Source organism: Salvelinus alpinus, chromosome 20, assembly GCF_045679555.1.
Source record: "Salvelinus alpinus chromosome 20, SLU_Salpinus.1, whole genome shotgun sequence".
Classification (NCBI taxonomy): domain Eukaryota; kingdom Metazoa; phylum Chordata; class Actinopteri; order Salmoniformes; family Salmonidae; genus Salvelinus; species Salvelinus alpinus.
The window spans coordinates 25735796-25877969 of NC_092105.1; the positions used below are offsets into that span (position 1 = coordinate 25735796).

General features: G+C 44.3%; 1 protein-coding gene and 1 long non-coding RNA gene across 6 annotated transcripts; both read right to left on the minus strand.

The window, feature by feature from the left end:
• Positions 1 to 21639: 21639 nt before the first annotated feature.
• LOC139546565 (A-kinase anchor protein 11-like) lies at positions 21640 to 86244 on the minus strand. 5 transcript variants are annotated; one of them, XM_071355097.1, is made up of 16 exons: positions 86152 to 86244; positions 82649 to 82745; positions 82410 to 82520; positions 82274 to 82327; positions 82039 to 82170; positions 79504 to 79744; positions 75682 to 79364; positions 75374 to 75532; positions 74944 to 75269; positions 70368 to 70514; positions 68560 to 68643; positions 59479 to 59525; positions 58667 to 58863; positions 28651 to 28686; positions 23794 to 23953; positions 21640 to 23621 (listed from the first exon to the last, which is right to left on the minus strand). In XM_071355097.1, exons 2-16 carry the CDS (start codon positions 82706 to 82708, stop codon positions 23158 to 23160), a joined length of 5901 nt encoding a protein of 1966 aa, XP_071211198.1. In that variant the 5' UTR covers positions 82709 to 82745; positions 86152 to 86244; the 3' UTR covers positions 21640 to 23157. The 5 variants fall into 5 exon arrangements, with proteins under 5 accessions (XP_071211198.1, XP_071211199.1, XP_071211197.1 ...); XM_071355098.1 differs by having other exon boundaries at positions 23818 to 23953; positions 79504 to 79747; XM_071355096.1 differs by having other exon boundaries at positions 79504 to 79747.
• LOC139546564 (uncharacterized) lies at positions 41460 to 44153 on the minus strand. Its single transcript, XR_011669255.1, has 2 exons — positions 43663 to 44153; positions 41460 to 43431 (listed from the first exon to the last, which is right to left on the minus strand). It is a non-coding gene; the product is annotated as an uncharacterized lncRNA (long non-coding RNA).
• Positions 86245 to 142174: the final 55930 nt, after the last annotated feature.

Below are 142174 nucleotides of genomic sequence, written 5' to 3' on the forward strand. Positions count from 1 at the left end.
CACACTCGGTCTGAGAACAACCACTCAGACACACCTAGGAAAAGAAGCGTCTCTGAACGCAGACCGAGACAGGGAATTCAGTCATGTGTGTACAGTCTGCGGACGCAGATGTTAATGCAACGCCCACAGTGGAGATTAATAGCTAATGATGTTGTGGGAACAGGGATGCCCCCCTCACCCACAGACATACATTTCCAGGGCCTGTTGCTCATCTGAGGGATTGGTTTACCAGAAGTCTGTCCAGAGGATACCAGCCATCTACCAAGTATTTCTGAGGTTGGAGGTACAGTAATGTAATGATCTATTTCAAGACTAGGTCCTTCCCACCACCTTTTCTGTCTAGTATGGCGCCATCAAAGATTATCCTTGACTGGAAAAGGGTGGACCATGCTACCATAGCAGTAGCTCTCTCCTCACCTGCCTCTTCTAAATCTCACACCATCACCTCTCCTTCTCTTATTTTTTTCACATAGGAAATGGGCCAGAATATGACAATGGGAAGTCACCAGGTCATCAGTAGCGTAGTGTAGTTTTGTGGGGCCCCCAGCAAGGTTTGAGCAAGGGCTTTTTTGGTGGTGGGGGGGGGGGGGGGGGGGTTAGCCATCAGTGACGGAGTTGACAACAGGTACTCAAAACATACATATTTTTGCCTCTAAAAATAAAAGTTCAATACAAACATTTGTAAAATATGGAAAATGATTATTTTGAAAATCCCCAATAAAAACATGACCATTCTATTAGATCTTTCAACACTTTGACCAAGTTAACGTTTGCTTTATTCATGTGCTATACACAGTAGCAATTTAGTTTTCCTCAGTTCCTTTATGACTATAAAACCTAAATAAATGTAACATATTTTAACCAAAAGTAATATTCTATTGTAATATATCAGGCAGATGGAGTTGATAGTTTAAGGATGTGACCACAGTGATTCCAATATTGTTTCAACCTATCAAAAGTAGAGATAGTATAGCTGACCCTGCATAGTATAGATGACCCTGTATAGTATAGCTGACCCTGAATAGTATAGCTGACCCTGTATACTATAGATGACCCTGTATAGTATAGATGTTATATATGTTATATGTTATAGCTGACCCTGTATAGTATAAATGACCATGTATAGTATAGATGCCCCTGTATAGTACAGATGACCCTCTATAGTATAGCTGACCCTCTATAGTATAGATGACCCTGTATAGTATACCTGACCCTGTATAGTATAGATGACCCTGTATAGTATAGATGCCCCTGTATAGTACAGATGACCCTCTATAGTATAGCTGACCCTGTATAGTATAGATGACCCTGTATAGTATAGCTGACCCTGTATAGTATAGATGACCCTGTATAGTATAGCTGACCCTGTATAGTATAGATGACTGTGTATAGTATAGCTGACCCTGTATAGTATAGATGACCCTGTATAGTATAGATGACCCTGTATAGTATAGCTGACCCTGTATAGTATAGATGACCCTGCTCATTCTAGATTAATTTAGGATTTTGGACGAATCAGACGGAGTTGACCAAATCTCCGGACACATCTTTTAGGAATCACAGTTTTGAGATAAATATTCTTTAAAGTCACAGAGGGCTATTGCAAGAAACGACATAAGATACTTTTTCAGTTAATATCCATTATTGGCAGTTTTTAGAAATTTATGGGAGAGTTTGAATTTGGGGGGACAAGGGCATTTTCAGGCATAGAGCCCAACATCCGGAGGGAACCCCCCCCCCCCCCCAGAGAACTTCTTACACCAGTGAAGGTCATAAAAAGTTGTGCTATTGCTGTTACACAATATACTCACAGCTGTACACTATACATTCACAGTCTGCTGTTGAACATTGAACAATACCCTGGACCAGAGTTGGTGACCATTGAAGTAGAGCTAGATTTGTTCAGTAGTCATTCTGTATCTGCAGTGGTGTATGGTACTGTATATAGGACCAAAGTTAAGGGTAATCCATGTGGCGGTTTGGCACAGCCTTTCACTTGACTTGTGGTGAACAAAATAAATAATGCGCACAACTCGGTGGGAAAATGTCAAGCTCCAGCTAACTCAAAACCAATGTTCAACAAACATCCGTCAAACTGGAGTAACGGCTGGTCAGCATCAACAGGACACACACACACACACACACACACACACACACACACACACACACACACACACACACACACACACACACACACACACACACACACACACACACACACACACACACACACACACACACACATAGGGTTGGGTAGGTTACTTTCTAAATGTAATTCGTTACGGTTACCTGTCCAAAATTGTTATCAGTAACGTAACTTTTGGATTACCGAAACTCAGTAACGTAATCTGATTACTTTCGGATTACTTTCCCCTGAAGAGGTATTAGAAGAAGACGAAAACGACCCATAATTTAGTGTGTCATCAATGTGGTCTCTGACTTGTGGTCTGACTTGGTCAGGTGGAACAAAGTTAAACTTGCGCCTTTTTTCAATGCTGAATTGAATGTCATTGAGAAAACAAACAGTAGTAAGTAGTTGAATTTAAAAGTAATCCAAGAAGTAACCATAATTTTTTTTCAAAAGTATCTGTAATCGGATTACAATATGTTTGCTGGTAAAGTAACTGAATACAGTTTTTTTTAAATTATCATCAGATTACACGTAATCAGCTACTCCCCAACCCTGCATATACATGGCCGATGTGACAGATTTATTTTAGTTTTAATATAAATCATGTCTAGATTAGGAATGAGAGAACAAGAGTCTTCTGGATGTATATGCTGTCACTCTTTCTTAGAACCATGCTGTCTCAGTGTGTGTTTATGTATGTGTGTGTTTATCTTTGTGTGTTTCTGTGTGTGTGTGTTTATCTGTGTGTGTGTGTATGTATGTGTGTTAGCTGGACAGGATACAGTGACTGTGAAAGCAGGCCCAGCCCACTCCCACAGCGGAAAGAATGATGGTTATTCTGTAAATGAAACTATTGACCAGGTAATGTATCTGTATGTATTGTTGTGTACATTTGAAATATATTTTGTAGTAAGGCAATAACTAGCTTGCTTACGTCTCCTCGCGTCTCCATGTTTGCAACAACACTTTGTACCTAGGAAGCAGGAATAAGGCCCAATGCAGTCAAAAATGTGATTTTCTTGTGTTTTATATACATTCACCGGCCAGTTTATAAGGTACACCACCCCTTCACGAAAATTGACCGCTTCCACAGACAGTGAGACAAGTGGCCCTGGCTTACTACAGTATATAAAAAGCAGGCAGACAGGCATTGAGGCAATCAGTTATTGTTCGATTGAACATGAGAATGGGCAAAACGAGTGACCTAAGCCACTTTAAGCTTGGTATGATCGCCGGTGCAAAGGCACGCCAAATCCAGTATCTCAGAAATGGCTGCCCTCCTGGGCTTTTCACACACAGTGTCTAGGATTTACCGAGAATTGTACGACTGAAGAAAAATAAATCCAGTCAGCGGCAGTCCTCTTGGTGAAAACAGTTTGTAGATGAGAGAGGTCGAAGGAGAATGGCACGAATCGTGCAAGCCAACAGGCGACTACAAACAGACAAATAATAGCGCAGTACAACATTAGAGTGCAGAACGGCATCTCGGAACGCACAACTCGTCGGTTCTTGTCACGGATGGGCTATTGCCGCAAACTACCACACCGGGTTCCACTCCTATCAGCTAAAAACAAGAAGATGTGCCTCCGGTGGGCATGCAATCACCAACACTGGACAATTGAGGACTGGAAAAGCATTGCCTGGTCCGACAAATCCCGGTTCCTGTTACGTCATGCTGATGGCGGAGTCAGGATTTGGTGTAAGAGTACATGGACCTCTCCTGCCTGGTGTCAACAGTACAGGCTGGTGGTGGTGGTGTACCACTGTCCAATCTGTACATAGCAACTGCTTGATGCCATCTAGTCAGCATGGACCAACATCTCTGTGGAATGTTTCCAACTTGTAGAATTAATGTCCCAAAGAATTCAGGCTGTTCTGGAGGCAAAGCGGCATCCGACCCGGTAATAGATGGGTGTACCTACTAAACTGTCCTAAATATACTGACTGTATATTTCCACACTATGAAGTTGGAATAATACTGTGAAATTGTGAAAATTATGATAATGTCATTTTACTGTGTGATCTGTTTGAAAAAAACTGCAGAAATTTTTGCATGTTTTGGTGGGATGGAGTTTTGTCTTGCCTGGTGACATCACCAGGCAGTAAATTAGATCCCAACCTTTCTGCCAATAACAGCTTCCTCCACACAATCAAAATCTTGCTTGAGAAATTGCTCTTTGCTAAGAAACAATTATTATTTCTTTTTGACCATTTTAATTGAAAACATTCACAGTAAGGTACTTAATAGTTAACCAGAAATGATTTGATATTGAGATAAAAACAGCTGCATTGGACCTTTAAATGCTGGACAATGGTAGTGCTCACTTGCTAGTTGATATCAGAGCCTCACATCTGCTTCATGTGCATGCAGTAGATGTGTGAGTGGGTGCTGAGGGCTCTGACAGGTATGTTTTATAATGACAGGTAGGGTTTATAATGGCCCAGTCACTAGGTCTCCTGCTGAGGGCTCAGTTTAGCCAGCTCTTGTGTTGTGGTTCTAACTATGTGTGTCCTGCAGAAGGGCTAGGAAACTGTATGTGTCATGTAGGTACAGTGAGGGGGCTAGGAATGCCTTTCAACTCTACTGGCTACTCTCTATAATCAGCTGTACCTCAAAGTAAATTGTTTGTTTGTGTATGTGTGCGTGTGTGTGTGTGTGTGTGTGTGTGTGTGTGTGTGTGTGTGTGTGTGTGTGTGTGTGTGTGTGTGTGTGTGTGTGTGTGTGTGTGTGTGTGTGTGTGTGTGTGTGTGTGTGTGTGTGTGTGTGTGTGTGTGTGTGTGTGTGTGTGTGTGTGCGTCAATGTGTGTGTGCATGTGGTCTCTGAGTCTTGGAGTGGTTAACGTAATTGGTTTTACAGTAAATTTACTGCCTACATCTGTCTCTCTTTAGAACAAAGAATTACCAAACACATGAGGTGCATTTATGCGTACGAGAATCAGTCAGTGCTTTTCAGTGCATGATCACGACAGCCTGTTATTTTTTAAACTGACGCCTCAAAAGTCCTCAACTGGCAGCTTCATTAAATAGTACCCGTAAAACACCAGTCTCAACGTCAACAGTGAAGAGGCGACTCCGGGATGCTGGCCTTCTAGGCAGAGTTCCTCTGTCCAGTGTCTGTGTTCTTTTGCCCACCTTAAGTCGCCTCTTCACTGTTGACGTTGAGACTGGTGTTTTACGTGTACTATTTAATGAAGCTACCAGTTGAGGACTTGTGTGGCGTCTGTTTCTCAAACTAGACACTCTAATGTACTTGTCCACTTTCTCAGTTGTGCACCGGGGCTTCCCATTCCTCTTTCTATTCTGGTTAGAGCCAGTTTGTGCTGTTCTGTGAAGGGAGTAGTACACAGCGTTGTACGAGATCCTCAGTTTCTGGGCAATTTCTTGCATGGAATATCCTTTATTTCTTAGAACAAGAATAGTCTGACAAGTTTCAGAAGACAGTTATTTGTTTCTGGCCATTTTGAGCCTGTAATCAAACCCACAAATGCTGATGCTCCAGATACTCAACTAGTCTAAAGAGGCCATTATTATTGCTTCTTTAATCAGCACGACAGTTTTCAGCTGTGCTAACATAATTGCAAAAGGGTTTTCTAATGATCAATTAGCCTTTTAAAATGATAAACTTGGATTAGCTAATACAAAGTGCCATTGGAACACAGGAGTGATGGTTACTGATAATGGGCTTCTGTACGCCTACGCCTTTCAAAAACAAGGATATTTCTAAGTGGCCCCAAACTTTTGAACGGTAGTGTAGCTTCTGTCTCACAATATTTCCCAGTGTTATGTTCTGTCTGTGTGAGTCACCCGTCCCTGCTGGCCTCATCCAACCCGGCTAGCTAATCCTCCTAATGTAAACACACTTTCTGGATGGCTCTAGTGTTGGAACCCTTCACACATACAGTGCTGCCTTGGACCGGCAGCTAATGGATCTCTCAGTGCCAGACCTGTAACTGTGGACCCGGCTGTGTGTGTGAGGTTTCTCCATCAGTCTCTCCTTAGACAGACAGAAGGATGTCAGTCCATCCAACAGAAAGAGGAGAGAATGGAGAACAGGTCGCTCAAATTCTCCCACTCCCAGTTTTAGGAATTTAGTGGTGTGACGATGAGATACTGTGTGTGTATTTTTGCGTGCATGCATCTAATGCTTGACTTCTCTGCTGGTTCTGCAGTGCTTCTGCTAGTGTTGCCTGTAACCCAGACAGACAAGCGGATGGATAGAGTGAGGAAACATCTCTAGATTCAATTTTTAATTCTAGACAGACATGGATTAACTACAGAAACATCTGTAGATGACATGTTTAATTTTAATCAATGGGTGGATTAACTGAGATTAGCCTTTTGTCCTGTATAGAGTCTAATCTCTGCCAGGTGATCTGTCTCCCCTGACATACACATAATCTCCCTCATAAATATCATCTGACTCTTCTCTAATCCAACTATTAGTACTGGAGTCAGAGTTGAGCCCAGCCCAGGGTTTAGAGACTGGTAAAAGGATGTTTGGCAGATGTTTGTGTGTGTGTGTGTGTGTGTGTGTGTGTGTGTGTGTGTGTGTGTGTGTGTGTGTGTGTGTGTGTGTGTGTGTGTGTGTGTGTGTGTGTGTGTGTGTGTGTGTGTGTGTGTGTTTGTGTGTGTGTGTGTGTGTGTGTGTGTGTGTGTGTGTGTGTGTGTGTGTGTGTGTGTGTGTGTGTGTGTGTGTGTGTGTGTGTGTGTGTGTGTGTGTGTGTGTGTGTGTGGCCAGAGGTTTCGTTAGGCTTGCATGTTATTTCATCTGTGTGTCACGATTTGGAGATTTAGTTTCCCAAACCGTGGGTCAGGACCTACTTATCTATCAGTGCCAAATCCTACTGGGTCAGGGCTTTGGACAGTGCTGTGGCTGGAAATATTGGGTCAATGGAAGATCTGAAAAACTTTAGGTGGAGCATGTCATAACAGAAAGGTTGGGAACCATGGTTTTGGTGAAAACAGAAATGCTGCATGGCAGAGGGAGCCAACCTGGTCTCAGAGCATTTCATATTATTATGTATGTAAATCTGTGACACTCCATTTAGTATGATATGTTACGTTTCGCATGGTATGTATTAATTTGTGGATGTCCATCACCCATTTAGTATGATATGTTACCAATTTCAATTCGTATTATATGTTACAGATTTGCAAAACGTACAGTATGTTACAAATTTGCAAAACGTATGATATATTAAGAATCCTAGCTAGGTGGCTAACGTTAGTTAGCTGGCTAACATTAGCTAGTCTAGGGGTTAAGGTTAAGGTTAAGTTTAGGAGTTAGGTTAAAGGGTTAAGGTTAGGGTTAGGGGAAGGGTTAGCTAAAATAGTTAAGGTTAGCGGAAGGGTTAGCTAAAAGGGTTAAAGTTAGGGTTAGGGGAAGGATTAACTAACGTGTTAAGTAGTTGCAAAGAAGCAACACATATGTAAGTAGTTGAAAAGTACCTAATTAGCTACAATGCTAAAGTTGTCCATGATGAGATTCGAACTCACAACCTTTGTGTTGCTAGACGTTCGCATTAGGGTTAGATAACATGCTAGTAGTTGCAAAGTAGCTAAATAGTAGTAAGTTGTTGAAAAGTACCTAATTAGCTAAAATGCTAAAGGTTTTGCGGCCGGAGTCCGCACCTTTGGGGGGGGGGGGGGGGGGTACTGTCACGCCCTGACCGTAGATTGCTTTGTATGTTTCTATTTTTAGTTTGGTCAGGGTGTGATGTGGGTGGGTATTTTGTGTTATAGGTCTAGGTTTTCTGTTTCTATGTGCTTGGCCTGGTATGGTTCTCAATCAGAGGCAGCTGTCTATCGTTGTCTCTGAGAGCCATACTTAGGTAGCCTGTTTTCCCACTTGTGTTTGTGGGTGGTTATTTTCTGGTTAGTGTATGTTGCACCTGTCAGAACTGTTCGTTTCGTTGGTCATTTTGTTGTTTTTGTTCGTGTATTCATATTGATTAAAAGAATTATGGATACGTACCACGCTGCACTTTGGTCCTCCTCTCCTTCAGCCCGCGACGATCGTTACAGAAGTTCGCATTATACGACCACACATCCACCCCGATCAACCACCCTACTTTCGTTTCTGTCTTATGTAACCATACCAAACGTAACATATTGTATTTGACTAATTTCAGAATCTCGGATTTACATTTACTATGTTAGGTGCAGCGCATGGGAAGGAGTAGGAGGTTTCAATCAACGCAGAGCTATTGCAATGTAGTCATACCCCGCCTAGATCAATGTGGAAACAAATGACTGCCACGTGCATACGTGCACACGCACAAACTGATGCAGCCTGACTGTACTTACTGACACAGAGACACACACAAACTAAAGACTCCTACTGTCTGCACATAATCACCTGTATGTAAAAGTTGAAATGTTATTTAAGGATAGGAAAGGTCATTGGATAGTATAGTTTGAGGAAAAAATAAATGTACAGTAATGAAAATGACTGACTATTTTTGTTGAAAAGGAAAATAATAGATTTCACCAGCGAAAACAGAAGACAATTCAATTTTTTATGACATACTAGAATAATCTGCCATGTGGAGAGAGAGAGAGACGTATGTGGTTTAGAGGAGCTGGTTTTTGGGCAAATGGATGACAGCCAGTAGGTGATTGGAAGTCTGGTCTCTGTTGACCTTACCTCACAGGACGTGAAAGAGGTCATCTGTAGCACCACATCGTTAAATGGCTACCTCACCAGGGACGTTTAGCAACCCTCCATCACTACCTCACTATCTCCCAGATGGGCCCGAAACCTACTGGTGGATCTCCTCAGACTCCCTCAAGGCAGTAGCCACAGAATGGGTTCTAACAAGAACCATTGGTTTGGTTTATCCAATGGGTCTCAGCTCAGGAGAATTACAGAAGCCTTTAAGGGGTGATAGAGCTCAAAAAGACTAGGAACACCTGCTCCATATGACCCCAGAAGGCAGCATGTTATTTCTCTATGGTTCAGTGTTCAGGTTGTGAGCATGGAGGGGAAATGTGTGGAAATGTGTGTGATGTTCAGAGAAGATCCTGCCTGTTCAGTAATTTACACTTGTTTTAACTGTAAGTTTGCAGAGTTTTCCAATGCAAACATAGTTTAACTAGGTAGGCCTAATTGCAGAAGATCTTGACTCGTTTCACTTCAGCTTGTTCAAGACTACTGAAGGCTTGTGTTTTTAAGTGTTCATCATTCCTGGTCAAGGGCCAAATCCATTTACAAAACCACAACTTTTTTCTGAACCTGATGAACCTGTTTTAAGCGCTGTCGAAAAGTGAAATTCTATGCCAAAGGTGACAGCTCTTAAACTAGTTATAAAATGAGTGTGCTGAGAGCTCGGTGGCATGATCAGAGAACACCGGCTAGGCCGCTCAGAGACGGGAGATTCCACAGATAAGACCACGAAGATCAGAAACGCAGTTGAACTGAGAGAAGTGATCAGGAGATTGATCGTGTCCCAGTGGCTGTGGTGAATATCAAAGCCATGCTGCATGGGCTGAGCTGAGAGGAATCTACTGTTGAACTGCTAGACTGTGTTCCAGATGACGAGCAGGAAATATGCATCAAACCTCAAGCAATAAACAGTGCAGTTGGCTGACATCGGCCTGGTTTGACACAGACATACTGTACAGAGAGATCCACAGGGGTGGTTTGAATTCCCCTTCAGAGTTACAGCAAAAAGGTCTCTTTATGAGTTATGGTAGAACACAATGGAAACCTGCCTGCTGCCTTTCCAGCTCCACTGGGCTTTTCACGTTCATCTTCCTTATGAAGAAATGTTGTGTTGTGCATTGGCTACAGAGAAACATGGATGGCAACAACACTGCTCTCGTTTTGTGTATTAGGCTTGGAGCAATTAAAAACATCTGTATATATAACACGTAGCTACTGAGGGCTACAAATTGTATCTGGCAGTCTTAAAGTCTCCATAGTTATTAAGGGGAAACATAGATTAGGGGATTTATAAAGCCAGTGTTTGCATGCGGCGGTGGGTAGCTGTCTGTGCAAGCAGATACCAAGCTGGAGATGAGCCATCCCTACTCTGGATCCAACAATCTCTCTCCTCCCTCCACATAGGATGGAAAGAGGGGAGGGATGGAGGGATGGAAGGGTGAAAGAGGGGGGAAATCAGGACCATATGAATGACATTCCTGGTCCTCTGGCTGGGCGTGTAGCTTGTTGTTGGTGGTTTGGGAAGTCTGGGAGCCGCTGGTTTGGGTCTCAGACGTTGACATTGTCCTGGCAACCCTTCACTGAGTCACTGCCATTGCTGCAGTACGTCACACAGGTCACACTGTATACACCCACACACATGCACACACGCATATGTGCGCACTCACAAACTGATGCAGTCTGAGTGTGCTTACTGACACAGACACACACACACACAAACTAACACACACTGACAGCTAGTAAATACTGTAGTGACTTTTTTGACATGCTTATCTGATAGTCTTCTTCTTGGCTCTATTTAGTCTTGTTCTTATGGTGACATTATGCTTGCAGAAGGACTGCACACACTGCCAAGCCTAAATAAACCCACCAGAGTATCCATCAGTAGAGAGATGTCTGTTGGACACTGACTCCATCCTGCATGCACATTCACCAATGTTCCTCAGCATACGTACTCATCACCATCACCACCATCATCATCATTAATACCACCACCATCATCATCATCATCATCACCATCATCACCTACACATCACGATCGTCACTATCTAAAACGATCACTGCACTGTGCGTGGAGATATAATTTTCCAACAGTTTGTGTAGTTGTAGTAAATCAAACAGGTGTTTATGGCTGAACTTTTGGTGACCTCTGCAAGGTTTACCTCAGTGAGTGAATGAAGAAGCTGAGTATAAAAGATTGTTGTTACTTCCCAGAACCAAGTGCTGATGTGTTTCCTGAAATGTAAGCATGTTGCTGTTTGAAGTGCCAGGCCTCCCCTGAGATAAGTTAGAGTTTTAGACACATGGCAGGGATTTATAGGTTACTACAGTAGGGGAGAGAGGGGTAAGTTGAACCATGGTTAACATCCAGCAGCATCACTATGTAAAGGGAAATACCGTATTCTTTCTAACAAGGATCCATATATTGCCGGATGTTGTGTATCCCTGGAAATAATTAGAATCCATGTAAATATCACAAGTGACACTGATTCTTACAAAACTAGAGACTGTCATTCTCTTTATATTGCATATCACCATGTCTTATTATTTGATGTCATGCCTATTTATGAGTGCTTTTTAATCATGTGTGCTGTGTTTACAACGATTGCCTTTTCCCTTAAATTCCTTATATTCGTACGTGTGAAATCGAAATGCATTGCATGGAGAAAAAAATATTGCTTGCATGGTATGCTGTGATTTTGCAGATTGGCATGGACTAAAGTGACATTGAGACAGCTGTTGCCAATTCCCTATAACCTCCTCCCTCCCCAAACGAATTGCTAAACAATCCCCAGAACTAGAGTTAAAAGGAACTGGAACTTACTTTCAGGGCGCCCTTCGGACCAGGGACCTCTCGACTGACAGACGTCAACATCGTTGGTGTTCCTCTCCACCTGCTGTGGGAAAAATACACAAATCACAACGCTCTCAATAGCAATACTAAAGGAAAGTGCTATTTCCAAGGTGTCAGTGTGACTCCAATTGCTGGCCAGTACATGCTGTAATTGTATGTTTTGTGTCCCCCATGACTACAGACACCGGGGACACGCCCGACACAGCTGTGAGAGGCTACACCAAACGTTACCACTCAGCTGGGCCAGTGCGTAGCGAGGAACAGCCGGCAACCTGCTACTGACAACAGACTCACCCATCGACTTCCGGACCAACCATTGACTAACGACCCCTGCTCGGGAGGAAAAGTCCAACCCTGCTTGGGTAGAGCCAAATGAACATTGGCCACCGCTCTGTGAGTGAATCGACTGCTGTGTTAGTTTGACTTGGTGCTCATAGTTAGCCTGTAGCCATAAATAACATTTTTCTACCTTTCTAATCTGTCTGTAGTGATACTGTGTATTGCCATTTTTGGAAAAGCTGAGTTCATAAAGAACCTTTCATTGTACTTTGGCCTGTCTCTGGTTGTTTGCAGTGGGATTTTAGACCTTGTGTGTTTCTGCAGGTACATGTTTGTTTTTTATTTTGTGTCAATGTACCTGTGTCATTAAGTCTATATTTTCATCTCTTACTGCTGCTCGATTTTACATCTTCTCTCTTCCTCCATGGCGCTGGACCCCTGCTTGTTTTACATTTGTATACATGGGGCATGATATCTGCTCTGTAACAGTAATGCATTGAGTTCATATGCATGACACATTGCAAACATATTATGCATAAAAAATGACAATGTAATCATTTGTATGGGGTTTAGTGGCCATTGGCTCAACGTGCCTTTCCAAGGCAAACATTTGGACTATTAGCCCACACAGCTACAAGGATTCACTTTCATGCTAGGTTTAGGACCTCATATTGTAGCTTAGAGACCCTACTGATGTATTAAATAATCTACTTTGGTTTAGATACAAGCATTATGAAACCTATAATGCAAATGTGGATTCAGTTTTTTAGACATAACTAGCTTGCTTCTTCTTCTGCAGGTTTTATAGAGGACTACAACCTTAAAGGTGTCTTGCCACCACCAACTGGACGGGTTGAATCCCCGCCCAAATTAAAATCCATACGTAATAGTGATGATGTAGTCATACCCCAATAAAAATATAATTTCCAAAACAAACAAATCTGACACTACTTCCTCCTTTAATTCTCCATATCTCCCTTCTCAGGCTCTAGGACCTGAGGGTGGTACGGCTTGGGCCAATATTCCATGTAACTCCTTCGCTGAGAAATCTTTCCGCCCCATGAACCACTCTGCTGCATCCACTATGATTTCTATCTTCCTGGACCTTCTCTCCACCTTGGCGGTGCCATTAATTACCATAGCTATAAAGGCCACAAAGTCTACCTTCTTAACCTTTAAAATGTCAGGACCCTGTAGTCTGCAGTGAAGGCCTATCCACTACCATGGACTCTTCTGGTGCACCATTCAAATCCTCAACCCTTTTCACAGCTGTTGCATATGAATTGCTCTCTACAACCCTGACTTTGGCCTCCTCATTCTCTTTCACCCTTGTGGGGCATTCGAAAGACGTGGCTCCGTGGATCCCACCACAATTGCAACATGTCACATATTCATCACTTTTATAACACATAATACGATCTTTTCCACAACTTGGACATCTCGGCTTCTCCCTTCTGCAAACACTTGATACATGACCAAAAGCTTTACAATGATCCTACTGCATTGGTCTTGTGATAAATGCTCTAATTCTGTAGTTAACTAACTGCATGTGAGTAGGGAGAGACTTAATATCAAAAAACAAAACAGACTCTTCACTTTTTCACCACACGATTCATCCGACGCGCTTCAATCAACCCAGGAATATTTTTCATATCTTCAAAATTGACTTCCCACGAGACGCCAGATATATTCAGAAGAGACACACACGACATTTCAAACGTATCAAATCGGTTAAGACACAGCACATGTTCCTTCTGATCCACAGAAGCACAAAAAATCTAAACAAGCCTGCCTCTCGTGACCCTCACAGCCTTCACTTTACCCAGCACTCTCTCCACCAGTTTGGATAACTAAAATGGTTTCTTCAAGATTGGTAATCTGCTCAGCTGCTCTTCATTAACAAACTGTACTCCTAGTAGATACGAAGGGTCATTCTCATCACTGTACACTACTTTTTCCATTCTTTTGGACAATACTCCAATTCTCCTTGATTCTACCGCCATTGTATTCAGAATCCACTTCATCCGCTTCCGCCATCTTTCGTTCCCCCACTGTCCCGTCCCTCCACCGCCTGCATTGAGTGAAAGCGTCAACTTGCGGGATTATCACTTGTTTACCGCTTTTTCCATTTGGTTTCTTCTTTCAGACTTGAAATTATGAGATGTTCCAAAATGTTTGGTCACATGATTCATTTTGTTGAAACAAGGGGTGGCTCCACTAGGCCTTTGGCTCAACTTACCCCACTCTCCCCTAACTGCTTCCTGGAGAGCATATCAGCATCACACCCTCAGGTGTTTACACCAACACACTATCTACTATAAGAGTTCCTCATCATTTGTACGATAATTTAGCTGTTTGATAGTAAAAGGAAGTACATCACCATTCAATCCGAACCCACCATCCCACACACTCAACCTTTTACAGCCCCGGGCCTTTCATTCACACAATGCTGAGATCACAGACCTACAAATAACTGCCAAAATAAAGGAATCACCAACAGTGTCTTAAGGGTGTTGGTCCACCACGAGCCAGAAGCTCTTCAATGCATAGAATTGCACACACTTGTAGAATCTATTGGAGGAATGTGATCCCATTCTTCCATTAGGAATTCCATTTGATGTTTTGCTGATGGTGGTGGAAAACGCTGTCAGAATCAGTTGGGCTGAGATCTAGTGACTGAGACAGCCATGGCATTTGGTTTACATTGTTTTCATGCTCATCAAACCATTCAGTGATCGCTCGTGCCCTGTGGATGGGGGCATTGTCATCCTATGGTAGTCAAAACAATGACCTTGAGCATGATGGGATGTTAATTGATTAGTTAACTCAGGAACAGCACCTGCTTTCAATATACTTTGTATCCCTCATTTACTGTGTTTCCATTATTTTGTCAATTACCAGTAGGTTGAAATGCAGATGAGCACATGAAGTGTCTGACTGACTAATTGACTGTTTTAGTCACCGGTTATTTAATAATCTGAGTGGAGCTCACCTGATCCAGGGATTACAGTGAGATTAATGCTACATGTTTGTGTGTGACTCAACTGGGGATTCCCGCTCTCTTTCTCTGTGTGTGAACCCCACGCTTTCCTGTTTTGACATTATTACAACCCAAAAAGACCTCTGGGTATAATTTCCAGATGTCTGTCTGTGGGCTAGCAATTGATCACAAAGAAGCACAAGGGGTTTTCAGGGACTTGTTTGTGGAATTTGTTCAATTAAAATGTAATTGAAACAAATATTGAGGGTGTATCAAACACAAACCAATTTTTTGTGATAAATGTAGACCTCGATCCAAGCTAAACAGATTGTGATGGAGACATGTCATATTAGCCTGATGCTCTGCAGTGTGGCGCCATAACTAATGCTACTGACATGTCTGTAAGATTTACAGGAACAGAGATGAGGACAGATGTAGATATGATCTCACCAGGCTGACTGACGACCACACAGGCTCCTGCTAAGCCCAACAGGTGGTGAGGACACATATTGTAAACCCCTCTTTCATATCTTGTACGGATTTATCTGTTGTAGTCCGGCCATCTAATGAGTAACTTTAATTCAATACAACTTTATTAATCCCTGAGGGGCATCTAAGGAGTTGGCCAGTAAGTAGTTGTCCAACTGGAGCTCCATTGTCCTGAGATATATATATATATATATATATACACACGTAGACGTCATCAACTCACCTAGGCTCTGACAAGGGCCCTTAACAGTCCTCTTATATTCACACGCCCAAACGTCTACACAACGTCCTGTAAATCTCCCACTGTTGTTGTTTAAATGGTACTAATGTTAGTATTATCACAGTTGTAAAAACGTCAGCTTCAAACAGCCAACTATGTCTGGGCTCTACTGGGGCAAAGACAAAACCAGAGAGCATAGTTTGTGAAAATAGCTGGCCAGGCTGACTCAGCGCCAGAGGAGTGTGTGTGTGTGTGTAACCATGCAGACTGCTAAAGAACCTGACGGTACATAACAAAGCATCCAGCTGCTTCGTAAATCAGCTATTTCCCCCATACCACAGAACCTCTAAGTCAAGCACCCATAGTTCGCTAATGGCATGAGGAGAAGCTGTATCAATGCCTCTGATATTTACTGAGGAAACACCCCCGTAGTTACAAAACACCACTGTGTTTCAAACCTACTCCACCTCTCAGCTGAGACATTCAAATAATGTCTGTGACCTGAAAGAACTAACAGGGATTTGGAATAGTCATGAGTCAAGTTGAATATGTCTTTGGTCTGTATTTAGCATATAGTCACAGAACAGTCAACTACCTCACACTGGAGACGTAGAGAAAATGCGTCTCTCAAAGGACTGTAAAAGGTTTTATGTCCTGTAGTGTAGGTTAAATTCCATATTGTTTAACTAGGCAACTCGATTAACAATAAATTCTTATTTACAATGACGGCCAAACCCGGACGACGCTGGGCCAATTGTGCGCTGCCCTATGGTTCTCCCAATCACAGCCAGATGTGATACAGCCTGGATTCGAACTAGGGACTGTAGTGACACCTCTTACACTAAGAGACAGTGCCTTAGACTGCTGCGCCACTCGGGAGCCCAATAAAGTGCGAAGCTAAATTCTTCAGCTTTGCCAAATGTGAATATTTCTGTATGTTTTTGTGTGTGTGTGCCCGCACACACGTTTTGGGCAAGCCTGGCACAAATTTTACTGACAGGACACATTTTAATGGTTTCTTGTCAGTTCCAGACATTGGGAAATCAAGTGACTTCAAAATATAATGAATCATTGCGGAAGTGTGTCCTGTATACTCAGTCTATTTAAAATTCAAATGCAATACCCTTGTGAAACGCACATTTAAAGTGTGCAGAGAGCTGAAGGTACTATAGCTGCCAAACATTGTGAAACTTTGTAAGCATTGTTCATGAAGTGCATGGTTTTTCTAAAAGGGTTTGACACTTTCTGAACAACAGTCTCTTGGCGCCAAAGTACCTATTCTGACTGCACAACCTCTCATATGCAGGAACCAACCTCCCTAAAAATGTGCAATTCTTATCTGACAGATTAAATATGAGAAGAGTGGGACCGTTTTGGAGCAGAATATATCATCCTAGAAATCAGATCTCTCTGAGAGCAATGTTGTAATTCAACTTAAACAACTCCATTTACACCTTACCCACATTTTCCATTACAAATCACTCCATCTTCAACACAGGGAGGGCATTGTTTAGCAATGTGCTGCAAGCCTTTGAGGTCCCTCTGTATGGAAGTGTAAAGAAAAGAGGGTCATCTCCAGACCATATGCTTGTTAAACTTCTCTCAGAGCGGACCCAAAGAACCAGCTTCACTGTTCTGGTCACATACCCCAGGAACACACTACAACCACCCACATTTCCCATACACACACTACACGTACAGTATATTCCATACACATATCCCAAACACGCCCATGTAATAAACATAATGAATGTGAGTCATTTTCATTGTCTCCAATCTGGTTCTGTTTACTCCCCAGGTCCCCTGTGATTCAGATATCTACACTGAGTTATTGGGAGAGTGGGTTACACCATATGACAATTGACAAGGGTTACACCATATGACAACAGACGAGGGTTACATCATATGACAGTAGCTGTAGGGTAAAGATGAGGTTTACACCATATGCCAACAGACGAGGGTTACATCATATGACAGTAGCTGTAGGGTAAAGATGAGGTTTACACCATATGCCAACAGACGAGGGTTACATCATATGACAGTAGCTGTAGGGTAAAGATGAGGTTTACACCATATGACAACAGACGAGGGTTACATCATATGACAGTAGCTGTAGGGTAAAGATGAGGTTTACACCATATGACAATTGACAAGGGTTACACCATATGACAACAGACGAGGGTTACATCATATGACAGTAGCTGTAGGGTAAAGATGAGGTTTACACCATATGACAATTGACAAGGGTTACACCATATGCCAACAGACGAGGGTTACATCATATGACAGTAGCTGTAGGGTAAAGATGAGGGTTACACCATATGCCAACAGACGAGGGTTACATCATATGACAGTAGCTGTAGGGTAAAGATGAGGTTTACACCATATGACAATTGACAAGGGTTACACCATATGACAACAGACGAGGGTTACATCATATGACAGTAGCTGTAGGGTAAAGATGAGGTTTACACCATATGACAATTGACAAGGGTTACACCATATGCCAACAGACGAGGGTTACATCATATGACAGTAGCTGTAGGGTAAAGATGAGGGTTACACCATATGACAACAGACGAGGGTTACATCATATGACAGTAGCTGTAGGGTAAAGATGAGGTTTACACCATATGACAACAGACGAGGGTTACATCATATGACAGTAGCTGTAGGGTAAAGATGAGGTTTACACCATATGACAACAGACGAGGGTTACATCATATGACAGTAGCTGTAGGGTAAAGATGAGGTTTACACCATATGACAACAGACGAGGGTTACATCATATGACAGTAGCTGTAGGGTAAAGATGAGGTTTACACCATATGACAACAGACGAGGGTTACATCATATGACAGTAGCTGTAGGGTAAAGATGAGGTTTACACCATATGACAACAGACGAGGGTTACATCATATGACAGTAGCTGTAGGGTAAAGATGAGGTTTACACCATATGACAACAGACGAGGGTTACATCATATGACAGTAGCTGTAGGGTAAAGATGAGGTTTACACCATATGACAACAGACGAGGGTTACATCATATGACAGTAGCTGTAGGGTAAAGATGAGGTTTACACCATATGACAACAGACGAGGGTTACATCATATGACAGTAGCTGTAGGGTAAAGATGAGGTTTACACCATATGACAACAGACGAGGGTTACATCATATGACAGTAGCTGTAGGGTAAAGATGAGGTTTACACCATATGACAACAGACGAGGGTTACATCATATGACAGTAGCTGTAGGGTAAAGATGAGGTTTACACCATATGACAACAGACGAGGGTTACATCATATGACAGTAGCTGTAGGGTAAAGATGAGGTTTACACCATATGACAACAGACGAGGGTTACATCATATGACAGTAGCTGTAGGGTAAAGATGAGGTTTACACCATATGACAACAGACGAGGGTTACATCATATGACAGTAGCTGTAGGGTAAAGATGAGGTTTACACCATATGACAACAGACGAGGGTTACATCATATGACAGTAGCTGTAGGGTAAAGATGAGGTTTACACCATATGACAACAGACGAGGGTTACATCATATGACAGTAGCTGTAGGGTAAAGATGAGGTTTACACCATATGACAACAGACGAGGGTTACATCATATGACAGTAGCTGTAGGGTAAAGATGAGGTTTACATCATATGACAGTAGCTGTAGGGTAAAGATGAGGTTTACACCATATGGTATAATAACTAGAGCTGGGTATGACCAGGGTAGACCTTTGGTATGGTCACATGTCATTGTAAACTTTCTGTTTAAGTCTGTAAAGGATGATGTGACACATCATCTACGATTCATAGCGTTATGCATTTATGTTCAAATGGCTCCAGAGGGGATGGTTGCCATTTTACGGGTCATGACCTATTTTGTGTTTTTTTTGTGCTGTGTTTTTAAACTTTTTTTGTAGATAATGTTTCTGCCATCGTTTCCTTCTGGACATCAGAACAGTGATTACTCACCTTGGACGAGGATTTTTTATTTAATGAATCGGATGTGAAGGATATACTGCTCTTCCCAGACCAGGCCCAAATCCCCGTCATTTGTAAGAAAGAGAGACGCCGCTACAGATCCTACCAACGGGACATTAACTGTAATACCTACATGTTTCAAGCAGGCCACCATAGTCCCTGTGCCCAAGAACGCCAAGATAGCCTGCTTAAATGACTACCAACCCGTAGCACTCATATCTGTAGCCATGAAATGCTTTGACAGGCTGGTCATGGCTCATATCAACACCATCATCCCAGAAACCCTGGACCCACTCCAATTTGCATACCGCCCCAACAGATCCACAGATGACGCAATCTCTATTGCATTCCACACTGCCCTTTCCCATCTGGACAAAAGGAACACCTACGTGAGAATGCTGTTCATTGACTACAGCTAAACGTTCAAAACCTTAGTGCCCTCCGAGCTCATCACTAAGCTAAGGTCAATGGGACTGAACACCTCCCAATGCAACTGGATCCTGGACTTCCTGACGGGCCGTCCCCAGGTGTTGAGGGTAGACAACACATCCGCCTCACTGACCCTCAACACGGGGGCCATTCAGGGGTGCATGTGTAGTCCTCCTGTTCACCCACGACTGCGTGGCCAAGCACGACTCCAACACCCTCATTAAGTTTGCCGACAACACGACGGTGGTAGGCCTGATTGCTGACGATGAGACAGCTTATAGGGAGGTCAGAGACCTAGCAATGTAGTGCAAGGACCACAACCTTTCCCTCAATGTGAGCAAGACAAAGGAGCTGATCGTGGACTACAGGAAAAGGAGGACAGACAATGCCTCTAATTGACAACAACAGGGCTGTAGTGGAGTGGGTCGAGAGCTTCAAGTTCCTTGGTGTCCATATCACTAAGGACTTACTGTATCATGGTCCAAATACAGCAAAACAGCTGTGAAGAGGGCACGACAATGCCTATTTCCCCTCAGGAGGCTGAAAAGATTTGCATGGGTCCTCAGATCCTCAAAGTTATACAGCTGCACAATTGAGAGCATCTTGACTGGCTGCATCACTGCCTGGTATGGAAACTGCTCGGAATCTGACCGCAAGGCACTACAGAGGGTAGTGTGGACGGCCCAGTCCATCACTGGGGCCAAGCTTCCTGACATCCAGGACCTCTATCAGGTGGTGTCAGAGGCAGGCCCTAAAAATTGTCAGTTGTTTTCTCTGCTACCGCACGGCAAGGGGTAGCTGAGCGCCAAGTCTGGGACAAAAAGGATCCTTAACAGCTTCTACGCCCCCAAGCCATTAGACTGCTAAAAAGTTAATCAAATGGCTACTCAAACTATTTACATTGACCCCCTTATTTTATTCTTATTTAATATATTTTTCTGCATAGACTCTCTTACACAGGCTCAATGTACACTGACCGGACTCTAACCACACACATACTACACTGATACTGCAAAACACACACACACACGGTCGTGCACACATATGTGGGCTCCTGAGTGGCGCAGCGGTCTAAGGCACTACATCTCAGTGCTAGAGGCGTCACTACAGACCCTGGTTTGATTCCAGGCTGTATCACAACCGGCCGTGATTGGGAGTCCTATAGGGTGGAGCAATTTGGCGGGGGTAGGCCGTCATTATAAATAAGAATTTGTTCTTCACTGACTTGCCTCGTTAAATAAATCAAATATTGATGCCACACATTCACATTCCTTCACACTCTTCACATACGCTGCTGCTACTCTGTTTATTATCTATGCAGTCACTTTACCCCTACCTACATGTACATATTACCTCGACTACCCTGTACCCCAGCACATTGACTCGGTACTGGTACCCCTTGTATATAGCCTCGTAATTGTTTTATTGTGTTACTGTTTTTCCTTTTAGTTTATTTAGCACATTTTTCTTACTTTTTTAAACTCTGCATTGTTGTAAGTAAGCATTTCACGGTGAGGTCTACTACACCTTTTGTGTTCAGCGCATGTGACAAATAGATTTTGATTTGATGATTAAATAATCGAACAAACCTATATAGAAAAGTAATGATTTTATTAGTTAAACTGACATAAATAAACATCACATTTTTTTAAACATTTACAAGATGAAGATTTTTTTAAGGTTTGCTACAATCTTATGATGGACAGTATATTCTGCTTCGGCTAGGCAAGTGCACACAGAATTGTCGAAATAGAAAATACAAATACAGATTTCAACATTGAGCCCCTGTGTTTGAACAAAAAAAGCGCATCTACTGATAAACTAAGTACTGCCTACTGTAAAACAGACATAAAATATACATGATTTTAAAGCAGACAGATCATTTAACCAATGGTACATATCTGCATTTTTATGTCTAATAAATAAATACATTTAGTGCATATTCCCATTTACCTTCTGGAAGAGTAAAATGAAAAAAGAAACTATAAATTAAAGGTGAACCAAAGTCAATCTGGATCCGCTAGTTTCATAAAGACAATCTTTGCTCTCGTCTCCTACGGTAAGACAGGCCAGCTATCTTCAGTTTGTGTCGTTACATTAGTTTGTGTGTTTTTGATTATCATTACTCGTATAAACCACCAAAGACAGGGCAAGGAGAGTTCGATACATGTAGTTTGGGGAAAAACAAATCAAAATAAGAAAACAAACGTTTGATCCAAACCACAACTATGTTCCCCTCAGTTCCTGGGATGAAGGATTACACCAAGTCTCTCCTGGATAAACTAAGGCAATGCAGTTATGGAGCCATTTGCTACCCCTTCTGTACTCACTTTTCTGTATTTTCTTGGAAAACAAAAATTAACAGTTTTATATCACTGTTCTTACACAGCGCATTATGTAATGTTAAATGTTGCCTGAACGGACAGTAGTACTGTGTTCACTACTGAATCACATCCTATTCACCCTCTAACCTCCCCTTCTTCCTTTCCCAAGAGAGACAGAGGAGCATGATTGGTGAAAACTCTACTCCTTAGAAACAAAGTACCCCAGCTGTGCTTCTGTTCAAGACGATGACAATGTTTAGTAAACTATGAGGGGCCAGGCTAGGGATGAGGAATGACTGTGTCGTTAGCTGATAAACAAACATTTTCAATAGGATTCATACTACTATGCTTGAAAAAAACATTGTACAAACATTTTCAAAAGCGCTCCCTGGAATGACAAATATCAACAAAGTGGTTGATAACTATCAGCTGTATAAAATGTTACAGGTCTACTAAAAAGCATCCAGTGTCGTTTTGGACCATAAGGAAAATGGTTGTCTTGTCTAAAGTATGTGTGCACGGCATATTATGTGGTTTGTTGAAGGCCTAGTGAGTGACCAGAGATATCCATAAACCCTCATCTAAATAACTGCCTATCCTCATTCTCTATCGGGTAAGAAGGCTATCTGGTGAAGAGCAACATAGCCCATACCTTTTCAATACAAAAACAAATCAAACACAAATTCAGTAATCTCACATGCAGTAAGTGCTCTGTCTCTCTGTGGTTGTTTGGCAGTTACGCCTGCAGAACGTCCAGTAGCACATCCTCCTTCTCTGTATGTGGGTTCAGTTCCCCATCTTGATCGCCCCAAAGTACGTCCCTTCCGGTTCAGGGTCCAGCATCCAGGCGTTGGACACGTTAACAAACAGTCCGTCCCCGTGCTGTAGCATCACCCCCCTGCCCTGCTGGGCACAGTACATGTTATACTGGGAGTTATTCCAGCGCATGGTGCTGCCTGTCTTCATCAGCACCACAGACTTGCTGGGTGAGGACGTGTGTTTCTCCTGGGAGATGTACTGGATGAGCTGGGCGTTGTTAACGTCCACGGTCTGGGGTGTGGCGAGGGCGTGTCCAGGGGCGTCGCTGGGCTCTGTCTCAGGTTCCAGGTCGTAGTAGCGGAAACAGGTCTTGGCGTAGACGTAGTACAGGCCTGACTCGTCCACCAGGAGACGGCCGTCATGGTAACGCATCTTCTTCAGGTGGCCCTGCGCCTCGTCCCAATGGATCATAGCTGCTCTCAGCTCCCCCTCTGGAACAATAATACATCAGCAAGTCAATCAGTTGATCAACTAAATCAGCAAATAAATCCAATTAATCCGTCAGTCAGTCAGTCAAAGATCTGTCACAGTTTTACCATTGTAATGTATATGAATATTGGTTGCAGTAGACTAGTTCTAATCTAGCTGTAAACTGTGGCTTACTGTTGGCTACTTCTATGAGCTTACTCTTCACGTAGTTGGTGGTCACTTTGAATGGTAGATGAGCTGATGGAAGCCCCTCCCTCCCCTGGTTTTTGCAGCGTTGTCTGCCTTTTCTCGGGTCCCTCAGGGCATCAGCAATGATCGGTTCTGTCTGCACTTCCTGTGGAAATGGAAAGGATATGGTCCTCAACCGAACTTTACACATGTCAGAGCAGGGTGGAACTGTAAAGGCCTGGGAACTCCGGCATCAACAGTTTTTAAAAAGTAGTCATTGAGAGGAGGGATGGATACCACAGGGTCATTTTGTAGTGTAGCTTGTACAGTAGTTTGACAAATTCTTCCCTTCAAATCAGACATAGTGAGTGACTGTCCAGCTGCAACCCACTATCTAGAAGTGATTTATCATTAGCCCAATCATAATGCTTTCTAAACAGTTGCCACATGTTTCAACCAATGCTTATTTCATTGTCTATTTTAATTTGTGTGTGCTTGCCTGTGTTTCCCACACACTTCTCCCAGTAGTTCTGCCAAGTGAACCTCTAAGCTTGGAGCGCTGAGTTGTGAGCAGCACCAGTAATTGTGGTGTGGTTCTGTAACCCTAGGGCTGCTGGTTAATGTCACCTTTCAGATGGATGTTCCTTTCACAGTTCTGGCACCACTTCTAACTTGATTAGATTCAACCCTGGAGTGGTGCGATGACATACGTATCACCAGTCTGAGCTATAGTACACAGACTGGAGACAAGACGCAGCACATAGACAAACAAAACAGTCTCTATGCAGGTAAACAATCAGTTACCCAGCCTGCCTGACTGAACGGGTTCCGTGTGAAGACCTACCGTCTGCTAGAGACACTTCCTTCCAGAACAGAGACATCCTGTAGATGTTTCAACTTGTTTTGTAATTTCCTACATTTTGATCAGCCCTGGTATGCCTGATATGTCATCTCCCCTCCACCCCCAGCCAATGTTGAAATGGAAGATTGTTCTTAAATGACCTAAAACCCACACACAACACCTCTGAATAGAGATGGCACGGAACATTAAATATAAAACAGACTATTGCCCTGAAATGATCATCACTGTGGTTTGCAGCACCATTTTTGCACCTGCATGACACTAATATTAAGTCTTGTATATTTACTCAGAAAACAACAGGAGCAGACAGACATATAGACATTGAGTCCAAGATTAGTACTGTCTCTCTTTTAAAAACCATTTGCGTTTAAACATGTTTACAGAAAAGTGGTTTAGAATTAGACAGGGTAAACAAGTCTGGCCAAGGCTACGGAGATATAACGGTCTAACTCCCCCTGGCCCAACACTGTGGCATTTGGCCTTGATTTGTGGTGAGACACTCGACCACAATACCTCCTTCCCAGGAATAGAGGATTACGTTAGCTGGATAGATACAGAGCTGGGATGGTTACTGGTCTACTATATAACTTACTACTGCAGTGTATTCAGACCCAGGCCTACGGCTGTTTCTGGCCAATAAATGACATTAATGAAAAAAGATTCCCTTCACCTGGTGTCCCAGGTCTGAATCAGTCCCTGATTTAGAGGCGGAGGGTCAAAACCAGTACACTGTGTGTGGCCATCCACTCCTGTGTTGTACTATACTGTTTTACTCTATTGTATCACCTTTCACACAGTTCAGTCCACAGTGCAATAGAAGACTACAGCCCAGCACTGCACAATGGTGTGCAACACTGCACAATGGTGTGCAACACTGCACAATGGTGTGCAACACTGCACAATAGACAACAGCCATCATCCATTCCAACCCATTGAGCTCTGAGTACCCTGTGCTCTCTGACCTTCCGGCCATCAGGCTGACCACAGGTCCCACTGTAGGCCCAGACTGGCTCGATCCTGCCTCAAATCAAAGGGCACTTAACAAAAGCAAACATGAGACATGACAGCTCTTAGTAAGGCCTGGTCTTTAAAAAAAACACTAATTTATCAGCAAATTAACTGGTCCCAGGGAAGACTGTCACCACACACACACACAGGAACACATACACACAGACTCTATGATAACACAGTAGGAGCCAAACGGACCTGTCAGCCTCACACCTCATAAAGCCTAGAGCAGGGTTCACTCTGGTGGCTGGACCAGGGTTGAGACTACAGCATGGGAATCATCCCTGTCTGAGATGTCACTCTGACGACACAAAGGCCTCCTTAGTTCAAGGCAGGACAGAGCAGAGTGGGTGGTTTGTCTAAGCACTCTTTTGGGGCAATGAGAGCAAAGCAAAACATAGAAGAGCTGCTAACTTTCTTTGTTTTACTTCCTGGAAAGATTTGGCTGTTTCCGGTAGAAGCCTGTGCCAGAGAGAAGACAGAACATTCCAATAAGGAATTACAGAAACTCCTTTCTGACATCAACAATGGTGCATTCCACCGCTATATACCACTGTTACTGATGAGCAAAGGTTTACTCAAGACAAACAGACTAGGCAACTGCCTCTGCCAAACCATGATATCATCTGATTGGTGCCCCACTACAGTACAGTAAACTACAGGCCAACCTGACTCTAGACCTACCCCCCCAATCCTCATCTTATTAGGGTGATGACTGGCTTGACCTCTCTACAGGCTCCAGACCACACTGGGGTTAGGGTTTGAAGCTGGATTTGGCTTCGGGTATAAAGCTGCTGGGTATGCACAACAAGCTTTCTGCTCCTCACTTTAAAAACAAAAGCATGGGAACAGCACGACTAAGCACAAATTTGAGAACGGGTTACCTTGTCTTTGTTTTAATATAAAAGTTTGTTTTTAAAGTTTTAAATACTGAATTGTACACCACCCCATGCTGATAATACTGCTACTTCCTGGGTGCAACTTATAGGAGGAAGAAATGCCTTGCATCAAAACATTGTTGGAATGCCTTTACTCAACCTACAAGGTGTAATGTGTTGTAACACTTTTTTCCCCCCTTTGTGAAATCCAATGCCTGAACATACACACCAACCCAGTAGTTTCCCCTAGCTTTTACTGATATTCTGGTTTGACCAAACAGGACTGCCATAGGCTAACTCAAGCACAGGACCAGGCTGTTTCGTGTCAGAGAATCAATGAATGAAGCCAAAAAGGAAACAGCTTTGGAATGTATATCCTGTAGATCAGGGATCATCAACTTTGGAATGTATATCCTGTAGATCAGGGATCATCAACTAGATTCAACAGCAAGACAATTTTTATTTTATTTTTTTATTTTCTTGAGTGGCTGGTCAGGGGCCCGGAACATAATATACAAATAATTGTAGACTGCAAATTGACCGCAAGAACCCCAAACAGATAATATTTGACTAAAACAATCATTTCAAACCCTGCTTACATGTGTATACAATCACACACCGTATATCTCTTTTATTATGCGTGGGAATACTTTGGAACAAATTTCCAAAATTAAAATCCCTTGGAGCTGATTTGCTGATGCTTTGACAGTTATGTCCACCCCAAAAATAATATACACTACATGACCAGAAGTATGTGGACATCTGCTCGTTGAACATCTCCTTCCAAAATCATGGGCATTAATATGGAGTTGGTCCCCACCCTTTGCTACTATAACAGCCTCCACTCTTCTGGGAAGGCTTTCCACTAGATGTTGGAACATTGCTGAGTGACGAGTTTTAGTGAGGTCAGGCACTGATGTTGGCCTAGCTCGCAGTCTGCGTTCCAATTCGTCCCAAAGGTGTTCGATGGAGTTGAGGTCAGGGCTCTGTGCAGGCCGGTCAAGTTCTTCCACACAGATCTCGACAAATGATTTCTGTATGGACCTCACTTTGTGCACGGGGGCATTGTCATACTGAAACAGGAAAGGGCCTTCCTCAAACTGTTGCCAAAAAGTTGAAAGCACAGAATCGTAAAGAATGTCATTGTATGCTGTAGCATTAAGATTTCCCTTCACTGGAACTAAGGGGCCTAGCCCGAACCATGAAAAACGGCCCCAGAATATTATTCCTCCTCCACCAAACTTTACAGTTGGCACTATGCATTGGGGCAGGCAGCGTTCTCCTGGAATCACACGAAACCCATATTCATCTGTCGGACTGCCAGATGGTGAAGCATGATTCATCACTCCAGAGAACTGCTCCAGAGTCCAATGGCGACGAGCTTTACACCACTCCAGCAGACGCTTGGCATTGCGCCTGGTGATTTTAGGCTTGTGGACAGACGATCAGTGGTCCTGTTCTGTGAGCTTGTGTGGCCGTTGTTGCTCCGAGACGTTTCCACTTCACAATAACAGCACTTACAGTTGACCGGGTCAGCTCAAGCGGGGCAGAAATTTGATGAACAGACTTGTTGGAAAGGTGGCATCCTATGACGGGGCCACATTGAAGGTCACTTAGCTCTTCATTAAGGCCATTTTACTGCCAATGTTTGTCTATGGAGATTGCATGGATGCGCACTCTATTATATACACCTGTCAGCAACGGGTGTGGCTGAAATAGCCGAATCCACTAATTTGAAGGGGAGTCCACATCATTTTTTATATATAGTGTATATATAACTTGGGGGGGACAAATGATTTGCCCCCCCAAAGTTTTATGTATGTGTGTGTGTGTGTATATATATATATATATATATATATATATATAAATAATCTATCCTCTTTTACAGTAATTAGCCTATTTATCTGGTATTACCTTTTAAATTACATTACCAGATAAATACCATCTGATATAAGATTCTAATATAAAGTGTCATCTGACAATCTCCTGATCTTTAATGACAAACATATGCCTATTAATTTTACCTTACCAGGAAGTACAGAACAACATACAGTAAAAACCCTCTTTGGACCAATGAGAGGGCTGGTTATTATGATCAGACAGGGGTCAACTCACCTCTATTGGCTGCTGTGGGGCAGAGGAGATGTCTACCTGGAAACAGAAACAAACACTGGCGTTAAGAAGACGAATAATACCTAACAATCCCCCTAATCTATCAGAGTAAAACAGACACACATTGTTGACAGGTAGCCCCATGGGTGTCACAATTCATTGACTGAAACCTGGAAGACCATGTGAATTGACTCTCTGGACAACCATTAATGACATAAATTGATTAAATAGTTAAAGAGAACATATTGTAAGAACTGAACTTTATAACCACTACTTCCATCCCTGCCATTATTGCGCTTTCAAGCATGGACATATAATCTAGTGAGGCACTGTATCCCTGGGTTCCAGGTGCCATTTCTCTGTACTGGTCATCACCAGACCTCTTCAACCATTACCTATAATACTGATTCCCATCCCTATAACCCTATCTAGAACCAGATGTCCTGTACATCCTGGTCTCTCAGACCCTCAGAGTCTGAGTGTTTAGAAACAGCCTACAGCAGCACATTCCTCCTGAGGCACGGTGCTGTGCTGCCTCCTGCTCCCAGTAACTCCTACAGGTGTTCAGACAGGGAGACACCTTAAAGTGCTACCCTATGGGTCTGTCGTCAGGAGGACCGTTTATTCAGAGAACGGCTTTTTTCTTTCTCTTCGCTGAGTGGAAAGCCAATTCAGCCCAATCAGAGCTTTCTCACTGCAGGACCAGTGCAGGACAGTCTGAATGGGAGACTTTTAATAGGAAGTTTGATGGCTCACAGCAAAGATTTTCTCTCTGCATCCATTTCCTAACACAACCTGGTCCTCGTGCCAAATACAGCTCTAAGATACTCTCTCATTTCCTACTCTGACTTGTCTCCAGGAGTTAACAAGCTACCGGCACACACCACACTTTGTTTATGGCAAAAGATGGGTTAAACAAACATTGACATTCTTCTGCAGCATGCTCGCTCTCTCTCTCTCTCTACAAACACACACACCACATGCTGGACTTCATTAGGTCTACGTGTGAAGACTGATGGAGCATCGTGATGGAACTGAAATGTTTTCTTGTTGTTTGGCTTGTTGAAACATGAAACCATTCAACTCCACAAACCACCATACAGAAATAATAACAACCCAGAAAGAATGTTAATGCTGTCTTATACAAGACAGATTGTGCAGGGTGATAGGGGTAGCTGACAGGTTAGCCACCTGACTGGCACTGAAGCACATACATATCACTGAAGAGTTATTCTGTCTCTCTGTATGCTGAGGGCTAATGGCTTGCCTGGAGAAGACCTGGAGATTAGAGAACTGATACATGTTTATTTTGTATATTGTTGCTTTGGCAATACGAATTTTATTTTGCCAATAAAGCATTTTTGAATTTTGTTTTGAATTTCAGAACAGCTAAAAATCTTTAGGAGAAATTCTTGGTGGGTTTCTGAACCCTCCTGGCTATAAACTGTTGCAACCCACCTCCCCAAACTACATAATAAACTTTAAGAAACATCTGTTTATTCTCAGTATTCAACAGATACCTCTAAATAACAGAGTAAACACTCCCAAAAATGCCTGCAATAAGTAAAAACAGCTGTATTTTACAAACAAGATTGCTTGAATGACAGCTTTACAGTATGTTTATCCCCATCTGCCTGACATTCGCTGTTGAAATGTATTGTTGTGAAAACGGGAGATTGCTTTGATAAAAAGTCTGTAACAAATGGAAAATACTGTATTGCCGAAATAACTGTTAACTCCTTATAATCTGAGCGGGAAATCTCATCAGTAGAGAGAGATGATAGATAGGCTATGTAAAACACAGAGCGCTGACAGCTTGTTTTACTGTTGGGGACAAGTTCACAGAACTACGGTCACTTGCAGCCCGGAGCACAGATTGTTATAAGAAAGTGCTCACGCTCATCAGCCGCAAGTTTCTCAGTAAGTGGCGAGCCGGAACTGTATGCGCAGGAGGTTTAAACCTGTGCTCTTCAAACTGCAAAATGTCTTGGTAGCCTATTCCAGGAAAGCAATGTGGAACTGAGAACTATTTAATAAACGACAATGTTGCATATTCATATTGTTTAGGCTATTGTTAGGTTGCTTGTTTAAAATCGAACTGAAAGCAAGCAACCCGCAGCTCCACGTTAAAATGATGACGGACACTAGTGTCGCAACTCACATGTGTGTCGCATAGGCCTAGTTCTATTATCAATCGTTGTGCACCTTGAAAAGTGTCTTACCTCTTGGAGATAACCTGTCAAGTGTAACAAGATCGCCACACTCGATGCAATCTGCAGCAGTCCCATAATAGCAAGAGTTCCGAATATAAGCGGTCTATAGGTGGGTTCCGAGCCATGGGACGCGTGGTAGCGTGGCTGAGCGCTCTCCGTGTCGGAGTGGTTCCTCAGGTAGCCTCGGTAATCATTAGCTGCCATGGTGAGACCTGGTGCTCTGGATGAATAGACTACTTTCAGTGGAAGGAAGGAAATTCTGACCGAGGAGAGCTATAAACAGTGGGTGGGCAGAAGACTAGCGGCTCCCTCTGTAGAGAGACAGCCAATCAGACGACAGTGATCTCTAGTATAGTGTGTGTGTGCTGCCTGTCAAGACGCGCGCACACACATATAACCATAACCGTACAGGACAGGTTAAACTAGACCGGGCTCTTTATAACACACAGCTGTGGCTGTAGCCCAAGATCACTGCTGCCGCGCTGATGGAATGATTGGTATGGGGACATTTGCTGGATAAAAAAGAGATGGCAGTTATAAGCGCTTTATGATCATAGGAGTCTGGCAGTTATTTTTACTCTAAAGGTTTTCTTTGCAGAGTAAATGTTCCCTAGTTGATGAATTGTCTCATTAGAGAAGTCATTCCCAACCCAAATATCTCTGAGGGATTCACCGTATGACACCGGATATGACACCGGATGTGTGTGTGTACCTCTGTGCATGCAACACCTCAACCACATACTGTCTTCCACGCATCGAATGTGAACACTTACCCAATAATAACCACAAATTGGAGCTGTCACTGTGTCATAGCCAATCATAGCCTGTACACAACGATAGACAGACATTATTACCACTCTGATCAGACAGACAGATCAACAAACTATCATAGCTTATTTTGAAATAGACACAAGTTACTTATTCGAAATTCGTGACAGACATTTTTTTGTGTGTGTGTGTATTACACGATTTTCATCGCAACACATTTAATGTTTTTCCCCCCAAAAATCTTCAAAACCCATTGTACATGACACATTCCAATTTGTTGTGGCTAATGTTAGCTAGGCTAATTAGGTGGCAAACGTCAGCTAGGCTAGGGGTGAAGTTTAGGGGTTAAGGTTAGGTTTAGGGGTTAGGTACATCAAGGCGGTGACCCGTTCCTGTAGGTTCATGCTCTACAACATTCGCAGAGTACGACCCTGCCTCACGCAGGAAGCGGCGCAGGTCCTAATCCAGGCACTTGTCATCTCCCGTCTGGATTACTGCAACTCGCTGTTGGCTGGGCTCCCTGCCTGTGCCATTAAACCCCTACAACTCATCCAGAACGCCGCAGCCCGTCTGGTGTTCAACTTTCCCAAGTTCTCTCACGTCACCCCGCTCCTCCGCTCTCTCCACTGGCTTCCAGTTGAAGCTCGCATCCGCTACAAGACCATGGTGCTTGCCTACGGAGCTGTGAGGGGAACGGCACCTCCGTACCTTCAGGCTCTGATCAGGCCCTACACCCAAACAAGGGCACTGCGTTCATCCACCTCTGGCCTGCTCGCCTCCCTACCTCTGAGGAAGTACAGTTCCCGCTCAGCCCAGTCAAAACTGTTCGCTGCTCTGGCACCCCAATGGTGGAACAAACTCCCTCACGACGCCAGGTCAGCGGAGTCAATCACCACCTTCCGGAGACACCTGAAACCCCACCTCTTTAAGGAATACCTAGGATAGGATAAAGTAATCCTTCTAACCCCCCCCCCCCTTAAAAGAGTTAGATGCACTATTGTAAAGTGGTTGTTCCACTGGATATCATAAGGTGAATGCACCAATTTGTAAGTCGCTCTGGATAAGAGCGTCTGCTAAATGACTTAAATGTAAATGTAAATGTAGGTAACATGCTAGCTAAGTAGTTAACGGGTTTGATTTGATTTATTAGGATCCCCATTAGCGTCAATGGAAACAGCTAGTCTTACTGGTGTTCGACACATAACGAAAAAGACATTACAGCCAAAGACTTTGAAATTTAAATACAGTACCAGTCAAAAGTTTGGACACCTACTTATCCATGGTTTTTATTTTTTACTATTTTCTACATTGTAGAATAGTGAAGACATCAAAACTATGAAATAACACATATGGAATCATGTAGTAACCAAAAAAGTGTTTAACAAATACATTTTATATTTAAGATTCTTCAAAGTAGCCACCCTTTGGCTTGATGACAGCTTTGCACACTCTTGGCATTCTCTCAACCAGCTTCATGAGGTAGTCACCTGGAATGCATTTCAATGAACAGGTGTGCCTTGTTAAAAGTGAATTTGTGGAGTGTCTTTCCTTAATGCATTTGAGCCAATCAGTTGTGTTGTGACAAGGTAGCGGTGGTATACAGAAGATAACCCTATTTGGTAAAATACCTAGTCCATATTATGGCAAGAACAGCTCCAATAAGCAAAGAGAAACGACAGTTCATCATTACTTTAAGACATGAAGGTCAGTCAATCCGGAAAATTTCAAGAACTTTGAAAGTTTCTTCAAGTGCAGTCGCAAAAACCATCAAGCGCTATGATGAAACTGGCTCTTATGAGGACCGCCACAGGAAAGGAAGACCCAGAGTTACCTCCCTCTGCTGCAGAGGATGAGTTCATTAGAGTTACCAGCCTCTGAAATTGCAGCCCAAATAAATGCTTCAGAGTTCAAGTAACAGACACGTCTCAACATCAACTGTTCAGAGGAGACTGTGAATCAGGCCTTCGGTCGAATTGCTGCAAGGAAACCACTACTAAAGGACACCAACAAGATGAGTAGGTGAACGGATGATCTCCGTATGTGTGGTTCCCACCGTGAAGCATGGAGGAAGAGGTGTGATGGTGCTTTGCTGGTGACACTGTCTGTGATACGCCATCCCATCTGCTTTGCGCTTAGTGGGACTATCATTTGTTTTTCAACTTAACAATGACCCAAATCCTCCAGGCTGTAAGGACTTTTTGACCAAGAAGGAGAGTGATGGAGTGCTGCATCAGATGACCTGGCCTCCACAATCACCGGACCTCAACCCAATTGAGATGGTTTGGGATGAGTTGGACCGCAGAGTGAATGAAAAGCAGCCAACAAGTGCTCAGCATATGTGGGAACTCCTTCAAGACTGCTGGTTGAGAGAATGCCAAGAGTGTGTAAAGCTGTCAAGGCAAAGGGTGGCTACTTTGAAGAATCTAAAATAAATTTAGATTTAGCACTTTTTTGGTTACTACATGATTCCATGTGTTATTTCATAATTTTGATGTCTCCACTATTATTCTACAATGTAGAAAATAGTAAAAATAAAGAAAAACCCTGGAATGATTAGGTGTGTCCAAACTTTTGACTGGTAATGTACATTTCAAAAAATCAACATGTAGTGTGCGTGTATCTATCAGTTATGCATAGGCTACATGTCAGTACATACACACAACAATTAGGTTAAGGTTAGGAGTTAGGGTTAAGGGTAGAGCTAGCTAACATGCTAGTAGATGCAAAGTAGCTACAAAGTAGTAAGTAGTTGTTAATTAGCTAAAATGCTAAAGTTGTCCATGATGAGATTCGAACACGCAACGTTTGGGTTAATTTTAGTGATTTGAATTCAGTGAGTATTAATGTGTTTAGCAGAATGCATGCTATTGGGCTATTAAAGTCAGTACCAAACCCCAAAAACTTTACAATCTAGTCCAATACAATTCAATAAAATGTTCTGTCCCCTTACGGGAATTGGTTCTTCTATGCTGCCTCAGCTTCTTCACTGTGAGTATTACAGGGTCTAAACTGTATATAATATCAACATCCCAGTGGTCCTCCTCTGGCCAGGAGAATTATACTGGAATAACCTCCCTGCTCTACTGGAATAACCTCCCTGCTCTACTGGAATAACCTCCCTGCTCTACTGGAATAACATCCCTGCTCTACTGGAACAACCTCCCTGCTCTACTGGAATAACCTCACTGCTCTACTGGAATAACCTCCCTGCTCTACTGGAATAACATCCCTGCTCTACTGGAATAACCTCCCTGCTCTACTGGAATAATCTCCCTGCTCTACTGGAATAACATCCCTGCTCTACTGGAACAACCTCCCTGCTCTACTGGAACAACCTCCCTGCTCTACTGGAATAACCTCCCTGCTCTACTGGAATAACATCCCTGCTCTACTGGAACAACCTCCCTGCTCTACTGGAACAACCTCCCTGCTCTACTGGAATAACCTCCATGCTCTACTGGAATAACCTCCATGCTCTACTGGAATAAACTCCCTGCTCTACTCTGTTTTCTGATGACAGTAAAAGAAACAACAACATAGTATTTGAAAACCCAGCAGAAAGAAACTCTGTTTTGAAACACAGGTTATTTTAGGCAGACACTGTGACAATAGAAAGGGGGGATGGAGAGGGGGTAGGTTGGTGAATTTGCAAAATCCATCTCTGTGTGCCAGTGGAGTTCATGGGAGAAATGTGGCTATTTTACGTCTTTAGCCCTAAACCAGCAAACCTCCTGGCGCTAGAAACAAGTAATACTCCGTAATTATGGGCTTTTTGATTTTCACAAAACCACACACACATGATTTCAGTTATGTGTAGTAGAACTATATTTAATTTGTATGCAATGGATGTCTCCCTGGTCTTTATAGGCTACATGCTTTACAAACCTACCTCCATCTACTGACAGATGCCAAGGTCACTACCATTGTAGGTGAGCAAAATACATCCTACTTCAATAACCTTCTGACCTTTAGGTTTGACCTACCTGACATGGTTTGCAAACCTGCCTCCCATTGGTAGACATTCACCTGCACTCATCTGATAGGAGAGGCAAACACTGACTTTGAGTAAAGCCAGAGTGTCTATGTATCCGGATGACTCAACACTACTGTATACACGTCAGCTACTACAGCGACTGAAATGACTGCAACACTCAACAAAGAGCTGCAGTTAGTTTGAGTGAGTGGCAAGGAATAAGTTAGCCCTAAATATTTCTAAAACTAAAAGCATTGTATTTGGAACAAAACACTCACTAAACCCTAAACCTCAACTAAATATTGTAATAAATAATGTGGTTGAGATGACAAAACTGCTTGGAGTAACCCTAGATTGTAAACTGTCATGGTCAATACATATTGATACAGTAGTAGTTCAGATGAGGAGAAGTCTGTCTATAATAAAGCGATGCTCTGCCTTCTTAACAACACTAGCAACAAGGCAGGTCCTACAGGCCTGCAATCCTTAAAAAGGATTTAGGAAAATTGCAATTGGCTCAGAACAGAGCAACACTGCTGGCCCTTGGATGTACACAGAGAGCTAATATTAATAATATGCATGTCAATCTCTCCTGGCTGAAAGTGGAGGAGAGATTGACTTCATCACTACTTTTATTTATGAGAGGTATTGACATGTTGAATGTACCGAGCTGTCTGTCTAAACTACTGGCACACAGCTCGGACACCCATGCATACCCCACAAGCCATGCCACAAGAGGTCTCTTCATAGTCCCCAAGTCCAGAACAGACTATGGTAGGCACACAGTACTACATAGAGCCATGACTACATGGAACTCTGTTCCACATCAAGTAACTGACGTAATCAGTAAAATCAGATTTTAAAAAACAGATTAAAAAACACCTTATGCAACAGCGGGGACTGTGAAGCAACACAAACATTGGCACAGCCACATGCATACACACACACACACACACACACACACACACACACACACACACACACACACACACACACACACACACACACACACACACACACACACACACACGATAACATACACACTATACATACATATGGATTTAGTACTATAGATAGGTGGTAGGGGGGGAGTATGGGCCTGAGGGAACACAGTGTGTTGTGAATGTATTGTAATGTTTTTGAAATTGTATAAATTGTCATAATTTTACTGGACCCCGGGAAGAGTAGATGCTGCTTTGGAAGCAGCTAATGGGGATCCATAATAAATACAAATACAAACCCCCTTCCCTTCCTCCATGACCTTTTGAACTTGGCTGCCTGTGCCCTGGCCCTGTGCCTCTGGCTCTGTCTGTGGCTCTACCCCTGCCTCTAACTGTGATCCTGTTAGCTCCTCTCCCGGTCAGGGGTGCTTAATACACAGTGAGAACCTGTGTTTAGCTGTGGCTTTCCTGCTCAACCCTCAGCTATTTCCCCCCAGCCCAGGAACCTGGACTAGCGGCCTGTGGTACAGCAAAGGTTTGGGTGGTGTTGTGTTTGTGTGTGTGGTATTCCTCTGTGTTTTGCCATGTGAGCTGTTCTGGTCTCTGCCAGAGAGGAGTGGGGCGGACCGAACCCAACGCTCCTTCCCGGGGGGGGGGGGGGGGAGCTGGAGAGAGAATTCTGTGTTAAATAGACCCCTAGTGTTCTATTAAGGAGATTGGCAGGAGTGGACATACATACAGACCTATATAACCATTCTTATGACTTTAACAACTCACCTGCAACCAGTAAGCCTCGTCCTAACCTTAACCCCAAAGAATATATATAAAGATGTTCTACTTGCTCATCAATTCTGACAATATCACCACTGACCTTTCTACAGTGGCCATATAGTGACCATCTGATTACTAGCCCTCCCCATAGAGCACAGTCTGAAGCAAGAGGTGCGGGGTTAAAGGTCAGAACCTCGTCCCTAGTATGTCAGACTGTTAAGTCACAGTGAGAAGAGAAGGTTCCGGTAGTCTAGACTTCTCATGGCTATTTCAGTTTCAAAACAACCAGCGTGATTTCACTGGATTCAGGTTATTTTGAAGTCCACAAGTGGGCAGAGATTTTAAATTAGAATGGCCAAATACTTTATAATAAGGAAGTGGATGTGTATGCACAGTTTGGGAGTTTTGGTCTGTGATATTTGTAACCCCGTCCCCAGGCTCAATTGCTACCACACATAGAGAGCCAGCTGGGTGGACTTGATAATATTGGTGACGTGTTTTTGTGTGCAACATTTCACTCAATTGCTAATGGAGTAGTTTGTCCTTGATTTGATTGGGCAGTCTAGAATATTGAGGGTTTTTGCTAACCAGGTTATTTGCTGGTAAACAGTTGTGTACCCAAGGTGTAATAGATGTGTGTCCTCAGTTAATTTATTCAGAGTCTGAATTAGAGAATGAATTACAATTGCCTTGTCGAATGAAGAGTCACAACATTCAGAGTCGTGTATTGTCGGTCTCTCCCCTCTCTCCCACATCCTCTGTGGTCACAACTTCATCCCCAATCTGCCATCACACACACACACTTTTGTGCATAAACACAAATTTTCAGAGAGCATACAGAGGTAGACAGACTCCACCAAAGGTCTGTCTCCTGGATTATTACATAGCAACCTGCTTAGCAACTAGGACATATACAGTGAAGTTCAACTTCCACTCCAACACACACACTCTCCGTCCACATCTCACATCACATTAGTCAGTGGTTTTATCAAAACTATACATTTTAAAAAGAACATTTGAGAAATTGTAGTCTAAGTAGGGATATTCCTGCTTATTAGACCAATGTAAACTGAACAAAAATAAACGCAACATGCAACAATTTCAAAGATTTTACTGAGTTATTTCAAATAAGGAAATATGAAAATTTAAATAAATTCATTAGGCCCTAATCTATGGATTTCACAACTGGGAATACAGATATAGTGGGGCAAAAAAGTATTTAGTCAGCCACCAATTGTGCAAGTTCTCCCACTTAAAAAGATGAGAGAGGCCTGTAATTTTCATCATAGGTACACTTCAACTATGACAGACAAAATGAGGAGAAAAAATCCAGAAAATCACATTGTAGGATTTTTAATTTATTTATTTGCAAATTATGGTGGAAAATAAGTATTTGGTCACCTACAAACAAGCAAGATTTCTGGCTCTCACAGACCTGTAACTTCTTCTTTAAGAGGCTCCTCTGTCCTCCACTCGTTACCTGTATTAATGGCACCTGTTTGAACTTGTTATCAGTATAAAAGACACCTGTCCACAACCTCAAACAGTCACACTCCAAACTCCACTATGGCCAAGACCAAAGAGCTGTCAAAGGACACCAGAAACAAAATTGTAGACCTGCACCAGGCTGGGAAGACTGAATCTGCAATAGGTAAGCAGCTTGGTTTGAAGACATCAACTGTGGGAGCAATTATTAGGAAATGGAAGACATACAAGACCACTGATAATCTCCCTCGATCTGGGGCTCCACGCAAGATCTCACCCTGTGGGGTCAAAATGATCACAAGAACGGTGAGCAAAAATCCCAGAACCACACGGGGGGACCTAGTGAATGACCTGCAGAGAGCTGGGACCAAAGTAACAAAGCCTACCATCAGTAACACACTACGCCGCCAGGGACTCAAATCCTGCAGTGCCAGACGTGTCCCCCTGCTTAAGCCAGTACATGTCCAGGCCCGTCTGAAGTTTGCTAGAGAGCATTTGGATGATCCAGAAGAAGATTGGGAGAATGTCATATGGTCAGATGAAACCAAAATAGAACTTTTTGGTAAAAACTCAACTCGTCGTGTTTGGAGGACAAAGAATGCTGAGTTGCATCCAAAGAACACCATACCTACTGTGACGCATGGGGGTGGAAACATCATGCTTTGGGGCTGTTTTTCTGCAAAGGGACCAGGACGATTGATTCGTGTAAAGGAAAGAATGAATGGGGCCATGTATCGTGAGATTTTGAGTGAAAACCTCCTTCCATCAGCAAGGGCATTGAAGATGAAACGTGGCTGGCTCTTTCAGCATGACAATGATCCCAAACACACCGCCCGGGCAACGAAGGAGTGGCTTCGTAAGAAGCATTTCAAGGTCCTGGAGTGGCCTAGCCAGTCTCCAGATCTCAACCCCATAGAAAATCTTTGGAGGGAGTTGAAAGTCCGTGTTGCCCAGCAACAGCCCCAAAACATCACTGCTCTAGAGGAGATCTGCATGGAGGAATGGGCCAAAATACCAGCAACAGTGTGTGAAAACCTTGTGAAGACTTACAGAAAACGTTTGACCTCTGTCATTGCCAACAAAGGGTATATAACAAAGTATTGAGATAAACTTTTGTTATTGACCAAATACTTATTTTCCACCATAATTTGCTAATAAATTAATTAAAAATCTTACAATGTGATTTTCTGGATTTTATTCCCTCATTTTGTCTGTCATAGTTGAAGTGTACCTATGATGAAAATTACAGGCCTCTCATCTTTTTAAGTGGGAGAACTTGCACAATTGGTGGCTGACTAAATACTTTTTTTCCCCACTGTATGCATCGGTTTGTCACAGAGACCTTTAAAAAAAGTAGGGGCGTGGATCAGAAAACCAGTCAGTATTTGGTGTGACCACCACTTGCCAAATGCTGCGCAACACATCTCCTTTGTATAGAGCTAGTTGACCAGGCTGTTGATTGTGGACTGTGGAATGTTGGCCCACTCCTCTTCAATGGCTGTGCGAAGTTGCTGGATGTTGGCGGGAACTGGACCACGCAGTCGTACATGTTGATCCAGAGCATCCCAAACATGCTCAATGGGTGACATGTCTAGTGAGTATGCAGGCCATGGAAGAACTGGGACATGTTCTGCTTCCAGGAATTGTGTACAGATCTTTACGACAATGGACCTCAGGAACTCGTTACGATATCTCTGTGCATTCAAATTGCCACCGATTAAAATGCAATTGTGTTCATTGTCCATAGCTTATGCCTGCCCATACTATAACCCCACCGCAAAAATGTATTTAAATGTATTTTATTTAACCTTAACACTGTATCATATCTCCAGGGCTGTGGTGTTTGAAGTGACCACAGAGAGGAAGAAGAGGTTAGGTTAAGAGGTTTAGGGAGGGAGATTGATGTCATGTACCGGGCACTCTGTTCACAATGTTGACATCAGCAAACCACTCACCCACACAATGCCATACACGCTGTCTGTCATCTGCCCGGTACAGTTGAAACCGGGATTTAACCGTGAAGAGCACACTTCCCCAGCGTGCCAGTGGCCATTGAAGTTGAGCATTTGGCTACTGAAGTTAGTTACGACACCGAACTGCAGTCAGGTCAAGACCATGGTGAGGATGATGAGCATGTAGATGAGCTTCCCTGAAATGGTTTGTGACAGTTTGTGCAGTAAATTCTTCGGTTCTGTAAACCCACAGTTATCAGCAGCTGTCTGGGTGGCTGGTCTCAGACGATCCCACAAGTGAAGAAGTCGGATGTGGAGGTCCTGGGCTGGCGTGGTTACACATGGTCTGCGGTTGTGAGACCGCTTGGACGTACTGACAAATTCTTCAAATGACGTTGAAGGTGGCTTATGGTAGAGAAATACATATTAAATGCTCTGGTGGACATTCCTGCAGTCAGCATGCTAATTGAATACTCCCTCAACTTGAGACATCTGTGGCATTCTGTAGTGTGACAAAACTGCACATTTTAGAGTGGCCTTTTATTGTCCCCAGCACAAGGTGCACCTGTAATGATCATGCTGTTAAATCAGCTTCTTGATATGCCACATCTGTCAGGTGGATGGATTATTTAGCAAAGGATAAATGCTCAATAACAGGGATGTAAACAAATTTGTGCACACAATTTGAGAGAAATAAGCTTTTTGTGCGTATGGAACATTTCTGGGATCTTTTATTTCAGCTCATGAAACATGGGACCAACACTTGACATGTTGCGTTTTACATTTTTGTTCAGTATAGTTTAGATTGTGGGCGGGTTTATGAGTGGGTGAGTTGGGGTGGTGAATGCAGAACATTATTAGAGCAGACAGTGGGTTGTGGATTGAAACACAGTCCCCTGGTGGAGATACAAACATGGCATCAGAATCACATTCACTGTTTATTTACTAATGATGTTTCAGTATTAATGCTGCTGGTAGGGTTTCCTACCGTGGGACAAAACGTTTCAAGAGAGCAGTATCACACCATGACCATGACTTCCATCAGGGTGTGTATGTGTGTGTAGAAAGTGAGTGTGTGTGTAGGGGAGGCAGCCATCTACTGCCCTCTGAATGACCTCTGGTTGAGAAATCTGAATGTCTACAACACACACATTTGCCTGCAAAAACAAAAAACATGAAAACACACCAAGAGAAATGCATCTCAGCTGAAGAATGCTGTGGGTCTGAGGGCTGCCCAGCCTCTAATTATCTTACTGAAGTAGTTGTGTGTGTGTGTATGTGTGTGTGTGTGTGTGTGTGTGTGGTAAACATTATCTCTTCTGTGATTCGCCTGTCAACATGACATAAACACAGCCGGTCTTTGCTTCACCAGGACCCCTGCATTACATCACTTCTTTCATCTGCCTCTTCATCTCTCCATTTTACTACTCCCTCATCCCTCTCTCCCCTCTGACGGTTTCCTGCCTGTGTGAATTGGTCACACTGTGCTTCAACTGTAACACTAACAATAGTGAACCCATAAGCTAGCTACAGTAACTACAGCAAACATCGATCTAAACTACTGCCTGTGTCACTATGTTTGGCCAATTGTCATAACCTGCCATAGTATATTACGACTGCTTATGGCAAGTGACCGATCACCTGCTGCTCTGTGTGAACTGTGAGAGAGAAACAAAGAGAGAGAAAACAGAAACGGAGAGAGACAGAGAAAGATATGTGAGAGGCTGTTACTGACTGGAGGGATGTGAGGAGTCATGTTCTGTGTGTTTGTAGTTTTGGATTTTTTAGTTGACCTCCTTAGTGCCGTTCATCTTCAAACCACATCTCTCTGGTGAAACATTAATTCAGACAATAGGATGTCTGCTGCCAGGCCAGTTCCAGCTCCACTACAGTAGCCTGCTCTTCAGAATCTGGGAGGTACAACACTGGGGCAGGATCAACAATGACATCAATCTCCCTCACAAAACCTCTGAACCTAACCTCTCCTTCCTCTCTGTGGTCACTTCAAACACTACAACCCTGGAGATATGATATGGCTGTGATGTGTGTGTAATGCACAAAGTGTGTGTGTGTGTGTTTGGGATGTGCGGGGAATGTGATAGTGGCCTGATGTCATGGAAAAAGGTGAGTTGTTGAGGGGTATCCCTTTTTTTAAAACAAAAACACATTTACCAAGCACGCATGGATGCAAACACGCAAACACACACACGCTGAGTCAGGCTTGGCATCATTGGCGCATACTGTGTAGGTTGATCAGAGGAAAGGAACAGACAATTCGTGAAACTGAATTATTATCCCTTCCCATCTGCTGTTTTCAGTCACCCTAGTCAAAACATGGGTTTCAGTCACTGGTCAAGGGAAAACACGAACAGGCCCACTAGACAGAGATATTTCCCCTTCCGCCAAAGGTCTTCTCTTTCTCATCTCATCCGTTCATACGGTGATAAACACTTTCTCGTCATTCCCTCCTTTTAACATAGTCAGCTGCTCCTCTAACCAGACCTCTTATTTCCCTCTGTTTTCTTTCATCTCTCTCCCCAGGTGTTGGTGGTTTCCATAGTAACCAGGGTCAGGTCGTGTTCGTCGTTGGGGCTGTGAGAGAGCTGCAGCTCGTTTCCATACGGAACTGCCCTGAACACAAACAACACACACGTATGGTGCTTTCAAGACATCTGGGAACTCTGTAAAAAAACAAAGTCAAATCATGAAGTCAGTGATCTTCCGGGCAGAAAGTCAGAGCTCTAGAAAGATGCCCGAGTTCCCAACTTGGAATTCCGAGTTGGATGACAGTTCAAAGCGATTATTCCCAGTTGGAGCTCATTTGTTCCCGACTTCCCAGTTGTCTTGAAAGCACTGAAGTCGGGGATTTTCATGTTACCGGTTGTTTTGAATGTGACAACACACACACTCACCGTCGCACTCTCTGAACTCTGAAGACTTCCTGGTTACCACGACTACTATCGACTCTGTAGGCAACTCTAAAACAATGTTCTGTGGTCACTCCTGAAATCAGATAAAACAGTTTGAATTTGTAAGTGTTCTCACTGATAAACAATTACTAACACTGAGGAGTGGTGGGCATTGTTCTCTTCATGTGTTGAAAGATGAGTGGTGACTCGGGGGTCGCTCATTAGGATGTTTCATCTCTGCTCCAACAGTCATTAAGTCAACATGATTAAAGGAGACTCATGTAAATATGTATGACATAATTTATCACACCATCAATAATCATTTTCATATAAACATTTAGATGACCTTGTAAGAAGATAAGTTCTTAATGTGGCCCCAGCAAAACAGAGCTATGATGCTGTTACATAAGTGAAGTGGTCTGTTAACCATAAAACCTTCATAGATTTATTAAACCCAGAAAGGATATGAATCTATTTGATTTGCAGAAAATGCTTCCAATGTGATCTGCCACGTTTTTCCCCCTGTAGAGAACACAGGTCACCCACAAACTCCCCAGCCTTTCTGAGTTCCCTAATTAACGAAACACCCACACTGAATTATCAAGACAAAAACTCCACCCACACAAGAATAACAGAAAGGTATTTTCTTGAACAGAGCGAGGGTGAACAGAGGCCTGGTGTAGAATAGATTATGCTTCCGTGGAAAGGAAAATACAGTGCATTTGGAAAGTATTCAGACTCCTTGACCTTTTCCACTTTGTTACGTTACAGCCTTATTCTAAAATGGATTTTTAAAAAACAATTTCGTAATCAATCTACACACAATACCCCATAATGACAAAGCGATAACAGGTTTTTAGAAATGTTTGCTAGTTAATAAAATATAAAAAACATACCTTATTTACATAAGTATTCAGACCCTTTGCCATGAGAATTGAAATTGAGCTCAGGTGCATCCTGTTTCCGTTGATCATCTTTGAGATGTTTCTACAACTTGATTGCAGTCCACCTGTGGTAAATTCAGTTGATTGGACATGATTTGGAAAGGCACACATCTGTCTATATAAGGTCCCACAGTTGACAGTGCATGTCAGAGAAAGAACCAAGCCATGAGGTTGAAGGAATTGCCCGTAGAGCTCCGAAATAGGATTGCGTCGAGGCACAGATCTGGGGATGGGTAACAAAATAATTCTGCAACACTGAAGGTCTCCAAGAACACAGTGGCCTCCATCATTCTTAAATGGAACACGTTTGGAACCACCAAGACTCTTCCTGGAGCTGGCCACCTGGCCAAACTGCGCAATCGGGGAGAAGGGCCTTGGTCAGGGAGGTGACCAAGAACCCGATGGTCACTATGACAGAGCTCCAGAGTTCATCTGTGGAGATGGGAGAACTGTCCAGAAGGACAACCATTTCTTCAGCACTCTACCAATCAGGCCTTTATGGTAGAGTACCAGCCGGGAGCCACTCCTCAGTAAAAGGCACATGACATGCCGCTTGGAGTTCGCCAAAAGGACTCTGACCAAGAGAAACAAGATGCTCTGGTCTGATGAAACCAAGATTGAACTCTTTGGCCTGAATATCAAAACGTCACGTCTGGAGGAAACGTGGCACCATCCCTACGGTGAAGCATGGTGTTGGCAGAATCATGCTTTGGGGATGTTTTTCAGAGGCAGGGACTGGGAGACTGGTCAGGATCGAGGGAAAGATGAATGGAGCAAAGTACAGAGATCCTTGATAAAAACAATCAATCAATCAAATGTATTTATAAAGCCCTTTTTACATCAACAGATGTCAAAGTGCTATACAGAAACCCAGCCTAAAACCCCAAACAGCAAACAATGCAGATGTATAAGCTCGGTGGCTAGGAAGAAACCTAGAGAGGAACCAGTCTCTGAGGGGTGGCTAGTCCTCTTCTGGCTGTGCCGGGTGGAGATAACAGTACATGGCCATTAAGTCCAGATTGTTCTCCAAGAAGTTCAAACGTTCATAGATGACCAGCAGGATCTAATAATAATCACAGTGGTTGTAGAGGGTGCAACTGGTCAGTACATCAGGAGTAAATGTCACTTGGCTTTTCATAGCCGGACATTCAGAGGTCGAAACAGCAGGTGCAGTAGAGAGAAAGTTGAAAACAGCAGGTCTGGGACAAGGTAGCACGTCCGGTGAACAGGTCAGGGTTCCATAGCCGCAGGCAGAATAGTTCAAACTGGAGCAACAGCACGACCAGGTGGACTGGGGACAGCAAGGAGTCATCAGCCCAGGTAGTCCTGAGGCATGGTCCCAGGGCTCAGGTCCTCCGGGAGGGCAGAGAGAGAATTTGAGGGAGGATACTTAAATTCACACAGGACACCGGATAAGACAGGAGAATTACACCAGATATAACAGACTGACCCTAACCCCCCGGCACATAGTCTATTACAGCATAAAACTTGCTCCAGAGCACTCAGGACCTCAGGGGGCGAAGGTTCACCTTCCAACAGGACAATAACCCTAAGCACACAGCCAAGACAACGCAGGAGTGGCTTTGGGACAAGTCTCTGAATGTCCTTAAGTGGCCCAACCAGAGCCCGGACTTGAACCCAACATCTCTGGAGAGACCTGAAAATAGCTGTGCAGTGACGCTCCCCACCCAACCTGACAGAGCTTGACAGGATCTGCAGAGAAGACTGGGAGAAAGTCCACAAATACAGTTGTGTCAAGCTTGAAGCGTCATACCCAAGAAGACTCAAGGCTGTAATCACTGCCAAAGCTGCTTCAACAAAGTAATTTGAAAAGGATCTGAATATTTATGTTTCAGTTTATTTATAAAATAAAAAAAATGCTTTTGCTTTTATCAGGGGTATTGTGTGTAGATTGAGATTTTAGATGTCTTTTTAATCCATTTTAGAATAAGGCTGTAATGTAATAAAATGTGGAAAAAGTCAAAGGGTCTGAATACTTTCTGAATGCACTGTACCTGTCTATTTGTTGAAAAATCACCCTGATTAACTCTTTAGTCATATCCCATTTGACCTATTTGCTTATGGTCTTGTCTACACCTAGTGATCTGTTTTTTAAATCAAATTTTTAAAACCATTTTATTTGGAACGGCAAGCCAGACAAAATTAAATGGGCCTATTTATATAATGAATATGAATTCAGAGGGCAGAAATGATAAAATATTAAAGCATTAGACCTCTCACTAGAAGCCAGTCATATCAGTCATACAAAAGTTCAAACTGGTTCTCTAGCAGATTAGTAAGAACGTCTCACCACATGTTCAAGAATGGCCTTTTCCCCTTTATTCAGATTACAACCTCTCACTCGGTTATTTGAATATGAAATAATCTCCAAAATATCTATATTTTTAAAAATAGCCATATAAAGTTGGTTGCAATTTCAGTTTAATCCACCAGAAAAGACAGAACAAATAATACAACAAAGTGTGTTTAAACTCAAATGTACTAACTGATAAAAAAAAAACATTTTTCAAATAAATAAAATAAGTATAATCTTGATATAATAATGATATCACAAATAGGATTGGTGGAGTTGTCACACATGTTGCTAACAAAAATATGGAAATTACTGCTCTACCCAAAATTACAACCAACTAATTGCAGCATTACCGCAAAAATGGAAGAGGCAAGCAGAAGGGGGAAAATGTAAAGAACTTGTCTGTTGGCCCTGCATTAACTACCAAACTTGGTTAAAGAAAATGATGACAAATAAAGTATACCAGTTTAATTTAAGGAACAAAAAAAATTGGCAGCTACATTTTGCAAAATAGTTGGGAAGAGATTTTCGATGTACCGATTCCATGTTACATGGCTAATGAACTGATAAAAACAACACCTGATTCAAAACTTAGAATTTGCAACCAATATGTTATATTGGGGATACAACCATCCCAGCTCCGCAAATTTTTCTGCGAAGAGACAATCATTAGATAATTTGTTTTGTTACTGTCCATATGTAGTTTGTTTTTGGTTGCAGGTCCAGGAATGGCTGAAGAATTGCAACATTTACCTGGAGCTAATGCTGCAGATAGCAATACTGGGTGATTTGAAAAGTCAGTCAATCAATCAATAACATAATACTTTTAGCAAAAATGTTTATTTAATTTACAATCTGTAGAAACTATGAGAATAGAAAGGTTCAGAACTTTTGTAAAACATCACAGCTCAGTTAAAATATGGCAAATAGAAATCCAATATGGATAAGAGAGAGATGGGAGGGGTTGAGTGGAGCTGAAGGGTGGGACAATTTTTTTTTTATTTAACCTTTATTTAACTAGGTGAGTCAGTTAAGAACAAATTCGTATTTACAATGATGGCCTAGGAACAGTGGGTTAATTGCCTTGTTCAGGGGCAGAACAACAGATTTTTACCTTGTCAGCTCGGGGATTCGATCTAGCAACCTTTCGGTTACTGGCCCAACGCTCTAACCACTAGGCTAATAAGATAACTCATGTAAAATATACTGTGTCCATAAAATGTATATAGGTTCAGAACTTTTGTGAAACAGCAATTAAAAATATGGCAAATAGAACTGGATGGTCTTCAGAAATAGATGGGAGGGGTTGAGGGATAGGAGTAAAAACAAAACTATTGTAAAATACATTGTGTCCGTAAAATGTATATAAGCTGAAAGTAAAAGCCTAAGTGTTATTGTTCATTAGTTTACTCCAATTCGGGGAGGGGTAGTAGGGTTACTGGAAAATAATAAAGGAAAATAGATTTAAAAAAAATATGAATAGATGATGTAGCTGGAGTTCCCCTCACAGACACAAAGCCTTGAGCCCGTATGTAATGGATTCCATAGGCCTGACTTAAACCCCCCTCCTCCTCTCCAGTGGTCTTCTCCCCACAACCTTGCCGTTTGTTGGTGTAGGGAGGGAAGTGATGTCACTGGCCTGTTGAATCACGGCCGACCCAGGGGTGGATTCCAGACCTGGGCCCAGCCCGTCTGACGTCAGAGGCAGACCACACCAGTCACAGCCTGAGAGTCAGATGTCAATAATGTAAATAACAGAATACTGAATACGCACCCGAGAGGGTGAGGCGCTGACTAACAGAACTTTGTGGTTCCAATAGCTCAGTTGGTTGCACATGCGCCGCTCAGGCCCTGAGGAGGAGTCCGATGTCCATGATCAAATAAGAGCGCACACCCTATAACATGAGGTGTTGACAGACTATGATAAAGATATGGAAGTCCTCATTGCAGCGCAAGTTCATTCACTTGGTCCCACTTGAAAATCCAGGCTTCTCTGACTGGCAGAGATGTGCCTCTCTGTCACATTCCAAAGCTTGTGTATCACAGTGATAAGCCTGCAATTCGCTTTCTCTCTCCTCCTGTCAGAAAGACAGACAGTAGCTACCATTCATCTCAGGCCTCTGGGGCAGAACAGCACACTGACAGGCCCTCAGCATTGTGCTGTAACACTAATGCCTAATTACAGACATATGGATGGGAGGGAAACCATGTGTAATTACATACAGTACCAACAATGGCTGTCTGTGTGGCAGCATGGATGAATAAACACGTATGAAAAACACTGGTCAGGAACAGAAGAGTTTGGCTTCGTTAAGGAATCTCACTGTTTCCTCTTAGAGTTACAAATGATCCGTTTATGTGGTACCACCATTGACATGATGCAAGTGAAGTGACTGCTTGTTTGAATGGCAGTTCTGAGAAAAAGCATCCCCCCACTCCAAAATAATCCCAAAACACCTGGACGAGGTGTATGCAAGACCAAAAGCACGTCTTACAGAGTCAACCTTAATGATTTCCAGCATAACCTATAAGTGACAACATTCTCTACATCACACAAACAAATCTGTATACTAGGTAGGTAATTAGGCAGAATCAGAATATCAGAGCACATGAAAAAGCTTTATTGTTACACACAGCTTAAACAATTACAAATAGTGCTTCGACGTCAAGCTTAGAATGTGAGCTTTTTTAGCAATGTCACTAGAAGGGGACTAGTAGTGTACTCACTGTTATAACTTACATAAATTAGCATTAAATATCTTAATTGACAAGATTTTACAAAGAACAGGTAAAAATACAGGATCGCGTAAACACAGGTTGCCTTCTGCTGTGCAAGACAGGATGATAGTAACACTGCAACACTGACAGTAACAAAACAGACTTTACACCTGATAGTACATCTGATACTGTGGAGTCATTTCTCTGCAGACGCACATTCAGCTTTAAATAACACATAGCGGCAGGCAGGCGGCCAGACAGGTGGCCTGTGAAGGAAAACATAGGAATGTACAGGTACAGTGATCGATACAGGAGGGCCCGACAGATGAGCTGTCTATATGTTTACAAACTCAACATATTACAATCCCCCTCAGACTCTGCAAACGGTGTTATTATAATGTGGCATAGTTGGCTTACTCTTACAGGTTCTATATACTCTCTCCTCCATACATTCCTCTTTGATTACATAGATTTTCTCCTATTAATACCTACGTTTCCCCTATACATTTTGGGAATGTGCTTTTTTTACTACAACTATTAAAGTACTTTTGATTAAGTGTTCTGATACGTTAAGGTTATAAACAATGTGAAACATTTCCTTCATATTTCACATGGATCAGCAACATTTGGCAGCTCAGAGAATCAGTGTTAATACATAAGGCATCAGCAGTGGCCTACTATTGTACTGTATGCTGTCAGGGAGTTTGACAACGTGGAGTCTATACTGTATGCTGTCAGGGAGTTTGACAACGTGGAGTCTATACTGTATGCTGTCGGAGTTTGACAACGTGGAGTCTATACTGTATGCTGTCAGGGAGTTTGACAACGTGGAGTCTATACTGTATGCTGTCAGGGAGTTTGACAACGTGGAGTCTATACTGTATGCTGTCGGAGTTTGACAACGTGGAGTCTATACTGTATGCTGTCGGAATTTGACAACGTGGAGTCTATACTGTATGCTGTCAGGGAGTTTGACAACGTGGAGTCTATACTGTATGCTGTCGGAGTTTGACAACGTGGAGTCTATACTGTATGCTGTCGGAGTTTGACAACGTGGAGTCTATACTGTATGCTGTCAGGGAGTTTGACAATGTGGAGTCTATACTGTATGCTGTCAGGGAGTTTGACAACGTGGAGTCTATACTGTATGCTGTCAGGGAGTTTGACAACGTGGAGTCTATACTGTATGCTGTCGGAGTTTGACAACGTGGAGTCTATACTGTATGCTGTCAGGGAGTTTGACAACGTGGAGTTTATACTGTATGCTGTCGGAGTTTGACAACGTGGAGTCTATACTGTATGCTGTCGGAGTTTGACAACGTAGAGTCTATACTGTATGCTGTCGGAGTTTGACAACGTGGAGTCTATACTGTATGCTGTCAGGGAGTTTGACAACGTGGAGTCTATACTGTATGCTGTCAGGGAGTTTGACAACGTGGAGTCTATACTGTATGCTGTCAGAGTTTGACAACGTGGAGTCTATACTGTATGCTGTCGGAGTTTGACAACGTGGAGTCTATACTGTATGCTGTCAGGGAGTTTGACAACGTGGAGTCTATACTGTATGCTGTCAGGGAGTTTGACAACGTGGAGTCTATACTGTATGCTGTCAGGGAGTTTGACAACGTGGAGTCTATACTGTATGCTGTCAGGGAGTTTGACAACGTGGAGTCTATACTGTATGCTGTCGGAGTTTGACAACGTGGAGTCTATACTGTCAGGGAGTTTGACAACGTGGAGTCTATACTGTATGCTGTCGGAGTTTGACAACGTGGAGTCTATACTGTATGCTGTCGGAGTTTGACAACGTGGAGTCTATACTGTATGCTGTCGGAGTTTGACAACGTGGAGTCTATACTGTATGCTGTCAGGGAGTTTGACAACGTGGAGTCTATACTGTATGCTGTCAGGGAGTTTGACAACGTGGAGTCTATACTGTATGCTGTCGGAGTTTGACAACGTGGAGTCTATACTGTATGCTGTCAGGGAGTTTGACAACGTGGAGTCTATACTGTATGCTGTCAGGGAGTTTGACAACGTGGAGTCTATACTGTATGCTGTCAGGGAGTTTGACAACGTGGAGTCTATACTGTATGCTGTCAGGGAGTTTGACAATGTGGAGTCTATACTGTATGCTGTCGGAGTTTGACAACATGGAGTCTATACTGTATGCTGTCAGGGAGTTTGACAACGTGGAGTCTATACTGTATGCTGTCGGAGTTTGACAACGTGGAGTCTATACTGTATGCTGTCAGGGAGTTTGACAATGTGGAGTCTATACTGTATGCTGTCGGAGTTTGACAACGTGGAGTCTATACTGTATGCTGTCAGGGAGTTTGACAACGTGGAGTCCATACTGTATGCTGTCAGAGTTTGACAACGTGGAGTCTATACTGTATGCTGTCGGAGTTTGACAACGTGGAGTCTATACTGTATGCTGTCAGGGAGTTTGACAACGTGGAGTCTATACTGTATGCTGTCAGGGAGTTTGACAACGTGGAGTCTATACTGTATGCTGTCAGGGAGTTTGACAACGTGGAGTCTATACTGTATGCTGTCAGGGAGTTTGACAATGTGGAGTCTATACTGTATGCTGTCGGAGTTTGACAACGTGGAGTCTATACTGTATGCTGTCAGGGAGTTTGACAACGTGGAGTCTATACTGTATGCTGTCGGAGTTTGACAACGTGGAGTCTATACTGTATGCTGTCAGGGAGTTTGACAACGTGGAGTCTATACTGTATGCTGTCAGGGAGTTTGACAACGTGGAGTCTATACTGTATGCTGTCGGAGTTTGACAACGTGGAGTCTATACTGTATGCTGTCAGGGAGTTTGACAACGTGGAGTCTATACTGTATGCTGTCGGAGTTTGACAACGTGGAGTCTATACTGTATGCTGTCGGAGTTTGACAACGTGGAGTCTATACTGTATGCTGTCAGGGAGTTTGACAACGTGGAGTCTATACTGTATGCTGTCAGGGAGTTTGACAACGTGGAGTCTATACTGTATGCTGTCAGGGAGTTTGACAACGTGGAGTCTATACTGTATGCTGTCAGGGAGTTTGACAACGTGGAGTCTATACTGTATGCTGTCGGAGAGTTTTACCAGGGGATATTGCACAGCTGAAGTGTCATTGGGGCTCGTTCAAGGACAGGCATGTCAATATAATAATATTCAAGTGATGAAGAGCATGAGGATCAGGCCATGCTGCTACTAAACACAGAATGGCTCTGCTGATGGTGTAGCTATAGTACAGTGCAGAAATATAGAAATTAACCATTTCAGGAGTACGTACAGGCATACTGGTTGTAATTGATCACAGCACAAAGGCCTGCTAATGCAATCATTGAAATGTCATAATATAATACTGAGAGTGTTCTAAGATCTCCCTCCTCAAAGGGTTAATGAACTAGAATCTGTTTGTTGTTACAGTGACATCAGCAGCAGAACAGCCATGCAAACTCAACGGTTCAATGTGGGCATGCAGGCCATGGTATATTTAAGCAATAAGGCATGAGGGGTGTGGTATAAGGCCAATATACCACGGCTAAGGGCTGTTCTTAGGAAAGGCGCAACGCAGAGTGCTTGGATACAGCCCTTAGCCGTGGTATATTGGCCATAAACAACAAACCCCCGATGTGCCATATTGCAATTATAAACTGGTTAAAAAACATAATTCGAACAATAAAAAGAAACCCTTTGTCATACCCGTGGTATATGGACTGTCAGCCAATCAGCATTCAGGGCTTGAACCACCCAGTTTATAATACAGCGTAGAGATGCCACATCATGGTCAATATCCCCATAATTTCACATTGTCTGAAATTCCCTTAATAATACAAATCATCATCACAGCGTGTCACAACGCCAGAAATTCCTTTAGGGTCTGTGTGTGTGTTGGCTACTGTGGTTGACTGACTGTGTGTGATTAAGGTTAACCTTAACAGGATATGGGGCCACTCACTCAGAAGTGTCATCAAGTTGTGGTATCATCTTTAAGGAGGCAGAAGCCTGGGGCAACCAGAGTGGGAATGCCCATCCTCACCTCACCTCCCTAAAAGTGCATTCATAGCAGGAGTAGTGCCGGATGTGTGTGTGTGTGTGGTTCTATGTTGGGGGTAAGAGAGGGAAGTTGCGGGGGTCAGATTCCCTAAACTGTGTGTGTGTTTCTGTGTTGGGGGTAAGAGAGGGAAGTTGTGGGGGTCAGATTCCCTAAGCTTTGTGTGTGTTTCTGTGTTGGGGGTAAGAGAGGGAAGTTGCGGGGGTCAGATTCCCTAAGCTGTGTGTGTGTTTCTGTGTTGGGGGTAAGAGAGGGAAGTTGCGGGAGTCAGATTCCCTAAGCTGTGTGTGTGTTTCTGTGTTGGGGGTAAGAGAGGGAAGTTGCGGGGAAATTGCGGGGGTCAGATTCCCTAAGCTGTGTGTGTGTTTCTGTGTTGGGGGTAAGATTCCCTAAACTGTGTGTGTGTGTTTCTGTGTTGGGGGTAAGAGAGGGAAGTTGTTGGGGTCAGATTCCCTAAGCTGTGTGTGTGTTTCTGTGTTGGGGGTAAGAGAGGGAAGTTGTGGGGGTCAGATTCCCTAAGCTTTGTGTGTGTTTCTGTGTTGGGGGTAAGAGAGGGAAGTTGTGGGGGTCAGATTCCCTAAGCTTTGTGTGTGTTTCTGTGTTGGGGGTAAGAGAGGGAAGTTGCAGGGGTCAGATTCCCTAAGCTGTGTGTGTGTTTCTGTGTTGGGGGTAAGAGAGGGAAGTTGCAGGGGTCAGATTCCCTAAGCTGTGTGTGTGTTTCTGTGTTGGGGGTAAGAGAGGGAAGTTGCAGGGGTCAGATTCCCTAAGCTGTGTGTGTGTTTCTGTGTTGGGGGTAAGAGAGGGAAGTTGCGGGGGTCAGATTCCCTAAGCTGTGTGTGTGTTTCTGTGTTGGGGGTAAGAGAGGGAAGTTGCGGGGGTCAGATTCCCTAAGCTGTGTGTGTGTTTCTGTGTTGGGGGTAAGAGAGGGAAGTTGCGGGAAGTTGCGGGAGTCAGATTCCCTAAGCTGTGTGTGTGTTTCTGTGTTGGGGGTAAGAGAGGGAAGTTGCGGGGAAGTTGCGGGGGTCAGATTCCCTAAACTGTGTGTGTGTTTCTGTGTTGGGGGTAAGAGAGGGAAGTTGCGGGGGTCAGATTCCCTAAACTGTGTGTGTGTTTCTGTGTTGGGGGTAAGAGAGGGAAGTTGTGGGGGTCAGATTCCCTAAGCTGTGTGTGTGTTTCTGTGTTGGGGGTAAGAGAGGGAAGTTGTGGGGGTCAGATTCCCTAAGCTTTGTGTGTGTTTCTGTGTTGGGGGTAAGAGAGGGAAGTTGTGGGGGTCAGATTCCCTAAGCTGTGTGTGTGTTTCTGTGTTGGGGGTAAGAGAGGGAAGTTGCAGGGGTCAGATTCCCTAAGCTGTGTGTGTGTTTCTGTGTTGGGGGTAAGAGAGGGAAGTTGCGGGGGTCAGATTCCCTAAGCTGTGTGTGTGTTTCTGTGTTGGGGGTAAGAGAGGGAAGTTGCGGGGGTCAGATTCCCTAAGCTGTGTGTGTGTTTCTGTGTTGGGGGTAAGAGAGGGAAGTTGCGGGGGTCAGATTCCCTAAGCTGTGTGTGTGTTTCTGTGTTGGGGGTAGGAGAGGGAAGTTGCGGGGGTCAGATTCCCTAAGCTGTGTGTGTGTGTTTCTGTGTTGGGGGTAAGAGAGGGAAGTTGCGGGGGTCAGATTCCCTAAGCTGTGTGTGTGTGTTTCTGTGTTGGGGGTAAGAGAGGGAAGTTGCGGGGGTCAGATTCCCTAAGCTGTGTGTGTGTTTCTGTGTTGGGGGTAAGAGAGGGAAGTTGCGGGGGTCAGATTCCCTAAGCTGTGTGTGTGTTTCTGTGTTGGGGGTAAGAGAGGGAAGTTGCGGGGGTCAGATTCCCTAAACTGTGTGTGTGTTTCTGTGTTGGGGGTAAGAGAGGGAAGTTGCGGGGGTCAGATTCCCTAAGCTGTGTGTGTGTTTCTGTGTTGGGGGTAAGAGAGGGAAGTTGCGGGAGTCAGATTCCCTAAGCTGTGTGTGTGTTTCTGTGTTGGGGGTAAGAGAGGGAAGTTGCGGGGGTCAGATTCCTTAAGCTGTGTGTGTGTTTCTGTGTTGGGGGTAAGAGAGGGAAGTTGCGGGGGTCAGATTCCCTAAACTGTGTGTGTGTTTCTGTGTTGGGGGTAAGAGAGGGAAGTTGCGGGGGTCAGATTCCCTAAGCTGTGTGTGTGTTTCTGTGTTGGGGGTAAGAGAGGGAAGTTGCGGGGGTCAGATTCCCTAAACTGTGTGTGTGTTTCTGTGTTGGGGGTAAGAGAGGGAAGTTGCGGGGGTCAGATTCCCTAAGCTGTGTGTGTGTTTCTGTGTTGGGGGTAAGAGAGGGAAGTTGCGGGAGTCAGATTCCCTAAGCTGTGTGTGTGTTTCTGTGTTGGGGGTAAGAGAGGGAAGTTGCGGGGAAGTTGCGGGGGTCAGATTCCTTAAGCTGTGTGTGTGTTTCTGTGTTGGGGGTAAGAGAGGGAAGTTGCGGGGGTCAGATTCCCTAAACTGTGTGTGTGTTTCTGTGTTGGGGGTAAGAGAGGGAAGTTGCGGGGGTCAGATTCCCTAAACTGTGTGTGTGTTTCTGTGTTGGGGGTAAGAGAGGGAAGTTGCGGGGGTCAGATTCCCTAAACTGTGTGTGTGCGCTGAGCTATAAACCGATCAGTTGTGGTTGAGAGGTGCAGACTGAGAACATGTCTTTAATTAGGACATGTACTGTGTGTGTGTGTCATAGGACGTTCCCAGCAGTGGACAAGGCCCTTCTAGATAACCAGCGCATCACATGGATAAAGCACACACTCTATAGTAGGAAGTCTCTACTGTAGCTAATGGCAACATACAGCTGACTGATAATCAAGGCTTCCTTCATATAATAGAGCAGTTTCTCATATTTCAATTCAAATCTTAAATCTTAGTAACATCCTTTACAAATAAAATGTTTGATAAACAAGTCTGCTGCTAGGTTCATTGTGTGTTTTACACTTAGAACATGGTAGACACGTAGATATTATATCATGTAATGTGACCCATTATATTGAGGCCACTCATATGTTGTAAACAATTATCTTTTCAAAGGACATTTGATCTTAAACTCAGTTATACATATCGTGAAGGGGGTTAGAATCAACATGCACTTGTATTCATGTGAGTGTATGTGTATTCATGTGAGCATGTGTATTCATGTGAGTGTATGTGTATTCACGTGAGTGTATGTGTATTCATGTGTGTATTCATGTGAGTGTATGTGTATTCATGTGTGTGTGTGTGTGTGTGTGTGTGTGTGTGTATTCATGTGAATGTATTCATGTGAATGTATTCATGTGAGTGGGTGTATTCATGTGAGTGTGTGCATTCATGTGCGTGTATGTGTATTCATGTGCGTGTATTCATGTGAGTGTATTCATGTGCGTGTATGTGTATTCATGTGTGCATATTCATGTGAGCATGTGCATTCATGTGAGGGTATTCATGTGAGTGTATGTGTATTCATGTGAGCGAGTGTATTCATGTAGGCATGTGTATTCATGTGTGTGTCGTTGTGGAAACACCACCACAGAGGAGAGCTAAGGTGATGACATCTGGCAGCTATGGGGATTCCCGAACAGAAAACACTTTCACTTCATCTCTTTCTCCCTCCTCTCCCTTTCACTGACATTTCTCTACCCCTAGCTCTCAATCTAACACGGTTCAGGCCCCCCCCCCCTCTGTCTCCGTACGTCTGTCAGGTTTCCCTTTCTCTGTGTAACAGGGGTTAAGGTTACTCTCTCGCTCTCCCCCTGTAACAGAGGTTAAGGTTACTCTCTCGCTCTCCCCCTGTAACAGAGGTTAAGGTTACTCTCTCGCTCTCCCCCTGTAACAGAGGTTAAGGTTACTCTCTCGCTCTCCCCCTGTAACAGAGGTTAAGGTTACTCTCTCGCCCTCCCACTGTAACAGAAGGTTACTGTCTGTAACAGAGTTTAAGGTTACTCTCTCGCCTTCCCACTGTAACAGAAGGTTACTGTCTGTAACAGAGGTTAAAGTTACTCTCTGTAGCACCAGGGTAGGAGCGCTTTAACAAAGCCAGTCGTCAACGACAGCACACTAATCAACACTTGATATACAGACCAATATTAAAGGGATACTTTGAGATTTCGGCAATGAAGAGTCAGGTAAACCAATGGATACCGGATATGCCTTTGCGTGCAGTTTGAAAGTTGCTAACTAGTGTTAGTGCAATTGCTAACTAGCGTTAGCACAATGTGTGGAAGTCTATAGGTAACTGCTGGCATGCTAGTAGACACCATAGACTCCCAGTCATTGCGCCAATGCTATCCGGGTGTTCATCTGACTGAGGGAATAGAAAATCCAGAAGAATCCCTTTAAAAACAACCACAACAAAACCAGAGAAAAGAGAAGAAAATACACCATTGCTTTCAGTCACGGCATGCAATATGCCCACGCACGCACACAATAATAAGAATAGCTGTTTTTAATAGCGCCCTCTGGGTAATGATGGGGGTACAGCCCTATAAGGGACAGGATCCACGGTACGAGGAGGCTAGATTGGGGGTTTGGCAGGTACGCTGCACATCACTGAGAAGTGATGGGAATCTTCATAGGGTTTAGTTTAACAGGTAGTGCTCACTATGTAGCAGGCTTCACAGATATACTGTACAGTAAGCAGTGTTGGGGAGAGGTAAGGAGGGAGGGGAGGTGCAGTCAGCCTAAGCGTGCTCCAGGAGCCACTGGAAGAGGGGAGTGTGGTGGGATGCTCTCCCCGCCTCTCTGGGTTCAGACTGGGGTGGGGTGTGGGTTTGGGTCTCCTCACAGTAACGCAGCAGGGCTTGGAGCAGCTCTCCCACCTTCCACTCCCTCTCCTTCAGCCTCTGGACCACCGCAGGCAGCTGGAAGGGCAGACAGAACACAGCTCAGCAAGCAGTAACTAATACACACCGCAGTAAAGACTGAGGTACCACTGTGTGTGTGTGTAATCCTTTGGTCGTGGGTTAAGGTTACTCACCTGCTGCAGCCCCCTGCTGCCACTAGGACTCAGCTGTACCATGGGCAGGTCAGCCATGGAGGCCGCTGCCCACTGCAGCATGCTCCTGAGCTGGGGGTCAAAGGTCATGTGCTGTGGGTCAGTAGTCATCTCCCTGAGCTCAGAATTTACCACCAGGAGGTGCCTGTAAGCCTGAGCCTGGCCCACACGCACTGAACCTGAAGGGGGAGAGAAGAGATATCAGCTTCCTCCCACTCCTGTCTCTGTCTGACAGTCGTCCCTATAGTACAGTAATATATCATCCAACCAGCTCTCCCTGTATTTCCTCTGGGCAAAGCCTGTTTCCCACGCTCCCTCCCCCACTTAGCTGGCTGAGCCTGGGTCTGACACAGCCTGGAGCCTTAACCCCTCAGTCCACTGGGGAATCTGGTCTGACAGGCAGAGACCTCAGGCAGAGACCTCAGGCAGAATAGATGAATGAGTGGCAGTGTGGCTGAATGTGTGGGCAGTGGGTGAATTCCCCTCCTAGCAGCACAGACACACACACATCGCCAAGTCTCCTAGTCTAACCACTCTTAATCTATAGCAGGGAACTACGTATTACCACACAGGACTTAGAAGGACAGGGATATGTCTTCATGCTGCTCAGGTGCATGCTGAGGTGGTTCTGTTTGTAGTGTGGCTGTGCAACATGGTAAGGTATGTACTGTTTGTAGCTGATAGGGACCAAGTTACTATCAAATGCTTCATGTAGAAATTACTAAGAGAATATAAAGCAGCCTATTTGCTATCGATATCCGGTGCAGTTAATGATAGAAGTAACTATGTCATACCGCAGGATTCATCCTTGGTCTCGATCTCCTTGTCCTCAGTGCCTTCGCTGTGGAGTGAGAAATATTACACTGGTAAGAGAACTGACCAGCACAGGACCATTGTAGACACAGAGAAAAGAGAGGGAGAGAAAGAGCGTGCAGAGAGAGAGAGGAAGAAGAGTGAGAGAGCAGATAGGAGAGAGAGAGGGAGAGCGAGCAGGCAGACTCTGGAGCCACACAGCATGCAAGAGGATACTGCGAGACAGACCACAGCTCCCAACATGCAACTTGGCACATAGCAAATCTGAATTTCATATAGGTTATAGTGCACTACTTCTGTCTGCAGTCCTATCTATTCCTTAGGACACTACATCAGTGAACTCGACCTGGGACACTACATCAGTGAACTCGACCTGGGACACTACATCAGTGAACTCGACCTGGGACACTACATCAGTGAACTCGACCTGGGACACTACATCAGTGAACTCGACCTGGGACACTACATCAGTGAACTCGACCTGGGACACTACATCAGTGAACTCGACCTGGGACACTACATCAGTGAACTCGACCTGGGACACTACATCAGTGAACTCGACCTGGGACACTACATCAGTGAACTCGACCTGGGACACTACATCAGTGAACTCGACCTGGGACACTACATTAGTGAACTCGACCTGGGACACTACATTAGTGAACTCGACCTGGGACACTACATTAGTGAACTCGACCTGGGACACTACATTAGTGAACTCGACCTGGGACACTACATTAGTGAACTCGACCTGGGACACTACATTAGTGAACTCGACCTGGGACACTACATTAGTGAACTCGACCTGGGACACTACATTAGTGAACTCGACCTGGGACACTACATTAGTGAACTCGACCTGGGACACTACATTAGTGAACTCGACCTGGGACACTACATTAGTGAACTCGACCTGGGACACTACATTAGTGAACTCGACCTGGGACACTACATTAGTGAACTCGACCTGGGACACTACATTAGTGAACTCGACCTGGGACACTACATTAGTGAACTCGACCTGGGACACTACATTAGTGAACTCGACCTGGGACACTACATTAGTGAACTCGACCTGGGACACTACATTAGTGAACTCGACCTGGGACACTACATTAGTGAACTCGACCTGGGACACTACATTAGTGAACTCGACCTGGGACACTACATTAGTGAACTCGACCTGGGACACTACATTAGTGAACTCGACCTGGGACACTACATTAGTGAACTCGACCTGGGACACTACATTAGTGAACTCGACCTGGGACACTACATTAGTGAACTCGACCTGGGACACTACATTAGTGAACTCGACCTGGGACACTACATTAGTGAACTCGACCTGGGACACTACATTAGTGAACTCGACCTGGGACACTACATTAGTGAACTCGACCTGGGACACTACATTAGTGAACTCGACCTGGGACACTACATTAGTGAACTCGACCTGGGACACTACATTAGTGAACTCGACCTGGGACACTACATTAGTGAACTCGACCTGGGACACTACATTAGTGAACTCGACCTGGGACACTACATTAGTGAACTCGACCTGGGACACTACATTAGTGAACTCGACCTGGGACACTACATTAGTGAACTCGACCTGGGACACTACATTAGTGAACTCGACCTGGGACACTACATTAGTGAACTCGACCTGGGACACTACATTAGTGAACTCGACCTGGGACACTACATTAGTGAACTCGACCTGGGACACTACATTAGTGAACTCGACCTGGGACACTACATTAGTGAACTCGACCTGGGACACTACATTAGTGAACTCGACCTGGGACACTACATTAGTGAACTCGACCTGGGACACTACATTAGTGAACTCGACCTGGGACACTACATTAGTGAACTCGACCTGGGACACTACATTAGTGAACTCGACCTGGGACACTACATTAGTGAACTCGACCTGGGACACTACATTAGTGAACTCGACCTGGGACACTACATTAGTGAACTCGACCTGGGACACTACATTAGTGAACTCGACCTGGGACACTACATTAGTGAACTCGACCTGGGACACTACATTAGTGAACTCGACCTGGGACACTACATTAGTGAACTCGACCTGGGACACTACATTAGTGAACTCGACCTGGGACACTACATTAGTGAACTCGACCTGGGACACTACATTAGTGAACTCGACCTGGGACACTACATTAGTGAACTCGACCTGGGACACTACATTAGTGAACTCGACCTGGGACACTACATTAGTGAACTCGACCTGGGACACTACATTAGTGAACTCGACCTGGGACACTACATTAGTGAACTCGACCTGGGACACTACATTAGTGAACTCGACCTGGGACACTACATTAGTGAACTCGACCTGGGACACTACATTAGTGAACTCGACCTGGGACACTACATTAGTGAACTCGACCTGGGACACTACATTAGTGAACTCGACCTGGGACACTACATTAGTGAACTCGACCTGGGACACTACATTAGTGAACTCGACCTGGGACACTACATTAGTGAACTCGACCTGGGACACTACATTAGTGAACTCGACCTGGGACACTACATTAGTGAACTCGACCTGGGACACTACATTAGTGAACTCGACCTGGGACACTACATTAGTGAACTCGACCTGGGACACTACATTAGTGAACTCGACCTGGGACACTACATTAGTGAACTCGACCTGGGACACTACATTAGTGAACTCGACCTGGGACACTACATTAGTGAACTCGACCTGGGACACTACATTAGTGAACTCGACCTGGGACACTACATTAGTGAACTCGACCTGGGACACTACATTAGTGAACTCGACCTGGGACACTACATTAGTGAACTCGACCTGGGACACTACATTAGTGAACTCGACCTGGGACACTACATTAGTGAACTCGACCTGGGACACTACATTAGTGAACTCGACCTGGGACACTACATTAGTGAACTCGACCTGGGACACTACATTAGTGAACTCGACCTGGGACACTACATTAGTGAACTCGACCTGGGACACTACATTAGTGAACTCGACCTGGGACACTACATTAGTGAACTCGACCTGGGACACTACATTAGTGAACTCGACCTGGGACACTACATTAGTGAACTCGACCTGGGACACTACATTAGTGAACTCGACCTGGGACACTACATTAGTGAACTCGACCTGGGACACTACATTAGTGAACTCGACCTGGGACACTACATTAGTGAACTCGACCTGGGACACTACATTAGTGAACTCGACCTGGGACACTACATTAGTGAACTCGACCTGGGACACTACATTAGTGAACTCGACCTGGGACACTACATTAGTGAACTCGACCTGGGACACTACATTAGTGAACTCGACCTGGGACACTACATTAGTGAACTCGACCTGGGACACTACATTAGTGAACTCGACCTGGGACACTACATTAGTGAACTCGACCTGGGACACTACATTAGTGAACTCGACCTGGGACACTACATTAGTGAACTCGACCTGGGACACTACATTAGTGAACTCGACCTGGGACACTACATTAGTGAACTCGACCTGGGACACTACATTAGTGAACTCGACCTGGGACACTACATTAGTGAACTCGACCTGGGACACTACATTAGTGAACTCGACCTGGGACACTACATTAGTGAACTCGACCTGGGACACTACATTAGTGAACTCGACCTGGGACACTACATTAGTGAACTCGACCTGGGACACTACATTAGTGAACTCGACCTGGGACACTACATTAGTGAACTCGACCTGGGACACTACATTAGTGAACTCGACCTGGGACACTACATTAGTGAACTCGACCTGGGACACTACATTAGTGAACTCGACCTGGGACACTACATTAGTGAACTCGACCTGGGACACTACATTAGTGAACTCGACCTGGGACACTACATTAGTGAACTCGACCTGGGACACTACATTAGTGAACTCGACCTGGGACACTACATTAGTGAACTCGACCTGGGACACTACATTAGTGAACTCGACCTGGGACACTACATTAGTGAACTCGACCTGGGACACTACATTAGTGAAGCTCGGACCTGGGACACTACATTAGTGAACTCGACCTGGGACACTACATTAGTGAACTCGACCTGGGACACTACATTAGTGAACTCGACCTGGGACACTACATTAGTGAACTCGACCTGGGACACTACATTAGTGAACTCGACCTGGGACACTACATTAGTGAACTCGACCTGGGACACTAACATTAGTGAACTCGACCTGGGACACTACATTAGTGAACTCGACCTGGGACATTACATTAGTGAACTAGACCTGGGACATTACATTAGTGAAGTCGACCTGGGACATTACATTAGTGAACTCGACCTGGGACACTACATTAGTGAACTCGACCTGGGACACTACATTAGTGAACTCGACCTGGGACACTACATTAGTGAACTCGACCTGGGACACTACATTAGTGAACTCGACCTGGGACACTACATTAGTGAACTCGACCTGGGACAGTACATTAGTGAACTCGACCTGGGACACTACATTAGTGAACTCGACCTGGGACATTACATTAGTGAAGTCGACCTGGGACATTACATTAGTGAACTAGACCTGGGACATTACATTAGTGAACTAGACCTGGGACATTACATTAGTGAACTAGACCTGGGTGATATTGACAAAAATCCATATCGCGATAAATTGCCTGAATTAATGCGCTAACGATAAATAGAACAATAAGTTTATAACAGTAATGTGCATGAGTGTTTGTTTTAATGATCCTTTAAAACTACTACTACTAGTTTGATGGTTGTAGCCATCAATTGTCCCGTTAACAATCACCATATTAGCAAACTTATTTAATTTCAAACTTCACATTTCTCTCGTATAGGCTACTTCTCGTAATGAACAATATCAGCATAATCCCTGCGATAAATGATTGGTATGGTCGGTGTCGATAATTTGATTTATCATCAGCAACTCCTAGCATGCTCATCTCTCCCAGTCCCCTGACTTTAGCTCTCCCCAACTGCCCCTTAGTGGAAACAGTCAGAGCTTCTCTCATAGACCTACATTCCTACCATAGTGAGTATTCACTCTTCACTATGCTTAACCATTAGCAGGAGATTAAATGTAATGTCTAAGGACTTATAAAATCATACTTTCCATATCTCTACTGTACATACACTACCAGTCAAAAGTTTTAGAACACCTACTCATTCAAGGGCTTTTCTTTATTTTCACATTGTAGAATAATAGTGAAGACATCAAAACTATGAAATAACACATATGGAATCATGTTGTAACCCAAAAAGTGTTATACAAATCAAAATATATTTAAGATTCTTCAAATAGCTACCCTTTGCCTTGAGAGCTTTGCACACGCTTGGCATTCTCTCAACCAGCTTCACCTGGAATGCCTTTCCAACAGTCTTGAAGGAGTTCCCACATATACTGAGCACTTGTTGGCTGCTTTTCCTTCACTCTGCGGTCCGACTCATCCCAAACCATCTCAATTGGGTTGAGGTACAGGGATTGTGGACGCCAGGTCATCTGATGCTGCACTCCATCACTCTCCTTGGTCAAATAGCGCTTACACAGCCTGGAGGTGTGTTGGGTCATTGTCCTGTTGAAAAACAAATGATAGTCCCACTAAGCGCAAACCAGATGGGATTGCATATCGCTGCAGAATGCTGTGATAGCAATGCTGGTTAAGTGTGCCTTGAATTCTAAATGAATCACAGTGCCGCCAGCCAAGCACCCCCACACCATAACACCTCCATGCTTTACAGTGGGAAATACACATGCAGAGATCATCCGTTCACCCACATAAGGACATGGGGTTAGAACCCTAAATCTCCAATTTGGACCAGACCAAAGGACAAATTTCCACCGGTCTAATGTCCATTGCTCGTGTTTCATGGCCCAAGCAAGTCTCTTCTTTATATTGGTAGTCTTTAATAGTGGTTTCTTCACAGCAATTCAACCAATAAGGCCTGATTCACACGGTCTCCTCTGAACAGTTGATGTTGAGATGTGTCTGTTACTTGAACTCTGAAGCATTTATTTGGGCTGCAATATCAGAGGCTGGTAACTCTAATGAACTTATCGTCTGCAGCAGAGGGAGATAACTCTGGGTCTTCCTTTCCTGTGGCGGTCCTCATGAGGACAGTTTCATCATAGCGCTTGATGGATTTTGCGACTGCACTTGAATCTTCCAAAGTTCCGTATTGACCGACCTTCATGTCTTAAAGTAGTGATGGACTGTCGTTTCTCTTTGATTATTTGAGTTCTTCTTGCTATAATATAGACTTGATCTTTTACCAAATAGGACTATCTTCTGTATACCACCCCTACCTTGTATACCACCCATACAAGTGATTGGCTCAAATGCATTATGAATGAAAGAAATTCCACAAATTCACTTTTAAACAAGGCACACCTGTTAATTGAAATGCATTCCAGGTGACTACCTCATGAAACTGGTTGTGAGAATGCCAAGAGTGTGCAAAGCTGTCATGGCAAAAGGTGGCTATTTGAAGAATCTGAAATATAAAATATATTTTGATATGTTTATCACTTTTTTGGTTACTACATGATTCCATATGTGTTATTTCAGTGTTGATGTCTTCACTATTATTCTACAGTGTAGAAAAAAGTAAAAATAAAGAAAAACCCTTGAACGAGTAGGTGTTCTAAAACTTTTGACCGGTAGTGTATACATAATGCAAATATTTACAGTGTGATGTGCCAAGCGGTAAACTTGTAAAAATAAAATCTACAGTTGTACATTTATTTACAGATCCCAGGGCAAGAGACAACAGATTCCATTAAACTTGGATCATTAACCTCTCCCATTGTCTAGCCTATACTGTATATATATATATATATGACTTTCCTCCTGGAGTAGGGTGGGCTTTCTCATTGTACTGTCTACTGGCTAGATATCCCTTACCGCAGGACTAGGGTGGGAGGTCTAAATGAGTCTGTTGTCATCAGTTTGCACTAGTTGAGGAGAGTCTGAGGAGAGCTCTGGTCAGGGTGCCTGCTTCTCACTCAGACATGCAGCATGCAGACAGACAGAGAAACCAGCTTCAGCCCTTCCCACAGCTACTTCAGGACACATGCAGTAGGCTTACGCATACACACACGTAAACACACACGTACAATGGCAAGAAAAAGTATGTGAACCCTTTGGAAATACCTGGATTTCTGCATAAATTGGTCATAAAATTGGATCTGATCATCTAGGTCACAACAATAGACAGACACGGTCTGCTTAAACTAATAACACAAACAATTATACGTTTTCATGTCTTTATTGAACACACCGCATAAACATTCACAGTGCAGGGTGGAAAAAGTATGTGATTGGATTCAATAACTGGTTGACCCTCTTTTGGCAGCAACAACCTCAACCAAACGTTTTCTGTAGTTGCGGATCAGACCTGCACAACGGTCAGGAGGAATTTTGGACCATTCATCTTTACAAAACGATTTCAGTTCAGCAATATTCTTGATGTCTGTTGTGAACTGTTCTCGAGGTCATGCCACAGCATTTTAAAATCGGGTTGAGGTCAGGACTCTGACTGGGCCACTGCAGGTGTATTTTCTTCTGTTGAAGCCATTATGTTGTTGATTTACTCCTGTGTTTTGGGTCGTTGTCCTGTTGCATCCCCCAACTTCTGTCGAGCCTCAATTGGTGGACAGATAGCCTTACAGTCTCCTACAAAATGTCTTGATAAACTTGGGAATTCGTTTTTCCGTCGATGATAGCAAGCTGTCCAGGCCCTGAGGCAGCAAAGCAGCCACAAACCATGATGCTCGCTCCACCATACTTTACAGTTGGGATGAGGTTTTGATTATGGTGTGCTGTGTGTTCCTTCCAAACAACTCAACTGTAGTTTCATCTGTCCACAGAATATTTTGCCAGAAGCGCTGTGGAACATCCAGGTGCACTTTTGCAAACTTCAGACATGCAGCAATGTTTTTTTTGGACAGCAGTGGCTTCTTCTGTGGTGTCCTCCCATGAACACCATTCTTGTTTAGTGTTTAACGTAACGTAAACTCATCAACAGAGATGTTAGCATGTACCAGAGATTTCTGTAAGTCTTTAGCTGACACTCTAGGATTCTTCATAACCTCATTGAGCATTTTGCACTGTGCTCTTGCAGTCATCTTTGCAGGACGGCCACTCCTAGGGAGAGTAGCAACAGTGCTGAACTTTCTTCATTTATAGACAACTTGTCTTACCGTGGACTGATGAACAACAAGGCTTTTAGAGATACTTTTGTAACCCTTTCCAGCTTTATGTAAGTCAACAATTCTTAATCTCAGGTCTTCTGAGATCTCTTTTGTTCAAGGCATGGTTCACATCAGGCAATGCTTCTTGTGAATAGCACACTCACATTTTGTGAATGTTTTTTATAGGGCAAGGCAGCTCTAACCAACATCTCCAATCTCGTCTCATTGATTGGACTCCAGGTTAGCTGACCCGACTCCAATTAGCTTTTGGAGAAGTCATTAGCCTAGGAGTTCACATACTTTTTCCAACCTACACTGTGAAAGTTTAAATGATGTATTCAATATAGACAAGAAAAATACAATAATTTGTGTGTTATTAGTTTAAGCACACCATGTTTGTCTATTGTTGTGACTTAGATGAAGATCAGATCAAATGTAATGATCAATTTATGCAGAAATCCAGGTAATTCCAAAGGGTTCACATACTTTTTCTTGCCACTGTACACACACAGATTACATTGACTAGGCTAATTCCACAAAGACATGCTCTATCCTCTATGGTTATCTAGAGGGATCTGTAGAGGGTAGAAGCCGTTGTCTCATACACAGTCACATTCTACAGCTTTGCTGATCACAGCTCTGACATCATGCAGTGATTAGGGGCGTAAGCAGAAGTTGGCCCTAACTACTGAGACAGGGTCAGATGATGTAATGGCAAAGGTTAGGATATGTGGATAGGATCTGATCCTAGATCTGGAGCTATAAAGAGACTAGCGGTTAGAATTAGCACTGTTAGCTGTATGTACGGACCGACCTGTCGGAGGGAGAGAAGGACAGGTGCTCTTCATACACCTCTCCCTCTAACCCCAGGCTGCTCCAACTACTGCTGTTCCCATTGCTGCAAGAGACAAGACCATTGCTCAACACTGGCAGCTAACACTGGGCACACACAAACACACAGTTTGAGGTGTTGGAAACACAAAGGTCTTCCTAAGCATGTCTGTCTTACCTGGCAAAAACAACTGATCCATTATTAATGTTGTCCATATAAATGTGAGGCTTGTTATAGGCTTGGTCCTGAAAGAACTTTCAATCAAAGCAACAACTGATGACTGCTAATGATGTGAGATCACTGCATTCTCCACCAGGACATCCATCACAACACACTGTATCTCTGTAATTAGTCTCCATTATCAGGCTGGCTGGTACCTGCTCTGGTATGTAGAGAATGATGTGGCAATCTAAAAATAACTCCATCTAGTCAATTAGCTCATTAATGACCCAGCTAAAATAGAAGTGTCTCTGGAGCTGTGGTTTGTGAGAGTGGTATGCTGAAAGGTCGTTAAAAGTTTCAATACTTTTCAAATGGAGCCGTTCCTTTCCTGGGTTATTTTGTTTATTTGTTGACAAATGGGAGATGGTTGGATACGTCTTTTGAAGGGAGAGAGGCTAATGAATTACACATGGATGGACCTTGTTCCTGTGGAAAGGGCCTGGGGCAGAGAACGAGACAGGTTGCTACAGACACATCCGTTAGAAAATATTATGATACCTTCACTAGGCTGTTGGCCAAAGTAACTAGCTGCTCTCCTCACACATTCTCCTTTTCACTATCTGGGGAGAGAAGTGTACATGTGTACTGGGTCTGTTCCATAGAGATAGCAGGCTGAGACTTGGAATGTCAAGAAGTCTACTCCTACCCTGAGACTATAGACTGGTGAGACCACGTCACTCTCAGAGCATTACACCACACTCACACCGACAGACCAGTGTGTGTGTGTGTGTCTATCAGAAATGAAAAGCCAGTTCTCTTAAAAAGCTAGACATTATCCTTATGCAGTTACTCAAACAATCTCAGCAGAACTCGGCATTTAACAGCCATTTAAAATTTATAACATTGACACGAGGAGAGACTATATTTGCTCAAATCAGAGTTAATCGTTTCATGGCAGGGGAAGGTACTAGAGCCCTCAAACTCAACTCTGGACCTCAAAGCCAGTTCCATTGCGTTTTTTTAATCGTTCTCCTCTAACCAGGGACTGATTTAGACCTGGTAAGAGTGTAATAGCGCTATTCTAGAGCTTCCCAAATGATACATTCTGCTGTCAGTGACCTAGTGACTTCACATCCTCCAGAGGCCTGATAATGTCAGCCTGACAGGCAACATGGAGGAACCGGTCTTGTACCGATCTCAACTCAGTCTCACAGGATCAAACCAGCTAATCACTAAAATCACCACAGTCACCTTAAAACGACATGGGAAACACCATTTGACCTCTCGACTGAAAAATACATCTATTTCTCATGGGCAGTGTAGCCAAAACGGTGATGACTGACTTCCATTCATTAGTTTCAGCATTCATTTAAGTCTAGGCTGAATGCCACAACCATAGTCGAAAGCTCTACTACTCATATCAATCCATCTGTGGACATTGAACATGGGTTAGAGTCATTCGCTGGTGTGAGAGAGACAACAGTGCTCAAAGACAATAGAGAAGTGTTTCAAGAGGTGAATCATTAGTCAGCTAATCTAGACTAGAGACATTTAATTTAGCCTTCAGAGAAACTAAAAGAAAAGAGCAGATTAGTTTGAGACTACATGATGTTCGGTGTGTTTCCTACCTGTCGCTGAGGTGCAGGAAGCTGCTGGTCTCGTCAGGGTGTTCGTCCTCGAAGCTGAGGCGGGACCAGCTGCCCAGGCTGTCGTCTCCCACACTCAGACTGAGCTGCTGGGACACCGAGGACTCTGTGGCCTCCCTGCCTGGGAAACTACCACAGGGACAGGGGAGGGAACCAGACACAGTAATAAAGAATTTTTATACATAGAAATACAAATTGGTAACAGTATCAACATAGGGACTCAGAGAATAGTTAGTTATCAAGATGGTGAACCCCTTCTTGGCTCCTTTACTATGGTTGCGTAATCTGGTCAAATATGGAAATAAAAAATGTTTGGACTCACTCTACAATGAAATGCCCAATATGGTGCGTCACAAGAACTTGCCTTACCTATTACTAACCATTGCAGTTAACCCATAAGGAAATCCATGTGAACAGTCATGGAAACTTACAGGAATTGTCTCCGCATGTGGTTGTACTCTGCAACATCAGTGCTAGTCACAGAGTGGTGGTGTTGTGTCTTAAATTTAAAAAGGAGAGCCACACACTCTAGGAGCTCAGATGCAATAATTGAACCTAATAACCAACGTTGACAGACAAGCTGTCTTCATCAGGGTATAATGACAAACACTGCGGGTCACTAGTTTATATACTTTGAAAGGACACACAGGTGTCTGTAATCATGGCTGGGAGTGGCTTGATTTACAGATATAAATAGAACATATAAAAAGCATGAATGGATAACCTACGATCATAGATACAATTTGGCTACATAGGCCTATAAACATTTACAATGAATAGGAAAAGCACAATAATCACAAGAATGGCTTCAGATCAAAGTCTACGTTGAGACTGAAGTGAGCAAGGGTCTGTAAATTAAACATCCAGGCAGCCTCTCGTTTTAACAATAAATTGTCAAGGTCACCCCCTCTCCTAGACAGGGTGACGTGTTCGATGCTGAAATAGCGAAGGTTTGCTTCCAAAAAGTGGGCCGCAACAGGGTACGTCGAGTTTTTGCACCTAATGGTGCTACGATGCACCGAGATTCATACTTTTAATTCGCGCTTCGTTTTACCCAAATCATGTTTACCACAAGGACACGTTACAGTGGCAACAAAAAGTATGTGACCCTTTAGAATGACCTGGATTTCTGCATGAATTAGTCATAAAATTTGATCTGATCTTTATCTAAGTCACAACAACAGACAGACACGGTCTGCTTAAACTAATAACACACAAACAATTATACGTTTTCATGTCTTTATTGAACACACCGCATAAACATTCACAGTGCAGGGTGGAAAAAGTATGTGATTGGATTTAATAACTGGTTGACCCTCCTTTGGCAGCAATAACTTCAACCAAACGTTTTCTGTAGTTGCAGATCAGACCTGCACAACGGTCAGGAGGAATTTTGGACCATTCATCTTTACAAAACGGTTTCAGTTCAGCAATATTCTTGATGTCTGTTGTGAACTGCTCTCGAGGTCATGCCACAGCATTTTAAAATCGGGTTGAGGTCAGGACTCTGACTGTGCCACTGCAGAAGGCGTATTTTCTTCTGTTGAAGCCATTCTGTTGTTGATTTACTTCTGTGTTTTGGGTCGTTGTCCTGTTGCATCCCCCAACTTCTGTCGAGCTTCAATTGGCTGACAGATAGCCTTACATTCTCCTGCAAAATGTCTTGATAAACTTGGGAATTCATTTTTCTGTCGATGATAGCAAGCTGTCCAGGCCCTGAGGCAGCCACAAACCATGATGCTCTCTCCACCATATTTTACAGTTGGGATGAGGTTGATGTGCTGTGCCTTTTTCCCCTCTCCAAACATAGTGTTGTGTGTTCCTTCCAAACAACTCAACTGTAGTTTCATCTGTCCACAGAACATTTTGCCAGAAGCGCTGTGGAACATCCAGGTGCACTTTTGCAAACTTCAGACATGCAGCAATGTTTCTTTTGGACAGCAGTGGCTTTTTCCGTGGTGTCCTCACATGAACACCATTCTTGTTTAGTGTTTAACGTAACGTAAACTCATCAACAGAGATGTTAGCATGTACCAGGGATATCTGTAAGTCTTTAGCTGACACTCTAGGATTCTTCATAACCTCATTGAGCATTTGCAGGACGGCCACTCCTAGGGAGAGTAGCAACAGTGCTGAACGTTCTCCATTTATAGACAATTTGTCTTACCGTAGACTGATGAACATCAAGGCTTTTAGAGATACTTTTGTAACCCTTTCCAGCTTTATGTAAGTCAACTATTCTTAATCTCAGGTCTTCTGAGATCTCTTTTGTCGAGGCATGGTTCACATCATCATCATCTGCACATCGATCACTCCAGTGTTAATGCTAAATTGTAATTATTTCGCCACTATGGCCTATTTATTGCCTTACCTCCCTAATCTTACTACATTTACACACACTGTATATCGTTTTTTATATTGTGTTATTGACTGTACGTTTGTTTATGTGTAACTCTGTTGTTTTTGTCGCACTGCTTTGCTTTATCTTGGCCAGGTCGCAGTGGTAAATGAGAACTTGTTCTCAACTGGCCTACCTGGTTAAATAAAGGTGAAATAAAATAAATAAACAAACATCAGGCAATGTTTCTTGTGAATAGCAAACTCAAATTGTGAGTTTGTTTTATAGGGCAGGGCAACTCTAACCAACATCTCCAATCCCGTCTCATTGATTGGACTATTTTTTACCCCCAAGCCATAAGACTCCTGAACAGGTAATCAAATGGCTACCCAGACTATTTGCATTGTGTGCACCCCCCACCTCTCTTTTTACGCTGCTGCTACTCTCTGTTTATCATATATGCATAGTCACTTTAACTATACATTCATGTATATACTACCTCAATTGGGCCGACCAACCAGTGCACCCGCACAGTGGCTAACCGGGCTATCTGCATTGTGTCCCACCCACCACCCGCCAACCCCTCTTTTACACTACTGCTACTCTCTGTTCATCATATATGCATAGTCACTTTAACTATATCTACATACTACCTCAATCAACCTGACTAACCGGTGTCTGTATGTAGCCTCACTACTTTTATAGCCTCGCCACTTTTATAGCCTCGCTACTGTATATAGCCTGTCTTTTTACTGTTGTTTTATTTCTTTACCTACCTATTGTTCAACTAATACCTTTTTTTGCACTATTGGTTAGAGCCTGTAAGTAAGCATTTCACTGTAAGGTCCACACCTGTTGTATTCAGCGCACGTGACAAATACACTTTGATTTGATGTTAGCTGACTCCAATTAGCTTTTGGAAAAGTCCTTAGCCTAGAGGTTTACACACTTTTTCCAACCTACACTGTGAATGTTTAAATTGTATCTTCAATAGACAAGAAAAATACAATAATGTGTGTTATTAGTTTAAACACACCGTGTTTGTCTATTGTTGTGACTAAGCTGAAGATCAGATCAAATTGTATGACTAATTTATGCAGAAATCCAGGTAATTCCAAAGGGTTCACATACTTTTTCTTGCAACTGTATAAGATAAATAACTGCCTTAGTGGAGCATGTGATAACGCCTTTGATATGGATCGGTTTCCCTGTTTGAGGGTGTTTGAAGGATCTACATTTGTAAGTGCCATTGCATTGAGCACAGCCATTACACGTGTAGTTTCCAGCCGGTAGAGGCGCAAATAGACGTTGTTCAGGAATATCTTGGGGTGGTAAATCAGAGTGTACCAATTGGTCTCTGAGATTTCTGCCCCGCGAGAATACGACCAAGGGAGGGTCTGAAAACACATTACCGATACTGTCATCGGATCTTAGAATGTGCCGTTTGTGAACGATTCCCTTAATTTGTTCAGAACACTTTGAATAGCGGGTAGTAAGAACGCAAGAATGCTTATTTTGCGAGACTGTCCTTGAAAGAGATGTCTCGATTTGTTTTGGATTTTTCTCAATGACAGTATTAATCTGACAATTTTTGTACCACTTCTCCTTGAATTTTCTTTGCATCTCAGTCATATTTCTGTCGAAATCTGATAGTTTTTTGCAAATTCTTTTGATTGGACAGAATTGTCTGTAGGGCAAACTGTTTTTCAAGGGAAGCGGGTGACAGCAATCAACCCTCATCAAACTATTAGGATCAGTAGGTTTCCTGTAAAGATCAGTGCATAGAACATTATCCTCACACAAAATCATAAGATCAAGAAAACTGATTTGACGTGTCAGATTGCATAGTAAATCTCAGGTGCTCAGAACAACGGTTAAGAAAAGCATGGAAACGCCTGGAGCTGTTTTGCATCACCCCTCCATAGAACAAAAATATCATCAATATACCGTTTCCACATAATAATGTTAGGCAAGAAAACATTTTTGAGAGGATTGAAAATAGACTGTTTCTCCATGTAACCCACATACAAATGAGCATAGTTAGGAGCCATGGGGGATCCCATAGCAGTACCCTTCGTCTGAATAAAGAAATCATTTAGAAACATGAAGTAGTTGTGTGTGAGTACTATTTCAGCCAATGTTATAATGCAGGCACTGGAAGGTAGTTATGTTCCATGGTTTCAATACCGGTGTTGTCATACAGACGTTGTCACAGTGTACCTGAGGTTGGTGCTCTGGCGTGTGTTGGATAGTGCTGACGTCATGATCTCGGCGGTCAGGCTCTCGGCGAAGCTGTACCCGTCGTGTCCGATCCCGCTGTCGGCGTTCAGGCTGGTGTTGCTCAGCTCGCGCTTGGCCCCCTCCATCGCCGTAGTGACCATCTCCTCTGCGAACACGGCCCTGCGGTCCAGATTGATGTGGATCTCAGGGATCTCCAGGTTGCACACCCCCACATCCCCTTCCAGCCTCCTCCTCCTCCTCTGGCCTGCTCCTCCCCCGAGGAGGTGCTGCCTGTTGGGCCGTGAGCAGAACAGACACTCCCTGACCTGGAATAACAAACAACATGCATACTCAAAGACTGTACCTTAAACAAAGAATGGTGGGTGCTAGATCCTCATAAGTAATCCATAGAAAACAGAGACTTCCTGACCTGGCAGTATGGGCAGGTTGTTTCCCCTAGTGCAGAGCCCACTGCTCGCCTCTCAGAGTGGAGGTGTCTGTATGGACCCTGCTGGGCTGGGTTTCCTGCCGAGGCCAGGCCCATCTCCAACGTGTCATCCACTATGTTCCTGGCATAGTGCTCCAGGACCTGCAGAGACAAACGCTGGGAATTAGAGCAAGCTGATGTGATGCTACAATGCAATGATGATAGAATGAATCAGACTTCTTAATTCAATGTCTCCATGTTAACAGTATCTTTCCCTACTCAAATACAAATATTAAATAAACCAAACTAACCTCCATGACTCCACTGCTGTAGCCGCCATCGTACAGGCTGCCTGTGCTGTGGTACTGCCTGCTATTCCCCTCCTTGGACAGCAGGGGGCATGAGAAGGAGTTCCTGATCAGGCTGTCTGCCATGTCCTCCAGCTTGGACTTCTTATACAGACACGAGTCAGTCCGGGACTTGGGTAGTCGGACCGACGGCACACAGAGATTGCGTGTGACGTCACAGGTGATGTTGCACGCCAACGACTCTGCGAAGTTCACCAGCTCCATATACTCCCTCTGGCTCCCATCGTCAATGTCTCTGGAAGGAGATCCCACTCTCCCTGCTTCGTCCCTGGGTACAGATGGCTCGGCATTGAGTCCCCTGCAGCCATTCTGCTGGAGCCTCCTGGAGGAGTGGTGCCTGGAGGAGGAGGGTCTCTTCTTCATGTTGCGGGCAGCATGGGCCAGGCCCAGTTTGATGGAGCGGTAGGCCAGACGGCTGGCATACTGATCCAGGACCAGCTCCCTGCTGCCTCCCTCTTTCTTTAGCACCCTGATGAGATAGCCAGCGTACTCATCTGTCACACTCTCACAGCTGGGGTAGTCAGAGGATAGGCCAGAGCTGGGGGTAGAGGTGGATGGGTGGAGGACAGACGAGAGGAGGTCACTGGACCACTGTTCAGCCAGACGACCCACCCCGCAGTCCCTGCTGTGTTCACTGGGCTGGGGTTGGTGGTGGTGAGGGCATTCCCCCGACTGCTCCTGGATGCCTTGTGTGAGCGCACTGTGGCGACACTGTCCTGACCACATTATCCTCTTCACGTCGCTGATCACCTCTCCCGCCACCTCGCCAGCGTATATCCACAGCGTGTTCAGGGTCTGCGCTGAGAACTGGGCCACGCTGTCTCTCTCCTCCCTGCCCTTCACCATCCTTCTACCTCCATCCTCCACTCCTCCCAGGGTGTCTATCTCTGTCGCCATGGAGACGATGTGGCACGCCAGGCGCTCTGCGTAATGGAGTGCTCCCTTGTCGGCCATCTTGTGTCCTCCATCCAAGAAGTTGAGCTCTGGCTGCATACGGCTTCCTGTCTCAGTTACAGAGTTAACCCCTTCTACTCCACCCTCTTCCTCCTCCTCCTCGTTCCCGTCAGCCTCCTCAGACAGAGACCTCATCAGTTTGAGCATGAAGTCAGCCTTGTCTGACTCAGAGGTGGATTCTTTGGGCTCGGGCCCTGGCTGGTAGTGTGGGGTGGGAGGAGGGGTGGCGGTGGAGAACTCCTTGGCCAGCTTCTCTTTCAGCTTCTTGGAGAACTGCTTGATCTGTTTCTCCTGGGACACCTCGCTGGGCTGCTGGGGGGTCGAGGGGGGTGTACCAGGGGTCCTGTTGGACTTGTGACCAGGGCTGGGAACCATCTCCTCGCAGGTGGTCATCTTCCTGCCTCCCCAGCCTCCCATCTCCAACCCTGGCACATCTAGAGTGTTCATCATCACAGGCAGGGTCTCAGCGACTGCTCTGCTGGTCTTGGAGCCCGACTCAAAGTTCACTCCTCCTGGGGTCTGAAAGGGAGGGTGGAGAGAGTAGAGGGAGGTCTGGTCAGTGACACTACCCTCCTGTCCGGATGGAGGTCCCCGACCCACTATGGTCTTAGAAAGGAAGTCGGCACAGTCATCCACCTTCTTCTTCATCTTCGTGGCAGTCATCAGTTCACATGCTTCACTCACTATCATATCCACCATGTTGCCAGAGAAGTTGTGAAAGCGGGTCTTTGACAGCAGGTCAGTTTGTGTGGCAGCAGTAGCATCAGAGGAGGTTGTGGTCACCACTCTGTTCTCTGAGCTGCAGCTCCTCTTGGGGCTGGTCTTACACTGGCAGATCTCCTCTGAGTCGTGGAGGTGGGAGATGGCCTGGCCTGCCTGGGGGACCGGTACACAGCTGGCCATTCCAGACACACAGAACAGCGCCTTCTTCACCGTACAGCCATCCTCGCCTGATGGACCTGGGCCTTCCTCAGCTGGGTTAACGTGGAAAGCCTGGTGGCCTGCGGCGGTACTGCAGGTGTGTGTGTCGACAGCGCTGACGTAGCAGATGTTGTCCACAGAGACACTGATGGCTGCCTGGGTACTGAAGGCAACATCAGCCTGGGACAGTTCTATGAAGGCCTCCTGGAGGACAGACTCTGAGAGGTCCGAGGCATAGGAAGACACCACTTCCTCATCGTCGTCCTCCCCCACCCCGAAGGACCAATCGCTGGGGGTGAGGGGGGTGGAGGGATGGGAGAACTGACACACTTCCATCATCCCCTCAAACACCAGCTCCTCTGCCAGGTCAGCGGCAAACTGCGTCACCGTGCTGTTGAACATCTGCTTCTTCACCATCAGGAAGTCTTTCAGAGCCCCTGACACCGCCTCTCCAACCAGGAACCCAGCCAGTCCGTTGATGGCCCGTTCCTTCAGGACGTAGGCGTGGCGCATGCCGATCTCCTGGAAGGCCATCTGGAAGACAGACGAGGTGAGTCTGGCGGCCAGGTGGCAGAGCGTGGTGGTGCAGGAGGACATTCCCTTCTGCAGGTCTCTTAGGGCGCTGCCCAAACTCATCTCTACCAAGTCTGTAGCAAACCTCTGGATGCCGTCCTTCAGAGACTGGGGCTTCTGCTGCAGCTTGGAGAGAGTCACCGTCTCCTGGATCTCAGACAGCTTCATGACGTGTCCAGACTGGTTCTGGAACTCCTTGTGACAGACACAGCTCAGGTTCTTGTTGTCGTTGAGGTCCACGGGAGACTGGTATCCACACACGGAGCCCAGGATCTCCTTGGACAAACTGCTGGCAAAGTCTGAGTAGGTCTTGTAGAGGGTACAAAGGTCCTGGGGTTTCCGTAGCTCTGACACGTCTCCTACCTCTCCCACGGTCTTCCAGAAGAAATCCAGAGCTCCTCCGTCTCCCAAAGGGCTGAAGGCAGAGGAGCTGACAGGGCTGAAGAGAAGACCTCCACTCTCCTCACAGGAGGTCCGTGCCGGCCGGGGGGAGTCAGGGGATCCGAAGGGAGAGCCAGGGGGAAGGGGGCTTCTGAGCGGGGTGGGTTTCTTCACATTGGCCGGTAGGGTGCGCTGGTCGAAACGGTGGGGGTTCATGGTGGAACAGCTTCGGGACACTTTCTTGGACCCCGACTTGCCAGTACCAGCCTCAGAGTACTTCTTCTTCTGGTCTAGGCCGGTGGGGGAAATGGAGGATGTCGGGTCTAGGGGAAGAGTGAGTGTACAGCTCTCTGAGCTCAGTTCATCTAGATCATCAAACTGGTCAAAGCTGTCGAAGAACTCGCTGACCTCAGAGTCAGAGTCCTCCACCCTGTCTGTTGGCCCCCCAGGGATCTGAGGGATGTCCAGTGTCGCTTTGAGACTCTTCTGGTAGCCAACCTCATCTAGAAAGATGATTGGACTAGGGCTTGAGCCGTCCGATTCCTCTGATTCGCTGACAGGTCGCGTGGGGGAGGGGAGCTGGGCTCTTGGGCTGTAGAGGGTCCACTGGGACTCTGCTCCTCTGGAGTGCTGTACGGTAATGGACACCTCTGGGGGAGACCTGCGATTGGTTAAGGACTTCCTGGGGGCAGAGCTGATTATGATCCTGGAACCTGATAGATCCTTGTTTCTCTTGTGGGCGGGGACAGTCTGGGAGGCCACATCACGCTGGTTTCCATGGAGATAAGAGCCATTGGCTAGGGAAAGAGACGAGGGATAGAGAGCAGTGGTAAACGAGGATGTCTTCATTTTAAAAAAACACGTCAGATTATGCAACAGTAAATGAACACATCAAGCTCTATTGAACATCCCGCTACATAGTTGTGATGAACCTACAGTTGTCCTCCTCCTCCAGGTGTTCCAGAGCGGTGACAAAGTCGTCTTCGATGGACGACACAGACTGGTTGGTGTTATCGTCCTCGGGCTGGCAGGACTCAGCCGTGCCCTTGTGGAGGGCCTGGAGCTCCAGGGCATAGCGGACCCCCGCAGTGTAACGCCCCAGAAGGCCCCCCAACACACCAACAATGGCCTGGCTGGGGCTGGGTCTCAGAACACACACCGCCTTCAGCCAGCACTGCTGCTGTGGAGGAGAGAGAAAAGACTCAGTTTGCTGGCTGCCTTGTTGATTCTTACTGCAAAGGGACAATCAGCTCTTTGAGGAATAAAAAACTAGAACACTTGCCACTGGTAAACAGAGTCTGCAGACTGTCGGTGCCTGCCATGTCCGGGAGTGCATCAGACCAAAGCTTTCTAATCATTTGAGTGTTTCTGGATATGTAAACTCACAGGAATTCACACAGGAGTTTTCTATTCTTCTGTCGGTGTCTTACAGAGAGAGAGGGGCTCTACTGGGACAGCCCTGTTATGTCTGCATGTCTGATTGTGGTCTGATGTGTTGTTGTATATGCAGAATAGAACACTATGCACCACTTCTATCTTGGCCACCGTGGGTAGAGGGGCTGAGTTGTACTGCCTTTCTGTTTATCTGTCTGTCACATGTCTGCATGTCTGTCAGTCACAAACAATGTAACCACAAAGCTGCAGAGCCAGACTGAACACTAGCAGACACAAGGCAAGACAACGTGGCAATCACTGGTGAGAAAACAAGCAGCCACATTATCCCAGAAATCTCTACACCTGGTTCTGGTCAATCTCTCAGACCTTTGCACACAGCCTAAGGAAGGTCCTATGAATCAGCTTGAAAACTACAGTACCAGTCAAAAATGTTGACACCTACTCATTCAAGGGTTTTTCTTTATTTTTACTATTTTCTACATTGTAGAATAATAGTGAAGACATCAACACTATGAAATAACACACATGGAATCATGTAGTAACCAAAAAAAGTGTTAAACAAATCAAAATCTATTTTATATATTTGAGATTCTTCAAAGTAGCCACCCTTTGCCTTGATGACAGCTTTGCATATTCTTGGCATTCTCTCAACCAGCTTCATGAGGTGGAATTCATTTCAATTAACAGGTGTGCCTTGTTAAAGGTTAACTTGAGGAATTTCTTTCCTTCTTAATGCATTTGAGCCAATCAGTTGTGTTGTGACAAGGTAGGGGTGGTATACAGAAGATAGCCCTATTTGGTAAAAGATCAAGTCCATATTATGGCAAGAAAAGCTCAAATAAGCTAAGAGAAACGACAGTCCATCATTACTTTAAGACATGAAGGTCAGTTAACGCGGAAGATGTCAAGAACTTTTCAAGTTTCTTCAAGTGCAGTCGCAAAAACCATCAAGAGCTATGATGAAACCACCACAGGAAAGGAAGACCCAGAGTTACCTCTGCTGCAGAGGATAAGTTCAGTAGAGTTAACTGCACCTCAGATTGCAGCCCAAATAAATGCTTCACAGAGTTCAAGTAACAGACACATCTCAACAACTGTTCAGAGGAGACTCCGTGAATCAGGCCTTCATGGTCGAATTGCTGCAAAGAAATCACTACTAAAAGGACACCAATAAGAAGAGACTTGCTTGGGCCAAGAAACATGAGAAATGGACATTAGACTGGTGGAAATCTGTCCTTTGGTCTGATGAGTCCAAATTTGAGATTTTTGGTTCCAACCGCCATGTCTTTGTGAGATGCAGAGTAGGTGAACGGATGATCTCTACATGTGTGGTTCCCACCGTGAAGCATGGAGGTGGTGGTGGGATGGTGCTTTGCTGGTGACACTGTGACTTATTTAGAATTCAAGGCACACTTAACCAGCATGGCTACAACAGCATTCTGCAGCGATACGCCATCCCATCTGGTTTGCGCTTAGTGGGAATATCATTTGTTTTTCAACAGGACTGTGACCCAAAGCACACCTAAAGACTGTCTAATGGCTATTTGACCAAGCAGGAGAGTGATGGAGTGCTGCATCAGATTACCTGGCCTCCACAATCACCAGACCTCAACCCAATTGAGATGGTTTGGGACGAGTTAGACCTCAGAGTGAAGGAAAAGCAGCCAACAAGTGTTCAGCATATGTGGGAACTCCTTCAAGACTGTTGGAAAACTATTCCTCAAGAAGCTGGTTGAGAGAAGGCCAAGAGTGCGCAAAGCTGTCTTCAAGGCAAAGGGTGGCTACTTTGAAGAATCTCAAATATATTTTGATTTGTTTAACACTTTTTTGGTTACTACATGATTCCATGTGTTATTTCATAGTGTTGATGTCTTTACTATTATTCTACAATGTAGAAAATTGTAAAAATAATGAAAAACCCTTGAATGAGTAGGTTTGTTCAAACTTTAAGGGTACTGTATATTGAACTCTTATTTACCTGTGAAATACCGTATTTCCTCTGAAGCAGTCTACAGACCTGAGAAACACAGTCTCTCCCCTTTACCTATTAGAAACTTCCTCTCCTGTCATGTTAACCTGAGTAGAAGAGTCCCTCCTGTCGGCTGATCTCCTGCTGTCCTTCAGTAACAGCACCTCTTCGTTTCTCAGGCTGGTGACGTGGAGAGACCTCAGCAGCTCCGCCAGGTCCCCCGGGAGAGAAGACAGGGCCTGGGGACAGGGACAGAACATCACACAAATAACACATTAATAACATCAATTAATAAGACATTAATTGAACTACAGAAGTCAGAGCTGGTGCAGTAACTGTCACCTGTAGAGTTAGATCCTCCCCTTCAGAGTGGCCAGGCAAACACACAAAATGGATCTGAGGGAAGAAAGGGACGTCAGGGAAATTCTGCATATCATGAAGTCATAATCAAAGTGTGGGTGAGAGCTGTGACACATACCTCAGTCAGGCATGGAGTGTCTCTGGTCTGCAGCTCCAATCCCATGCTGCACAGCTCCTTTCTGCTGCTCAGAAGGCTCTTCATACACGGAGTCCCGTCGTCACGCACCAGCTACACACAATTAGAGGTTAACTTAGGTTACACACATGAACGGCCTCACACACAGCACCAAGCCATCAAGAATTATATTAAATCAACCAATCGATCAGTCAATCAGAAGATGGCATTCTGACTCAAACCTCTTTCCTGGAGGCTCTGGTCCTGAGAGGAACTCCTCGGATACGGGCACAGGCGTCCATGGCAACGCAGGCTCGGCGTGACGGACTAGCCACTCACCTGTAGAAGGAGAGAAAGAGGAGAGAGAGTTGAGATGACGCCAAATACATTTTGATATCATTCAATTCTGACTTACTAACAAGTCTCAAAGATAAGAATTAAAAACAGTGATGGGGCTATAGGAGGATGGGCTCATTGTAAAGGCTGGAATGGAATTAATGGAACGGTATCAAACATACGGAAACCCCGTTTGACTCCATTCCATTGACATCTGCTCCATGCTTCTATATCTGCATTGCTTGCTGTTTGGGGTTTTAGGCTGGGTTTCTGTATAAGCACTCCACTGATGTAAAAAGGGCTTTATAAATAAAATGTTATTTGATGATTGATTCCATTCCAGCCATTATAATGAACCTGCCCTCCAGGGACTCATCCCACCAGCCTCCTCTGCTGTACATAGGTTAGAAAGGACCTGCAGCATGTCTATCTCCACACATAACTGTAATGGGTCAGTAAGGAACAAGATTGACACTGGTCAACATAAGCTTTCTGTATCGCTGCTGCATGCTACTCTGCATCACAGCACAACAGCATGATAAAGCGGGTAGTTCCCACTGCCAGCGTAGTGGGAATAGTGAGATACTGTTAGACGATAAGACTGTTCATCCAATCAACACAAAATAGTGAGATAGGCCTACTGATGGATGACAAGACTCCGTTTTTATCCAGTCTTAACACAAACCATGAGAAACACAGTCATAACAGGAAGTCAGCTGTAGAGGTCAAGAGGTTAGATGTACAACAACAGCACAGCCCTCAGTCACCTCAGTAAAATAAAGACTAGTGGAGATTAACTGAACTGAGGCACTGAAACACTCAGATGAAGTGAAATACATTTAGAGATCAGGTTTCTATCAGGTTTCCAGTAGCCTTAGATGTTGGCTTAGTAACTATGTATTCCTGACACCCTCCTTCAGACCCAAGGCCTGCATGGATGATCAAACAACCGTAGAGACAACTGGGGTGTGGACCTAGTCTATACACTAACCCAGGGAAGACAAAATATTTATAGTGAACGAGGAAGAAAGTTTCCCAAGAAATGTGAGCTGTTCTTTGAGGTGCTGTCCAAAGCAGCTGGTTGAGTATGAGTCTAGACGATTAGTCTCTGACAGGATGACTGTCCTTTATGTATGGGAACCAACCAGCAGAAATAATGGACAGCCCACTTGCTCACTCCCCAGGCTGTTCTGCTATGCACTGACCCCAATGAAATAGGAAGTCTAACATGTCTTATCTCTAGGTTTCTATGTTGTATTTCCTCATGATGACGGTTTGATGATGCTCAGTTCATGTAACCTATAGCATTGTAGTAAAAAATAAATACGACATTTAGGCTTATATTCATATTCAAATCACAGACTGTACCCACGAATGTACTGTTAAGGAGTGTAGGCGAGCCTACTCCTTTAACATCCAAGCTTTGCCACTGGGCGGCAGACAGGTTTGTGAATAGACGGTATATGTTTTACATTACCATCTAAGAATGGGCTAACAGTGCACAAGAAGCCAATGCAGAGAACATATCAAACTGTGGGGATATGGCAAAATAGAAACCTACTACTGGTTTAGGGTCTTTGTAAGCAGCTTTGGAGATGTAGCAGCACAATCTGCCATGGCAGGAATTGTGTAAGAGCTAAAATAGGTCAGTCTGAGGCGTTTCAGCATGAATGTGTGGCTATGTGGGTGGAGGGGTGAAAGGGGAAGAGGAATGCAGCAGCACACTGGACTGAAACTACAGCCCACAGTATTCAGAGAACCCTTTTCAGTGGACCGTATATGCTACATGACCAAAAGTATGTGGTCACCTGCTCGTCACACATCTCATTCCAAAATCATGGGCATTAATATGGAGTTGGTACCCCCTTCGATGCTATAACAGCCTCCACTCTTCTGCGAAGACTTTCCCCTAGATGTTGGAAAATTGCTGCGGGAACTTCCTTCCATTAAGCCACAAGAACATTAGTGAAGTCGGGCAATTAGCCCTGGCTTGCAGTCAGTGTCCCAATTCATCCCAAAGGTGTTCGATGGGTTTGAGGTCCGGGCTCTGTGCAGACCAGTCAAGTTCTTCCACACCAATCTGTACAAACCCTTTCTGTATGGACCTAGCTTTGTGCATGGGGCATTGTCATGCTGAAACAGGAAAGGGCCTTCCCCAAACTGTTGCCACAAAGTTGGAAGCACAGAATTGTCTAGAACGCCATATGCTGTAGCTTTAAGATTTCCCTTCCCTGGAACTAAGGGGCTTAGCTGAACCATGAAAAACAGCCCCAGACCATTATCCCTCCTCCACCAAAAATTACAGTTGGCACTATGCATTGGTGAAGGTAGCATTCTCCTGGCATCTGCCAAACCCAGATTCGTCCATCAGACTGCCAGATGGTGAAGCGTGATTCATCACTCCATAGAACGCTCTTCCAATGCTCCAGAATCCAATGGCGGCAAGTTTTACACCACTCCAGCAGACGCTTGGTAATCTTAGACTTGTGTGCAAGACAGGACAATGATAGATCCGAAAGCACATGCATGCCAAGCTCCTATCGTACAGCTGTTGTTGGTGTAGCTACAATATCATCTGCTGGGCTGATACTAGGAACTGCATTCAATAAAGTCTACTGAAAATAGGGGGTGGTAGCTAGCTACTTTTGCTAGCAATCTTAATTCTTGCTATTGTGTGATGAGGGACGAGCGGGGATTATTTACATGGAAGCTCGATTCAAGATCAGGCTGGGAAAAAATGAGTATTGTGTAGCATTTTCCTAACTACAGATTCACATTGTATGGGGATGTGGTGACAGGCCTACGTGCTATGAAACCACAATCACATAACTAACTGCCATGGCTGACCACAACAAGCAAGCCAGCTGATCAAGCAACGAGCTAGCTAGCTTAATTCACCATTAGAATTTACTCCAAATTCGTTTGATTAGTAAACAACTTTTAGTTTTATCTAACGTGTCTTTAATCGGTATCTTATTAATTAATAACTGTAGCCACATATCGCTAACTGGCAATCAAGCTTAACGTTGTGGCAGGCCATCACACGAGCAGTGTCGCATTTTCACACAGGATGGAAATTATTTATTTGACGTGACATCCCAATACACAGCTGTAACTGTCACATTTTGAATCAGCGTCGACGCTGCGCAAATCAATAACTTATTTTCGCTAGCTACTTAGTTAGTGTCAACAAGATAGCTTGACTAACGTTAACTGTCAAACACTTTAACTACTAACGCTAGCTAGCGATGGGCCTCGGTCCCATCATCATGTCACATTACACTAACGTTAAAACAGCTGGCTAGCTGGCGTTAACATATAGCTACAAATCATTGCATAACTAGCTACATCCTGAATATACAATAATGTATCGTCATTCAACCTCCCACTCCAGTCCTGTTATTCCCACCGTTTAGCAAGTGTTGAAGCGAGATGATGTTCCAACAAAAGTTAATTCCATGAAAACAAGACTGATTCAGGCAGTAGTAATCAACCACAGCACTAGCCACAATAAGGCTTAGCCACAATAGTGGAATTTGCGGTTTGCCTTCAAAATAAAAGTCCCCCATTGACAGTGATACAAACGGATACAAGTAGTGCCATCATGCTGTATTTGGACAAGATAACGCTAAACAAGGTCATCATTTTGTTATTTAACTTTAACAAAAGACAATAATTGGCTAATTTGACACGAAATAAGAACAAATCTGTTGAAATCACACTGTGGATGTATTAGACTTTTGAATTGCATTAGGGGTACACCTACAGTGAGCTCCGAAAGTATTGGGACAGTGACCTTTTTGGGGGGGGCTCTGTATTCCAACACTTTGGATTTGAAATGATACAATTACTATGCGATTGAAGTGCAGAGTGTCAGCTTTAATTTGAGGGTGTTTTCATCCATATCGCGTGAACTGTTTAGAAATTACAGCACTTTTTGTACATAGTCCCCCATTTTAGGGAACCAAAAAGTATTGGGACAAATTCACTTATGTGTATAAAAGTAGTCAAAAGTTTAGTATTTGATCTCATATTCCTAACATGCAATGATTACATCAAGCTTGTGACTCTACAAACATGTTGGAAGCATTTGCTGCTTGTTTTAGTTGTGTTTCAGATTATTTTGTGCCCAATAAAAATTAATAGTAAATAATGTGTAGTGTCTTTTTTATTGTAAATAAGAATTTAATATGTTTCTCAACACTTCTACTTTAATGTGGATTCTACCATGATTACGGATAGTCCTGAATTAATCGTGAATAATGATGAGTTAGAAAGTTATAGACGCACAAATATAACCCCCCCCAAAAACGCTAACTTCCCATGTTATTGTAATAGAAAGAGATTAGCATGTCTTGGGGGTATGATTTTTGTGCGTCTGTAGCTTTCTCACTCATCGTTATTAACGATTTATTCAGGACTATCCACAATCATGGTAGCATCCACATTAATGTAGAAGTGTTTAGAAACGTTTTATTCTTATTTACAATAAAAGTGACTCCTGTTACATCTGCGCCTGCCACACCCTCTACTGCTCATCCTGTGTCTCCCTAATCTGCCGCCACTCCCCAAGTGCTCTCTCCCTCTTTCTCTGTGTGTGTGTGTGTGTGTGTGTGTGTGTGTGTGTGTGTGTGATTGTGTGGGCGGAGACAGGTGTGCTGGAGGCAGAGCAGATCCCCACCAGCTGCAACCTGTTCCATAATCAAGACCTCTACAAATACTCTGCCCTGCCACTTCCATGCTGCCAGACCATAACCGCTGCTCATTCTGTCCTCTCTAACTCTGGTCCCTGTCCCCAGTCCCACATCTCGTCAGTCCTGCTACCCTGTCCTGGACCCCCCCCCCCCTCTACTGCTTCCTTGGATTCCTCTCTGGACCTGCTTACCCAGCCCCAACTCCCCTCACTCCATCCTCAGCACCTGGCCTCTTGCAACCCGCCTGAGCTTTCCCTGTCCTGCACCCCATCTTCCCTCTGTTTATCAATAAATACATTGGTTACCTTATCCCAGTCTCCTCGTCTGAGTCTGCTCTTGGGTTCCCCTGCTCCGCTCCGTGTAACAACTCCAAAATGACACAATATATTATTTGAAAAAGAAAAGGAGATCAGCACAATCTAGGAGCTCAGATACAACAATTTTATTACCAATGTTTTGACAGCCAAGCTATCTTCATCAGGATATAATGACAAACACTGTGTCACTAATTTATACATACTGAACAAAAATATGAACAAAACATGAAACGATTTTACTGAGTTACAGTTCATATAAGGAAATCAGTCAATTGTCATTAGGCCTTAATCTATCGATTTCACATGACTGGGCAGGGGCGCAGCCATGGGTGGGCCTGGGAGGGCATAGGGGAGCCAGGCCCAGCCAATCAGAACTAGTTTTTTGGGATGTACAGCCAAATTCTCTAAAATGACGTTGGAGAGAGAAATTAAAATTCAATTATCTGGCAACAGTTCTGGTGGACATTCCTGCAGTCAGCATGCCAATTGCACGCTACCTCAAAACTTGAGATATCTGTGGCATTGTGTTGTGTGACAAAACTGCACATTTTAGAGTGGCCTTTTATTGTCCCCAGTATAAGGTGCACCTGTGTAATGATCATGCTGTTTAATCAGCTTCATGTTGGTAGAATGGCGCTGGAGGGGATGGCTAACATTTTACGTGCTCCTAACCAACAGTTTTTTCACGTTTTTTGTAACTTATTTTTTTACTTATTTTGTACATAATGTTCCTGCTACCGTCTCTTAACTTCTGGACATCAGAACAGCATTTACTCACCTCAAACTGGAAGCAGATTTTTTCTGTAACAAGTCCGATGCAAAGGATATACTGCTTTCTCGGGAATGGGCACAAATCCCCATCATTTGCATGAAGAAAAGACAGAGAGAAAGGGGGCGGAGGTCAGGCTGCTTTCTGAGAATTTGTAGGCGAGTGAGTAAACCCCCACTGCCATCTCTTCTATTGGCCAACGTGCAATGTGAAACCTTTACTTAACTAGGCAAGTCAGTTAAGAACAAATTCTTATTTACAATGACGGCCTAAAATGATTGGAAAATTAAATGGCTGACCAACGATCAAGATTATCCTACCAACGAGACATTAAAAACTATAATATCTTATGTTTCACCGAGTTGTGGCTGAACGACTACACGGATAATATAGAGCTGGCGGGATTTTCCATGCTCCGGCAGGACAGAGAAGCTACGTCTGGTAAGACGAGGGGTGGGGGTGTGTGTCTTTTTGTCAATAACAGCTGGTGTGCGATGTCTAATATTAAAGAAGTCTTGAGGTATTGCTCACCTGAGGTAGAGTACCTTATGATAAGCTGTAAACCACACTATCTACCAAGAGAGTTCTCATCTATATTATTCGTAGCCATCTATTTACCACCACAAACCGATGCTGGCACTAAGACCGCACTCAACCAGCTGTATAAGGCCATAAGCAAAAGAGAAAATGCTCACCCAGATGCGGCGCTCCTAGTGGCCGGGGACTTTAATGCAGGCAAACTTAAATCCATTTTTATCTAATTTCTACCAGCATGTCACATGTGCAACCAGAGGAAAAGAAACTCGAGACCACCTTTACTCCACACACGGAGATGCATACAAAGCTCTCCCCCGCCCTCCATTTGGCAAATCTGACCATAATTCTATCCTCCTGATTCCTGCTTACAAGCAAAAACGAAAGAAGGAAGTACCAGTGACTCGCTCAATACGGAAGTGGTCAGATGACGCGGATGCTACGCTACAGGACTTTTTTGCTAGCACAGACTGGAATATGTTCCGGTATTCATCCAATGGCATTGAGGAGTATACCACCTCAGTCATCGGCTTCATCAATAAGTGCTTCGACGACGTCGTCCCCACAGTGATCGTACATACATATCTCAACCAGAAGCCATGGATTACAGGCAACATCCGCATTGAGCTAAAGGCTAGAGATGCCGCTTTCAAAGAGCGGGACACTAATCCGGACGCTTATTAGAAATCCTGCTATGCCATCAGATGAACCATCAAACAAGCAAAGCATCAATACAGGATTAAGATTGAATCCTACTACACTGGCTCTGAAGCTCATCGGATGTGGCAGGGCTTGAAAACTATTACGGACTACAAAGGGAAACCAAAGACGCGAGCTGCCCTGTGACGCGAGCCTACCAGACGAGCTAAATGCCTTTTATGCTTGCTTTGAGGCAAGCAACACTGAAGCGTGCATGAGAGCACCAGCTGTTCTGGACGACTGTGATAACGCTCTCGGAAGCCGATGTGAGCAAGACCTTTAAACAGGTCAACATTCACAAAGCCGCGGGGCCAGACGGATTACCAGGACATGTACTCAAAGCATACGTGGACCAATTGGCAAGTGTGTTCACTGACATTTTCAACCTCTCCCTGACCGAGTCTATAATATCTACATGTTTCAAGCAGACCACCATAGTCCCTGTGCCCAAGGAAGCTAAGGTAACCTGCCTAAATGATTACCGCCCCGTAGCACTCATGTCGGTAGCCATGAAGTGCTTTGAAAGGCTGGTCATGGCTCACATCAACAGCATCCTCCCGGATACCCAAGACCCACTCCAATTCGCATACCACCCTCGAACAGGTCCACAGATGACGCAATCTCTATTGTACTCCACACTGCCCTTTCCCACTTGGATAAGAGGAATACCTACAGTGGGGAGAACAAGTATTTGATACACTACCGATTTTGCAGGTTTTCCTACTTACAAAGCATGTAGAGGTCTGTCATTTTTATCATAGGTACACTTCAACTGTGAGAGACGGAATCTAAAACAAAAATCCAGAAAATCACATTGTATGATTTTTAAGTAATTCATTTGCATTTTATTGCATGACATAAGTATTTGATCACCTACCAACCAGTAAGAATTCCGGCTCTCACAGACCTGTTAGTTTTTCTTTAAGAAGCCCTCCTTGTCTCCACTCATTACCTGTATTAACTGCACCTGTTTGAACTCGTTACCTGTATAAAAGACACCTGTCCACACACTCAATCAAACAGACTCCAACCTCTCCACAATGGCCAAGACCAGAGAGCTGTGTAAGGACATCAGGGATAAATTGTAGACCTGTACAAGGCTGGGATGGGCTACAGGACAATAGCCAAGCAGCTTGGTGAGAAGGCAACAACTGTTGGCACAATTATTAGAAAATGGAAGAAGTTCAAGATGACGGTCAATCACCCTCGGTCTGGGGCTCCATGCAAGATCTCACCTCGTGGGGCATCAATGATCATGAGGAATGTGAGGGATCAGCCCAGAACTACACGGCAGGACCTGGTCAATGACCTGAAGAGAGCTGGGACCACAGTCTCAAAGAAAACCATTAGTAACACACTACGCCGTCATGGATTAAAATCCTGCAGCGCACGCAAGGTCCCCCTGCTCAAGCCAGCGCATGTCCAGGCCCGTCTGAAGTTTGCCAATGACCATCTGGATGATCCAGAGGAGGAATGGGAGAAGGTCATGTGGTCTGATGAGACAAAAATAGAGCTTTTTGCTCTAAACTCCACTCGCCGTGTTTGGAGGAATAGAAGGATGAGTACAACCCCAAGAACACCATCCCAACCGTGAAGCATGGAGGTGGAAACATCATTCTTTGGGGATGCTTTTCTGCAAAGGGGACAGGACGACTGCACCGTATTGAGGGGAGGATGGATGGGGCCATGTATCGCGAGATCTTGACCAACAACCTCCTTCCCTCAGTAAGAGCATTGAAGATGGGTCGTGGCTGGGTCTTCCAGCATGACAACGACCCGAAACACACAGCCAGGGCAACTAAGGAGTGGCTCCGTAAGAAGCATCTCAAGGTCCTGGAGTGGCCTAGCCAGACTCCAGACCTGAACCCAATAGAAAATCTTTGGAGGGAGCTGAAAGTCCGTATTGCCCAGCGACAGCCCCGAAACCTGAAGGATCTGGAGAAGGTCTGTATGGAGGAGTGGGCCAAAATCCCTGCTGCAGTGTGTGCAAACCTGGTCAAGAACTACAGGAAACGTATGATCTCTGTAATTGCAAACTAAGGTTTCTGTACCAAATATTCAGTTCTGCTTTTCTGATGTATCAAATACTTATGTCATGCAATAAAATGCAAATTAATTACTTAAAAATCATACAATGTGATTTTCTGGATTTTTGTTTTAGATTCCTTCTCTCACAGTTGAAGTGTACCTATGATAAAAATTACAGACCTCTACATGCTTTGTAAGTAGGAAAACCTGCAAAATTGTCAGTGTATCAAATACTTGTTCTCCCCACTGTATATGAGAATGTTGATAATTGACTACAGCTCAGCGTTCAACACCATAGTGCCCTCCAAGCTTATCACTAAACTCAGGGCCCTGGGACTGAACACCTCCCTCTGCAACTGGATACTGGACTTACTGATGGGCTGCCTCCACGTGGTGAGTGTAGGCAACAACACATCCGCCACGCCGACCTTGAACACTGGGGCCCATCATGGGTGCGTGCTTAGTCCCCTCCTGTACTCTCTGTTCACCCAAGAATGCGCAGCTGCGCACGACTCCAACACTGTCATTAAGTTTCCTGACGACACAACGGTGGTAGGCCTGATCACCAACGACGATGAGACAGACTATAGGGAGGAAGTCAGTGACCTGGCAGTGTAGTGCCAAGACAACAACCTTTCTCTCAACGTCTCCAAGACAAAGGAGCTGATCGTGGACTACAGGAAACGGAGGGCCGAGCACGCACCATCGACATCGGCGTGGCAGTAATGGAGCGTGTCGAGAGCTTCAAATTGCTCTGTATCAACATCACTAAGAAACTAACATGGTCCACACACATCAACACAGTCATAAAGGCACGGCAAAGCCTCTTCCCCCTCAGGAGGCTGAAAAGATTTGGCATGGGCCCTCAGATCCTCAAAAGGTTCTACAGCTGCACCATTGAGAGCATCTTCACTGGCTGCATCACTGCTTGGTATGGCAACTGCTTGGTATCCGACCGCAAGGCGCTACAGAGAGTAGGCGTACGGCCCTGTACATCACTGGGGCTGAGCTCCCTGCCATCCAGGAACTATATACCAGGCGGTGTCAGAGGAAGGCCCTAAAAGTAATGGAGGTTTCAACTATTGGCTCATTTTACCCCAAGGCTAAACATTTCATTATATTAGCCCACACAGTTACAAGAATGCACTTTCATGCTAGGTTTAGGACCTCCAATTGAAGCTTACAGAGATCCCAACTGATGTATAGAATAATCTTAAAAGTATCTGTGTTTAGACACAAGCATCATGAAACCTCTAACACAATAATTGCTTTTAACTTGGTAAAAATCTGTTTTTTGGACCTAAGACCTAACTTGCTTAACACTTTTTCTATGTGGTTTCTTCTTTCACAGACTCCATGAAATTGTGACCTCTTCCTAAACATTTGGTCAAATTATAATGGTGTCTCAATTTATCCTTTTGGCTCAACTTAATCCACTCTCCCCTACTAGACTTTAGTTGAAAATCCAACTGCTTCAAAGACACAATGTAAACGATAATGAACTGGCATAGCTGTTAACGAGCTAAGTTATCCTAATGGTGATGAGCCTGCACACATTTAAGCCAGCCCAAAGCCTGCCTTGACCTGCCAAAAAAAATCAAAAAGGCTGAACAGCCTGCGGCTCGTAAAGAGCAAGTGTTATTCTTCAATCTTTTTTATTCTACAATTTCTTGTAAATAGTTAATGGGTTGACGGTTTGTGTATTTTCCAGGAGCTTGCTCGGTTGTCTTGCTAAAAGAGATTAGGGAATTTTTCAGTTTTTCATATATTGGCTCAAATGAGTTACTCTTTTTTGCTTCTCTCTGGAAAATTGTTTCTTTAAATAAATACTGATTAAACATTATTTCTGTTGCAATTTGCCATTATTGGGTATCTTAAATGCTGTTACCGAATAGGCTGATACCTATGGATCTTGAGTCCATGAAATGGGGTAAGGCTGTACATTGCAATGTGAATGTTCAACACCCACAATATGATGAATAGTGAGGTGATTTCCCACAGTTAAAGTTCCCTAATATGATGACGTTGACACTAATATTTATGTAAACTTTTTTAGAATGGTAATCGGTTGGTGTCACTGAGTAGGCTGATACCCTATTTCATGGACCCAAGTTCCTTATGTAAGCCTGTACATTGCATATACAGTGCCTTCGGAAAGTATTCAGACCCCTTCACTTTTTCCACATTTTGATACGTTACAGCCTTGATCTAAAATTGATTAAAAACCTCTTAAGGATCCGACCCTTTTTTCAGTTTTTCGCCTAATATGACATACCTAAATCTAACTGTCTGTAGCTCAAGACCTGAAGCAAGGATATTCATATTCTTGATACCATTTGAAAGGAAATGTGAAATTAATGTAGTTCGAATCACTTTCAATGGGGAACCTTTATTTTGAAGTCGAACCGCTTGTTCCACTGTTGTTGATAATCCTTAATGTGGCTAGCTTCACACAGGTCCACACACCGCTCGCTTTCTCCGGGAGGAAGAAAGCGCAGCCAGACTAATCGATTGCATGATATCCATAGAAATAGAGCTAACACTATTTAATTCTAATTAATAATATTTATATGGTCATATCCGTGGTTATATCTGAGATAAGATGCCATGCCAAGCATAAAAAATAAAGTATAAAATAAAGTCGGCCAACGGCCGAGTATCAACCTTATTTTTGTCCTCTATCCATCGTTTTTGGAATTGTCTATGCTCCCTGATTGTCTAGCTTTCATTTCGATGGTTATTAGCTAGCTGGACACAGTCAAGGAACTTTAGGAATGTAGGTCCATTATCATTTCTACACAGTTTCGATTTGGCTTTAGTCATTTTAAAGTACACTCAACAAACATGCAACATGTAAAGTGTTGGGCCCATGTTTCATGAGCTGAAACAAAAGATCCCAGAAAGGTTCCATATTCACAAAAAGCTTATTTCTCTCTAATTTTGTGCACAAATTTGTTTACATCCCTGTTAGGTAGCATTTCTCCTTTGCCAAGATAATCCATCCACCTGACAAGTGTGGCATGTCAAGAAGCTGATTAAACAGCATGATCATTACGCAGGTGTACCTTGTGCTGGGGGCAATAAAAGGCCACTCTAAAATGTGCAGTTTTGTCACACAACACAATGCCATAGATGTCTCAAGTTTTGAGGGAGCGTGCGATTGGCATGGTGACTGAAGGAATGTCCACCAGAGCTGTTGCCAGATAATGTAATGTTCATTTCTCTATCATAAGCCGCCTCCAACGTCGTTTTAGAGAATCTGGCAGTACCGGCCTCACAACCGCAGACCATGTGTATGGCGTCGTGTTGGCACGCGGTTTGCTGATGTCAACGTTGTGTCAACGTTGTGGCAGTGGGGTCATCAGTTACTTTCACTTTGCTAATCGAGACTATGCCCTGAAATGAAAAAGCTAGAAACAAACTAAGCCTATTAGTCTAACAAAATGCAAGTAAAAATAAAAAAACGTATTTCAAACATCGTAAATGAATAGGTTTATGCTTTAAATACCTCAAAAGTGATCAGCCTCTGTGTTTTACAAACAACCCACTGGGCAAAAACTGTTTCAACAAAACACATTCAATGTGATGACGCTGAATCAACGTGGAAAACTGATTGGATTTGCAAAAAGTCACAAAGTAAGGTAATTTCGTATTTTCGCTGCTGGTAGGGTCCCCCAAGCCCAAAAACTCATATGGGGTTTCAATTGAATTGATAGTTAGGGTAGTAGAATGCACAACGCACAATTTCAAAATGTGGTAGTGCATCAGCAGTTTTCCTTTTGTTATGTCAGTCACTGACTGTCACTCAATTACTAAGCCCATGTCAGCTAACATTTTATTGATTGCTAGGTAAGTTAGTCTAGCCAGATATCTAAACCTTACAGTAATCATGGCCTAATTACTGACCGGGCACACAAGGCATGAGCCCAGGGACTCTGACCTCCAGCGGGCCCCTATTGATTTTGTTAGTGATTCTCACTCAGATATCTTATGAACATGGCATAAGTCATGGCAGAATGTTTAGGATTGCAGGAAATTAGCTTTAAAACTGGAAAAACGTTCCCTCCATCCCATCGCAAAATGTGAAGAGGATGGCACAGTGTAGAATCGCATGAAATTCGTTTTTAAGCTGCCAAATCTTCTCTGTGCCCCATAGAAAAATTGGTAGAATTGCAGGAAATGTGCCTTAAAACTGCAACATTTTCTCCAAGGCCTATGGCAAAATGTGTGGAATTGCAAGAAATGAACTTTAAAGCTGCACATTTTTATCTCCGCCGCCAAGAGGGGGGCCACTAAAATGTTTTGCTGCGAGGTGGGCCCCCCCCCCCCCCCCCCCCCCCCGAACCAAATCTCGCTTAGGGCCCTCAAAATGCTAGAAATGTCCCTGAATAAAGGCTTGTTTTTTCAAACAATAAGGCTGGTTTTATAAACAATTGCCAGGAGGCATGCTGGTATTTGATTGACAGAATGTAAACCGTTAAATGTGCATTAGAGTTAGTGGATAAATCATCTCTACAGTGCTACTCCACACAGACACATTGATCTCTTCAGTCAGCTGAGCAACTACCCACTACACCTTTTTCTTTTTCTTTCTACAATTTCTTTTTTTTAAATTACTTTCAGCACTTTCAATACTCTGCAATTATAAATAAAGACATATACATGCTGTGGTGGTGTAGAGTAGACTGTGAGGGGAATGCTAGTATTGGACTGTATGTGTGTCTAAAACTCTCCATCAGTAGGCTAGGTCTTGTGTCTGATTCCTCCCGATTAGCCAGTTAATCATAGTTTTCTTAGGATTTGACTATGAGTGAGCATTTTCATTATTAAACTCATAGCTTTAGGGAGAGGTGCTAATGAGAACCAACTTCAGCTAATTCCAGTGTTTTCATTCTGGGTGAAATGGCCTGGGTTAGAGTAGTAGTTAGTCCTGGTGATTAATGCACTATACCTCTCCCCTGAAGCCAGGTGCACTTCACTGACAGACCAGCAGGTGGTAGGGTTTCACAGGCGCAGCATGTTCTAATGTGGGGCATCATCATCAGAGAACCTCAGCTTTAATGGTTCTTGATCACAGCAGGTTGTTGGGACCTTAATTGGGGAGGACGGGCTTGAGGTAATGGCTTGAGCGGAATGAGTCGAATAGTATCAAATACATCAAGCACATAGTTATTCTCTCCGTTCCAGCCATTATTATGAGCCGTCCTCCCCTCAGCAGCCTCCACTGTTCTTGATGTACGCAGGGGCCGTCTCTGGCATTTCTAACACACCGGCCCATTTCTTTCCTTGAGGCCCCCCCACGGGCCCATTTCTTTCCTTGAGGCCCCCATCATTTTGCGCAAAAGACAGGCTAAAATGCACCAGCCCAGTCCACCCCTGCATGTACCCTTCCTTTGTCACACATGAATACTTTGACTACTTCTAGAATTTATATCTTTTCAACCCTCCTCCAACTACTGATTCTTTTTTGGAGACAATTCAGTGCAAAGAAAAAGTATATTTTATTAGCTAATTTAATTCCGAATGTCAGTATGAATGATGTCCCATATTGATGAGAGCGACGGCCTCTCTTGGTGAAGCATTGGGAGGTTGATACTGGATGAGCTTCGCTTGCTTTACAGTTGTCACTTTTCCACTCAACACCCTTCTTCTCTTTTCCATCTCACACCTCTGACACATCCACCATCGATGGAATAGAAGAAAAGTTATATATAAAGTGCAATTTTTTATTAATCTTATTGCCTTGTTGCCAATGTGTAACATTGTGGTGTTCTCCTATAGGCTCATGTCCCCTGTGCCCCTTTACATCACTGTACCTGTAGAAGCCACCAGAAATGGATCAGTCCCATGCCGCCCAACAGACAGTGGATGTGAGCAAAGGGGCCACAGAACACACATCTTGCAGCCTTCATCCTCTCAGCTCTCCCATGGACCTCGCCAACCTTCCTCTTCCAGACAGGCTCTGCCACTCCATCTCTTTCCTCACTCCTGAGCACAGTTAACCGGGTAAGAAGTTTTACAGACATGGCTGAAAAGCTGGGCGTAGTATCTCTAGTGGTCTGGTGAGAAGTGAGTTCTGATAGTGGCCTGATTCCATGTTTCTTAGAACTGTGTGTGTGTGTCGATGTTGATAGGTGGGGTGCTGGCCCACTGCTTTGGGATCATGGGGGGCATCCGAGCCTTACAAAGAGCCTCACTATCTGGGACTCCAATGTGTAACGCCAAAACACCCACCCAGATAACAATAGTAACACATTTCTCAACAATGAAGAGTAAAATCAGAGCAAATTGAAAAAGAAGCCTCTCACCAAAAGAGATAGGTGACATCTGATGTTTGGAATGTTTGATTAGACTGTTGGAATTGAAGAACTACGGCAGGCAGAAGGTGACCCAGACCATGACCTTCTGCCTGCCGTAGTTCTTCAATGTTCCATTCTTAGAATTGACTCATTCTAATTCTATGGCCATGTCTAACAACCACTGTACCGCGACAATCTAATTCCAATGGGCATTAGTGCATGCAAAGCAACTGTACTGGACACCATAACCCTATAGTGGGGACTGCAAAAAATGAAAGTGTGATTAGGTTAGGTATACCATTTTAGTGACGCTAATCTGCTGGTCCTGACTGTGTTGGACTCTTCCCCATTAAAACCATGCCTTCCCTCTTTTTAGCATTGTAGGCATCACATAGCCTTCCAACGACAGCTGTTTTGCTCGGTTTCGTCTGTTTATAGTTCAGCTTTCTGTGTTCATAGTTTTTTTCTATGACCATTTCTATACTGTTGTTACTGTGAGAAGTGAGTTGGTGGCCATAGCTGGTAGTTTTCACTCTTTTTTTTTGGAAGATGGATGCCTTTCTCTGGGTAATTAATAGGCAGTAATCTTTAGAACAATTTTCAGCCAATTCCATTGTCCCTGAGGTTACACATCTAGCCAATCACTCTAATTATAGAGTTCAGACTTATCTAGATGACATCTATTGACTTTGTCAATTAATTTATACTGTGAAATTGAGTGGGTTTTCTATCATCAGACAAAGGAGAGTAAATGCATCCCATTCTAGTCTTTCTGACCTAACAGATCTGACTGTGTTGTTAGATTTTGGCCAGAAGGGGGCAGTAGTTGCCCACCCAGGACAAGTCATGTCATATCTACCCCTTGTATTTACGTATATGTCCTTCATCTATATGTTCTTATCACAGGAGGCTGCTGAGGGAAGACTAGCTCATAATAATGGTCGGAAACAGCATCAAACATCTGCAAACCATGTGTCTGAAGTCTTTGATAGCATTCCACTGATTCCGCTCCAGTCATTACCACAAGCCCATATTTTTTTATTTAACCTTTATTTAACTAGGCAAGTCAGTTAAAAACAAATTGTTATTTTACAATGACGGTTTACCCTGGCCAAACCCTGGCCTAACCCGGACGAATCTGGGCCATTTGTGCACCGCCCTATGGGACTCCCGATCATGGCCGGTTGTGATACAGCCCAGGATCAACCCAAGGTCTGTAGTGACGCCTCTAGCACTGAGATGCAGTGCCTTAGACCGCTGCGCCATTCGGGAGCCTTCAAAGGTTTTAAGGTACCACCAACCTCCTGTGGTCCTTATGCAGGAGTATACTGCTCTTTCAAGTCTTACTGAGCATTACGGAACAGTATCAAATCATATTCAGGTGGAGGGAACATTTGTTACTGTCATTCTTGTGAAAGAAAGTGAGAGATACTATGGTGCACAAGATGAGACAGACAGAACCCTAGCCATTAACTAACATATAAACATTCTCCTATTGTCTCCCTGATTTGTAGAAAAAACGATTTTGTGGTAAAAGGCTCATATAGGTTTGCTGTGAGAAAGACATACATTAATAGGGAAGGTGGGATGGGATTATGTCTAAACAGCAGCACTGTTGGCAGACTGTAATGTCATATTCACTTTTTAATATAGCATGGCCATGCAGAATCCCCTGAGTGTGCTCTCAGCTGACCTACTGCTCAATTGATTCTGGAGCTGTGTGTGTGTGTGTGTGTGTGTGTGTGTGTGTGTGTGTGTGTGTGTGTGTGTGTGTGTGTGTGTGTGTGTGTGTGTGTGTGTGTCCAGCAGTTACTGTCTCTACCGTCTGTTTTCTGACACAGCCAGTCTGGGGAGATAACCATACAAAAGCAATCACTGAATTACCAGCATCTTAACATGTTCTACTGCTCAGGCAATTATTTCCTGTCTCCTGATACAAAGCAATGCAGACACACACACACACACACACACACACACACACACACACACACACACACACACACACACACACACACACACACACACACACACACACACACACACACACACACACACACACACACACACACACACACACACACACACACACACCGCTTAATCTGTGATGCCAGTGTTCTGCTGTGAAAATGATTGCTTTTAGGTTAGTGGGTCCTGGGAGATGTGTTAAATATGTTAATACAGCTGTAAGGAAGAGCAAAGGCTCAGAGAGACTCCGAGCAATTTCACTGTTCAGACCAGGGCCAAGAAGAGGGATACCCCCAGAAACACCACAACCCCTCGCCCCTTCCCCAAATACACATACAGTACATCAAGCCGCTCACCCCCAGAGCCTTACAGGGTTTGTAACTCAGTCCTGTTCCCTGACTAGACACCTGAGAGCGCAGTAGTCCCCCTAGGGCCTAGCTTACCTCTATCTTTGTGGATGCTACTAGAAGGGTCTTGTTTTACCACCACCTGGCAGTGGAAAATGCTGATGTAGAGTATCACTGGGTATAGACAGTATAGACCATAGGCAGCACAGGACAGGATTTATCTTCATAATAAAGTTGGAGTTAAAACAGTTGTAATAGCAGTTAGGAAAGCTTTGTCAGGTGTTATTTATGAGATTAATTTAATCAGGTTTAATTGATGCATGAATATTTAACTGTTTACCTCTAACCCGCTGTGGTGTAGCAGCCTCCAGGGATAGAGGGATCAGTAGGGTAGAGTCAACCTGATCAATGTTTTAAACTCTTAAAACAATGTTTTGGCAAAAATGTCTGAAAATATCTGAATTATTTAATGACCGTAATATCTAATCAGACTTTTAGATTAGCTGTTTAATATCACATAATTATCCTCATGATACCGATAGGGGTTGTCAGGCAGTACTTGAGTGTATCCATATGGTTTGGTTCTGTATAGTGCATAGTGTTACATCTAAGCCTAATCACCACATGGTATTCCCTTTGTATATCAAATCAAATCAAACTTTATTTGCCACATGCGCCGACTACAACAAGTGTAGACCTTACCGTGAAATGCTTACTTACAAGCCCTTAACCAACATTGCAGTTCAAAAAGAGTTAAGAAAATATGTACCAATATAAAAAAGAGAAAATAATAAAAAGTAACACAATAACATAACAATTACGAGGCTATATGCAGGGGGTACCGGTACCGAGTCAGTGTGCGGGGGTACAGGCTAGTTGAGGTCTGGGTTTCCATTTGTCGTCCGTAATAGTTTTCGAGCCCTGCCACATCCGACGAGCGTCAGAGCCAGTGTAGTAGGATATGTACAGTTGAAGTTGGAAGTTTACATACACTTAGGTTGGAGTCATTAAAACTAGTTTTTCAACCACTCCACAAGTTTCTTGTTAACAAACTATAGTTTTGGCAAGTCGGTTAGGAAATCTACTTTGTGCATGACACAAGTCATTTTTCCAACAATTGTTTACAGACAGATTATTTCACTTATAATTCACTGTATCACAATTCCAGTGGGTCAGAAGTTTACATACACTAAGTTGACTGTGCCTTTAAACAGCTTGGTAAATTACAGAACATTATGTCATGGCTTTAAAAGCTTCTGATAGTATAATTGACATCATTTGAGTCAATTGGAGGTGTACCTGTGGATGTATTTCAAGGCCTACCTTCAAACTCAGTGTCTCTTTGCTTGACATCATGGGAAAATCAAAAGAAATCAGCCAAGACCTCAGAAAAACAATTGTAGACCTCCACAAGTTTGGTTCATCCTTGGCAGCAATTTCCAAACACCCGAAAGTACCACGTTTATCTGTACAAACAATTGTATGCAAGTGTAAACAACATTGTACCACGCAGACATCATACCGCTCAGGAAGGAGATGCGTTCTGTCTCCTAGAGATGAACGTACTTTGTTGCAAAAAGTGCAAATCAATCCCAGAACAACAGCAAAGGACCTTGTGAAGATGCTGGAGGAAACAGGTACAAAAGTATCTTTATCCACAGTTAAACGAGTCCTATATCAACATAACCTGAAAGGCCGCTCAGCAAGGAAGAAGCCACTGCTCCAAAACCGCCATAAAAAAAGCCAGACTACGGTTTGCAACTCCACAGAGGGAAAAAGATCGTACTTTTTGGAGAAATGTCCTCTGGTCTGATGAAACAAAAATAGAACTGTTTGGCCATAATGACCATTGTTAGGTTTGGAGGAAAAAGGGGGAGGCCGAAGAACACCATCCCAACCATGAAGCACGGGGGTAGCAGCATCATGTTGTGGGGGTGCTTTGCTGCAGGAGGGACTGGTGCACTTCACAAATTAGATGGCATCATGAGGTAGGAAATGTGGATATATTGAAGCAACATCTCAAGACATCAGTCAGGAAGTTAAAGCTTGGTCGCAAATTGATCTTCCAAATGGACAATGACCCCAAGCATACTTCCAAAGTTGTGACAAAATAGCTTAAGGACAACAAAGTCAAGGTATTGGAGTGGCCATCACAAAGCCCTGACCTCAATCCTATAGAAAATTTGTGGGCAGAAGTGTGTGCGAGCAAGGAGGCCTACAAACCTGACTCAGTTACACTAGCTCTGTCAGGAGGAATGGGCCAAAATTCACCCAACTTATTGTGGGAAGCTTATGGAAGGCTACCCAAAATGTTTTACCCAAGTTAAACAATTTAAAGGCAATGCTACCAAATACTAATTGAGTGTATGTAAACTTCTGACCCACTGGGAATGTGATGAAATAAATTAAAGCTGAAATAAATCAATCTCTCTACTATTATACTGACATTTCACATTCTTAAAATAAAGTGGTGATCCTAACTGACCTAAGACGGGGAGTTTTTACTAGAATTAAATGTCAGGAATTGTGAAAAACTGAGTTTAAATCTTTTTGGCTAAGGTGTATGTAAACTTCCGACTTCAACTGTACGTACGGTCACTGTGTGGACGTCGTCGTCGATGCACTTTTTGATGAAGCCGATGACTGAGGTGGTTTACCCCTATATGCCATTGGATGAATCCCAGAACATATGTGCTAGCAAAACAGTCCTATAGCGTAACATCCACTCAATCTGACAACTTCCATATTGAGTGAGTCACTGGAACATCCTGCTTTAGCTTTTGCTTGGATCGAATTATGGTCAGATTTGCCAAATAGAGGATGGGGGAGAACTTTGTACGCATCTCTGTGTGTGGAGTAAAGGTGGTCTTTCTTTGGTTCTTTCCTTTGGTAGCACATGTGACATGCTGGTAAAAATTTGCTAAAACTGATTTAAGTTTGCCTGCATTAAAGTCCCTGCCCACTAGGAGTGTCGCTTCTGGATGAGCATTTTCTTATTTGCTTGTGGCCTTATAGCGTTGGTTGAGAGCGGTCTTAGTGCCAGCATCAGTCTGTGGTGGTAAATATACGGCTACGAATAATATAGATGAGAACTCTCTTGGTAGATAGTGTGGTTTACAGCTTATCATAAGGTACTCTACCTCAGGCGAGCAATACCTCGAGACTTCTTTAATATTAGACATCGCACACCAGCTGTTATTGACAAAAAGCACACCTCAACCCCTCGTCTTACCAGACGTAGCTTCTTCTCTGTCCTGCCGGTGCATGGAAAATCCCGCCAGCTCTATATTATCCGTGTCGTCGTTCAGCCACGACTCGGTGAAACATAAGATAATACAGTTTTTAATGTTCCATTGGTAGGATAATCGTAATTGTAGGTCATCAATTTTATTTTCCAATGATTGCATGTTAGCAAGTAGAACGAATGGCAGTGGGAGTTTACTCGCTCACCTAAGGATTCTCAGAAGGCAGCCCGATCTGCGCCCTCTTTTCCTCTGTCTTTTCTTCAAGCAAATGACGGGGCTTTGGGCCTGTTCCCGGGAAAGCAGTATATCCTTCTCGTCAGACTCGTTAAAGGAAAAAGCTTCTTCCAGTTCGTGGTGAGTAATCCAGTTCTGATGTCCAGAAGTTATTTTCGGTCATAAGAGATGGTAGCAGCAACATTATGTACAAAATAAATAAAAAAATAAGATACAAACAACGAAAAAACGAACAAAATAGAACAGTTGGTCAGGAGCATGTAAAACGACATTCATCCTCTTCGGTGCCATCTTCTATTTAGGATCCATTATGTAGTCGACATAAATCAAACTAACAGGTCTGAAACTTATTTAATTCTTATGAAACCGAACTTTTGCTGGAGATTTCCCTGCCATCCGTCAGCTATAGGAATCGCAGGCATGCACATGCAAGCACGTACGCACATGGTTTGTAAACAACAGGTGTAGACTAACAGTGAAATGCTTACTTACAGACCCTTCCCAACAATGCAGAGAGAAAAATAGCAGAATAATAGAAACAAATTATAACACAAGGAATAAATACACAATGAGTAACGATAACTTGGCTATATACTGTACACAGGGTACCACTACCGAGCCAATGTGCAGGGTTACGAGGTAATTGAGGAAGTAAATACTGTATGTACACTAAACAAAATTATAAATGCAACATGCAACAATTTCAATGATTTTACTGAGTTACAGTTCATATAAGGAAATCAGTTAATTTAAATAAATTCATTAGGCCCTAATCTATGGAATTTACCTGAATGGGAATAGAGATACAGTGCATTCAGAAAGTATTCAGACCCCTTGACTTTTTCCACATTTTGTTACGTTACAGCCTTATTCTTAAACAGATAAAAAAAATGTCCCCCCTCATCAATCTACACACAATACCCCATAATGACAAAGCAAACACAGGTTTTTAGACATTTTTGCAAATTTATATAAAAAAATAAATAAAACAATATGACATTTACTTAAGAATTCAGACCCTTTACTCAGTACTTTGTTGAAGCACCTTTTGCAGCAATTACAGCCTCAAGTCTTCTTGGGCATAACACTACAAGCTTGGCACACATGTATTTGGGGAGTTTCTCCCATTCTTCTCTGCAGATCCTTTCAAGCTCTGTCTGGTTGGATGGGGAGCGTCGCTGCACTGCTATTTTCAGGTCTCTCCAGAGATGTTCGATCGGATTCAAGTCCAGGCTCTGGCTGGGCCACTCAAGGACATTCAGAGACTTGTTCCAAAGCCTGTCCAGCGTTGTCTTGGCCCCAGTCTGAGGCCCCTAGCATTTTCATCAAGGATCTCTCTGTACTTTGCTTGGTTCATCTTTCCCTTGATCTTGACTAGTCTACCAGTCCCTGCTGCTGAAACCATCCCCACAGCACGATGCTGACACCACCATGCTTCACCGTAGGGATGGTGCCAGGTTTCCTCCAAACGTGACGGTTGGCATTCAGGCAAAGAGTTCAATCTTGGTTTCATCAGACCAGATAATCTTGTTTCTCATGGTCTGAGAGTCCTTTAGGTGGCTTTTGGCAAACTCCAAGCAGGCTGTCATGTGCCTTTTACTGAGGAGTGGCTTCTGTCTGGCCACTCTAGCATAAAGGCCTGATTAGTGGAGTGCTGCAGAGATGGCTGGGTTTCGGGAAGTTTTTCCCATCTCCACAGAGGAACTCTGGAGCTCTGTCAGAATGACCATCAGGTTCTTGGTCACCTCCCTAACCAATGCCCTTCTCCCCCAATTGCTCAGTTTGGCAGGGCGGCCAGCTCTAGGAGGAGGGTTGGTGGTTCCGAGCTTCTTCCATTTAAGAATGATGGAGGCCACTGTGTTCTCGGGGACCTTCAATGCTGCAGACATTTTTTGGTACCCTTCCCCAGATCTGTTCCTCGACACAATCCTGTCTCGGAGCTCTACAGACAATTCCTTCGACCTCATGGCTAGGTTTTTGCACTGACATGCACTGTCAACTGTGGAACCTTATATAGACAGTTGTGTGCCTTTCCAAATCATGTCCAATCAATTAAATTTACCACAGGTGGACTCCAATCAAGATGTAGAAACATCTCAAGGATGATCAATAGAAACAGGATGCACCTGAGCTCAACAGGAAAGGGTCTAAGAGATCTAAATAAGCTTTTTTTAATGTTTTATCTGAAAACCTTTTTTTCCTTTATCATTGTGAGGTACTGTGTGGACACTGATGATGAAAAAATTCACTCAATCAGTTTTAGAATAAGGCTGTATCGTAACAAAATGTGGAAAAAGGGAAGGGGTCTGAATGCTTTCCGAATGCACTTTATGCATATGTTGGTCACAGATACCTTCAAAGAAAAGTTGGGGCGTGGATCAGAAAACCAGTCAGTATCTGGTGTGACCACCATTTGCTTCATGCAGTACGACACATCTCCTTCTCAAAGAGTTTATCAGGCTGTTGATTGTGGCCTGTGGAATGTTGTCCCACTCCTCTTAAATGGCTGTGCAAAGTTGCTGGATATTGGCAGGAACTGGAACACGTTGTCCAAACATACTCAATGGGTGACATGTCTGGTGAGTATGCAGGCCATGGAAGAACTGGGTCATTTTCAGCTGTACATATCCGTGCTACATAGGGCCATGCATTATCATGCTGAAACATGAGGTGATGGTGGTCGATGAAAGGCATGACAATGGGCCTCAGGGTTTTGTCACGGTATTTCTGTACATTCAAATTAACATTGATAAAATAGAATTGTGTTCGTTGTCCGTAGCTTATGCCTGCCCATAAAATAACCCCACTGCCACCATGGGGCACTCCATTCAACAATGTTTACATCAGCAAACCGCTAGCCCTCACAGCGCAATACACGCTATGTGCCATTTGCCCGGTACAGTTGAAACTGTGATTCATCCGTGAAGAGAACACTTCTCTAGCGTGCCAATGCTCACCCAAGGTGAGCATTTGCCCACTGAAGTCGGTTAAGAAGCCGAACTGCAGTGAGGTCAAGACCCTGCTGAGACTGTTTCTGACAGTTTGTGCAATTATTTGGTTGTGTTAACCCACAGTTCCATCAGCTGTCCGGGTGGCTGGTCTCAGACGATCCCGTAGATGAAGAAGCCGGGTGTGGAGGTCCTGGGCTGGCGTGGTTACACATGGTCTGCGGTTGTGGACGTACTGCCAATTTCTCTAAAATTACATTGGAGGCGGCTTATGGAAGAGAAATTAAGATTCAATTCTCTGGCAACAGCTCTGGTGGACATTCTTGTGGTCAGCATGCCAATTGCACGCTCCATCAAAACTTGAGACATCTGTGACATTGTGTTGTGTGACAAAACTTCACATTTTAGAGTGGGCTTTTATTGTCCCGACCACAAGGTGCACCTGTGTAATGATCCTGCTGTTTAATCAAATTCTTGATATGCCACACCTGTCAGGTGAATGAAGCAACATATGATGAGTGAAAAGAGTTTGTGCAAAAAGGGTCAACGCAGATAATCCGGGTAACTAGTTGGTTAACTACTGTATTTAGCAGTCTTATGGCATAGGTGTAGAAGCTGTTCAGCATCCTGTTGTTTCCAGACTTGGTGCATTGGTACCTCTTGCCGTGCAGTAGCAGAGAGAACAGTGTATGACTTGGGTGGCATTGACAATTTTTAGGGCCTTCCTCTGACACCGCCTGGTATAGAGGTCCAGGATGGCAGGGAGCTCAGCCCCAGTGATGTACTGGGCCGCACGCACTACCCTCTGTTACGTCTTGCGGTCGGATACCAAGCAGATGCCATAGCAAGCAGTGATGCAGCCAGTCAACCACAGGAGGTTGGTGGCACCTTAATTTGGGAGGACAGGCTTGTGGTAATGGCTGAAGCGAAATAGGAGTAATGGTATCAAATCCATCAAACCCATGGTTTCCATGCGTTTTATGCCAATCCATTTACTCCGTTCCAGCCATTATTATGAGCCGTCCTCCCTAAGCGGCCTCCACTGCAGTGAACATGCTCTCAATGGTGCAGCTGTAGAACGTTTTGAGGATCTGAGGGCCCATGCCAAATCTTTTCAGCTTCTTGAGGGGGAAGATTCGTTGTTGTGCCCTCTTCACGACTGTGTTGGTGTGTGTGGACCATGTTAATTCCTTAGGGATGTGGACACCAAGGAACTTGAAACTCTCGACCAGCTCCACTACAGACCCGTCGATGTGCATGGGGGTGTGCTCGGCCCTCCGTTTCCTGTAGTCCTCAATCAGCTCCTTTTACTTGTTGAGGGAGAGGTTGTTGTCCTGGCAGCACATTGCCAGGTCACTGACCTCCTCCCTTTAGGCTGTCTCATCGTCAACAGTTATCAGGCCTACCCCAACAAGTCTGTTGTGTCTGGCTCTCCCCTCCACTCCTCTCATGTTCTCAGTAATTGGCCATGATTGAATTTCATTGTTTTCACAAAGTTGTCAGTGAGAATTAATGAGGAGTGTTTTTCTCTTCCGCCGGCAGAGCGAGAGAGAGAGGCTTCAGGAGAATCGTCCATTGTTTGAGGTCTCTCTCTCTCTCCCTCTCTCTCTCACCCTTTCTCTCTCACCCTTTCTCTCACACACCTAACCCTTAGATGCTGTTCTGAAGTCAGTTAGCATTTCCCCTCTGGATGGTTAAGGTTAGGATATGGGTAGTGTAGTACGTAGAGGAACTGTCCAATGTCCTCCCACCATCTCAGCAGTGGAGAGCTGTAGAGATCATACTTAAACTCAGAGACTGGATGATAGACACATGCAGCTCACAGAGAGCCATACTGTATTGTACTCTGCTGTGTACTGCTTGTATCATCTCTGACCCCAGCTGAGTCATTGCTAATCTCCCATATGAGACCTCGGTCAGGGCTAGAAATTACAGGTATCCAACCATCCTTGAAAAAGTCATTTCAGTTAGCATCAAAGTCACTTTTTTCCCAGCTGGCTCTACTGCTGAAATGGGCTCGGCCTGTCTTTACTGTATAAATAGACTGCTTAAACTCTATAGGAGGAAAATACATTAACACACTCACTAGGTTACATACAGTACTACACGCTCTCTCTGTGTGTTCAAAGCCCCGTCCTACTCCCACTACAGGGCATACACACACAGAACCGCTCTAGTTTTCTAGAACATTCCTCGGATTTTGTGTGTGCCTGTGTAAAGCTGTAAAATGTGTGTGTGTGTGCGAGTATGTGGCGTGTGTGTGTGTTCATGTGTATGTGAAACTATGTGACACTGCTAATGAGTAGTCCAGTGTGTATGGCAGCTGCCAGGGAAGTGTCCGGGAAACAGAGTGTTGTTGTAAACAGGCGTTAGTCAGAAGCCTGCAGATTAGACTCATACACTACTGGGATACTCTGACCAATACTGTCACAGACACAAACATAGGACCCTGAGAGTGAGAGCAGGACTGTGTGTGTGTGTGGGGGGGGGGGGGGGGTCTGGTCACTCTGCGTCTCTCTCTGATAGTCTCAGAGCTGTAATTCCTGGCTGGTTGAGTCATGTGGAGCATGCTGGGTAGTTTTGGGCCAAACAGCCTTTTTTGGGAATGTCATGTGAGCGCTCCAATGCTGTCTCCCCTGGAAATCTGGAGTTGTCTGGAAGTCTAAAAGTTGTGGAATGTGAGTCGGCTGAAGGCCAGGGGCTGGTTGGGAATAACCGGGCTAAATCTCTGGGTTCTCAGGGCCAAACCCCAGAATACCCCTAGACATTTATCTGAGGCCAGTTCTTTAGTTTTCCCTCCTAATGGTTAAGGTTGGGAAATGTGTGAGATAGGCCTAAGATGATCCTAGATCTGAAGGCAACTTCCCTGGAGCCCAAACTCCACAGACTACAGTACATTTAGAGAGTGCATGGTCCACTCCTGTTCTACAGTAGCTTGGCACCGAGCATGAAGGGAGTGTATTTGAATTAGTGCTGTTGACCTGCAGTGCACCTTTACAGAGTTAACATTCATTATTCCACGTGCACTTATCAGGAGTTAGAGCAGAATGTGTCAGGACTTTTCTCTCATCGCCTCCATCTCTCTGCTTTATCACTCACAACAGATAATACACAGTCTCACGTGTTAGTGCAAATGCAAACTCAGCAGTGCAGAAACAGACAACACACACACACACACACACACACACACACACACACACACACACACACACACACACACACACACACACACACACACACACACACACACACACACACACACACACACACACACACACACACACACACACACACACACACACACACACACACAGCACCCATTATACAGTATTCCCAGGTGTGTGAGGAATGGTTGATGGATAATTCCTTGTGTTAATGTTATTCCCAGGGCGGTGTTGAAGAGACTGATGGAACGGCTCTGATTCTGCTCCAGGAACATCCCAGGAGACCGTAGGATTTAATGGGCTGTGTGTGTGTGTGTGTGTGTGTGTGTGTGTGTGTGTGTGTGTGTGTGTGTGTGTGTGTGTGTGTGTGTGTGTGTGTGTGTGTGTGTGTGTGTGTGTGTGTGTGTGTGTGTGTGTGTGTGTGTGTGTGTGTGTGTGTGTGTGTGTGTGTGTGTGTGTTGTTTGATTGCACCAGCCAATAGCCTACATCAGATCCAACATACTACAGAAAGACATAAAGACTATGAGCACAGGACATAATACAGCAATTTAGAAGTATCTGGTGTGTTTAAGGCGACTGCGGTGAATACCACTGTTTTATGTGTATGCCAATGAAGGCTATGTAATAGATGCAGAGATCCTGATGACTTGCTGTAGGGCAGATCTTTGATGCAGCAGTCTGAAACTAATCACCAAGTCTCACAGTGTACAGCACAGTCTGAGATACTGTCATCTTTGTAGTGAGGTGTCATGTGAAAGAAAGAGAGCGTTAGGAGATATACACATACTAAACATGAGCAGACTTACTTTACAGCTGCACCAAGCACACAATCTCTTTCTCTCATACACACGCAGACACGCACACGTGCACGTGCACACGCACGCTAAACAACAGCAGAGTCATGTTACAGCTGCAACGCCAGGAGATCAAACACTAACTTACAACACCCTGGCACTGAACTGGTACAGCAAAAGCTGTGTGTGTGTATGTGTGTGTATGTGCGTGCGTGCATGCGCTCTGTGTGTGTGATGGCTCACATGTTGGCACCATATCCGGCAGGCAGACTCAATGCTGCAGCACTTTGAGAATACTGATTGGAATATGTTCAAAGATTCATCCACCCAGGACTCATCCATCAACATTGAGGAATATACTTCGTCAGTCACAGGCTTCATTAGGAAATGTGTTGATGATGTTGTACCCACTATAACAAGCCGGACATACCCCAACCAAAAACCCTGAATGAACGGAAAAATCCGTACTATGCTGAGAGCCTGTGCTGCAGCATTCATTATCAGCAGAACGAACCCCAATGACTTGGGTGATGCGTGGGTGATGCGTGAGGCATACAAGGCAAGCAGGTAAGAGCTTCGCAAACTCATTAGCGATGCAAAAAGACAATACAGACTCAAACTGCAATTGATGTTTGACAACTCAACATGCATTGACTCAGGGGTGTGAATACTTATGTGAATTCGATATTTCTGTATTGAATTTAAAACATTTTCACTTTGTTATTATGGGGTGTTGTTGTGTGTAGAAACAAATAATATTTAATCCATTTTGAATTCAGGTTGTAACACAACAAGATGTGGAACAAGTCATGAATACTTTCTGAAGGCGCTGTACACACTACCATCTATAGCACCTTGCGGTCACTCAAGCGGTGATGCAGCTAATCCACATGCTTTCTATGGTGCAGTGTAACGAAAGTCGTCGGGAGAAGGAGAGGAGGACCAAAGTGCAGCGTGGTACGTATCCATAATACTTTTAATCAAAATGAATACACGAACAAAAACAACAAAACGACCAACGAACAGTTCTGACAGGTGCAACAAACACTAACCAGAAAATAACCACCCACAAACACAAGTGGGAAAACAGGCTACCTAAGTATGGCTCTCAATCAGAGACAACGATAGACAGCTGCCTCTGATTGAGAACCACACCAGGCCAAACACATAGAAACAGAAAACCTAGACCTACAACATAGAATACCCACCCACATCACACCCTGACCAAACTAAAAATAGAAACATACAAAGCAATCTACGGTCAGGGCGTGACATGCAGCCAGGGGCGTTGCCAGAATTTTGGGGCCCCATGAAAAAAAAACTATCAGGCCCCTAACATAGAAATCAGCATGTGTCCGATTAAAATATCGTACCGAACAATGTGTTATTAAATGTACTGCTCTATACTACAATTTTGCAGATTCTAGTTTCCACCTTCATCCTTTGTCTATATTAACAGTATTGCAAACATTTGTGGATCCTAATGTTAACAAAAGCTGTCTGTGTCATGAGATTTTTATGATGCTTTATTATAAATAACTACACAATTGGTGACTTATTTTTTAATATATGGTATTGTAGTCTGTTTTAATGAAGAAATTACCAATGATCCATGTTTCAGATGAAATAATGTATTACCAATTCTTATAAACAAGGCTAACCCTCTTCTGCCCTATCATAACTCCTAAAGATATCCTAAATAACATACCCCAAATCATATTAAATCCTGAACTAGGTGGACTGCAGGCATACATGTGGTGCCTACAGAGAACAAGCGTCTGTGAAACTGCAACTGTAGTGTCAAGACATTATATGGGCATTCCTGAGTACGTTCAACAGGAGATAAACCATAGCAGAAAATACTCTGAAACAGTATTTTGCCCATCCCTGGGCAGGCTTGGGTAGAACAGGTTAAGGCATTTGTCCTTGTGTTTGTTCCCTGTAAACAAAACTCAAGGTTACACTGCACCAAGAGCCCAGCGTCTAGCCTTCTTGTGAGCGAACTCATTTGGGGCGGCAGGTTGTTAGAGTGTTGGGCCAGTAACCAAAAGGTTGCTGGATCGAATCCCGGAGCTAACAAGGTAAAAATCTGTTGTTCTGCCCCTCAACGAGGCAGTTAACCCCCTGTTCCCTGGTAGGCCGTCATTGTAAATAAGAAATTGTTCTTAACTGACTTGCCAGGTTAAATTTTTTTAAATTATGTCTCTGAAGTAACATTTTCTCGCTAACTGGTTTTCAATTGAAAGGATGGCAAGGCTGTTCAACCTGTCTTGGCACATTGTAGATCTTAGATAGTTCTTTATAAGTTTCAGCTTACGGAAAGCACGTTCACCTCCAGCAACTGTTACAGGTATTGTACAGAAGATTTGCTGTGCAGTGCACACCTCTCCAAAAATGCTCTGTAGCTGCAACTTGTGGATGGCATTAGGAGCTCTACAGGAGAAAGACCATCTGAAAAAGGTGCACCATATATCGTCTTTAGATGTCGTCCTTCATTTTCAAATCCATCTGTGAAATCTTTGGAGTACTTGTTTCTCAATTTGTGGCAAGATTCATGAATTTGGTTTTCAGTAATTTTCCTAAATGTAAGTATTGGTGAAAACTCTTCGCATATTGCTGCAACCGTGTGGAACCGCAAGTCCAACTGACTGATTATACTATCCAGAGCCACATAAAACACTGTGTTGTGAAATCCAGTGTCTGACTTCTGTTCATTTGCTATGTCATCTTCAGTCTCATCAGGGAAACATTTTATTTTTCTGGTGGCTCCTCTGTTCACTGTGAAACTGAGTAGTTACACCGATTTCATTTGCCACCACGGAGGCTTCTGCCAGAAGAGCGTCCCATTGATTCCGCAGAGCCTGTATTTCTTCCTGTATTGTCCTGTATTTCTTCCTGTATAAGGCCTTGATGATAGATGGTAAATGAGTTGCCACTGCTCGGGCCGCAGCAATACGCACACTCCATCGCATGTCTGGAAGGCGGTTAAGACAGCAGCCAGTCTTTTCCTTGAGAATGGCCCATCACTCTGGGCTGGCACTCAACAGATTGTAAAGACGATTTACACAGCCAAAAAAGGTTGATTATTCTGGGCACGACTGAGCTACATGTACACCCACAAGATTAAGAGTATGGGAGGCACAAGGTGAGTATGTGGCCAGTGGATTCTTTTACAGTATGTGTGCTTGAACTCCCTTCATTTTCCTTGACATATGTGCACCATTATCATAGCCTTGACCACGGCAATCTGCTAGGTCAATACCATGCCCTTCCAATGCACTCACAATCATTTCAGAAATTTCACTGCCTGTCTTTCTAGCAAAGTCTTTAAGTTCAAGAAAACGTAAAATTATTTCCCATTCACCTGTTCCCTGAACTTTATTTTTGTGTACATATCTCACCAATAATACATTTTGCTCAGTATGGGAAATGTCTGGAGTTGCATCACATATAACCGAGTACTGTAAATAGTTGGGGAATGGCTTGCCTTCTGAGTCTGGGGGAATGATTTTATACAGTTCTGTCTCCTCACCACACCTGTTGGCTAGTCTGCGAACTCTTTTATGGTCTTGTACTTTCTCTGGCCACAGTGCTGGATCATCTAAAAGCTCATCTTCCTCACTTCGAATCTGTCCATACTCTTCCTTTCCCTTATTACTTGCTTGTTAAATCTCTTCTGTCACTCCTTCACTGGGGCGGCAGGTAGCCTAGTGGTTAGAGTGTTGGACTAGTAACCGAAAGGTTGCAAGATCGAATCTGTGAGCTGACAAGGTCAAATCTGTCGTTCTGCCCCTGAACAAGGCAGTTAACCCACTGTTCCTAGGCCGTCATTGAAAATAAGAATTTGTTCTTAACTGACTTGCCTAGTTAAATAAAGGTGAAAAAAGCTTCCTCTGCATCAGAGTCTGTCTGACAGCTTTCTGCTGAGATTCTGCCTACCTGGGGCTTTCTGGGTACTAGGACGTGAGTAAACAAAGGGCATTTTAGGTTTAATGTTTGCTCCTACAAGGGTTACAATACTAAAAATTACCACTGAAAGGAAAAAGTTTTAACAGTATACATATCAAATAGAATACGTATTTAAGTGTGTCTAAGTCATCATGTGCCGAACTTTACAATTTAAAAATGGTCTAGTTATGCTGCTGCTGCTACAAAACAACAGCCTCACCTCCAAGGTCCGCTGTTTCAACTTCATGTAGGGGACACATGTTGGGATCTTTGTCTACAGCAGTAGTAGTAGTAGTAGTAGTAGTAGTAGTAGTAGTAGTAGTAGTAGTATCATCTACAGTATGGATAGGTAGGCTACATGTTAAGTTTTTATTTTAGTCTAGCTAGCTAACAAATATCACGGAAATATTTAGGAATACAGTTATAATATTTAACTAATAGCTAATTAGCTAGCCATAGCTGGTAGTGGTAGCTCATCATCATCATGTTAATAATTACTGCTCTGACCGAGCTGAGTTAGTCCACGGTAGTGAGTCCACCTGTAGCTAGCAAGCTATCAAGCTAGCTATATTGGCTATCTAGGCTACTCAGTTCGGCAGGCTGTCTGCACTGACTTACCACTCAAATCCTTCTCCTTGTTTTTTTTCTGGGAAAAAACGTAGTGAGTAATTTTTTTCCTGAATTTTGCTGAATCTGTCTCTGTTTCCTTTCTTTCCATTTCTGGAAACCCAATTTCGTTTTTGAGGGGGGCATAGTGATTATCTCTCGTGAATGCTTAGGCTACATGCCGGAGCAACTGTCTCCTCGTGGAGAATGGACAAAGCCATGTGCATTATGGGGGGTGTACAAACGGGATGGTCAGGTAGAGATGCCTGATCTGATTATGGTTATACGTTTTAATTTTCATCACAGATTTTTTGTCTAGCATTTTTTAAATGATAAACAAATAATTCTCAAAATATTTAGGGGCATGAATCATTCATGTTTTCCCCACCCTAACAATGCCCTTGGGTGCAGCTGTATAATTTTTTGAGGATCTGAGGGCCAAGGCGTGTTTGAAACTTAGTGATGTGGACACCGAGCAACTTGAAGCTCTTGACCCGCTCCACTACAGCCCCGTTGGGGCCGTGCTCAACCCTCTGTTTCCTGTCATCTACAATCAGCTTCTTTATCTTGCTGACCTTGAGGGAGAGGTTGTTGTAATGGTACCATACTGCCAGGTCTCTGACCTACTACCTATAGGCTGTCTCATCGTTGTTGGTGATCAGGCCTACCACTGTCTTGTCATCGGTAAACTTAATGATGGTGTTGGAGTCGTGCGCTGCCAAACAGTTGTGGGTGAACAGAGGGTTCAGGAGGAGGCTAAGCACGCACCCTGAGGGGCCCCCATGTTGAGGGTGGCGGATGTGTTATTGCCTACGCTCACCACCTGGGTGCAGCCCATCAGTAAATCCAGGATCCAGTTACAGAGGGAGGTGTTTAATCCCAGGGTCCTCAGCTTAGTGATGAGCTTGGAGAGCACTATGGTGTTGAACTCTGAGTTGTAGTTAATAAACAGAATTTTCAAGTAGGTGTTCCTTTTTTCCAGGTGGGAAAGGGCAGCGTGGAGTGCAATAGAGATTGAGTCATTTGTGGATCTGTTTGGGGGGGGTATGTGAATTGGAGTGGGTCCAGGGTGTCTGGGATGATGGTGTTGATGTGAGCCATGACCACCCTTTCAAAGAATTTAATGGCTACAGATGAGAGTGATACAGGGCGATAGTCATTTAGACAAGTTACCTTTGCATACTTGTGCACAGGGACTATGGTGGTCTGCTTGAAACATGTAGGTATTACAGACTGGGTCAGGGAAAGGTTGGACATGTCAGTGAAGACACTTACCAGCTGGTCAGCGCATGTTCAGAGTACATGTCCTGGTAATCTGTCTGGCCCTAGTGCCTTGTGAATGTTGACCTGTTTAAAGGTCTTACTCACATCGGTTATGGAGAGCGTGATCACACAGTCGTCCGCTACAGCTGGTGCTCTCATGCATGGTTCAGTGTTGCTTGCCTCGAAGCGAGCATAGAAGGCATAAAGCTCATCTGGTAGGCTCGTGCCACTGGGCAGCTCGCGGCTAGGTTTCCCTTTGTAATCCGTGATAGTTTGCAAGCCCTGCCACATCCGACAAGCAGAGCCGGTGTTGTAGGATTCGATCTTAGCCCTGTATTGACGCTTTGCCTGTTTGATGGTTCGTCGGAGGGTGAGTGTGATTTCTTCTAAGAATCCAGATTAGTGTCCTGCTCCTTGAAAGCGACAGCTGTAGCTTTCAGCTCAGTGCTGATGATGCCTGTAATCCATGGCTTCTGATGCCAGTTGGTGACTGATGTGGTAAACTCCTCAATGGACTTCAAATAAATTTTGGAACATATTCCAGTCTAGCAAAACAGTCCTGTAGCTTACCATCCATTTCATTTGACTTCTTCCGTATTGAGCGCGTCACTGGTGCTTCCTGATTGAGTTTTTGCTTGTAAGCAGGAGGGTGAGGGAGAGCTTTGTATGTTTCTCTGTGTGTGGAGTAAAAGTGATCTAGTTACACAGGTGACATGCTGGTCGAAATTAGGTCAAACAGAATCCAGTTTTCCGGGATTAAAATCACCGGTCCCGACCTGCTTTAAGAAGACCACCATCGTACTAGTGCCCAAGAAAAAAAAGTGACATGCCCAAATGACGAGTGTCCCATCGCACTCAAGTCGGTCATCATGAAGTGCTTCGAGAGGCTGGTCATGGCCCACATCAAGGCCAGCATGCCAGGCACACTGGGCCCACTCCAATTTGCCTACCGCTCCAACAGATCCACACAAGATGCCATTTCCATCGCTATTCACATGGACAGGAGGAACACCTATTTGAGAATGCAGTTCAGCATTCAAAACTATTGTTCCCTCCAAGCTCAGAGCCCTGGGTCTGGACACCACCCTCTGCAACTGGATCCTGGACTTCCTGACAGGCAGACCACAGGCAACAACACCTCCTCCACAATGTCCTCAGCCCTCTACTGTACTCCTTGTTCACCCACGACTGTGTGGCTTTGCACGACATCAACTCCATCAAGTTTGCTGACGACACAACGGTTGTTGGCCTGATAACCAACATTGACGAGTCAGCCTATAGGGAGGAGGTAAGGGAACTAGCATTGTGGTGCCAGGACAACAACCTTTCCCTCAACGTTAACAACCTTTCACGTGTTCCCACCCATCCAGGACATCTACTCGAAACGGTGCCTGAGGAAGGCCCACAGCATCATCAAGCTGCTCTTACCGTGTGGCAGACGGTATCGGAGCATGAGGTCTGATACCAAAAGGCTTAGAGACAATTTCTATCTACAAGCCATAAGACTGCTGAAGACTTGAACTGGACTGACCACCTGCACTGACTCGCAGCACCTTAGCACACATGCACTCACGCATACACCCACACAGATATACACTCATCCACACACACGTACATTCATGTTACACACACATCACAACTGCAGCTACCAGACTCTTAAAAAACGTGCCCCCCATTCCCATCTTCCCCAAAACACGTGTATGCTGTATGTTGGACTATAAACTGTGCCTTCCTGTATTATACTTATGCTAAATTGTTTATTCTATTCTACTGAGCCATTTACTTTATGCTTGTGTTCTTATCTTTTCTTATTTCTTATTGTTGTTGCATTGTCGAAAAGGGTCCTGCAAGTAAGCTTCTTATTGGACGGTGTATACCATGTGTATCCTGTACATACAACTAATAAAACTTGAAACTTTGCATGAGAGAAGAGAAGATGGGGGGAGAAGGGGGAGCTGGGGGTTGGGGGCAGGAATGTTGGTCTTCTCTTTATAAAATCTGTAGTTTTTTGTAGGATGGCTGAGTGGGTGTAAAGGGTGAGGGAAAGTAGGAGGAGCAGGACACAGATCCAGTCCAAATCTCCTCCTGTCCCCTGGACTGGATCAGCTGCCCACAATAACAGCTCTGCTAGCCTCATCTTCTCTCTCTACACAATACACTATAACTCTCTCTCTTCAGAACGCTTCGGTAACAGAACCTGTCTCTGTACAAGCAGGGTCAAGTCTCCTTCAGTAGGACACAGCATGACGATGCATCATTTAGGAAAGACCAGGATTTTAAATGATTCTGGCTTTTCAATCAGGTCTTCTATTGATGTTCTGCTCAGATGGACTCAGGTTCCACTTATTAGTTTCTCATACAGGCATGTTGTACTATCATCTATCATGCAGGCATGTTATACTATCATCTATCATACAGGCATGTTATACTATCATCTATCATACAGGCATGTTATACTATCATCTGTCATACAGGCATGTTATACTATCATCTCAGAAATGACCCTCAGAGCTCAGAGAGACGTTATACTTGTGTTATGCTTGCTTGAATTCCCACTATGTTTTGTCTTCCACTGGTCATGTTATGTTATTTTGTCAAGTCCATGTCTACACACACACACACACACACACACACACACACACACACACACACACACACACACACACACACACACACACACACACACACACACACACACACACACACACACACACACACACACACACACACACACACACACACACACACACACACACACACACACACACACACACAGAGAGCGAGACAAAGGCTGTGGGGGCAGAGAAAGTGGAGAAGAATGTATGATAAGCCTGGAGCCCTGTGGAGGGCACGAGAGGGAATGCAATGCCAGCTATGCCAAACATTCACAACACTGTGTGGTGTCACTACCCGCATCCCTCAATAGCCCGTTCTCCTGCCTGTCAATGATACCATTGTAGCAGTAGGCAAGCAGAGGAGAGCTGCCAATATCCTTTATCACACACACATTCCACTCACACACTGCCCCCTCACAAAGAATACACACCACTTCCTCCCATTCAACCACTCTTCTTGCCCCATTCTGTCTCTCCAGATTCCTCTCTTTCCCCCTCTTTCTGTCATCTACTAGAGGTCTCTCCCTCTTTCTCTGTCTTTCTCCCTGTGGGTGCTGAGAGGCAGGATAGAGACATCCAGAGGAGGCAGGCGTTCCCGGAGTATAGCCCCAGCCACGGACACCTGAGGGGGAGGTTGACAACTGATGTGTGTGTGTGTTATTCTAGCCCTTCCTGTCTCTCTGTGGCGGTGTCCTGGCGTCTCCTGCCACCTGCGCCAGCAGCACAAAGGCCTCATGGGTAGTCGGACATGACAGGGGGGCGGGACTCACATATGTCACATGTCTTCCTGACAGCAGCCCTGCAAACACCCGTCAATCACCTGCAGAGTGGAAGTACAGTAGCTGGAGAGAGTGTGTGTATGTCTGTAGAGTTTGTTGCTGTATTTGCTTTTATAGAGATCTTGTGTATTTGTAGTATGTGTGTAGGGTCATTTTTAGAGAGTGTGCAAGTGTGTCCGGCGATAATATGAGTGTGTGAATGTATATGTTTGTAGAGTGTGTGTGAATAGAGTGGAAGGTTATGTGACAAGGGCTGGCTGATTTGGGGCCGGCTCTCCTGTCGCTCTGGCAGAGATGTGCCCAGCAGGGTGCCTGCTGTGAGGGGGGGCTCCAAACTCCAGGTCCAGGCTTCAGTGACAGGCCCCAGTGGGTAGGCCTCAGAGAACCCGGCCTAGACAAGCTGCCCTGCTGGGGCTCTCAGAGGGACTTCCCTGGGCTGTAGGGAGCAGGACTGGACAGTAGGACAAAGACTAGCTCAGGGGAGTAAGGAATTAGCTGCCAATTAGTGTGATTTCCTCTTTAAGGCTACAGTTAGACACTTGTCATCCTGTCAGGCCTGAGAAGAACTCAGAGGAGAGAGAGGGATGAGAGGGATAAAGAATGTTATCCCTTTCTCATCCCTCTCTCTCCTCAGAGAGATTACACTCTCCGCTGGCCTGATCACAGTGTGTGAAGTGTATGATACCACGGCTAGCCGACACACACACACACACACACACACAAACGCACAAAGGTTGCGGACAGGGTTCGCTGCCTGTGGTAGGTCCTTATAGGCCTGTGGTATATATGGTATGGTCAGTACGGAACAGTAGCAGCAAGTACTTTTAAATCACATTTAATTTAATATGTAGGGTAGGAGAGCAGAGCAGGAATGAATGGTTGGTGGCAGAGGGAGATTCCTCACTGTAAGGTCAGTGTGTTAGGAGGACCAGCCCAGCAAACAGGGGAAGTCCTGAGGACATTCAGCGGCGTTCCCATTAGGTCCCTTGAGGGATTCGGCACAATTTTATCCCACTGACGTTATAAGAACATCGCATGATGGTCCAAAGGGAACTTTCTCTGGTGGACCATGTCATAACTTTTTTAAGATGTTACCAGGACTTTTTTTTACATTGCAGATGGTCCTAAGGGGAACAATCTCTGGTGGTCCTTTGTGTAGTTAGTTCCCTGTAAGATACCCGGATGTCACTAAGGACCACATCAAGACCATGTCAGGACCTTTTTAGGACATTCTCAGGACTGTTATTTTATTAGTCCTTAGGACGCTGCATGACAGTCCCAAGGGAAGTACTCTGGAGGACGTTTTCATAGTTCCCGGTTTGTCCCGAGGACGTCCCCAAGGATGTATTTGTGACTTTATTTGGACGTTGTGTCATGGTCCCCTGGAGATTTTGTCTAGTTGCCAGTTTGTCCCGTGGACGTCCCAAGAAAGTCCTAAAAACTTCCTCATGGACATCCTCAAGACAAACCGGTAACTACACAAAACAACAAGGGAACCATGACACGTCCCAAGAATGTCCTAAAACAACCTCGGGGAGTCTCCTTCAGTAGGAACTAGACTAAACCTACAGGGGACCATGACAGACTGTCCTGACAACTTAGTGACTTATTACTGTTTGCAGGGTTCTTCCTGAAGCAATTCAAACAGCTACAGAAGCTACGAACACTCTCTACAGAAACACAGACACACCTTCATAAGCAACAGTCATGTACTCCAGCAAACATATCCTACCACCTGCCCTGTGCAGTACAGATGTGGAGAAACTCTCTGGCTTTCAGTACTAGTTTGGTCCATGTAGGACCTGCTAAATTTTCAAACCGGCAGTATAATACTTAATGAGGAATAATACATGATTAAATAGATTATTTATGCGTAATACGCCAGGCTGTAGTTGGGAGTACAGTCTGATTGGAAACGTGACAGGATTGTGACAGATCACTTCCTATATGAACCCCCAGCACTGCTCTAACTCAGTTAACTAACAATGGCTTTGTGTGTGAAGGGAGGGGTGTGTGTATTTAGGGGGATTCTCCACAGTAGGGGCTGTCAGAGACCAGCAGAGCAGTGGGATGGGAAGAGGAACACATGCACACACATTTCACACACAAACAGTATTACATACAACTGTGATTCCACATACAGAATAGCCTTTGATAACCTGTTCAGGCTGGGGCTGAGGCTGAATCGTGGAACAGTAGAGTAGTGGGACAGAGCAGTCCTCTGCCAGAGATTGAGTCAGAGAAACAGGTGTTGTCTGCCCATAAGTCTGCTATTACAGAGCAGAGGTATGCTAGCTATGTTACTGCTGGGTGGTTATCCAGCTACGTTACTGTTACTGGGCTGTTGGCTTTGGCTCCAGGAAAGAGTTTAAAGACAGAACTGTTTTACTAGGGTTTTGTGAATGAAGTACTCTCAACATGATACAGACAGCTCTCTCTTCTGGAATGGAAATCATAAACAGTTCTATACAACAATACATTTTCACAGGGATAAACTCAAAGATTCCCTGCCATATGCACTGAATGGAAAATATGTTGTGAATACCACCAGGCTTTTTGGATTTGGATGAATAGCACCTCTATATGTATGTTTGTGGAGGTACGTATAGGTAACTGACACAATAAAAGAAACAACAAATGATGTCATTTCTCATGGAGAATGGTGTCGCATCCCTCCAATAGAGTTCCAGACACTTGTAGAATCTATGTCAAGGCCCATTGAAGCTGTTCTGGCTGCTCATGGTGGCCCAACGCCCTGTTGAGTCACTTTATGTTGGTGCTTACTTTATTTTTGCTGGTACCTGTAGGTCTTTACTTTTATGTATAAACTATTCAAAATGTTTTCAATATTTTGGTCCATTGACAACAAGTGTCTGTCTACAGGTCTAGTGATTTATTCATCATTTCAGTATGCTCACTCTGTTGGTTTTGGGGCTAATAACAGATTGTTACTGTCCTATAGAGCAGGGTAACAGGGTCTCAGCTGGCCAGGCCTGGTAGTGATGATGGTCCTCCTCATGGTTTAGTCTCGTTCACCCCTCCCTGAACTGGTCAAGTTACACTTCACTCCAAGCAATTACCTGGCGCATCCCCATTGGTCAGAGGATGATGTGCTTATTGTTGATGATTTTAAATAATGATGAATAAATGTCTAAGCCGGTCACAAACCTTCTACCCCTAACATACTGTTCTAAGCAGCAGGTGTGTGTTCCAACAAGCAGGTGCGTTCCCGGTCAGTCTCTCCATATGAACCATTGACATGAGCCCATACGTTTTGTCCCTCTCAACTTTATAAGACATACAAATTGGGAAACAACATTGTGACGCACGCCAGTGTTAGTAATTGTGATTTAATATGTATAATTGTGTATTTCTAATTTCTCCATTTGAAGGAGATTGATAAATGAGGAGAAGAAACGGGAAGATAACTCATCTGTTTGGCTTGACATTTACATGTTTTCTTTTCTTTCATCACATTTCCCTGTAGGTTGTTTTTCACAGTATCTCTCTTTGCTGCCTGTCAGGATGCATCCTATCCTTTACCTCATCCCTCTATTTTTTACCTCATCCCTCTATCCTTAACCTCATCCCTCTATCCTTAACCTCATCCCTCTATCCTTGACCTCATCCCTCTATCTTTTACCTCATCTGTCTACCCTTTACCTCATCTCTCTATCTTTTACCTCATCCCTCTATCCTTGACCTCATCACTCTATCCTTGACCTCATCCCTCTATCTTTTACCTCATCCCTCTATCATTTACCTCATCCGTCTACCCTTTACCTCATCTCTCTATCCTTTACCTCATCCCTCTATCATTTACCTCATCCGTCTACCCTTTACCTCATCTCTCTATCCTTTACCTCATCCCTCTATCATTTATCCCTCTTATGCTCTATTCAATTCAATTACATTTACATTTACATTTAAGTCATTTAGCAGACGCTCTTATCCAGAGCGACTTACAAATTGGTGCATTCACCTTATGACATCCAGTGGAACAGCCACTTTACAATAGTGCATCTAAATCTTTTAAGGGGGGGGGGGGGGGGTCAGAAGGATTACTTTATCCTATCCTAGGTATTCCTTGAAGAGGTGGGGTTTCAGGTGTCTCCGGAAGGTGGTGATTGACTCCGCTGTCCTGGCGTCGTGAGGGAGTTTGTTCCACCATTGGGGTGCCAGAGCAGCGAACAGTTTTGACTGGGCTGAGCGGGAACTGTACTTCCTCAGTGGTAGGGAGGCGAGCAGGCCAGAGGTGGATGAACGCAGTGCCCTTGTTTGGGTGTAGGGCCTGATCAGAGCCTGAAGGTACTGAGGTGCCGTTCCCCTCACAGCTCCGTAGGCAAGCACCATGGTCTTGTAGCGATGCGAGCTTCAACTGGAAGCCAGTGGAGAGAGCGGAGGAGCGGGGTGACGTGAGAGAACTTGGGAAGGTTGAACACCAGACGGGCTGCGGCGTTCTGGATGAGTTGTAGGGGTTTAATGGCACAGGCAGGGAGCCCAGCCAACAGCGAGTTGCAGTAATCCAGACGGGAGATGACAAGTGCCTGGATTAGGACCTGCGCCGCTTCCTGTGTGAGGCAGGGTCGTACTCTGCGGATGTTGTAGAGCATGAACCTACAGGAACGGGCCACCGCCTTGATGTTAGTTGAGAACGACAGGGTGTTGTCCAGGATCACGCCAAGGTTCTTAGCGCTCTGGGAGGAGGACACAATGGAGTTGTCAACCGTGATGGCGAGATCATGGAACGGGCAGTCCTTCCCCGGGAGGAAGAGCAGCTCCGTCTTGCCGAGGTTCAGCTTGAGGTGGTGGTCCGTCATCCACACTGATATGTCTGCCAGACATGCAGAGATGCGATTCGCCACCTGGTCATCAGAAGGGGGAAAGGAGAAGATTAATTGTGTGTCGTCTGCATAGCAATGATAGGAGAGACCATGTGAGGTTATGACAGAGCCAAGTGACTTGGTGTATAGCGAGAATAGGAGAGGGCCTAGAACAGAGCCCTGGGGGACACCAGTGGTGAGAGCACGTGGTGAGGAGACAGATTCTCGCCACGCCACCTGGTAGGAGCGACCTGTCAGGTAGGACGCAATCCAAGCGTGGGCCGCGCCAGAGATGCCCAACTCGGAGAGGGTGGAGAGGAGGATCTGATGGTTCACAGTATCGAAGGCAGCCGATAGGTCTAGGAGGATGAGAGCAGAGGAGAGAGAGTTAGCTTTAGCAGTGCGGAGCGCCTCCGTGATACAGAGAAGAGCAGTCTCAGTTGAATGACTAGTCTTGAAACCTGACTGATTTGGATCAAGAAGGTCATTCTGAGAGAGATAGCGGGAGAGCTGGCCAAGGACGGCACGTTCGAGAGTTTTGGAGAGAAAAGAAAGAAGGGATACTGGTCTGTAGTTGTTGACATCGGAGGGATCGAGTGTAGGTTTTTTCAGCAGGGGTGCAACTCTCGCTCTCTTGAAGACGGAAGGGACGTAGCCAGCGGTCAAGGATGAGTTGATGAGCGAGGTGAGGTAAGGGAGAAGGTCTCCGGAAATGGTCTGGAGAAGAGAGGAGGGGATAGGGTCAAGCGGGCAGGTTGTTGGGCGGCCGGCCGTCACAAGACGCGAGATTTCATCTGGAGAGAGAGGGGAGAAAGAGGTCAGAGCACAGGGTAGGGCAGTGTGAGCAGAACCAGCGGTGTCGTTTGACTTAGCAAACGAGGATCGGATGTCGTCGACCTTCTTTTCAAAATGGTTGACGAAGTCATCTGCAGAGAGGGAGGAGGGGGGAGGAGGGGGAGGAGGATTCAGGAGGGAGGAGAAGGTGGCAAAGAGCTTCCTAGGGTTAGAGGCAGATGCTTGGAATTTAGAGTGGTAGAAAGTGGCTTTAGCAGCAGAGACAGAAGAGGAAAATGTAGAGAGGAGGGAGTGAAAGGATGCCAGGTCCGCAGGGAGGCGAGTTTTCCTCCATTTCCGCTCGGCTGCCCGGAGCCCTGTTCTGTGAGCTCGCAATGAGTCGTCGAGCCACGGAGCAGGAGGGGAGGACCGAGCCGGCCTGGAGGATAGGGGAAATAGAGAGTCAAAGGATGCAGAAAGGGAGGAGAGGAGGGTTGAGGAGGCAGAATCAGGAGATAGGTTGGAGAAGGTTTGAGCAGAGGGAAGAGATGATAGGATGGAAGAGGAGAGAGTAGCGGGGGAGAGAGAGCGAAGGTTGGGACGGCGCGATACCATCCGAGTAGGGGCAGTGTGGGAAGTGATGGATGAGAGCGAGAGGGAAAAGGATACAAGGTAGTGGTCGGAGACTTGGAGGGGAGTTGCAATGAGGTTAGTGGAAGAACAGCATCTAGTAAAGATGAGGTCAAGCGTATTGCCTGCCTTGTGAGTAGGGGGGGAAGGTGAGAGGGTGAGGTCAAAAGAGGAGAGGAGTGGAAAGAAGGAGGCAGAGAGGAATGAGTCAAAGGTAGACGTGGGGAGGTTAAAGTCACCCAGAACTGTGCCTGACAGGCAATTCAATTCAAGGGGCTTTATTGGCATGGGAAACATGTGTTAACATTGCCAAAGCAAGTGAGGTAGATAATATACAAAAGTCAAATAAACAATAAAAATGAACAGTAAACATTACACATACAGAAGTTTCAAAACAATAAAGACATTACAAATGTCATATTATATATATGCAGTGTTGTAACAATGTACAAATGGTTAAAGCACACAAGTTAAAATAAATAAACATAAATATGGGTTGTATTTACAATGGTGTTTGTTCTTCACTGGTTGCCCTTTTCTTGTGGCAACAGGTCACAAATCTTGCTGCTGTGATGGCACACTGTGGAATTTCACCCAGTAGATATGGGAGTTTATCAAAATTGGATTTGTTTTCGAATTCTTTGTGGATCTGTGTAATCTGAGGGAAATATATCTCTCTAATATGGTCATACATTGGGCAGGAGGTTAGGAAGTGCAGCTCAGTTTCCACCTCATTTTGTGGGCAGTGAGCACATAGCCTGTCTTCTCTTGAGAGCCATGTCTGCCTACGGCGGCCTTTCTCAATAGCAAGGCTATGCTCACTGAGTCTGTACATAGTCAAAGCTTTCCTTAGGTTTGGGTCAGTCACAGTGGTTAGGTATTCTGCCACTGTATACTCTCTGTTTAGGGCCAAATAGCATTCTAGTTTGCTCTGTTTTTTTGTTAATTCTTTCCAATGTGTCAAGTAATTATCTTTTTGTTTTCTCATGATTTGGTTGGGTCTAATTGTGCTGTTGTCCTGGGGCTCTGTGGGGTGTGTTTGTGTTTGTGAACAGAGCCCTAGGACCAGCTTGCTTAGGGGACTCTTCTCCAGGTTCATCTCTCTGTAGGTGATGGCTTTGTTATGGAAGGTTTGGGAATCGCTTCCTTTTAGGTGGTTGTAGAATTTAACGGCTCTTTTCTGGATTTTGATAATTAGTGGGTATCGGCCTAATTCTGCTCTGCATGCATTATTTGGTGTTCTACGTTGTACACGGAGGATATTTTTGCAGAATTCTGCATGCAGAGTCTCAATTTGGTGTTTGTCCCATTTTGTGAAATCTTGGTTGGTGAGCGGACCCCAGACCTCACAACCATAAAGGGCAATGGGCTCTATGACTGATTCAAGTATTTTTAGCCAGATCCTAATTGGTATGTTGAAATTTATGTTCCTTTTGATGGCATAGAATGCCCTTCTTGCCTTGTCTCTCAGATCGTTCACAGCTCTGTGGAAGCTACCTGTGGTGCTGATGTTTAGGCCGAGGTATGTATAGTTTTTTGTGTGCTCTAGGGCAACGGTGTCTAGATGGAATTTGTGGTCCTGGCGACTGGACCTTTTTTGGAACACCATTATTTTGGTCTTACTGAGATTTACTGTCAGGGCCCAGGTCTGACAGAATCTGTGCAGAAGATCTAGGTGCTGCTGTAGGCCCTCCTTGTTTGGTGACAGAAGCACCAGATCATCAGCAAACAGTAGACATTTGACTTCGGATTCTAGTAGGGTGAGACCGGGTGCTGCAGACTGTTCTAGTGCCCGCGCCAATTCGTTGATATATATGTTGAAGAGGGTGGGGCTTAAGCTGCATCCCTGTCTCACCCCACGACCCTGTGTGAAGAAATGTGTGTGTTTTTTGCCAATTTTAACCGCACACTTGTTGTTTGTGTACATGGATTTTATGATGTCGTATGTTTTACCCCCAACACCACTTTCCATCAATTTGTATAGCAGACCCTCATGCCAAATTGAGTCGAAGGCTTTTTTGAAATCAACAAAGCATGAGAAGACTTTGCCTTTGTTTTGGTTTGTTTGGTTGTCAATTAGGGTGTGTAGGGTGAATACATGGTCTGTTGTACTCTATCCCCCTGCTCCTATTAGTTGTCTCTTGGGTACATGCAAGCCCAATATCCCAATTCGTCCTCTTTATTCTCCTCCACATACAGCTCTGCATTTGCTAAAACATCCCAGTCATACCCCTAACCCCAGGTTCGAGAGAGAGAGAGAGAGAGAGAGAGAGAGAGAGAGAGAGAGAGAGAGAGAGAGAGAGAGAGAGAGAGAGAGAGAGAGAGAGAGAGAGAGAGAGAGAGAGAGAGAGAGAGAGAGAGAGAGAGAGAGAGAGAGAGAGGGAGAGAATGTTAGAGGTACATTGTAAGACTTTTCTGTACTTTCAAAAGTAAACCACTGTAGACTGCACAGTAAAATACCGTAAATGTATTTTACAATCCCTGTAGATTGCACTGCATTATTGATAAAATTATGAAAAATTGTGTTATTAATTGTAATTAGGAGTTTCCTGTAAAAATGACTCTAACGTAAGGTATTTCTTTTCAGTAATAGCTTATGCCTACTGATCAGTTTCAGGCACCAACCTCGTGCTGTCAGGTGAGACACTATTTTAGTAAATACTGTGCATTCAGAAAGTATTCAGACCCCTTGACTTTTTCCCCATTTTGTTACATTACAGCCTTATTAATCTACACACAATACTGTAAAAACATATTACAGCATCCCTGCTGTAAATGTACAGGATTTTATTTTACAGTGTATTTGTTATCCTTCTACAGTGGGTGGTCAGGTGGAGTAGAGTAGGTCTAGCCTAGCCATGTGTTAGAAGATAGTCTTACTACAGACCATAAATACTCATCACTGTCGATCTGAGCCTACAGTCTCACTGTGTATTTAACTTTGATTTAACATCAGTGTCTGTCAGCTGCTAGTTCCAACAGACCACATGCATGCTACAGTCATTTCACAGCTCCCTGCAACTATTCCCCAGTCTGTGCCACACGCCATGGCTAGTGTACTGTAAACACCAAGCCTGCGGTGGAAAGAGAGATACCACCACTTCTTATTGGACATAATTAAACATTGAAGTGCTACATCTATCTGAGGGCAGATTCCATTGCGGTGAGGAAATGCAGAACAGAGTTAAACACTCATTAAAACACTTGAACAGTGAACAGTGTCAGTGGTTGAGATTTGTAAAGCCATATGTCAGATGTCACTCAACTGTGTGATTAGTCTGACCAAATGAATTCATTTGTCAAGCAGGCTGGGAGAGATGTGATAATATGCTCAGAGAAATTTGAGAGAAAGTCAACATCAGTTAAATACTCTCTTTTACCTGAGCTTGTTGATTACTTTTAATAACAGCTGCCTGTGTATTGCTAACTGTGTGTGTTCCTGTCTGTTCCTAACCCCCATTAATGAGGGATAAGGTGACACTTTAAACATGAAAAACGACCAATTACACTAATCAGGGGACATGTGATCTCTACCAGTTCCAGCATGCTTCACTAGAGACTGTTGACAGAGAAAGTACTGCCCTTACCAAGTACCAACCACACCCCTTACACCACCCCTAATACCCCTAATACCCAAACACACACTTAATACCAGCATAATACCCCCTCACAACCACTGTTTCATCTCTGCTGCCTCGCATGAGGACAGACAATTAGCTCCAATGACTAGAGGAGAGCGGATCTGTATGGATGAGCGGGAGAGGGTGGGCTGGTTTGGGGTATAGAGCTTAGGTTATGACTGCCATATGGACCTAAAGCATGGTTGTAATAGGGTGCTCCTAGACTAGAGCCTCCCCCTGCAGGACGCAACCAGGGTAGTGTGATACCAGTGCAGGCAGAGCCCTATGAGCCTGAGCCTGGCTCGCTGTCTGTATTTATGCAGGTTGAGGTTCAGACAGCTGGCATTGTGTTGCTGATTATTAGACTAATCATCTGCTCAATTACTCTGGAATGTGGAGCGATGGATGAAGGAGGGGTGAAGGAGAGACAAGGGTTGTGTTCTGACAGATCAGCACTCTCCTCTCTCACTCCCTCTTTCGCTCTCTCTCCCCCTACTCTCTCTCTACCCCCTACTCTCTCTCTCTGTCTCTCTCCCCCTATGCTCTCTCGCTCCCTATTCTCTCTCTCCCCCTACTCAATTCAATTCAATTTCAATTTAAGGGCTTTATTGGCATGGGAAACAAATATTAACATTGCGAAAGCAAGTGAAATAGATAATAAACAAAAGTGAAATAAACAATAAAATGAACAGTAAACATTACACTCATAGAAGTTCCAAAAGAATAAAGACATTATAAATGTCATATTATGTCTATATACAGTGTTGTAATGATGTGCAAATAGTTGATGTACCAAAGGGAAAATAAATAAACATAAATATGGGTTGTATTTACAACCCATATATTGTTTGTTCTTCACTGGTTGTCCTTTTCTTGTAGCAACAGGTCACAAATCTTGCTGCTGTGATGGCACACGGTTGTCTTTCACCCAGTAGATATGGGAGTTTATCAAAATTGGGTTTGTTTTCGAGTTCTTTGTGGATCTGTTTAATCTGAGGGAAATATGTGTCTCTAATATGGTCATACATTTGGTAGGAGGTTAGGAAGTGCAGCTCAGTTTCCACCTCATTTTGTGGGCAGCGTGCACAGAGCCAGGTCTGCCTACAGTGGCCTTTCTCAATAGCAAGGCTATGCTCACTGAGTCTGTACATAGTCAAAGCTTTCCTTAAGTTTGGGTCACTCACAGTGGTCAGGCATTCTGCCACTGTGTACTCTCTGTTTAGGGCCAAATAGCATTCTAGTTTTCTCTCTTTTTTTGATTATTCTTTCCAATGTGTCAAGTAATTATCTTTTTGTTTTCTCATGATTTGGTTAGGTCTAATTTTGTTGCTGTCCTGGGGCTCTGTGGGGCCTGTTTGTGTTTGTGAACAGAGCACCAGGACCAGCTTGCTTAGGGGACTCTTCTCCAGGTTCATCTCTCTGAAGGTGATGGCTTTGTTATGGAAGGTTTGGGAATCGCTTCCTTCTAGGTGGTTGTAGAATTGAACGTCTCTTTTCTGGATTTTGATAATTAGCGGGTATTGGGCTAATTCTGCTCTGCATGCATTATTTGGTGTTTTACTTTGTACACAGATGATATTTTTGTAGAATTCTACATGCAGTCTCAATTTGGTGTTTTTTACATTTTGTGATTTCTTGGATTGTGAGCGGACCCCAGACCTCACAACCATAAAGGGCAATGGGTTCTAAAACTGATTCAAGTATTTTTAGCCAGATCCTAATTGGTATGTCGAATTTTATGTTCCTTTTGATGGCATAGAAGGCCCTTCTTACCTTGTCTCTCAGCTCGTTCACAGCTTTGTGGAAGTTACCTGTGGTGCTGATGTTTAGGCCGAGGTATGTATAGTTTTTTGTGTGCTCTAGGGCAACGGTGTCTAGATGGAGTCTGGATTTATGGTCCTGGCAACTGGACCTTTTTTGGAACACCCTTATTTTTGTCTTTCTGAGATTTACTGTCAGGGCCCAGGTCTGACAGAATATGTACAGTAGATCTAGGTGCTGCTGTAGGCCCTCCTTGGTTGGGGACAGAAGCACCAGATCATCAGCAAACAGTAGACCTTTGACTTCAGATTCTAGTAGTGTGTTGCCGGGGGCGGCAGAATGTTCTAGTGCCCTCGCCAATTTGTTGATATATATGTTGAAGAGGGTAGGGCTTAAGCTGCATCCCTGTCTCACCCCACAGCCCTGTGGGAAGAAATGTGTGTGTTTTTGCCAATTTTAACCGCACGCTTGTTGTTTGCGTACATGGACTTTATAATGTCGTATGTTTTTCCCCCAACACAACTTTCAATCAATTTGTATAGCAGACCCTCATGCCAAATTGAGTCGATGGCTTTTTTTAAATCAACAAAGCACGAGAAGACTTTGCCTTTGTTTTGGTTTGTTTATTTGTCAATTAGGGTATGCAGGGTAAATACATGGTCTGTCGTACGGTAATTTGGTAAAAAGGCAATTTGACATTTGCTCAGAACATTGTTTTCACTGAGGAAATGTACGAGTCTGCTGTTAATGATAATGCAGTGGATTTTCCCAAGGTTGCTGTTGATGCATATCCCACGGTGGTTATTGGGGTCAAATTTGTCTCCACTTTTGTGGAATGGGGTGATCAGTTCTTGGTTCCGAATATTGGGGAAGATGCCAGAACTAAGGATGATGTTAAAGAGTTTAAGTATAGGCAGTTGGAATTTGTGGTCTGTATATTTTATCATTTCATTGAGGATACCATCAACACCACATGCCTTTTTGGGTTGGAGGGTTTGTGTTTTGTCATGTATTTTATTAATTGTAATTGGCGAATCCAGTGGGTTCTGGTAGTTTTTAATAGTTGATTCTAAGATTTGTAGTTGATCAAATCAAATCAAATCAAATGTATTTATATAGCCCTTCTTACATCAGCTGATATCTCAAAGTGCTGTACAGAAACCCAGCCTAAAACCCCAAACAGCAAGCAATGCAGGTGTAGAAGCACGGTGGCTACGATAAACTCCATAGAAAGGCCAAAACCTAGGAAGAAACCTAGAGAGGAACCAGGCTCTGAGGGGTGGCCAGTCCTCTTCTGGCTGTGCCGGGTGGAGATTATAACAGAACATGGCCAAGATGTTCAAATGTTCATAAATGACACGCATGGTCTAATAATAATAATCACAGTAGTTGTCGAGGGTGCAACAGGTCAGCACCTCAGGAGTAAATGTCAGTTGACTGTTCATAGCCGATCATTAAGAGTATCTTTACCGCTCCTGCTGTCTCTAGAGAGTTGAAAACAGCAGGTCTGGGACAGGTAGCACGTCCGGTGAACAGGTCAGGGTTCCATAGCCGCAGGCAGAACAGTTGAAACTGGAGCAGCAGCACGGCCAGGTGGACTGGGGACAGCAAGGAGTCATCGTGCCAGGTAGTCCTGAGGCATGGTCCTAGGGCTCAGGTCCTCTGAGAGAGAGAAAGAAAGAAAGAGAGAAAGAAAGAGAGAATTAGAGAGAGCATACACCGGATAAGACAGGAGAAGTACTCCAGATATAATAGACTGACCCTAGCCCCCTGAAACATAAACTACTGCACCATAAACACTGGAGGCTGAGACAGGAGGGGTCAGGAGACACTGTGGCCCCATCCAATGATACCTCCGGACAGGGCCAAACAGGCAGGATATAACCCCACCCACTTTGCCAAAGCACAGCCCCCACACCACTAGAGGGATATCTTCAACCACCAACTTACCATCCTGAGACAAGGCCGAGTATAGCCCACAAAGATCTCCACCACGGCACAACCCAAGGGGGGGCGTCAACCCAGACAGGAAGATCACGTCAGTGACTCAACCCACTCAAGTGACGCACCCCTCCTAGGGACGGCATGGAAGAGCACCAGTAAGCCAGTGACTCAGCCCCTGTAATAGGGTTAGAGGCAGAGAATCCCAGTGGAGAGAGGGGAACCAGCCAGGCAGAGACAGCAAGGGCGATTCGTTGCTCCAGAGCCTTTCTGTTCACCTTCACACTCCTGGGCCAGACTACACTCAATCATATGACCCACTGAAGAGATGAGTCTTCAGTAAAGACTTAAAGGTTGAGACCGAGTCTGCGTCTCTCACATGGGTAGGCAGACCATTCCATTAAAATGGAGCTCTATAGGAGAAAGCCCTGCCTCCAGCGGTTTGCTTAGAAATTCTAGGGACAATTAGAAGGCCTGCGTCTTGTGACCGTAGCGTACGTGTAGGTATGTACGGCAGGACCAAATCGGAAAGATAGGTAGAAGCAAGCCCATGTAATGCTTTGTAGGTTAGCAGTAAAACCTTGAAATCAGCCTTTGCCTTAACAGGAAGCCAGTGTAGGGAGGCTAGCACTGGAGTAATATGATCAACTTTTTGGGTTATAGTCAGGATTCTAGCAGCCGTATTTAGCACTAACTGAAGTTTATTTAGTGCTTTATCTGGGTAGCCGGAAAGTAGAGCATTGCAGTAGTCTAACCTAGAAGTAACAAAAGCATGGATTAATTTTTGGACAGAAAGTTTCAGATTTTTGCAATGTTACGTAGATGGAAAAAAGCTGTACTTTAAACAGTCTTGATATGTTCGTCAAAAGAGAGATCAGGGTCCAGAGTAACGCCGAGGTCCTTCACAGTTTTATTTGAAACGACTGTACAACCATCAAGATTAATTGTCAGATTCAACAGAAGATCTCTTTGTTTCTTGGGACCTAGAACAAGCATCTCTGTTTTGTCCGAGTTTAAAAGTAGAAATTTTGCAGCCATCCACTTCCTTATGTCTGAAACACAGGCTTCTAGCGAGGGCAATTTTGGGGCTTCACCATGTTTCTTTGAAATGTACAGCTGTGTGTCATCCGCATAGCAGTGAAAGTTAACATTATGTTTTCGATTGACATCCCCAAGAGGTAAAATATATAGTGAAAACAATAGTGGTCCTAAAACGGAACCTTGAGGAACACTGAAATGTACAGTTGATTTGTCAGAGGACAAACCATTCACAGAGACAAACTGATATCTTTCCGACAGATAAGATCTAAACCAGGCCAGAACTTGTCCGTGTAGACCAATTTGGGTTTCCAATCTCTCCAAAAGAATGTGGTGATCGATGGTATCAAAAAATAATGTACAGTATATGTTTTTGCTGTTTGTTCATTGTTATAGGGCCAAAAAGAGTGGAGAAGTGGTTTACCCATACATCTCCATTTTGGATAGATAACTCTTTGTGTTGTTGTTTGTTTAGTGTTTTCCAATTTTTCCCCGAAGTTATTGGATTCTATGGATTCTTCAATTACATTGAGATGATTTTTGACATGCTGTTCCTTCTTTTTCAGTAGTGTTTTTCTGTATTGTTTTAGTGATTCACCATAGTGAAGGCGTAGACTCAGGTTTTCTGGGTCTCTATGTTTTTGGTTGGCTAGGTTTCTCAATTTCTTTCTTCGGCTACTCTCTCTCTTCGTCCTACTCTCTCCCCCCCTACTATCTCTACCCCCTACTCTCTCTCTCCCCCCTACTCTCTCTCTCCCCCTCCTCTCTCTCTCCCTACACTCTCTCTCTTTCCCCTACTCTCTCTCTTTCCCCTACTCTCTCGCTCCTCCCTACTTTCTGTCTCTCCTCCCTACTCTCTCTCTCTCCTCCCTACTCTCTCTGTCCCCCCTCTATACTCTCTCTCCCCTCTACTCGCTCTCTCCCCTACTCTCTTTCTTTCTTTCTCTCTCTGTCTCTCTGGTTGGCTAGAGGGAGGAGAAGTCACACCTCTGATCAGTGAGGAGCTACCAGAGTGACCCTCAGAGGAGAGAGAGAGCTTCATTCTGTATGCCTCCATTTCTGGCTGTCCCTCTACCACAATCATTTAACAGGCTGTTAAAATCCCATCAATAAATGTCACAGTGTTTAGTAGTGGGGTTATTGTTGGCTGTGTGAATGCAGAGTGTTGTATGTTTAACAGACATTCCCACATCACACTGTTATTAACCCAATCAGACCACACAGCTGTTCTGTACTGGAGGAATACAATCTGATTAATTCTGGATGACAACAGAGGAGAAACTATTGTTTATCCTATTGGTGTATGTCTCAGGGACCAGGTAGCCATAGTAGCACGCCAGTGGATCCAGAGGTAGGAGCTTACTCTCCTAGAGCAGGACTCAAATTCAGTCAAACTCTACCGCTGGTTGCAGATTCTGATTGAACATGGCCCATAGAACATCACAGTGATAAGACTTTACAGGTGGTACAATCACACTTGATATTCAGTATGATTAGATCTTTATCTGGATGTGAATTCATCCCTGTAGCGTTGAGATCACAGTTTCAATGCTGTCAACCTCTGCATCTGACAAGTTCCCCAACTACAGACCCAGAACAGGAAGAACAAACGTTCATTTATTCATCATTTATTAATTAATGACAAGTATTGTAATTGGATCAATGTGTCTGATTGTGTAAGTGGGTGTTTGATCAAAATGTGCAGGAAATACAATAATTATATTCATAGCATTTCACATGCATTCATAACTACTAAATTTAATCACGACTCCACCGTTGGATGCGTGTGACAGAGAGCTGCAGTCTCTCCCCTCGTCTCCTGTCCTCTACTCTCCTCCTGTCCTCTCCTTTTCTAAACATTTATATTTAAAAACAGTTACTACTGGAAAACCTATAAAGGGCCACGGTTCGGTCAGGTATTGGCAGGCTAACTGTCTGTTCGGAGTACACACTGCTTGCTCTGCTCCTGAAAGATTCTTGGATTCATGGAGAACATGTCGTTCTCCGTGAGGAGTGTACGTGAATGAAAAGAAAATAAGCAATGAAAGACCGCATTTCCACTCATTGTCAAAATTAATGTATTTGTGCTTCACCAAGGAAAATAAATCCCAGTTTTAAAGGCCAGTTGTGTCAGTAGGTTCAAAGACCGTTCAGTAACCATTTCATTCTGAGTGTGTGTTGCGTGAGGGAGATTGGCTTCGGGTTCAGCTCAGCCTGTTCTCATTACGTTGCTTTAGAGTCTGTACAGCTGTGTGTGTGTGTGTGTGTGTGTGTGTGTGTGTGTGTGTGTGTGTGTGTGTGTGTGTGTGTGTGTGTGTGTGTGTGTGTGTGTGTGTGTGTGTGTGTGTGTGTGTGTGTGTGTGTGTGTGTGTGTGTGTGTGTGTGTGTGTGTGTGTGTGTGTGTGTGTGTGGACCATAATAGTAATTATTGAAAATTATTAATATCATGTTGTACCATTTTTGTACATTTCCTAAATGTGTGCTTTCTCCTCAACTCTTATTCCTCTCTCTGTTTTACATTTCCTCCTAGTTGTTTTTCACCCCTGGCAGACTGTGGCAGTGTTGGTTGGAAGTGCCTGTGGTGATTCCAGAGGCTAACAGCAGGGGCCAGGCCGTTAGCATTGTAGAGGCTACATGCTAATGCTAATGAGTAGATAAATGCCCAATGCTTTGATTCTGCTACTGCAGGCTGGGGAGGAGGGAATAGGCGGACAGGCCTTTTAAAGGGAACAGGGGCTTAAGTTTGTTAAGTGTGTTCCAATTTTCCCAGAAGTGGTTAGATTCTATGGATCTTCAATTACATTGAGTTAATTTCTGACGTGCTGTTCCTTCTTTTTCCGTAGTGTATTTCTGTATTGTTTTAGTGATTCACCATAGCGAAGGCGTAGACTCAGGTTTTTTGGGTGTCTATGTTTTTGGTTGGACAGGTTTCTCAATTTCTTTCTTAGGTTTTTGCATTCTTCATCAAACCATTTGTCTTTGTTTTTAATTTTCTTAGGTTGTCTGCTTGACATGTTTTGATTTGATAGTGAAGCTGAAAGGTCAAATATACTATTTAGGCATTCTACTGCCAAGTTTACACCTTCACTGTTACAGTGAAATGTTTTGTCCAGGAAGTTGTCTAAAAGGGATTGAATTTGTTGTTGCCTGATTGTTTTTTGGTAGGTTTCCACACTGCTTTCCTTCCCTCTATAGCATTTCTTAATATTATTCAGTTCCTTTGGCTTTGATGCCTCATGAGTATTTCTCTGTTCAAGTAGACTGTGATTTTGCTGTGATCTGATAGGGGTGTCAGTGGGCTGACTGTAAATGCTCTGAGAGACTCTGGGTTGAGGTCAGTGTGTACCTAGTCTAACAGTCCCCTCGAAGCCTACCATTGACTATGTACAGACCCTGCGTGAGACAGTGCTGCAGGAGTTGTGACCTGTTTTGTTGGTTATTTTGTCATACTGTAGTTGTGTCTAGAGGGCATATTTGGGAGGGAATGCTGTCACATCCAGGTAGGTGTTTGTCCCCCTGTGTACTGAGAGTGTCAGGTTCTTGTCCAGTTCTGGGATTTAGGTCACCACAGACTAGTACATGTCCCTGGGCCTGGAAATGGTTGATCTCCCCCTCTAGGATGGAGAAGCTGTCATTGTTAAAGGATGGGGATTCTATTGGGGGGATATAGGTAGCACACAGAAATGTTTCTCTGTTGAGATAATTTCCTTATTCATTTCTAGCCAAATTTAAAATGTTACTGTTTTGACTAATTTAATAGAGTGGGTTAGGTCTGCTCTATACCAAATTAGCATACCCACTGAGTCTCTTCCCTATTTCACACCTGGTAGTTTGGTGGATGGGACTACCAGCTCTCCTCTATACCATGTTTCTTGTAGGATGACAATGCCTGTATTTCCAATTTCTTTGATGAAGTCTGGATTCCTGCTCTTTAGGCCAAAGGCAGATGACCTCCGACCTTGTATATTCCAGGATGAGATAGTAAAAGCTTTGTGTTCCATAGTGTCTAGTGTTGTTTTTGTGTGGTTTAGGCCCGGACCTTCACAGTAGGTGTGAGCAGAATATGTTGAGCATCTGATACATACCTCTTAGGTCGCAGGATGGGGCTTGGGCAGGTGCACTAGGACTCTCTCTAATCATCTCCAGTAAACATTAATCCTGGTGCTCTCTCTGCAGCCCCTCACTACACCAGGAGAGGCCTCCTCCTCTAAAGCAGAGTGGGACTAGAGGGACTCAGAGCCTCACTGTCGTGATCATCAGTTTTAGTTCTGTTTGTCAGCACATTAAGCAGCAAAGACAACAACATGTTCAAGCCTCATCACAGGGCCCTAGATGAGGGTGTAGATGAGGGTATAGCTGAGGGGGTAGCTGGATCCTTAAGTTCAGGGTGGGACAGGAATGTTAGGAGAACACACACACACCACCTGGTTAGATCGCTTACTCACAGACACTAACACACCCCCTGAGACACACACACATGCAAACATACACACGTGCAAACACACACATACACAAACACTGCACAGCTGTCCGTCATGGATAACAATAATACCAGTCTTGGCAACAGGGTTACCCTGAAATATTTAACGCTGCTCTTCTCCAAAATAATGCTGATTTCACACCGGAGCACATAGCTTGCGCTTCACACATTCCTAGAGAAGGAGTAGATTAGGGTCAACCTCCAAGAGGCAATACTCCACATTCTGTTTATCTCTGTCTGCATGAAGACATTTCTGCACTGCAACGTGTGTGTGTGTGTACTTTCTGCCCCTGTCACTGGTGGACTTCCTGTCCAGACAGGAAACAGGAAATACATTCCTGGCGTAGAGTACCAGACAGGCAACAAACATGGCATTGTATCTACAACAACTGTCTGAGGAATTCACCCCCCATCAGGCTCATATTAGTACCACGTTACAGACATATAGGACGATGAGACTGAAACTGTGGATAGTGTAGGTTAATTTCCATAATCTCTTAGGATTTTGCAGACGTTTTAATGTACACTGAACAAAAATATAAACACAACATTTAAAGTGTTGGTCCCATGTTTCATGAGCTGAAATAAAAGATCCCTGAAATGTACCATAAGCACAAAAAAAGCTTATTACTCTCAAATTTTGTGCACACATTTGCCAAGATAATCCATCCATCGCGCCGACAGAAACAAACATCTCTCTGGTAAGAAGAAGGCCGGGGGTGTATGCATTATGATTAACGAGACTTGGTGTGATCATAACAACATACAGGAACTCAAGTCCTTTTGTTCACCTGACCTAGAATTCCTTACAATCAAATGCGACCGCATTATCTACCAAGAGAATTCTCTTAGATTATAATCACAGTCGTGTATATTCCCCCCCAAGCAGACACATCGACGGCCCTGAAGAACTTCATTTGACTCTATGTAAACTGGAAACCACATATCCTGAGGCTGCATTTATTGGAGCTGGGGATTTTAACAAGGCTAACAAGGCTCCCTAAATTTTATCAGCATATCAAATGCGCGACCCAGGCTGGCAAAACCCTGGATCATTGTTATTCTAACCCATCTGGACAAGAGGAATACCTATGTAAGAATGCTGTTCATTGACTACAGCTCAGCATTTACCACCATAGTACCCTCCAAACTAGTCATTAAGCTCGAGACCCTGGGTCCCCCCACCCTGTGCAACTGGGTCCTGGACTTCCTGACGGGCCGCCCCCAGGTGGTGAGGGTAGGTAACAACATCTCCACCCCGCTGATCCTCTACACTGGGGCCCCACAAGGGTGCGTTTTCAGCCCTCTCCTGTACCCCCTGTTCACCCATGACTGCGAGGCCATGCACGCCTCCAACTCAGTCATCAAGTTTGCAGATGACACTACAGTGGTAGGCTTGATTACCAACAACGACGAGACGGCCTACAGGGAGGAGGTGAGGGCCCTCGGAGTGTGGTGTCAGGAAAATAACCTCACACTCAATGTCAACAAAACAAAGGAGATGATCGTGGACTTCAGTAAACAGCAGAGGGAGCAGCCCCCTATCCACATCGACGGGACAGTAGTGGAGAAGGTGGAAGGTTTTAAGTTCCTCGGCGTACACATCACGGACAAACTGAATTGGTCCACCCACACAGACAGCGTGGAGAAGAAGGCGCAGCAGCGCCTCTTCAACCCCAGGAAGCTGAAGAAATTCAGCTTGTCACCAAAAACACTCACAAATTTTTACAGATGCACAATCGAGAGCATCCTGTCGGGCTGCATCACCACCTGGTACGGCAACTGCTCCGCCCACAACCGTAAGGCTCTCCAGAGGGTAGTGAGGTCTGCACAACGCATCACCGGGGGCAAACTACCTGCCCTCCAGGACACCAACACCACCCGATGTCACAGGAAGGCCAAAAAGATCATCAAGGACAACAACCACCCGAGCCACTGCCTGTTCACCCCGCTATCATCCAGAAGGTGAAGTCAGTACAGGTGCATCAAAGCGGGGACCGAGAGACTGAAAAACAGCTTCTATCTCAAGGCCATCAGACTGTTAAACAGCCATCACTAACTTTGAGTGGCTGCTGCCAACATACTGACTCATCTCTAGCCACTTTAATAATGGAAAATGTATGTAATAAATGTATCACTAGCCACTTTAAACAATGCCACTTTATATAATGTTTACATACCCTACATTACTCATCTCATATGTATATACTGTACTCTATACCATCTACTGCATCTTGCCTATGCCGTTCGGCCATCGCTCATTCATATAATTTTATGTACATACTTTTATTCATTCCTTTACACTTGTGTGTATAAGGTAGTTGTTGTGAAATTGTTAGATTACTTGTTAGATATTACTGCATGGTCGGAACTAGAAGCACAAGCATTTCGCTACACTCGCATTAACATCTGATAACCATGTGTATGTGACAAATAGAATTTGATTTGAAATTGGCATGCTGATTGAAGGATGTCCAGCAGAGCTGTTGTCAGCTAATTTAATGTTCATTTCTCTACCATAAGCCACCTCCAACGTCATTATATAGAATTTGGCAGTACCGACCTCACAACCACAGACCACATGTATGGCGTTGTGTTGGCGAGTGGTTAGCTGATGTCAACATTGTGAACAGAGTGACCCATGGTGGTGGTGGGGTTATGGTATGGGCAGGCATATGCTACATATGATGAAAACAGTTGCATTTTATCGATGGCAATTTGAATGCAGAGATACCATGATGAGATCCTGAGGCCCATTGTCGTGCCATTCATCCGCCGCCGTCACCTCATGTTTGTGTTATTGACTGTACGTTTGTTTATGTGTAACTCTGTGTTGTTGTTTTTGTCGCACTGCTTTGCTTTATCTTGGCCAGGTGACAGTTGTAAATGAGAACTTGTTCTCAACTGGCCTACCTGGTTAAATAAAGGTGAAATAAATACAAAGAAAAATGTTTCAGCATGATAATGCACGGTCCCATGTCGCAAGGATCTGTACACAATTCCTGGAAGCTGAAATTGTCCCAGTTCTTGCATGGCCTGCAAACTCGCCAGACATGTCGCCCATTGAGCATGTTTGGGATGCTCTGGATCAACGTGTATGACAGCGTGTTCCAGTT

Coding starts and splice junctions, on each gene's coding strand:
- LOC139546565 (XM_071355096.1), bottom strand. CDS start 82,708: ATGGACGCCTGTGCCCGTATCCGAGGAGTTCCTCTCAGGACCAGAGCC. Junction 82,328..82,409: donor ACACTCCATGCCTGACTGAG/GTATGTGTCACA, acceptor TTCTTCCCTCAG/ATCCATTTTGTGTGTTTGCC. Junction 82,171..82,273: donor GGGAGGATCTAACTCTACAG/GTGACAGTTACT, acceptor CCCTGTCCCCAG/GCCCTGTCTTCTCTCCCGGG.